Below are 121,896 nucleotides of genomic sequence, written 5' to 3'. Positions count from 1 at the left end.
AAGCCGAAAGGACTGTACCTGATAATACGGTGCTTTCTTAGGCTGTGAGGAACCTGAGGTAAAAAAATTTCTTCCCAGCTGTTGCTGTGGATACGAGGTCCCAGAGACCATCCCCAAACAATTCCTCACCCTCATAAGGCAGAATCTGCCTTTTAAAGTCAGCATCACCTGTCCACTGCCGGGTCCCTAATACCCTCCTGGCAGAATGGACATTGCATTAGCTTTTTGATGCCAGCCGGCAAATATCCCTCTGTGCATCCCTCATATATAAGACGACGTCTTTAATATGCTCTATGGTTAGCAAAATAGTATCCCTGTATAGGGTATCAATATTATCTGACAGGGTATCAGACCACGCTGCAGCAGCACTATCCATGCTGAGGCAATTGCAGGTCTCAGTATAGTACCTGAGTGTGTATATACAGACTTCAGGATAGCCTTCTGCTTTTTAACAGCAGGCTCCTTCAAAGTGGCCGTATCCTAAGACGGCAGTGCCACCTTTTTTGACAAACGTGTGAGCGCCTTATCCACCCTAGGGGATATCTCCCAACGTGACCTATCCTCTGGCGGGAAAGGGTACGCCATCAGTAACTTTTTAGAAATTACCAGTTTCTTATCGGGGGAACCCACGCTTCATTCACTCATCTGATGGGGGAACAAAACACTGGCTGCTTTTTCTCCCCAAACATAAAACCCCTTTTTTGTGGTATTTGGGTTAATGTCAGAAATGTGTAACACATTTTTCATTGCCGAGTGCAACGGATGTTCCTAGTGGATTGTGTATATGTCTCAACCTCGTCGACACTGGAGTCAGACTCTATGTCGACATCTGTATCTGCCATCTGAGGTAGCGGGCGTTTTTGAGCCCCTGATGGCCTTTGAGACGCCTGGGCAGGCGCGGGCTGAGAAGCCGGCTGTCCCATAGCTGTTACGTCATCCAGCCCTTTACATAAGAAGTTGACACTGTTGGTTAATACCTTCCACTTATCCATCCACTCTGGTGTCGGCCCCACAGGGGGCGACATCACATTTATCGGCATCTGCTCCGCCTCCACGTATCCTCAAACATGTCGACACAGCCGTACCGACACACCGCACACACACAGGGAATGCTCTGACTGAGGACAGGATCCCACAAAGTCCTTTGGGGAGACAGAGAGAGAGTATGCCAGCACACACCAGAGCGCTATATAATGCAGGGATTAACACTATAACTGAGTGATTTTTTCCCCCAATAGCTGCTTGTATACACAATATTGCACCTAAATTTGGTGCCTCCCCTCTCTTTTTAACCCTTTGAGCCTGAAAACTACAGGGGAGAGCCTGGGGAGCTGTCTTCCAGCTGCACTGTGAAGAAAAAATGGCGCCAGTGTGCTGAGGGAGTTAGCCCCGCCCCTTTTTCAGCTGACTTTTCTCCCGCTTTTTTTAGGAATTCTGGCAGGGGTAATTTATCACATATATAGCCCTGGGACTATATATTGTGATGATTTGCCAGCCAAGGTGTTTATATTGCTGCTCAGGGCGCCCCCCCCCCCCCCCAGCGCCCTGCACCCATCAGTGACCGGAGTGTGAGGTGTACATGAGGAGCAATGGCGCACAGCTGCAGTGCTGTGCGCTACCTTGTTGAAGACCGAGGTCTTCTGCCGCCGATTTTCCGGACCACTTCTTGCTTCTGGCTCTGTAAGGGGGTCGGCGGCGCGGCTCCGGGACCGAACGATCGAGGTCGGGTCCTGTGTTCGATCCCTCTGGAGCTAATGGTGTCCAGTAGCCTAAGAAGCCCAAACTATCTCCAGTCAGGTAGGTTCGCTTCTTCTCCCCTTAGTCCCTCGCTGCAGTGAGTCTGTTGCCAGCAGATCTCACCGTAAAATAAAAAATATACTTTCTTTCTAGGAGCTCAGGAGAGCCCCTAGTGTGCATCCAGCTCAGCCGGGCACAAGATTCTAACTGGGGTCTGGAGGAGGGTCATAGTGGGAGGAGCCAGTGCACACCAGGTAGTCCTAAAGCTTTCTTTAGTTGTGCCCAGTCTCCTGCGGAGCAGTTATTCCCCATGGTCCTTACGGAGTTCCCAGCATCCACTAGGACGTCAGAGAAAAGTCCTCGCTGGTCCCAGCTCAGAGCATGGTGCACCTGGAGGCACTCTTTGATACACACAGTCAGAGACTGTTCCTGTAACTTCAGGACAATATAAGGTGCTTCCTTCCAGAGGTGTATCTAGGGTACCGGGCGCCCCTGGCAAACTAAGGGAATGGCGCCCCCCCCATATTTGAAATAGGGAAGGTGCATGGGCAAAAAAGGTGCATGATCTTGTGGGAAAGGGGCATGACCACACAATAGTACTACAAATTCAAATTACATTACACAGTAGTACCCCTTATACACATTATGTCACACCATAGTGCCCCTTACACATCATGCCCACACAGTAATCCTTGTCACACTGTGGAGAAATCAGCAGTGCCTAGCCAAGGAGGGGCACGGCCCAGCAATGTTTCCTGCAGTCAGGGGGTATAATCAAATATTAATGGCAGTGAAAAGGTATCTCTGCGCACTACCTAGTAGTGGTGATGTAGTGATATATTAAGAATAGCATTCTTGTAGTTTATTTTGAGTTTATTCACTGTGGTGCATTGTGGTGCCGAACACCGGTGCCAGCTCTTGGCTGCTGTGTGAACCACCAGCCCAGGCACTGCAACTACTAAGTGATTCCACTCCCTGGGCAAGGGTGGCACCACAAGGCAGCATCCCATCCTCAGCCAGTGCACCTGGTGAGTGTCATCCTGGCCAATGGGTAGATAACCTCCTGTCCCCAGCACATAGCCATAGTCCCCACCCCATCCCAGCACATAGAATAGTCCCCATCCCGCTCCCAGCACATAGACGTAGTCTCCATCCCGCTCCCAGCACATAGAAGTAGTCCCCCTCCTCCTCCCAGCACATAGCCGTAGTCTCCACCCCCTCCCAGCACACAGAAGTAGTCACCATCCCACTCCCAGCACATAGACGTAGTCTCCGTCCCGCTCCTAGTACGTAGACGTAGTCACCCTCCTCCTCCCAGCACATAGAAGTAGTCCCCATCCCGCTCCCAGCACATAACCATGGTCTCCCCCCTCCTAGCACATAGCCATGGTCTACCCCCTCCCTGCACATAGCCATGGTCTCCCCCCTCCCTGCACATAGCCATGGTCTCCCCCCTCCCTGCATAAAGTCTTTTCCCCTCCCAGCACAGTCTCCCCCCTCCCTGCATATAGTCCTCTCCCCTCCCAGCACAGAGTCTCCCCCCTCCCTGCATATAGTCCTCTCCCCTCCCAGCACAGAGTCTCCCCCTCCCTGTATATAGTCCTCTCCCCTCCCAGCACAGTCTCCCCCCTCCCTGCATATAGTCCTCTCTCCTCCCAGCACAGAGTCTCTCCCCTCCCTGCATATAGTCGTCTCCCCTCCCAGCACAGGGTCTCCCCCCGCATATAGTCCTCTCTCCTCCCAGAACATAGACTCCCCCCTCCATGCATATAGTCCTCTCCCCTCCCAGTACATAGTCTCCCCTCTCCCTGCATATAATCCTCTCCCATCCTAGCACATAGTCTCCCCCTTCCATGCATATAGTCCTTTCCCCTCCCTGCATACAGACCTCCAAGCACATATCAATTAATATGTTGCAGTGCCTAATGTGATGAGCTGGGCATCGCCTGGGCTGGAGGATTGCACAGTAGGCAGGAACACCACACTTCAGCACCGCACCACACTTCATGAAGAAAGTGAAAGTAAACTACAGCTCCCAGCAACCCTTGCTGCCAGGAGCTCCCATCAGCAAAGGCTGCTGGGAACTGTAGTTCACTTTCATGTTCTTCACTAGTGCATTGCAGTCCCGAACACCGGCGCCTGTTCATGCCTACTGTGAGATCCTCCAGCCCAGGCGATGCCACTACTAAGTGATTCCACTCATTGGTCGAGGGTGGCACTGCCAGGTGGCGCCCCCTCCTCGGCTGCCACCCCTGGCGAGTGCCATCCTGGCCAATGGGTAGATACACCCCTGCTTCCTTCATCGCCCCAGAGTGTCGATACCCTCAGCAATGCAAGTACTGGGCCTGATGATGTTGTCCTACGACATGGTAGAGTGCGCTCAATTTCATTCTCGTCTTCTGCAACGGTTGATCCTCTCCAAGTGGTACGGCCTACCTCATCGGATAAGATACCAAACAGTTTCTTTGACTCCGGCGGTTCATATGTCGCTGTTCTGGTGGCTCCAGGACCAGCAGTTAAGCAGGTGCCATCCCTTCTGGATTCCCAACTGGGTCCTACTGACAACGGACGCCAGTCTGCGGGGTGGGGAGCGGTGTTGCAGCAACACTCGTTTCAGGGTCGTTGGACCAAGGAAGAATCACTACTTCCGATCAATATTCTGGAGCTGAGGGCAGTGTTCAGTGCACTGTCTCTCGCCCTGCCTTTAGTACGGAACAGGCCTGTTTAGGTACAATCAGACAACGCCACCACAGTGGCTTACATAAACCATCAGCACAGTACTTGAAGCGGCATGGCAATGTTGGAGGTGTCCAAAATCCTATGTTGGGTGGAACGCCAGCTATATCAGCAGTGTTCATTCCAGGCATCCTGAACTGGGAAGCGGACTTCCTCAGTTGCCAGGACCTTCACTCTGGAGAGTGGAGCCTTCATTCCGAAGTTTTCCATCTCCTGGTAGACAGATGGGGTCTGCCAGACGTGGACCTCATGGCGTCTCGAAACAATCACAAAAAGGTGGGACTCTCTAGTGTTTTACCCCATTAAATGCTAAGAAATCTATTTCCAGGAACTGGAGATATCTGCAGTTAAGCAAGCTGCCCTCCCACCAGAAAATTATAAATATTAAGCACTCTCCACTATCCACCTCTCCCCTACGTATTAAACACTCCCTATAACCCTGGAAGTCATGTACCAGGTCCCCTTCTTTCAGTCCAATGTAAAGGAGTAATTAGCAGAAATGACTGCTCCAGGTCCTACATGCTGAGCGGAAGATAGAACACCCTCTACCGCCCGTGGGACATCAAAGCTGCCGCTGATAGCACCCAACGCTCCTACCGCTGGAGAATGGGTAGGGGCCCAGTGCATTGCTTTGCCCAGGGGCCTACACTGCTGTTAAGATGGCCCTGTCTATACCTGATGTTCATACATTCACTCGGGGTGTTTTACGTATTCAGCCTCCCTATGTCCGTCCATTGGCTCCATGGGACCTGTCTATTGTATTGAAAGCCCTTCAAGAGTCTCCCTTCAAACCTCTTGAATTGGTGGCCCTCAATGGCTCATTGCCTCTGCAAGAAGGGTCTCGGACTTAGGAGCTTTGTCCTGTCATCCCCCCTTTCTGATTTTCCACCATGACAGGGCGGTTCTCTGAACCAGGCACGGTTACTTACCGAAGGTGGTGTCATCTTTTCACCTGAACCAAGAGATTGTGGTCCCGGCCTTTATCTCTTCGGACTTGTTGGCTAAAGATCGTTCTTTAGATGTGGTTAGGGCTCTCCGTGTCTATGTAGAAAGGACTTCCTCCATTAGATGGTCTGATGTCCTTTTTGTCCTGTTTGGATTCCACAAACGTGCTGGCCTGCAAATAAGCAAACTTTGGCCAGATGGATTAGAATGGTGATTGCACATGCTTACGAGCAAGCTGGTCTTCCAGCTTCAGCTTCGATTAAGGCCCATTCTAACCGGTCTGTTGGACCTTTTTGGGCGGCCAGTAGTGGTGCGTCCGCAGAACAATTGTGCAAGGCGGCTACGTGGTCCTCTGTGAACATGTTTCTTAGGTTCTATGCCTTTGATACCTTCGCCTCTCAGGATGCGTCCTTTGGACTCTGGATTCTCACAACCTCTAAGGCGCGTCCTCCCTTGAGGATTTGCTTTAGGACATCCCCGATGTTTCCCTGTGGAAACCAATGTAACCTGTTGCAGAAAAGAAGAGTTGTGGTAGACTTACCATTGTTAACGCTCTTTCTGCGAGGTACATTGGGTTCCACAGGGCGCCCACCCTGACACACCTAGCTTCTTTGGGTTTGCACGGCATTAGCCGCTGGTACCCTCTCCTGTCGTGAGAATGTGTTCTTATGTGACTAACATCTGCCTTCTCTCTTGACTGCTCCTGCATTGGACTGGTTATCAAAACTGAGCTCTCAGTGCCTGGAGGCAGGGTTATAGAGGAGGCCCCTATGCATCCTGGGACCGCTAAAGCTTTGTCTGTTGGTGCTGGATCCAGATCCACTCTACACCCTGATGTTTCTTTGTGGAACCCAATGTACCTCGCAGAAAGAGTGTTAACTATGGTAAGTCTACCATAACTCTCCTTTTTTAGCAGAATCTGTAATCCTTTTGTTCGCATGCTAGCTGCCACGTATTCACAGAAATTGTGGATGCCTCTTGTTGGTGCAGCCTGGCTACGACAGCAGGAGGCCCGACCCCATCTTTTTGATCGGAGCGGCTGCGTGTAATGTCACGCAGCCGCCCCGATCACGCCAACGCCACGCCTCAGTTTCCCCACCGTTTCCCCACCATCTCCCCGCTTAGGAAAAGGAGCATTGCCGCCCCGTGCTTCTGCCTGATTGACAGGCAGAAGTGTTCGCATTAACTGTGGGCGCGTGCGTAGGACGGGCCCTGCGTATGTGGCCGCATCATCATTGTAATTTTTGCTGTTCGATCGCTATATTGCGATCCAACCTGAATGGGATTCTATGTCTGCAGCTGGAGTTTATAAATATCATGACAAATTCTGAAATTGAAATGAGACATATGAATTACAAATATTAACGTACTGTAAACATGCCAGACATAATTAAACATACATCTATTTCACATCTTAATGGTTTAAGAATGACAGCTAAATTATTAAGCTTTAAGGGCATATTTATTATTACATAAAAAGTTGTTGTTTTTTGTTGCTTCCAACACCTTTGTTATCACCAACCTGAGATCAGAGAACAGAGGCGGTACTTATCCCTTGCACAGGACACAACCCGAACAATGGCTACCACTGCTGATAAGTCTCAGACCTCTACCTTCTGGGTAGATTTAGCTGTGTGTTAATTCTGTAAGTTAATACCATTTTTTCTTTGATATTTACAACCCATGTACAGTATGTGACTTTGTAGCTGTTTTCTGTATAACATACATATTTTTATTCTAAACATTGTACTTGTTTTGTAAATAAAGCATTCTTTATTAGTCATTTCCATATATGCTCCAAAACACAGGCATATAGGCCCTCATTCTGAGTTGTTCGCTCGCTAGCTGCTTTTAGCAGCATTGCACACGCTAGGCCGCCACCCTCTGGGAGTGGTTCTTAGCTTAGCAGAATTGCTAACGAAAGATAAGCAGAATTGCTACTAAATAATTCTTTGCAGTTTCTGAGTAGCTCCAGACCTACTCACAGATTGCGATCAGCTCAGTCCGTTTAGTTCCTGGTTTGACGTCACAAACACGCCCTGCGTTCGGCCAGCCACTCCCCCATTTCTCCAGACACTCCCGCGTTTTTCCCTGACACGCCTGCTTTTTTTAGCACACTCCCGGAAAACGCTCAGTTACCACCTAGAAACGCCCCTTTCCTGTCAATCATTCAATGATCAGCAGTGCGACTGAAAAGTGCAGCAGGATCCACAGCAAATCTATAAAGTTTTTAGTTAAATAACTTAGCGCATGCGCTCTGTGTACCATGCGCATGCGCAGTTAGCAACAAATCGCAGCATAGCGAAAATCGGCAACGAGCGAACAACTCGGAATGACCCCCTTAGATGGCTGAGGTTAATTTATAAATGAATTCCAAGTAGCAGGAGGTAGACCGGCTAACTATGTATCGCCAAGCCTGCGCAATTGTGTTATGGTGTTGGAGGACCTGTGACTCCTTTAATTTTCACAGGTGGTGGCAGAACAGGTAGTGATATCTAGGTATACTAATTATGGAGCTCTGACCGTAGTTAGAGTGCAAACCCCAGTCAGGGATACTTACTGAGGTCCCTGACAGATACTATAATAAAGACTGCTGGCTCAGTGATTCTTTCAATTGACACTGCTAACGAACATCTTTGTGTCACTATATAAAAGACACTGTGGAGACAAATTACACCCATTGGTGGAAATATTTGTTATCTTATTTTGATATTCCACTCCTTAATGTATACATTATTTCACCTTTTGGTGGTCATTCCGAGTTGTTTGCTCGCTAGCAGTTTTTAGCAGCCGTGCAAACGCTATGCCGCCTCCCACTGGGAGTGTATTTTAGCTTAGTAGAAGTGCGAACAAAAGGATCGCAGAGCGGCTACAAAATAATTTTGTGCAGTTTCAGAGTAGCTTTAGACCTACTCAGCGCTTGCGATCACTTCAGACTGTTCAGTTCCTGTTTTGACGTCACAAACACGCCCTGCGTTCGCCCAGCCATGCCTCCGTTTTTCCTGGCACGCCTGCGTTTTTTAGAACACTCCCTGAAAACGGTCAGTTGACACCCAGAAATGCCCACTTCATGTCAATCACTGTGCGGTCAGCAGTGCGACTGAAAAGCTTCGCTAGACCCTGTGTGAAACTACATCATTCTTTGTAATAGTACAACGCGCGTGCGCATTGCGCCGCATACGCATGTGCAGAAGTGCAATTTTTTTGCCTCATCGCTGCACAGCGAACGAATGCAGCTAGCGATCAACTTGGAATGACCCTCTTTATCCTTCTTGACACAATCCGTTTTCCCATATGTACACTTTACACAAAACACTTTTTTTTCTTCCACATTTATACCTGAGGTCTATAATCATCATGATCATCATCCAATTTCCAATGTACACTTTGCACACATTTCCTTTATTTACATATGAAATGGCTCACTTCTATATTTATCCACTTTTTACAGTATTCATTCACGTTTACCTCTATCATACTCATGTCTCGAGACCTTCACCTTTTTTGGCCCCACCCATCTGTCCATATACAGGTAACCAGGTTTCCACTAGCTAACCAATAAGAAGAAGAGCAGCACTACACTGGTCTCTACCTCGGTCTCCTTAACAATGGAGACAGCTCTCCAATATGCCTGCCCAGTGCTATTTTTCAGCAGGAAAGCTGTTGCTGAACCTCTCATTAACTATGACACATAATCAGGAAGGTACACACTATGGTAGGTTACTATTAGCTTTTAATTACAAATTCCCATATGAGCAGACAATGCTAAGTGTTCTGTGTGTGCCACAGATTTACCTGTTGGGGAGGTGAAAGGTCACAGTGCTGTATTATATTGAATTATATTGTCTGCATTACATTGTCTGCAGCATAGAGAAGGGGAGCCTCAGGACAGACCATGCTACCTCATACCCATCATTATAGTGCATGGTGCCAGGAGGTTCTGCAGCACAGAGTAGGGGTGCCTTAGCCACATGACAGACCCTGCCACTCTCTGACAATCATTACACTGTTTGGTTTCAGGTCAGATTGCAGGAGGTTCTTCAGCAGCACAGAGCAGTAAGGACAGAGGAGGTTCTTCAGCAGCACAGAGCAGTAAGGACACCCAGGAGGTTCTTCAGCAGCACAGAGCAGTAAGGACACACAGGAGGTTCTTCAGCAGCACAGAGCAGGAAGGACACACAGGAGGTTCTTCAGCAGCACAGAGCAGGAAGGGACACGAAGGAGGTTCTTCAGCAGCACAGAGCAGGAAGGGACACGAAGGAGGTTCTTCAGCAGCACAGAGCAGGAAGAACACACAGGAGGTTCTTCAGCAGCTCAGAGCAGGAAGGGACACAAAGGAGGTTCTTCAGCAGCACAGAGCAGGAAGGGACATGCAGGAGGCTCTTCAGCAGCACAGAGCAGGAAGGGATGTGCAGGAGGTTCTTCAGCAGCACAGAGCAGGAAGGGATACGCAGGAGGTTCTTCAGCAGCACAGAGCAGGAAGGGACATGCAGGAGGTTCTTCAGCAGCACAGAGCAGGAAGGGATAGGCAGGAAGTTATTCAGCAGCACAGAGCAGGAAGGGATATGCAGGAAGTTATTCAGCAGCACAGAGCAGGAAGGGATATGCAGGAAGCTATTTAGCAGCACAGAGTAGGAAGGGATACGCAGGAGGTTATTCAGCAGCACAGAGCAGGAAGGGACGCACAGTAGGTTCTGCAGTAGCACAGAGCAGAGAAGGCCACATAATTGAGATCACAGAAGCTGCTGCTGCAGGGAGCTCTCGTCGTAAGAGCTCAATCTCTGCAGAGGAGTGTGTCATGGAATTTATTTTGAAAATCCGATGTAGTCCCACTATTTACTTTTCTCTATCATTAACTAGGGGACACTGGAGATCTAGACAGCTGGGGTGTGAAGATTGCAGACCAGAGGTGGCACAATGAATTAATAAAAAAAATATATTTACAGCTGGCTCCTCCCACTTCATGCCCCCTATCCCTCCAGTTTAAAAAATTGTGCTAGGATGTGGAAGCACAGAAAGGAACTCTTGCTCCACAAAAGCTTTTCCTTTTTAAAGTTTTGGTGGCCCGATCCCCCCTGTCAGAAAGGAGGGTGCAGGCTGACTTTGACAGTACTTTTATAGTACATTTGAGACTAAGATCCCAGTGGAAGAGATCAGCCTCTCAGTCAGAAGTTTCTTCTAACATTGAGAAGCTAAGCAGTGGGCGCAGCTCCTACAGTCCCTGATTTATGATATATATTGGTTCCCCTGCCAGCAGGCGCTGGCAACATAGCAAACAGCAAGGCAGTGGATGCACCGAGGGAGGCTCCGGAGCGGCGCGGCTCATGAGGTATTTGGGCGGGCGCGCACAGGGAGGTAGGGAGAGCATCGCAGAGCCACTTGGTGGCTTCCACACACATCACCCGCTGTGACAGGCAGAACAGCCAAAGGACGCGGCTGATGGAGGCTTAGACGGGGCGCACAGAGCAGCGGATCCGGTCAACCTCAGAACGCGGGCAGGAGCAGAGGAGTTACTTTCTCCTCGCTGCAGGAGAGCCAAGCAGCGAGGTGAAGGAAAAATTTCAATTGCACCCATCTTGGTTTTCTTAGTTAGGCGCACTGTGATACCCCTTTCACATCGCACTAAAAACCCGGTATCGACACGGCATATTGCCGTGTCGAAACGGGTCCGTGTGCGATGTGAAAGGTCCTTTGGTAAATTAGCGGGTCGTCTGACCCGGTAATTCAACCCGGTAAAAAAGAAGGGTTATTACCGGGTTGATTACCGGGTCAGGCGCAGTGTGAATGGGAGCCGTTCCGACGCGACACGGCTCCCATTCACAGTATAGGCAGAGGCGCCTCCACCCCCGCCCCTGCTCATCTCCCAGCGCCGCCTCCACCCCCGCCCCTGCTGCTGCTGCGCCCTCCGCTGCTATGGCAACCGACCCGGTATATTGCCGGGTCGGAAAGCCAGCAACGGAGCGCAAATGCCGGATCCCACCAGGTAAGTACACGTTTTTCTTACCGGGTAGGATCCGGCATTTGCGATGTTAAAGCAGCATTAGAGTGGGCATTTCACTAGGAGGAGAGAGGTGAGGGAGGCAGAGTTGTATGACGCGCCTTCCCCTGTTGGTGTATTCTTCTTAGCAGCAGCCTTGTTCATTGTTTTAGGTCTGCCACTGCATTTTCAGACATTAAGACTTCTGTTTGCACTGGCTCTTAGATGTAGGAGCACTGCTGTTAGAGGACCTTCTGAAATCTACATTATGATAATGAAGACTAATACAGTATATTGTCTTCCAAAGGACGCTGCTGACAGGTCGTGTGGAGGAGGGAGCATCAGAAGTACCAGCCGTGTCACAACTCAAGCTGTCTCAACAGTTGGTGGTGTGGGATTTGTAAATGTCTGGCTGGTTTAAAAAAAATTTTTTTTTTCTTTTTTTACTAATTTTTTATTCTATTCCAGCTGTGTGTCTAAAGACCTATTTTCATTGCTCCCCATATCCCTGCGGTCTTTCTCCATCTATACTAATTGAGTGAAAGCATAGCTGTTTGGTGTGTCTGTGAGTGTTGGACATTGCGTCTAAAGCACCAACCAAGACCACAAAAATATGTTATGTATGTTCAAAATGTGAGAAGAAGAGCACAAGTGTTGGCAGCTGCAGGGTGTGCGACACATGTTTGAGAATGGACGCTCAACCTGGAAGCAGTGGTCCATCTGGGTCATGGAAAAATGCCCTGGCAGATATCTCTAAAGAGATGGTGGAATCCCATAAGCAACATTTAGAATGGGCTGTGGGTTTCTCAAAAACTATGGAAATATTCCTCATTAGACTTCTCCGCCCACACAGGTGGAAAAGACTGTGTGCAAATCTGTAAAGAGACCTCTTCCTGTTCTGCTGGAAGAGTCGGATGAGGAGGAGAAAGAATCGGTTGAGGAGATATTGCATGGTAGTCCTCAGGAGGAAGCGGTAAAGGGGTTAGAATCCCTTATTGAGGTGGTTAAACATGTACTTAATTTCAAAGAAGAGGAAATTAAGTGACCTGAAGTGTTTGCTCTGTTTGTATCACAGAAACTGCCAGCGGCGGTATTTCCGATTCCTCAGACACTCCAGGATCAGATGGGAGAAGCATGGAAGCAGCTGGATAGAAGCTTCCAATTACCCAAAAAAGTTCACAGTTAATTATCCCTTGCCTAAGGGAGTTATGTCCAAATGGGAAATGCCCACGATTGTGGATTCTTCTCTGGCTAGATTGTCAAAAAAGACAATCTTACCAATACCGAATGTGACTACACTAAAGGATGTGTCAGATCATAAGTTGGATACGTCCCTTAAATCCATCTTTTGTGGCTGCAGGTGCATCACAGAGACCTACGATTATAGGTGCATGGGTCAATAAGGCAACTGTCGCTTGGGCAGGGCAAATAGTTTGAGCAGTAGCGGAGGATAATAATCAGGAAGAAATAGTTTGACTAGCGGCGCATATCTGGGAGTCGGCCACTTACATTTGTCAAGCTACAAAAGATGCTAGTAGGATAGCATCACACATTTCAGCTTTGGCAATTTTGGCCAGGCGGATTCTCTGGCTCAGAGATTGGCAGGTGGATTCAGATTCAAAAAAGGCAGTGAAAGTGATCCCCTTTATGGGGGAAGCATTTTTTGGTCTAGAACTAGACAAGTTAATTTCACAGGTCACGGCAGGAAAATCCACGTTACTGCCAACTATGTATCCTAGAACCATGCCACCGGTAAGAAGAAGCTACTCTGGTCTGGTGTTTCATTCTTTTAGGACTCAGTCCTTTCTTGCCAGAGGAAGAGGTTTTGGTGGACAAGCTCATGGAAACTGATGCAGAGGCCGTTCCCAGTGCACAGCCCGAAAGCAGGACTCTAAGACTGTCGACAAGACCGTGGCATGATAGTCTCCGAGCTCACCTTGGGTCACCCAAGGTGGGTGCACGGTTGATAGGGTTTCAGGAAGCCTAGGCCGAAACCTCCCCAGAAGTCTGGATCAACAATATTATTCCCTGGGGTTACCGAATGGATTTTGAAACCCGACCTGACAGTCAGTTCTTTACTACAGGCCTTCCTCAGTGCCCTCAAAGAGCTAGGGCATTAGACACGGCTATTCAAAAGTTACTTCTGAAATAATTAATTGTACCAGTTCCGGTTCCTCAGAAGAAACAAGTTTTTATTCAAATCTTTTGCAGTGCCAAAACCAGACCGTAAGGCCACTCCTCAATTTAAAGGTGTTAAATCAATTCCTGACAGTTTACAGATTCAAGATGGAATCAATACAGTCAGTTATTGCGAGTCTGGAGCAATGGGAGTTCATGTTGTCGATGGACATAAAGGATGCGTACCTCCATGTCCCAATTTGGTCCCCACACCAAGCTTATTTAAGGTTTGCAGTGGACAAGAATAATTACCAATTCAAAGCTCTGACATTCGGCCTCTCATCAGCCCCGAAAATCTTCACAAAGATCACGGCAGTCATGATGGCGAAATTGAGATTGTTAGGAGTAATGATAATACCGTATCTAGACGACCTTCTGATCAAGGCTCCATCTCAGGACCTATTGATCAGGGATGCTTGGATCACTCATCAATTTCTAATTTAACATGGTTGGATTGTGAATTTCAAAAACTCCAATTTACAACCGACACAGATAATTCAATTCCTGGGTCTCATCTTGGACACTATACAATTGAGAGTGTTCCTTCCAGAGGACAAGATTGAGACATCAAGGAGATGGTTCGACTGGTCTTACAGAATCAGGCGGTATCGTTACATCTCTGTGTACAGCTTCTGGGAAAGATGGTCGCATCCAGTTTGGCAGACTACATTCCAGACCTTTTCAGTTAAATCTGATTGCCCATGGGGCAGGCATGCATCTACTACTTTACAGAAGAATTCGCTTGTCACCTCAGGCCAGGACTTCGTTGATTTGGTGGTCGGTTCACAGGAACCTATCAAAGGGAAAAAGATTTGGAATCTGGGACTGGATAATTTTGACAACGGATGCCAGTCTCAGAGGATGGGGGACTGTACTAGGCAACCATCAATTTCAGGAGAGATGGTCACAGTACGAGAGCAACTTGCCAATAAATGTAATGGAACTACGGGCCATCTACAATGCACTCCTTCAAGCGGAGAGTCTAGTAAGAGCTCAACATGTAAGGGTGCAATCGGACAATGTGACAGGAGCAGCATACATAAACCGTCAGGGAGGAACAAAGAGCCACATGGCCTTAAGGGAAGCTACAAAGCTTCTGTCCTGGATGGAAAGACACAACATAATCCTGTCAGCAACCTTCATTTCAGGAGTGGACAGTTGGGAGGCAGATTACCTCAGCCATCAGGATATGCACCCAGGAGAACGAAAACAGGGCGGAACTCCATACGAAGGCAGAGTTTTTACCTAAGGTGGTATCTGGTTTTCACATAAACCAACCAATTGTAGTTGCATTTTTCCAGGGGATGTCAAAAGGAGACCTTTCCTTAGATGTGGTCAGAGCTTTAAGAGTGTACAGTACGTATAGGCTACTAGTTCCCTTAGGAGAACAGACGCTTTGTTTGTTCTTTATGATGGCCCTAGGAGAGGTTGGCCAGCTTCTAATGAAACCTTGGCTAGCTAGATAAGCAGGCATATATCTCAAGCAGGCATATATCTCAAACGGTAAGAGAGTTCCACTAACACACAGAAACAGAAGCTGTTATCTGGGTGTACTGAGAACCTCAAAATTAGTATTTAAAACATTACTTTTATTAACATTATTTCAAATGCAACAGATTTTCTTCAGCCAGTATGAAATATTAAAATAGATAGTGTGAATAGAAAAATAAAGCAAGTGTATTAAAATTGTATTAAATCCTTTAAACAGAGACTATGTTTTAGTCTGAAGATAATTCTTCTAGTAAAGGAATTATAGCCCCTGCTGAAATATCTGTTATTATGTTTGTATTATCCTACTGATATCTCAGTTAAATTCCCTTCTATCTCCACAGGAGATTATAGTTTTCAGAAACTGGAGTTTAGATATTACAAACCGATACAATTTATTTTGATTGACTATTACAGTAAAGATTATCACATTCCAATGTAGAATATTTACTTCTAATACATATGTATCCTTGTGTTATTATAACATTCTGATGCTGTTTTCTTGTTATAATAAACACTGTCCTTCCTGTCTGTGTTAATTTCTTTCTCCGAATATACAGTGATCAAATGGTGTGCTCAAGTCTTATATGCATAGATCATTAAATTGTGGAGGGTGCAGTGGAATTTGCCAAATAATAAGGCAATCTAAATCATTGTCTATTCACCTGTGCAAGTGCCCAGCGGGTCTGTCTGTGGCACTGCTATCGGCGAATAATCTGGCTTTTTGATTTCCCCATATCCTATTCAGCCATTAAATCTCTACCGTATCAATGCAATGACAATATGTTGTCATTTGGTTCTATTGCTAAGTATATGGTGCCTCTAATGGCTTTTCAGATATTTATGTATCCAGACCCGGAGTATGATGTTAGTATCAACAAATTAGATGTTTATAAAACACTCCCCTTTGGTGCACTATACTGATTATATGTATCCAGAATATAATATTAATATCAATAAGTCAGGTGTTTATAGGACACTCCCCTTTGGTGCCATAAACCAATTATATACGTGGCTTAAGTGTATTATCCGACCAAAAAAAACGTTGGTACGGTAACCTTTTCTCAGATACACTGTGTATTCAATATCAGTATCACCTCAATATATTAAATGTTGTTATTTCAGTCAACGGATTGTTATTGTATAATTTCCATCAGTATTATATCAGGCAATCATAATAAGCTTTGTACCACAGTTTTGCAACTTGCTCCCACTGCTAATACATCCCTATTCCCAAACACAGCTGTTAACATTCTGTGTATAGTTAATTATAAACCTTCAGTGGGTGTAATGAGCAGGTTTTTAGGGGCTCTGATAACTTTGCCCGGTCAGCAGATTCAACACTGCACCGACCTTATTACCGAGTGCACAGTGCTTTCACTTCAGTGAGTATTACTACAGTGGGTATCTTCCTCAATTTAGACACATATGACTTGGTTATGCACTTCCATACACCATATTACAGGCACTATAGTGAGTGTTACAGCATCTATGCTGCAGCCGTCTAATGGACGCTAGCCGCCGCTTGCCTCTGTGTGTGTTCACCAGACCACGTGTGGCCACTCCGAGGCAGTGAGCCGTGTGGGGCTAGCTCTTTCCCCGGCGCTCTCACCGCTGCAACTCAGTCAACCGATAGTGGCCTGATTATTCAACATGTATTCATTATAAAAGCAGCACTCAGATGCCCTGACGAAGCAGCCTCTTGTGAAACATACGTAGGTGTTCACAGAGGCTGTTGTGATAGTATAACCGCTGTTATGTTCAGTGTCTGAGTGCCGGGAATTCACCTTAATCACCGATCACGCTCCGCTCCTAAGGATGTGCCTAAATAAGGAGACCAATGCCAGAGTAACACGGTGGTTCCTTTCTCTCCAGCCGTACTGCTTCAGGGTCCTGCACAGAGCAGGAGGATTACAGGGCAACGCGGATGCCCTTTTGAGGAAGTTCCTCTCTTCAGAAGTTGCAGAGCCCTGTGGGGTGAAGCTGGGGGGAGGGGGGGGGGGGGTGAGTACTCGGAGAGAGGTCGGCCCGAAAAGGGGTATGACTGCTGAGATTGGCGAGCAGGTATGTGCACCAAAGAAGGACTCAGCTTCACCCGTAGGCTCAAAGCTTAGGGGGAGGATGTGTGTCAGTCCAGTCCAGATGCCACCTCGGGTGTTTGAAGGACAGGGCACAATAGTTTGGGTGCCCCGGGCCAAAGCGACCTAGGTTTAGGTCTTCAATATTGTGTCAAAGATTATCTGGCAGTTGGAAATTATATTATTGATTGCTGTTGATACACAGAAATACCCTGCAATTTCATACATGAGATCTCGTCCATGTAGGTCCAGTCCTGGTGTTGGAGCAAGCACTCCCAGCAATCAGGCACACCTGTGCCACACTTTTATAAAGCTCGTTAGGGCAAGGGCTCAGGGCTCCTGATGCCAACAGGTGGACAGGCGATAGAAGGCGGGCCATTGGGTTAGAGACAGGGAGCCTGAGATTCGTGTATAAGCTGTTTGTGAACCGGTACCTGGTTAAGGTACCTTGTAAACTTACTGTTGCAACAGATATCATTAATAAAAATCAATAATGGTACCAAAAATTCAAAAAAAATATTATAAAAATAGGGCCAAGATCAACACTGCTTAATTTTGAGAAAAATTCTTGAAATGCTGGGTATATTGCAAGAAGCCTTATCCTAGGGAAATTGATATACGTTCACTGTGGTGAGTCCTCCAATCGGTTAGCACTCCGTAAAATGGAGATCCTCTCACTTGTTTGGTTGTCCCGTGCTGGTACTAGTGTGGGAATTGAACCATAGCAAGGTCCTGATGTTATTGTCTTCCCGGAAGTTGTTCCATAGGGGTCACCGTTCCCAATAGTCGGATTGCGGGCAAATCTTGCGGTTTGAAGGTCCCAGTCTTATCACCAACGCGTTTCACTGCTGGCGCAGCTTTTTCAAGGTGAACTATGGTTCAATTCCCACACTAGTACCAGCACGGGACAACCAAACAAGTGAGAGGATCTCCATTTTACAGAGTGCTAACCGATTGGAGGACTCACCACAGTGAACTGGTAACACCGTATATCAATTTCCCTAGGATAAGGCTTCTTGCAATATACCCAGCATTTCAAGAATTTTTCTCAAAATTAAGCAGTGTTGATCTTGGCCCTATTTTTATAATATTTTATTTTTATTTTTGGTACCATTATTGATTTTTATTAATGATATCTGTTGCAACAGTAATTATTTGTCAATATATATGAAATTTATGACATGTGTTCTTAATAAATTCCTTTATTATATATCTAATTAGTTATCAGCGCTGAATTGTTTTCACCTCTTCTGTTCTTATTAAAGGGTCTAACTAGCCCTTCTATTCAGCAGCTTGAGGAACTACAACACCTGTCAGCGCCATCCTACCTTGGTAGTATATTTTTCTACCTTGTAAACTTGCTGTGTTAAAGACCTGTTTACTGTGCTGTGGCAGTAAACAGACTGCTTTTCCTTACAACGGTGTCAGCGTCTTGTCTGGAGGAAGGTCGCTTGTTACAATATATATATATATACACTGCCAAGTTTAGGTATAAATATTTTTTAAACTATACCATTACTGGGGAAAGGATTCTAAATTGGGGTACAGAATTTAGTGAATTCCTGGATTTAAGTACACCTGCTCCATAAAAAAGGCCAACATTTTTGCAAAATTATGAAATATGAAATATGTTTTTTTTATTGAGGGTACTTTTTTTTATACTTAAGCACTGTTCAACTTCGACTAGTAATAATTAGTACAAATTGATAATTGTCTCTGTTTGTCTAGAGCTTGGCTTTGCTATGGGCAGCTCCCAGCACTGGATATCTGCTAATTAGACGCTGCGCTTCTCTCCGGCCAGACATCAGAGCACCGTGCGTTGTAGAATAGAAATTTCTTTCTGTGGCTTCTCCGGCAAAAAGAACCTGCAAAGGCTGAATGACAAAGAAGAGTAAAGATAGGCCAATTATTTCAAAATTTATTTTAATTTTATATATTTACAAAAACGAATCCTTACATGATGTGGTTGTTCTGTGTATAGCATGTTTGGTGTGCTTTGCTCACCAGCAACATCTTTAAGTTTTGTAGTGAGCATTTTAGACACTGTATACCATTAAGCTAATTTAATGTGATTTCATTATGCTCTTAAACTAAAATAGGAAAATGTTTGGAATAAAAGTATGAAAAATTCCATCTTAAACAGAACATACACACAGGTAACATTAACTCAATGAGCAACCACACATGGGGGGTAATTCAGATCTGATTGTAGATGTGCTAAATTTAGCACATCTACGATCATTTTTTCAGACATGCGGGGGACACCCAGCCACGCTAGTCCGCCCCGCATGTCTGGCCCTACCGCCCCTTCCCGAGCAAGGGTGCAAAAGAATCGCACAGCGGCGATGCTTTTGCCCCCGCTGAGTAGCTCCCTGCCAGCACAGCTCCTGCACGCTGGCAGGCCACTACTCGCCGCGTCCCGGGTCGCAGCGGCTGCGTGTGACATCATGCAGCCATCATGACCTGCCCCCACAACGGTCTGGACACGCCTACATTGTCCGGACCGCGCCCAGCCAACGGCATTCTAACGCTGTTGGCAAGACTCCTTCCACCCCATAACTGCCTCTGCCTGATTGCTGTTATCATCTCACTGGGCTCCTGGGGTGCGCATGCGCAGTACGGTCACTGCGCGTGTGCACTCCAGCAAGGGCTTCAGACTGTGATTGCTGCAGCTGCAGCAATCCAGTCTGAATTAGGCCCATGGGCGGGATGTACCAAAGCAAAAATGTGGTAAAAACTCTGCTTTCAGGGTTTTTTTATTGCACTTTTAAATGTACTATGCCCTAGGGCTCCCACACAGTTGGTAATGCCAGTTTTCACATACGTCCTAGAGGATGCTGGGGTCTCCATTAGAACCATGGGGTATAGACGGGATCTGCAGGAGACATGGGCACTTTAAGACTTTCAAAGGGTGTGAACTGGCTCCTCCCTCTATGCCCCTCCTCCAGACTCCAGTTTTAGATTTGTGCCCAGTGAGACTGGACGCACTACAGGGGAGCTCTACTGAGTTTCTCTGAAAAAAAGACTTTTGTTAGGTTTTTTATTTTCAGGAAGGCTGCTGGCAACAGTCTCCCTGCTTCGTGAGACTTAGGGGAGAGGAGTATGACCTACTTCTAGTGAGTTCAAAGGCTCTGCTTCTGGCTGACAGGACACCATTAGCTCCTGAGGGTGCTGATCGCTGGGTACGCCTAGATGCTCACTCCCGCAGCCTGCCGTCACCCCCTTACAGAGCCAGAAGTCAGAAGACAGGTGAGTAGCAGAAGAAAGAAGTCTTCTCTTCAGTGACGGCTTTATGAGGTACCGCGCGGCGGGTGAGACGCTGCGTGCCATGCTCCCACACAAATCATAGGCACTGCAGGGTGCAGGGCGCGGGGGGGAAGGGGGCGCCCTGGGCAGCATAAAATCCTCAGTTTGACCTGGCAAGAGAGGACATTAGTGTCTAGGCACTGTCCGAACCCCCGCCAGTATAATTATTTATTTATTTAGGAGCAGGCAGAAGCGCGCCATTTCGGGCTTCTTCCTCACTCCCTCAGCTCACTGCTCAGCGCCATTTCCTCTCACAAAGCTGCAGAGATGCTGGTCCTCCCTTCCACTGTCTGACAAATATCAGGGTGCAAAACGGGGGGGAGGGGCGCAGTACATTTTTGGTACAATATATATTGACAGAAAAGCACTACAATTTCTGAGGCATTATTTAGTTTTTTTCAGGGTTGTTTGGCGCTGGGTTGTGAGCTGGCAAATCCTCTCTGTGTCCCTCTAACAGACTTTACGGTGGGTCTGTCCCCTTATAAGCCCGGTGTGTCTGTGAGTGTTTGGTACACGTGTGTCGACATGTCTGAGGCTGAGTGCTCTTCCCAGGAAGAGACTATATTGGTGACACAGATAAATGTGGGTGAGACCCTGTCGGCACCACCGACTCCTGACTGGGTGAATGTATTGATTGCGAATATGGCTCGTATCAGTAATAAGTCTGAGTCTCAGACCCAGGCATAAAAAATAAAAAAATCTGTAGAGGATGTGTTATCGCAGGTCCAGGACCCCTCGGAGTCACAAAAAAACATTCGTTTGCCCAGCTGGTTAACACTGATACCGACACGGACACTGATTCCAGTGTCGACTATAGTGATTACAGATTAGATCCGAAATTGGCAAAGAGCATTCAGTACATGATATAAAAGATGTATGGCGTATCACTGAGGACCCTGTTGTTCCTGATAAACGGGTCTGTATGTATAAAGAAAAGAAACCGGGAGTAACGTTCCTCCCTCTCATGAACTGAACGCTCTATTTGATAAAGTCTGGGACAGCCCTGACAGAAAATTTCAAATTCCCAATAGGATTCCGGTTGCTTATCCTTTCCCACAGAGGACAGGAAAAAGGGGGAATCACCCCCCCCCATTTTGAACAAGGCCCTGTCCCGGTTATCTAAAAATGGCACCGGGCACGGCGGCCATTAAGGACCCAGCAGATCGTAAACAAGATATTGTCATCTGATATAGATAGATACACTGGATAAGGATAGCATACTCTTGCTGCTGGGACGCTGCGGTGTACCTCAGGGAATCTGCAAGAGATATTGGCCTTTTGGGATCAAAGGCCAATGCCATGGCGGTCTCAGCTAGGCGAGCATTGGGGATTCACCAATGGAATGCTGATGCAGACTCCAAGAAAAATATGGAGTCTCTTCCATACAAAGGTGGTGTCTTGTTTGGGGATGGCCTCGATGATTTGGTGTCTACGGCTACCGATGGTAAGTCGTCCTGTTTTGCCTTATGTCCCTCAGCAACAAAGGAAAATGCACCACTATCAGATGCAGTCCTTTTGGCTCAATAAAAGAGGGCGATGCTCTTCCTTCTTTGCTAGTAGAGGAAGGGGAAGAGCTAAAAGATCACCAGCCTTGTCTGGTTCGCAGGAGCAGAAGTCTTCCCCGGCTTCTGCCAAATCCACCGCAGGATGTTGGGGCTCTCGTGGGAGAGTCCACACCGGTGGGGGCGCGTCTCAAACTCTTCAGTCAGTTCTGGGTTCGTTCGTGCCTAGACCCGTGGGCTTTTTCAAATAGTGTCCCAAGTTTACAAACTGGAGTTCAAGACGTTCCCCCTCACTGATTTTTCAAATCGGCCTTACCAGTTTCTCCTCCGGAAAGGGAGGTAGTATGCGAGGCTATACAAAAGTTCGGTCAGAATCAAGTTATTATCCTGGTTCCCCCGTTACAACAGGGAGAAGGCTTTTATTCCAGCTTTTTCATGGTCACAAAGCCGGACGGCTCGGTTAGACCAATCCTAAACCTGAAATCCCTAAATTTCTACCTGAAGAAATTCAAATTTAAAGATGGAATCTCTCAGGGCGTTAATCTCCAGTCTGGAGGAAGGAGATTTCATGTTTTCAGTAGACATAAAGGATGCCCATGTTCCTATTTTCCTCCACATCAAGCTTACCTGAGATGTGCAATTCAGGATTGTCATTACCGATGTCAGACGTACCGTTTGGTCTATCCACGGCTCCGAGGTTTTTCACCAAGGTGATGGCGGAAATTATGGTTCTCCTTCGTAAGCAAGGAATCACGATTATCCCGTACTTGGACGATCTCCTGATAAAGGCGAGATCCAGGGACCAGTTGGTGCAAAACATTGCACTCTCTCTGACATTTCTTCAGCAACAAGGGGGTAAATTTACTAAGGTGGGAGTTTTTTTAGAACTAGTGATGTTGCCCATAGCAACCAATCAGATTCTACTTAACATTTATCAAGCTGCTTCTAGAAGATAATAGATAGAACCTGATTGGTTGCTATAGGCAACATCACCAGTTCTAAAAAAACTCACACCTTAGTAAATTTACCCCATGGTTGGCTCCTAAACTTGCCAAAAATCACAGTTGATTCCGACGACGCGGTTGTCGTTTTTGGGAATGATACTGGACACGGAACTACAGAGAGTTTTTCTTCCAGTGGAAAATGCTCTGGAACTTCAGAGTCTGGTCAAACAAATTCTGAAACCAGCAAGAGTGTCAATCCATCAATGCACTCGGTTGCTGGGGAATATGGTTGCGGCCTACGAGGCCATTCAGTTTGGCAGATTCCATGCCAGAGTGTTTCAGTGGGACCTGTTGGACAAGTGGTCCGGATCCCACCTGCACATGCACCGAAGGATAATCCTGACTTCCAAGACCAGAATCTCACTCCTGTGGTGGCTGCACAGCTCTCACCTCCTAGAGGGGCGCAGGTTCGGGATCCAGGACTGGATCCTAGTAACCACGGATGCAAGTTTCCGAGGCTGGGGAGCAGTCACACAGCGGGAAAACTTCCAAGGAAGTTGGTCAAGCAAGGAAACTTGTCTCCACATAAATGTTCTGGAGTTAAGGGCCATTTACAACGGCCTTCTACAAGCGGAACATCTTCTTCGCAAACTGCCCGTACTGATCCAGTCGGACAATGTAACAGCAGTAGCATACATAAACCGCCAGGGTGGAACGAAAAGCAGAGCGGCAATGGCAGAAGCCACAAAGGTTCTCCGCTGGGCGGAAAAAAGCATACAAGCGCTGTGTCAGCAATCTTCATTCCAGGAGTGGACTTCCTCAGCAGACACGATCTCCATCCAGGAGAGTGGGGCCTCCACCAAGAGGTCTTCACAGACGTGACAAGTCATTGGGGAATTCCTCAAATAGACATGATGGCATCTCGTCTCAACAAGAAACTTCAGAGATATTGTTCCAGGTCGAGGGACCCTCAACCAATAGCAGTGGATGCACTAGTGACACCATGGGTGTTTCAGTCAGTGTATGTATTCCCTCCACTTCCTCTCATTCCAAAAGTTCTAAAGATCATAAGAAGAAAAAAGATTCAAGCGATCCTCATTGTCCCAGACTGGCCAAAGAGGGCTTGGTATCCAGATCTTCAGGAATTACTCATAGGAGATCCCTGGCCTCTTCCTCTATGCGTGGACCTGTTACAGCAGGGGCCGTGCATGTATCAAGACTTACCACGGCTACGTTTGACGGCATGGCGGTTGAACGCCAAATCCTAGTCCGAAAAGGTATTCCCAGTGAAGTCATTTCCACACTTCTTCAGGCCAGGAAAGGAGTGACGTCTAAACATTACCACCGTATTTGGAGGAAATATGTTTCTTGGTGTGAATCCAAGAAGGCTCCTACGGAAGAATTTCAGCTAGGACGTTTTCTCCATTTTCTACAAGCAGGTGTGGATGCGGGCCTAAAGTTGGGCTCAATTAAGGTACAGATTTCAGCCTTATCTGTTTTCTTTCAAAAACAATGGGCCTCCCTTCCAGAAGTTCAGACTTTCGTGAAAGGTGTGTTGCACATCCAACCTCCATTTGCGCCCCCAGTGCCACCATGGGATCTTAACGTGGCGTTGCAGTTCCTTCAATCATATTGGTTTGAACCTTTACAGAAGGTGGAGTTGAAATTCATCACTTGGAAAGTGGTCATTCTGTTGGCCTTGGCATCCGTCTGAGTTAGCGGCCTTGTCTCACAAGAGCCCTTATTTGATCTTCCATGAAGATAGAGCAGAGTTGAGGACTCATCAGCATTTTCTGCCGAAGGTGGTTTCATCTTTTCACATGAACCAACCTATTGTGGTGCCAGTGGCTACTGACGCCTAAGTTGAGTCAAAGTCTCTGTTTGTGGTCAGAGCTTTAAAAATTTATGTCGCCAGAACGGCTCAGATTAGGAAAACGGAGGCTCTGTTTGTCCTGTATGCTCCCAACAAGATTGGGGGTCCTGCTTCCAAGCAGACCATTGAACGCTGGATCTGTAATACGATTCAGCATGCTCATTCCATGGCTGGATTGCCGTTACCGAAATCGGTGAAAGCCCATTCTACTAGAAAGGTGGGCTCATCCTGGGCGGCTGCCAGGGGGGTCTCGGCATTGCAACTTTGCCGAGCAGCTACTTGGTCGGGTTCAAACACTTTTGCAAAGTTTTACAAGTTTGATTCCCTGGCCGATGATGACCTCAAGTTTGGTAAATCGGTGCTGCAGAGTCATCCGCACTCTCCCGCCCGTTCTAGAGCTTTGGTATAACCCCATGGTTCTAATGGTGACCCCAGCATCCTCTAGGACGTATGAGAAAATAGGATTTTAATACCTACCGGTAAATCCTTTTCTCTTAGTCCGTAGAGGATGCTGGGCACTCGTCCCAGTGCGTACTGTAACTGCAGTTATTAGTTGTGGTTGCACACATGTTGTGTTACGTTTATAGTCAGCCTGTTGCTGAAATTGTTCATGCCGTTGGCTTGTGTTCTGTTAAATGCCACGTTGTGCGGCTTGCTTGAGGTGTGAGCTGGTATGAATCTCACCTTAGTTTAACAATAAATCCTTTCCTCGAAATGTCCATCTCCCTGGGCACAGTTCCTATAACTGGAGTCTGGAGGAGGGGCATAGAGGGAGGAGCCAGTTCACACCCTTTGAAAATCTTAAAGTGCCCATTTCTCCTGCGGATCCCGTCTATACCCCATGGTTCTAATGGTGACCCCAGCATCCTCTACGGACTAAGAAAAAAGGATTTACCGGTAGGTATTAAAATCCTATTTTTGCTGGCATTACCCTATAGAAGCCTATGGGCTTCTTTACACATTGTGCTGTGAGAGGGATCCGATCAGATCCTTCCCAGTGTGCTGTGCGGCTGCGCATGCGCAGATGGACTCCCAGGGCCGTTACCCCCGAAGTCCAGGGACAAAGACGCATCACGAAGGATAGCTCTGCTCACAAGAGATATCCTTCACAACACTAATCGCATATGTTAGTACACATGCAATTAGTGTTGGCGCGATGCGTGGCTGGATGTTCTGCCCATAACCATAATCAGCAAGCAAATATTCTCAGTGCGTGATCCCTGAAAGTCAACATACTAGCAGCACTATAGACTACTCAAAATTTGGCAACACAATAATAAGTGGAATTAGCGTCTACCTATAGTAAGAATGTGGTCATTTTTAGCAAAATTTGCTAGCCAAGGTATGGATATGTGCAATAATGCATAGTCCCAGTTTCTTTATGTTCAGTACAACATAACACGGAATTAATTGTTATTATTTTCTATGTAAAAAACAGTTGTTTTTTGTTCTCAAAATCAACATTACAAACTCATTTTATTGGCTATGCATTCATCATATACATTACCTTGAGAGCATCTTTGTCTGTAGGCAGCGGCTCTGCTAAAATATCAATATCCTTCCCTGTGCTGCCCACTGCCACATGGCTGTAAGATCCACCAGTATAAGGCTGGCTATACCACTGTGAGCGCAGGATGCTGATTGGAGGGGGAAGGTCAGGGTTCCCTGTATGGAATAAGGAGAAGATAATCATTGCTATTTTCATTGCTTACTTACTGTATATTGGGGGTAATTCCAAGTTGATCGCAGCAGGAATTTTTTTGTCAGTTGGGCAAAACCATGGGGGTAATTCCAAGTTGATCGCAGCAAGAAATTTTTTAGCAGTTGGGCAAAACCATGTGCACTGCAGGGGGGGCAGATATAACATGTGCAGAGAGAGTTAGATTTGGGTGTGGTGTGTTCAATCTGCAATCTTAATTGCAGTGTAAAAATAAAGCAGCCAGTATTTACCCTGCACAGAAACAAAATAACCCACCCAAATCTAACTCTCTCTGCAAATGTTATATCTGCCCCCCCCCCCCCTGCAGTGCACATGGTTTTGCCCAACTGCTAAAAACTTTCCTGCTGCGATCAACTTGGAATTACCCCCCATGTGCACTGCAGGGGAGGCAGATTTAACATGTGCAGAGAGAGTTAGATTTGGGTGTGGTGTGTTCAATCTGCAATCTAATTTGCAGTGTAAAAATAAATCAGCCAGTATTTACCCTGCACAGAAATAAAATAACCCACCCAAATCTAACTCTCTCTGCACATGTTATATCTGCCTCCCCTGCAGTGCACATGGTTTTGCCCAACTGCTAAAAAAAATTCCTGCTGCGATCAACTTGGAATTACCCCCATTGTCTGAATAGTGTTTTTTCCAGTGCTGTTCAAATACAAATTGGTATTCCATCATGTTGGATTTACGCTTTTTGATACATTTTCTATGTTGGCAATTTGAACACGTGTAACAAATTTCTTTACTGTAATCAGGCCCGGTCCAAGGCATACGCTGGCTAGGCGGATTCATAGAGTGCCAGACTGGCGAGGACGATGTTGCAGTCAGTGGCACTCTCGCAGCCGCAAGCTGCAGCTGTCCCTCCTGGCTTTTATCGGCTTTCGGCAGCCCACCAGCGGCAACTGCAGGGAAGGATCCCTGGAGGTGGATCACCGCTGCAGCCTCAGTTTACAAGCGGGTCCCATTGGTTGTCCTGTCTGCTGCACTCTCACTGCAAGCGGCAGCACCAAGCTCCGCACATCCCCCCCATAAATGTGGGGGGATGTGCTTGTACAGAAGGGTGTATATTGGGGGTACTGTATGTTATATATAGGAGTGGTGTATATTGTTAGGATGCAGAGTTCTGTGGAAGGAACCAAATGCAGCAGCCGGGAATCATCTGTATGTTTCGTATCAGCTGGAGTGGCTGTCCGGAAAAGTTTGGCAGTTTAATTGTGACTCCATGCATGCGCGCCATGCACGTAAACATGCCTGAGGATGTGTGTATACAGGGCCTAATTTAGATCTGATTGCAGCAGCAAATGTGTTAGCTAATGGCCAAAACAATGTACACTGCAGGGGGGGGGCAGAGATAACATGTGCAGAGAGAATTAGATTTGGGTGGGTTATTTTGTTTCTGTGCAGGGTAAATACTGGCTGCTTTATTACACTACAATTTAGATTTCAGTTTGAACACACCCCACCCAAATCTAACTCTCTCTGTACATGTTATATCTGCCCCACCTGCAGTGCACATGGTTTTGCCCATTAGCTAACAAATTTGCTGCTACGATCAGATCTGAAGTAGGCCCACAGTTGGCTTTACTATGGTATAATGTGTATAAGAGGCTCTGCTGTAGCGTAACGTGTATAAGCGACTTTACTGTGGCGTAACATGTATAAAGGTTTCTACCATGGTATAATGTGTAAAGGGGGCTCTGGTGTGGCGTACCATTTATTAGCGGATCTACTGTGTAGTGTAACGTGTGGGGTACTACTGTGTGGTGTAATGTGACTAACGGACACCACTGTGCGGTGCATTGTGAATTGGTACTATTCTGTGGCCACGCCACTTCCCCATGAAGCCACGCCCCTATGTAGTCCACTAAGGGGCGCCAAAATATATATTTGTTTACCAAAAAAATTAGTCTTGGGTCAGCCCTGACTGCAATGAACAAGACAGCATGCTGTAAAGTAATAATTTCCCTGCTAATAGCAAGTAACAGGACCTTACTGACTTCAGTAAATGGCAGGCAATCATAAGTGGGAAATCTCGGGTTCAGTATGGTATGCCGACCAGCATTCCGGCGCCGGGAGCCTGACCGCCGGCTTACCGACAGTGTGGCGAGCGCAAATGACCCCCTTGCGGGCTCGCTGCGCTCACCACGCTATGGGCACGGTGGTTCGCGCACCACGCTATTTTATTTTCCCTCCAGGGGGGTCGTGGACCCCCACGAGGGAGAATAAGTGTCGGTATGCCGGCTGTCGGGATTCCAGCATCGGTATACTGTGCGCCGGAATACCGTCAGTCGGCATACTGAAGACCACCCAGAAATCTCCACTGATGTCCCTTGCTGGACGGTTAAAAAAATGTTTGTATACTGTGACAAATAGCTTTAAGAAAATGAGGAGGAAGCTGATTGGGTACACTATAAAAGAGGTTTTATTACTCCTAGCATACTATATTATACTAATCCTGTGTTATGAAATAAATAATCTAATAATAAAAATAACAATTAATAATAATGTTATTTATATAGCGTTCTTTCTCCAACAGGACTAAAGGGTATGCAGACAGCTCTGCATCATGTTTCCTAACCTAGGAAACGCAGGCAATGTCATATGGTAGCCCTAAAAACGATCATAACACGCCTGCGATTCCTGCTTCTGAAACCCCCCTCACCCCCCAATGCCACGTCGCCGCCCTGGACACCCCGTCGTCTGTCAATCACTATACTATTGCACGCATACTATTGCCAAGAGAAAGATGAGAGACATGAGACAGAACAATGCAGAAGAGCTGAAGGCCACTATTGAAGCATCCTGGTGTTACATAACACCTCAGCAGTGCCACAGGCTGATAGAAACCATGCCACGCCGCATTGAGGCAGTAATTCATGCAAAAGGGGCCCAAACCAAGTACTGAGTACATATGCATGATTATACTTTTCAGAGGGCCGACATTTCTGTATTTAAAAACCTTCTTTTATTGATTTTATATAATATTCTAATTTTCTGAGTTTTGGGATTTGGGGTTATCTTAAATTGTGAACCACAATCATCAAAATTATAACAAATAAAGGCTTGAAATATCTCGCTTTGCATGTAATGAGTCTATATAATATATTAGTTTCACCTTTTAAGTTGAATTACTGAAATTACTGTATAGTCAGTGTTTGTTCAGAGTTCACATAATCCTGACATCAGGGTTACGCCGTATGCCAAACCCTAGAGAGTGACCTAAATAGGGAATGGTGGCCCAACACAGAGGAGGACACCGGAGACAGATCGACATGATGGGCAGAGGAAGGACAAAGATTATGACAAGAGGCAGCTTGCCCCTTGATATTCCTTACTTTTTTTCATTGTTGAAGTAACTTTCTTTGCCAAGCAGGAAACCCTTTAATATACTGATAAACTCTAACAAGAGAAAAACAATTTAGTAGGATATTAGTTTCTGATCAATGTCTTTGTGATGTGCTGAAAGTCCTCTGCGTACAGCAATGACTGAAAGAGCTGCAAAATGAATGTCTGAAAAAATTTGGTCTAGTGACTTGGAACTCAGCATATGCAGACTTTTGATTACCTGTGAACTGTCTCAGAAGAGAAGTCATTGTGGTGAGGATTTCTTCATCTGTTAATGTCTCCATAAATTTAGACTCCTCGCCTGCTATAAATGCACACAGCACATGACCAGACCTGGAAACAGAAGGCATAGTAGGAATCCCAGAATGTTACAGATTCTGACTCATTCATGCAAGGGAATTATACACCAAGGTAGCTTAGCTAAGACTGTGAAATAGCATAAGCTTAAGCCCTAACATTGACTTATGGCCAGTGGCGGATTGGGCCACCAGGATAGCGGTTAAGCTCCTTATTGGCTGGTCCAGTTGCCCCATCTGTTGGGCCAGGTCGATTCCCAATCTGCCGGCCCAACTTTGCACTTCCAGGATTTGCATACCACTGTGGAATGCAAACCGGAAGCTGACATCTTCCTGGCTCTCTGGCAATTCTGTGTGCCTTTAGCCGCAGCAGCGGGGTAGTGTTTTGTGGAACACAATAGGCTAATCAGCCCTAATGGAGGGGTGAACAGGAAGGCAGGCTCTGTCTAACTCTCTCCATGTTTTCCCTACCTTAAATGGCAAACTCTGGTAGTTTTGCAGGTTGCTCCCCTTGCTGCTTGTCTGTAGCCCGGTACTGTGCTGCTTGCCAGGCGGCCGATGGTGATGTCACTTTGTTCCTGCTTCAGTGCTGCTTGGTCTGCATCTCTCTCATCTGACAAACAAGCAGCAAGGGAGCAACCTTCAAAACTACCCAAGATAGCTGAAGGTTAAGGTAATGATTGGACAATTAGCACCGTGACATGGTCCCGGCTGCACCATTTATACAAAATGGAGCTTAGATATGTGTTGCCAACCCCCCTCCCTAGCCACCAGAGCATATCTTACCCCTGCCCCAGCAATGTCATACACTAATCACCCTACACCTCCAGCACCAGAGACATAGACACCAGGGAAATAAACTTCTCATCCTAGCCTGAGTGACATACAGTACCTGCCTCCACAGTGGCGTAACTATAAATATTGCTGTCCCCTGCTAAAACAGTTTCTGGTGCCCCCTCTCCCATGGTTTTATTTATATATATATATATATATATATATATATATATGTATGTATATATACATATATATATATATTTTTAGGCATCATGAATCAAGTGAACAGCAAATAAAGTATAGTATTATTAATACAATGAGACAATGGAGTTGTTCATTTATCGAAGTATACTGAATACTAATGTCACACTCCCATGGCTTTTTGATAAAACAAACAGGGCCGTTTCTAGGCAATGTGGCTCACAGTTAAAAATACGCACCCACTTCACATAGACATTTAAGGACTAAAAAAAATCGATTAAGGGGGCATGGCCCCACTGTAAGGGGCATGGGCCTTGCAGGAAAAGAATACCTTATACCCCAGTTTTGCAACCTGCACGCCCAGACATTGGCCACAACAGGAAAAAAAGTTTCCTGATTCATGCAGTTATTTGTAATTTTCCCTCCTTTATAGTAATTCCCCTTACACATTAGGCCACACACCGTAATGCACATTACACAATATGCCACACACCGTAATGCACGTTACACAATATGCCACACACCGTAATGCACGTTACACAATATACCACACACCGTAATGCACATTACACAATATGCCACACACTGTAATGCCCATTGCACATTATGCCACACACAGTTATGCCCATTACACATTATGCCACACACAGTTATGCCCCTGACACACCATTGTATGCCCCACACACAATAAGGACCTTTACAAATTGTGTCCCACAGTAAGGCTTCTAATTACTTTTAAATTACCTATTCATTGTCAGGGGTCTCATGCTCGTTATGAGGAGTTTCATGCTCTTGGTTCCATGCTCGCTGTAAGGGGTTTCATGGCTTCTTCCGGCGGCGCAATCATTCCCGGTACCTCCTGGGCAACGCTATACGCGCTGTTCTACACTGACAGACACTAGATCTAGCATCGGTCTTCATCTAGGCGGTGGCCATTTTTAGAGGGAAATTTTCAGTAGATTTAGCCACCGACATGGAATCTGCAGTCTAGCCATCCGCATGGAATCTACATACACACGGCTCGCCCACCGGTAGAAACGGCTCTACTGCTCACTATAGGTGGAAGGGATCATATGTGTCGGTAACACCAAGCCACCGCGGGGTCTGCGTAGGCTAATGCTATGTCGCTGTTCCTCCCCCTGACCTCAGTGACATAGGGTACCCACCCTATCCCCCTTTCCAGCAACAGTGACATAAATTTCCCACACTACCCCCCTCCCATCCCCAGTGACATAGAGTACCCGCCTTAACCCCACTCCCAGCCCCAGTGACATACGGTTCCTGCCCTACACCCCTTCCCGGCCCCAGTTACACACAGTACCTGACCTGCCCCCCCTCATTCCCAGTGACATAGAGTACACAATCTACCACCCCTCCCAGCCCCAGTGACATACGGTTCCTGCTCTATCCCTTCTTCTGGCCCCAGTGACCTAAATTCCCCACCCTACACCTTGGCAGCCTTATAACTTTGTTTTACAATTCTTAATCGACAATTTATCTGTAAGGGAAGATCCAGTTTAACTGTAAGATTATTTGTAAACCAAATATAAATCAAGCTAAATTAATTTAAATAATGTTTATTCTCTAATTAGATTCTTCCTCCTTTTTTTTATTTTTTATTTCTAAATAAATCTAAATCTATCCAACCTCCAGTCTCCCCTTTCAGCCGGCTAGTCTCACGCCTCTTTCTGTGGTGTTATTCTATTATGAATATTCAAATGGTATTAACTTACTGTACTGTAAATTTTAAAAAATACATGTGAGAAAAGGGTAAAAAAATATAAATAACCCTAAATCTATCCAGCCTCCAACCTCCATTCCAGCCGACCAGTCTCACGTCTTTTTCTATGGTGGTGTTCTATTATGAATATTCCAAAATGTGTTAACTTACCATAAATATTAGAAAATACATGTGAAAAACGGTAAAAAAATCTAAATAACCCTAAATCTGTCCGGCCTCCAATCACCCCTTCCATCCGGTCAGTCTCATGCCTTTTTCTATGGTTTTAGTCTATTATATAACCTACTATTAGGAGTACAAACTCCCTACCGTATAGTGAGGGTCATTCAGAGTTGTTCGCTCGCTGCCGATTTTCGCAGTGCAGCGATCAGATGAAAAAACTGCATTTCTGCGCATGCGTATGCTCCGCAATGCGCACGCGTGACGTACGGGTACAAAGCCCTTTGTGGTTGTGCTCAGGTTCTAGCGAAGTTTTTCTTCGCACTGGTGGCCACTAGAAGATTGACAGGAAGGGGGCGTTACTGGGTGTCAACTGACCGTTATCAGGGAGTGTTTGCAAAAACGCAGGCGTGTCCGAAAAAACGCAGGCATGGCTGGGGGTTCGCTGGGCGGGTGTATGACATCAAATCCGGACACGAATAGGCTGAAGTGATCGCAAGCGCTGAGTAGGTTCAGAGCTACTCTGAAACTGCACAAACTGTTTTTGCAGAGCTCGGCTGCACATGCTTTTGCACTTCTGCTATGCTAAAATACACTTCCCAGTGGGCGGCAGCATAGCATTTGCACAGCTGCTAAAAACTGCTAGCTAGCGATCAACTCGGAATGACCCCCACTATGTGTACAAACCTTCTTTAAATATTAAAATCTAAAGGTAAAACATTAAAAAAAATGTATCTGTAAAAAAAAAAATCAAATATAAATATTTACAAAAATATATAAAGACTCTTAAATTGTCTCAACCTGTACCTACCCTGTATAACCATCTAAACTGATCCCAACCTAACAAAACGAAAACATTCAAAGAAAACGTCAAAGTAACCAAAGTAGTCTTCTGAGCTCTTCTTTCTTCTTCTGCTCGGCTCATCATCTTCATTCTCTTCTATTTGTGGCAGAGTCTTCCATTCTGGTAAACAGCAGTGCTGTGGCCTCAGCTGACGTTCTTATAAGCCGGGTGTCTTGGGGAGGGTTCTTCAGGTGGAGCTGATAAATGAGAACCCCCTAAATTGTCCTTGCTCCTCAGCTGTTATTGGTCGATTATGGGCCTCTGCTGACTCCATTCTCTCTAGGTGGCTTAGAATGAAGTCAGAGTGTGTTAAGGATGGTGGTCCAGGGTTGTATGGGGGCACAGTCTCAAAGGTTTCCACTGCGACCCAGTTGACCAGCTGGAAGAACGATGGTGTCATATGGTACTCAGAGTTGTCTGGCGGGTTCTTTCTGGAGGAGCTCTTCAATGATGTCTTTCACAGCAGTGCCAAGTGCATGAACTCTTGTAGGATGGTAATCCAGACTTCCAGTGATCATTTGGGTAATTATGAGTCCAAATGAAAACCAGTCGGCATTGGCACTGTACTCCTTGCCAGCGCGCACCTCATCAATGCAACCACGTGTTTCAGTGAAGCCAGTTGCCCTCCAGTCTCCAAGGATGTTTTAGATTCTGAGACCGAAGTCTGCGATCTTAATATGGCCCATTCCAGCCACCAGGCTTGATGTCATCATGGATTATGCTGTGGGAATGGAAGACTGGTACTCCACATACAAGCTCTGCCGAGTAGAGCCTGGCACTAGGGATGGTAATGTAGCGTTCCCTCTTCAGGAGCTGATGGAAATCTCCACTTGCATACTACATTCCAATTAGCAGATGCACTCTTCTTTCAATAAATAAAAGTTCTTCTTTGCACCAGGCTAGCTGCGGTATCTTATTTAGGATCTTCACAGCCACCATCTGATGGCTAGACAAACCTGCTGCCAGCAGGACCTTACCAAAGGCGCTGCAGCCTAACTGATGGAAAAACGTCAGTCTCTGGATGGTGTAGCTGGGGCAGGATGACGCAGCACTGCTGGTTACCATTCTCTCTGCATGTGCTTGATGTTCTTCTTTCTTCATCCTCTTATGTTTGTTCTTCTCCTATGAGCTGGATGAGAACATCATACATCTCTTCTTTCTTCATTCCTGGATGCAGATCTAGAAGGAATCCAAATCTTGCCATCTTGATTGTTCTTCCGCTTTGACTCCCTTATCTATTCTTCTCATACTTTTCAGGGACCTTTGACTGTTGCGCCTCAGAGGAGTCAGAAAATATAATCTTCCTGCCTTGACCGACCTTGTTTTTCTTCTCTTCTGTACTAGATGATAGCTCCCTCCTTTTTGATAGCTGTTAAACCTGGACTGTTAGAATGCCTTGAGGACCGTGTTTGGGAACCACTGGATTAGAATGTACAGTAGATGCAAAGTGTGCATCTTCCTCAATTTTCTCACCATCATCTTCATTACTGTCAGCATATTAACAAGTGAGCAAGAGAGAGCACCACACCTCAAACATTCCCCCAGCAACACCCATGTGTAATAAGGAAATGGGATGCTGCACCAGCAGAGTCATTTCTTGTTTTATCTGTACAGTGAAACTCGTCCTATAATCCTCTTACATTATTTCTTGTGCTGTTATTTATCTTCGCATGCATTCCTAATGGTGTTGAAACAGAGTTGCAATACAGATTCAGACGCATGCACCAAGAAGTATATTAGAAATGTGTTGGGTGGTCATTCGGCCCCTCTTGATTTTAATACCGCTAGGGTAATTGTTATACCCAAGCCGAATAAAGACCCTACCTTAGTTTCTTTGTATAGACCAATTTCCCTCTTGAATCAAGATTTCAAGATTTTTACTAAGATTCTTTCTTCCCGCCTAGTTGGTTTTGTTTAAATTATTACACCCTGCACAGACAGGTTTTCATTGTAACAGACATTCAGTTTGTAACGTCCGCTCATTGTTGGCGGCTATGATTAAGACACATAACTCTCGGGAGAAGGGAAACACAGTCCTCAGTTGTGACGCCGATAAGGCCTTTGACAGGGTCTCCTGGGCGCACTTAAGTAGAATTCTTCAACATCAGGAATTTGGCCCAGACTTTTTACATGTGTTTCACACCCTATACCACCAACCACTAGCTTATTTGACAATTAATGCCCATAACACCCATTATTTTACATTGCATCGTGGCACCAGGCAAGGCTGTCCCCTCTCTCCGCTTTTGTTCAACTTGGTAATAGACCCTCTTTTTCAGCATTTTTAAAGGAAGATAGATGGCATGGAATTAAATTGAACCATCTAGAACTTAAATTCTCGGCATTTGCCGATGACATCTTGCTTTATTTTAGTAACCCCCGTGCGGCACTGCCCCATTTGCTCTCCATTTTGAATTCCTTTGAATTAGTGTCAGGGTTTAAAATTAACTATTCAAAAACTGGAGCTTTAGCCTTTTTTCCCTCTGCCAAAACTGGCTGGGGTACAGTACTTCATTCCCCTTTCACTGGGCTTCAGATGATAATATCACCTATCTAGGTATAAAAATCCCTAATTATCCCTCAAAACTATACACCTTAAATTTTTACTCCCTTCTTGCCAGGACGTATATTGACTTCTCTAAATGGGCTCACCTCCCTTTGATATACACTGGCCATTGCCATTTATATAAAGTGATAACCTTCCCACTAGAGATGAGCGGGTTCGGTTCCCTGAGAACCGAACCCCCCCGAACTTCACTACCCGAGCCTGGATCCGAGCCCGGCTCGGGTTTTCCCGCCTGACTCGGAAACCAGAACGAGGCAAAACGTCATCATCCCGCTGTCGGATTCTCGCGGGTTGTGGATTCCATATAAGGAGCCGCGCGTCACCACCATTTTCACTCCAGTCCCGGAGAGTGTAACGAGAGGACATGTCTCCATCCCCAGTGTCTGTGGAGGGAAAGTGGGGTGGCGATTCCAGTGCTGTCTTGTGCTGCTCAGTCCAGTGTAGTATCTTTTGCTGCATCACACGAAAAAACACAAAAGGGTGGTTTTGGCAAAACCAATCCAGAGCCCAAACACGAGCTTGGAACCAGAACCAAAACCAAAACACGAATAGTTTCAGCCGCACATCTATACTTTCCACGTTTTTTATATATACATTGCAGATGCTCCCATTGATCCCGCCTAAAGATACATTCACCCAACTGAACAAAGCATTGACCAAATTTATTTGGGCAGGTAAATGGCCAAGGGACTCGCTATTTAAATGACAACAACCACGGACCCTGGGTGGTCTAAATTTACCGTGTTTGTGCACTTATGCAATGGTGGCAAATTATAGAGTTGCTTTGGACTGGATTAATGAATGCAGTATATATGCAAACCAACAGCTAGAACAAACCTTCATACTGAACTGGGACCGGGTCTCCTTGCTACATGCTACGCCCCACTCCATGCCTGATTTTGTAAAAGATAATCTCCTGTTGTCTTCTACTTGTATGGCGTGGAGGACGGTGCGTTCCAAATCGAAATTGTTGTGGCAAACCTCTTTATTCCTGACCCTTTGGGTTGAGCCCAATTTTGAACCACATAATACCTCTCCGATATTTTATACATGGTACAAAGGAGGCCTAAATATGTCCACCATTTCTGACGTAGGGATGATTTAGTCCTCACACATTCAGTTACTGGAGCGATTTCCATCTTGACGATCCCCTTATTTCCCTTTTTACAAGCGAGTACCTATGTACAAAAAGTTCTGTCCACTCTGACTGAGATAGATAGGACCAACACTTTAGATAAAGTATTACACCATGATACCAATGGTCTCTTCTCCACTGCTTTTATATACGCCCAATCACGTCCTTTACTTAACTTGGAATATGGGGATGTTGGTTTGTTGAGATGGAAGTCGGAGTTCCCAGAGCTTTCACTGAAATCCATTTTAGATAGCACTATGACTTTAGATAAACTATTGGTCTCGATCTCCTATACAGAGATGCACCAACATTTTTTACACAGGGCTTATTTTACTCCTAAACTGAAATTCCTCATTGGGGACGCCCCAACTTCAAATTGTTTTAAATGCGGTTTGCCGGAAGCAGACATAGTTCATTGCTTGTAGTCAAGTCCAAAAGGTACAGGCCCTATGGCAGGCACTTCAACTATATATTACGAATGAATTAAAAGTTCAATTCACTATTACAAATCCTGGGCATTTTGGGGTATTTACCCTAAGACTTCCTTTCCTATGTTATCTAAAGGTAATCATACTTTACTTGTCAAACTGGCTGCGGCAGCAAAAAAGACAATACTCTCCCAATGGATCTCCCCAGATTCCGTACCCATTACACTACTCTACCCCAGAATTTCATTCTTATTTCACTTAGATTGGACCGACACCACGCTTCACAAAGAAAAACTGACAGGGAAACATTTTGACACATGGCTCCCATACATTCATACTCTATCCCCGTCGCTAAAAGAGGCCTTACAGAAATGTTTTCAAAATACTGATTGGTACAATCTAACAGTTTTAGACTCTGGTGTTCCTTTCTAACTTGCCCCTGGAGAGGGGTATCATTTCTCCTCCCAAAGCTGTAATTTGAACATATTATATTTGTGTCTTACGCATTACAAATTACCCTGTTCATGCTCTTGACTTTCTTCTGTTGCACTGTTTCTTCCCTTGCTTGATTACTATAATATTCTACAAGATTATTCCGATTCTGTTCTGTATATTTGTGCTGTATATGTGTATTGCTTTTGCCTGTCAATAAACTTAAAAAAAAAAAAAAAAAATGCGCTGGGTGGTCACAGGTGGTTGACTAATCAGACTCGGATGTAACATAGTATGGGCATGTTGCTGAATTGCTCACATTGGAGGCCATACTCTGACTGATGATCTGTATAGGAATGGTGAAAGTTTCAATGATGTGACTGATGGTGGTCCCATAGGCACAAAGCATGATCTGAAGATGCTGAAAGTGGGCAGATGTACACAAGGAAAGGGCATTGTAGTAGCATTAGCAAAAAGTTGCAGACGCAACTGCAGCCAAAAACGTAAGGAAGGCCACAACTGCGTGTAACTCCAATTTATTCCCTATGAGGAAAAATCCTACCTCCTCAATAGAACCTGCCCCCTCAACAGAGCCCGCCCCCAATAGGGCTTATTCCATAAATTTCCTGGGCTGGTTTTCTATTCCAATCCACCTCTGCTTATGGCTCCTGATTTGCAATTGTCCTACAGGGTTGGGTATACCAACACCGAGATCCGAGCCGTCAGAATGCCGGCAGCAGGGCAAGCGCTAGAAAGACCCTTGCTGCACTTGCCACAGGTTCTATTTTCACTCTATAGTGTTGTGGACACCCACGAGTGGGATTAGCCCTGGCACAGCTGCCGGCATTCTCGGCAGTTGGAATCCCGGTGTCGGCATTCTGACCATCGCGCCGGGATATTAAGTACATCCCGTCTTACAACCTACGTCTCACTTACTGATCTGGTGGTTTTAGGACCACAAATCCAGGCAGTTTTTTCATCCAGTTTTGCTTCAGATCTTTTTCAGGATCAGTAAGAGAATCACCTTCCCACGCCAGCTGAATTCCCGTGCAGTTTGGGTCCCAAAAGGGTTTTTCAAATTCCAGCAGGATCTTATTAATGGCTCCAAATCCCAAATTCTTAATTGCCTGAATTTTGCTTGGTGGCAGAGGAGGGCTCAGGATATCCATGACTCTTTTCTTCAGGAATCCTGGAATCAGACAAACATCCAGTAGCATACATGCATATATTATATGCTAATATTCAGTGCCTCAGACACAAAAGAAGCACTCAGTGCAACTCACATAGGGGGACATGTATCAAGCCTTGTAAAGAGATAAAGTGGAGAAGTGGTGCAAAGCAACCAGTCAGCTTCTGTCATTTATCTAGGACAATCTTTGAAATGACAGTTAGATGCTGATTGGTTACTGTGTACAACTTCTCTACTTTTTCCTCACCATGGCTACATATCCCCCTGGAGCATACGTGTAAAGAGTTTAGGGGGTAATTCCAAGTTGATCGCAGCAGGATTTTTGATAGCAACTGGGCAAAACCATGTGCCCTGCAGGGGAGGCAGATATAACATGTGCAGAGAGAGTTAGATTTGGGTGTGGTGTGTTCAATCTGCAATCTAATTTGCAGTGTAAAAATAAAGCAGCCAGTATTTACCCTGCACAGAAACAATATAACCCACCCAAATCTAGATCTTTCTGCACATGTTACATCTGCCCCCCCTGCAGTGCACATGGTTTTGCCCAGTTGCTATCAAAAATCCTGCTGCGATCAACTTGGAATTACCCCCTTAGTGCAGTCTGCTTTTCTCACTCATTAATATGCTCTTTGGCACAACACGCCTCATTTTAGGTACTTTGCACATACACAGGACCGTTCTGTGCATACTGTGACACAAAATGCAGAGCCGCAGCAGGATGTCAGTGATTGACAGTCTACTACTGCTGTCTGGAGATAGTACTGGCCTCCCTTTGGGAAAACAGAAGCATGTCACCGCTGTTTAGGGGCCAGGAAGAGGTCAGGAATCTCAGTTGTAAGACAGAGAATTCCTGGCCTCTGAGATGGGCAGCTTGCGTGGCACCATGGTGCCGTAAGTCACCTGATGGTGATAGAGTGCTCCGATGCTGCGTCCTAGAACGCAAGTCGTATCACTACTGCAGCAGAAGACGTCTGCTTGTAATAGACTCCTCCTGCTGCATCACCGTACAGCGCTATCACTGCTGCTTCCAAGAAAGTGATAGCAAGTCCATCCACATCTGAATCAGGCCCCACATGCAGATACAATACTCCAGGAGAATAGACTTATGGGTAATTATTTTAATTTCTATTACGGATGCTGGGGTCCACATTAGTACCATGGGGTATAGACGGGTCCAATAGGAGCCATGGGCACTTTAAGAGCTTAATAGTGTGGGCTGGCTCCTCCCTCTATGCCCCTCCTACCAGACTCAGTGTAGAAAATGTGCCCGGAGGAGCCGCTCACAGCTAGGGGAGCTCCTAGAAGTTTTCTCCGTTTTTTTATTTTATTAGAACATTAGGTACAGGAAGGCTGCTGGCAACAGCCTTCCTGCTTCGTGGGACTTAGGGGGGGAGTAGGAACCAACTCTAGAAGTTAATGGTTCTCCATCTCCGCTGACAGGACACTGAGCTCCTGAGGGTGATGATCGCAAGCCCACGAGCCGACCGCTCACTCCCGCAGCACGGCTGCCACCCCCTAACAGAGCCAGAAGATAGAAGGTGGTGAGTACAGCGCTGGCGTCCCAGTTAGCGGGCCGCCGGTGGGTATGGCGGCACAAGGGTGGGAGTGCAGCTCTGACAGGCTGCGCTCCAGGAATGCTCAGCAACACTTAGTGTAGTCGCTTGGAGGGGCATCCTGGGTCAGCGCGGTCACCCTAAACTGGTCACAGACGCTAACAGGAGCTAATCCCGCTGTTAACATAGATACCTCCGGCCAGTATAATCAAATTTGTGCGGGAAGCCGCGCGAAATTACAGGTGGCGGGGCTTCACCTCAGAGCGGATCTAGCATTCACCAACACCATTTTCCTCCCTGCAGACATACAAGAAGATGCTGACAGGGAGCACTGACCCTCCAGATAACTCCAGTAATACCACTTTTACACTCGCAGGAAAGTTCATTCCCGGGAATGTGTCCCGGTATATTTGCCGGGACACATTCCCGGGAATGACCCTTTCACATTAGCGGGCTGACCCGGCATATTGCCGGGTCAGTGACGTCACCGCCGAGTCTCCCAGAGGCGGTGCTTGGAGATAATCTTCTCCAAGCACCGCCTCCTCCTATGAAGAGAACGGGTGCCGGGTCGCCTTGACCCGGTATACCCGTTTACACTGGCAGCTTCCCGGGACGGTCCCGGGTTCAACCCTGCTTTTGACCTGGGATGAAATCCCGGGATGCTCGTCCCGGGAAATTGTCCCTGTACCCATTTACACTGAGAAGAATCCCGGGATGATGCGCGTTCACGTGCAATATCCCGGTATTTTTCTGCGAGTGTAAAAGGGGTATTATTGCAGTACCAGGGTGTTATAGACAGGGGGTGGAGTGCATTGTTAGTAAAAGCGCCGGGCTTTTATCATAATAACTGCTCACAAGGGCGCTGTGTGGCTGGCTCCTTAGACTCTGTGACTCTCTGAAGGTACTCTGGGGGAAACTGTATCTGACATTTTCGTGTGTGTGTGTGACTGTGTGTGTGTGTGTGTGTGTGTGTGTGTGTATCCCACATTACCATGTCTAAGGACTCTGTGTCCTGTGCTGCAGAGTGTTTATCTTCTCCTGAGGAGTCTATTCCATGTACTCAGGACTGCAATATACTGTCTCAACCTTCTGAATCCGAACCCCCATGGGTGGATTGTTTAAGGGGAATGATATCCCAGATTTCTACAAGGATGTCACATACAGGGAAAGAGAGGCAGTTTTTGGGGCAATATGTGGAGGGGTTACAGTATTTGGCCCCCACTACTTCATCAAAAACCCCACCTACATACCAACAAAAGCGTACTCTTGCACAGATAATGCAAGCTGACACTGATACCGACTCTGATACGGGGGAGGGGGGGGGATGATGGCGATATGCAGGGGGGGGGGGTGCATCCCTGGCTAACTGGGTGCAACTAATGATTGAAGCCATTAGGGATGTTTTACACATTTCTGAGAACGTACCTGAACAGGTGGAGGAATATTATTTTACAGAAAGTAAGAAATCCTCGCATACCTTTCTGGCTTCCAAAGAGTTAAACTCTTTGTTTGAAAAATCCTGGGAAAACCCAGAGAAAAAATTCCAGATCCCAAAAAGGGTTCTCATTGCTTTTTCTTTTCCTTAAGAGCATAGGAAAAAGTGGCAAAACCCACCTATAGTTGACGCATCTGTATCTAGGTTGTCTACAAAGGTGGTTTTACCTGTCCCTGGTTCAACCGCTTTAAAAGAACCGGCAGACCGTAAGATTGAGACTACACTCAAATCGCTACACACAGCTAATGGCATTGCTTTACGGCCCACTATTGCTTGTGTGTGGATTTCTAAAGCCATAGTAAAGTGGTCAGGCACACAGGGATGTACCTACCTATTGGCCAGGATGGTACTCGCCAGGTGTGCCATCCATGGCTAGGGGGTAAAACCAAGTGGTACTGTTAGACTTGGTGACAGTCTGTTAGTGCCGGCGCCAGTGTCCGGCAGCAGTACACTGCACCTCGCTTGTAATCAGACTCAGCATAAACTACAGCTCCCAGCAGCCCTTGTTTCTGGGAGCTCCCGGCAACAAGGGCTGCTAGGAGCTGTAGTTTACTTTGAGAATGATTAATCACTAGTGCTGAGCTGTGCCACTGGACACTGGCATCAGCAGTTACAGACAGGTACACCAGGTACAGTCAGAGCCGGATTATTGGGGGGGGGGGGGGGGCAAGCACAGGACTGCACTGCCCTGTATTGGGCTAGGGCCATGGACGGAGTGGAAGCACGGGGATGGGACTACACGACACTCACTGCCATGCAGCATGGAGGAGAGGGAGAGAAGACAATGAGCTACTAAAGTACATGCAGTCGGCGTACCCTGTCTGTGATGTGGAGGGAAGGGGGGGGGATACTATATAGTCTGTCTGTATGTATGTCTGTGACTGAGTTTATGTATGTGTGTGACTATGTATGAATGTATGTTTGTGTGTGTATAAGTATCTACTGTATTTATGTGTGTTTTAGTGTGTGACTATGTATGTGAATAAGTGTGTAACTATGTACAGTATGTATGGGACTGTATTTGTATATACGGCATGTGTGACTGTACTGTATATCATATGTATGTGTTTTGTGCGTGACTATGTATGTAAGTGTATATGTGTGTGCCTATGGGCAGGATCAGATATACTAATGGCAAATGTGGTTTGACCGCATTCCCCACATAAAATTAGGAATATATTTATTAGCACTGGTCCACATTTCAATTTTCTTTTTGCATTCCACATATGCCCTGTATAGACGGTGTTCTCTATAGGGGTATGACTGTGTGGCGTAACGTGAATAAGAGACACTACTGTGCGTTGTAATGTGAGTAATGGACACTACTGTGCGGTGTAATGTGATACTGTGTGGCATAATTTGAATTGGAAGTACTATTGTGTGGCCATGCCCCTTCCCCACAAGGCCACATTACTTTTTTGACACACCTCCCTTATTTTAAATATGTGTGTGTGTGTGTGTGTGGGGGGGGGGGGGGGGGGAAAGGGGGCAGCCACTTTGCCAGGGGCGCTCGGACTCCTAGATACACCCCTGCAGGTACATTGCTAGAGGACTTAGATACTATGGATAGAAGTGACATTGATTTGTTCTTACGTCACATACAGGATTCTGCGGGGTTCATGGTGGAGGCCATGAAAGACCTTGGCATGCTGAATGCACGGGCTACTTCTCTGGCGGTCTCGGTACGCAGAGGACTCTGGCTACGCCAATGGACTGCGGATGCGGAATCCAAGAGAAGTGTGGAGAACCTACAGTTCACAGGTCAGGCTCTGTTTGGAGATGCTTTGGATACATGGATCTCCATGGCAACTGCGGGTAAGTCAACCTTTCGTCCCTCAGCAGCACCAACAGCTAGGAAATCTTATCCTTCGCCTACACTGCAGTCCTTTTGGACCGCAAAATTTAAGAAATCCAAACCCCCTCCCACCTTCTTTAGAGGAGGTCGTGGAAAGTCCAGAAAACCTGCACCATCAGGTTCCCAGGAACAGAGACCAGGTTCTGCTTCATCAAAATCTTCAGCATGACGGTGGACCTCCCAGCCTGGAGGTCGGGCAGGTGGGAGAGAGACTAAAAGCTTACAGTCACGTTTGGGAGTCATCATGCCTAGACCCCTGGGTAAAGGATATTGTGGCCCAGGGATACAGACTGGAGTTTCAAGAACTCCCACCTCCTAGATTCTTCAAATCAGGCTTACCAGTTTCGCTGACAGACAGCGCTATTCTACAGGAAGCCATTCAAAAATTGGTTCAAACAAATGTCATTGTTCCTGTTCCACTCCACCTACAACACAGGGGTTATTACTCAAACCTGTTTGTGGTACCAAAACCGGATGGTTCAGTAAGGCCGATATTAAACCTAAAGTCATTGAACCCTACCTGAGGGATTCAAATTTAAGATGGAGTCTCTGAGAGCGGTGATCTCAGGTCTGGAGGAGGGGGGGAATCATGGTATCCCTGGATATCAAGGATGCATACCTTCACATTCCGATCTGGCCACCTCACCAGGCTTATCTCAGATTTGCGCTGCTGGATTGTCATTATCTGTTACAGGCACTGCCTTTTGGCCTCTCCACAGCACCGAGAGTGTTCACCACGGTCATGGCAGAGAGGATGCTACTCCTTCGCAGGCAAGGAGTGAACATAATTCCATATCTGGACCATCTGCTGATAAAGACATCTTCCAGGGAGAGGTTGTTGCAGAGTATTGCTCTCTCAGCTCGACTACTCCAGGATCATGGGTGGATCCTGAATCACATTTGGAGCCGACAAGGAGACTGCCCTTCCTGGGGATGATACTCGACACGGAAGTGCAGAGGGTGTTTCTGCAGGTAAAGCGTTGGTGATCCAATCAATGGTACGAGATGTCCTGAAGCCATGCGAGGTCCTTCCAACTGGATCTCCTAGACAAATGGTCGGGATCACATCCTCACATGCACCAGCGGATACGCCTGTTGCCGAAAGCCAGAATTTCACTCCTCTGGTGGCTGCAAACTTCTCACCTACTCGAAGGCCGCAGGTTTGGGATTCAGAATTGGATCCTTCTAACCACGGATGCAAGTCTCAGAGGTTGGGGAGCGGTCACCCAAGGGGAAATCTTCTAAGGAAAGTGGTCACGTCTGGAATCCATCCTTCCGATAAACATTCTGTAATTACGGGCCATATACAACGGCCTTCTACAAGCTGCTCATCTTCTGCAAGATAAGGCCATTCAGGTTCAGTCGGACAATGTAACGGCAGTGTCCTACATAAACCGACAGGGCGGAACGAAGAGCAGAGCAGCAATGTCAGAGGTAACAAGAATCCTCCTCTGGGCAGAAAGGCACGCGGTGGCGCTGTCAGCAATCTTCATTCCGGGAGTGGACAACTGGGAAGCGGACTTCCTCAGCAGACACGATCTCCATCCAGGAAAATGGGGCCTCCACCCGGAGGTATTCGCAGAGGTAACAAGCCGATGTGGTGTACCTCAGATAGACATGATGGCCTCTCGCCTCAACAAGAAGCTTTGAAGGTACTGTTCCAGGTCAAGGGACCCGCAAGCAGTGGCGGTGACTCCGCGGCTGTTCCAGTCAGTGTATGTGTTCCCTCCACTTCCACTCATCCCAAGGATTCTCAAACCAATAAAAAGAACAAGACTTCAGGCGATCCTCATTGCTCCGGACTGGCCAAGAAGGGCTTGGTACGCAGATCTACCGTAGTTAATGCTGGAGTATCCGAGGACTCTTCCTCTTCGCGAGGTCCTTCTCCAACAGTGGCCGTTCGCCTATCCAGACTTACCACGGCTACGTTTGATGACATGGAGGTTGAACGCCAGATCTTTGCTCGGAAAGGCATTCCGAAAAAGGTCGTTCCTACCATGATACAGGCTAGGAAGGGAGTAACGTCAAAACATTACCAGCGCATTGTCAGCGTCCGGGGTCTTACCGGAACGCTGGGGCCGCGGGGTGGGCTTCACGGGCGGCCGGGCAGCGGCGGTGGAGGGCTGCGGCGCTGGGTTCAAGGGTACAGGCAGTGGTAATGGCGTTGAGGGGGTCCGCTCGTGGCGGCGGGACGCCGCTGCAGCAGCTCGCTCTCGCTAAGCCGTTGCCTAGGAGACCAGAGGCAGTGAGCAGCATGTTGTCAGAAAAGGTCTGCATTACTGGGCGCCGCCATGTTGGAGACCAAGTTTCTGACATAATTCCTGTTCCTAGTTTTCCAGCCAATCCGGGGAGACTTCTTCCTATAAAAGGGGGCTGGTTTAGAACAGGTATGCCAGTGCTTCAAGTTACAACCCTGTTGTAGGTGCTTTAGCCTGTGCTCCCAGGATTCCTGCTGTATTCTGGTACTTGTAAACCTGCTTTGCCAGTTCTCAGTTGCTGCTGCAGTTTTCCCGTTCCTAGCCTGCTGCTGCCCGTGGAGACGCTCTTGGAAAACCCGGTTCAGTAAGACCCTTTGGGCACGGACGACCCCGGGTCTCTTGCCTCGTCCTCCAAGCCACAGTCCGCAGATTCTTGCTTCCAGCCAAGTCCTCGAACCACCATTCACAGTCCACAGCTCGTTATCTCCAGCTTCATCTTTCAAGCCACAGTCTACAGTTCTCAGTCTCCAGTCACGACCCAAACTACCGTCCACAGTTCTCAGCTCCTCTACCGCAGTTTCATCTCATAAGTCGCAGTCCACGGATCTTGTCTTCAACCTCGTTTTACTCTCACCCACAGTTCCATGGTTCTTTGTCTACGACCTCGTTCTCAAGTCACCGTTCATCAACCTCAGTTTTCTACCTCTGCTCTGTACATAATAAATACTTTCCATTGACTCTCAAACTCCGCCTACATCCTTCATTGCTCCGTATCCCATGCAAAGGAACTATATCCAACCCCCTCATTTTGTTCTTCCCCAGTCTGCTACCTCCTTGGGCAAGTCTCAACTGCCGGATCCCCAAACTTTGCTAGACGTGACAGTAAGCACTGGCCCAATGGATTTGACGGGTGATCAGGCCTCAGGAGGAGATTCAACCGCAGAGATCTGGTCTCGCTTAAGTAAACAGGAGGCCACACAATCTCAAATTGTGCAGTTCATGCAGAGTATGTCCGAACGTCTCGATTCTCTCTGTGTTGCCATGACGGCTCCTCAAGTTCCTACAGCTGCTCCCACATTAGCACCTCCGGTTCTGCTTCCTCCTGTGCCAGGCCCACTTCCACGGTTGCATTTGCCATCTCCCAGTAAATTCGATGGGAATCCAAAGCAATGCCGTGGGTTTCTTAACCAGTGTGAAATCCAGTTCGAACTACAGTCGGCCAGTTTCCCATCAGCACGAACCAAGGTAGCCTATATAATTTCTTTACTTACTGGGCAAGCGTTGGAATGGGCGTCACCATTGTGGGAGAGGTCGGATCCAATCCTGTCTAACTACTCAGAGTTTGTAGCCGCCTTTCGAAGAATCTTCGACGAACCGGGCAGGACTTCTGCTGCCTCATTGGAGATCCTGCGCCTGCGTCAGGGCACGCATACGGTCAGTCAGTACGTGATCCAGTTTCGTACTCTCTCCTCTGAACTGAACTGGAATGAGGAGGCTCTCATCACAGCTTTCTGGAGCGGTCTCTCCGAGAAGATCAAAGATGACCTCGCGACTCAGGACGTTCCTGATAAGTTGGATAAGTTAATTTCCCTATGCAATAAATTAGACTTAAGATACAGAGAACGCTGTATGGAGAAATCACGGTCAGATCGTCCCAGGCCTCGATTCGTTCCTCCACCAACACCATCAACTCCAACTACTGAGGAACCCATGCAGATCAATCGTTCCCGTCTTTCCAACGAGGAACGTCAGAGACGGCGACAAGGGAACTTATGCCTGTACTGTGGTACATCTGATCAGTTTGTTAAATCTTGTAGCCAACGTCCGGGAAACGCCCGCTCCTAGCTTGTGCCGGAGAGGTCAAGCTAGGAGAATTCTCAGAATTATTCGCCAAGAAAGAGTCAGTCTTGTTAACCCACCTGGAGCTTCCTTCTTCCTCTCTTCTCATCCCTGCACTACTCGACTCCGGAGCCGCCGAAAGTTTTATTACATCAGCTCTGGTCAAACGATCTGGGATACACACGGTCCGTTTGGATCGTACCATCTCAATTACTGCTGTGGATGGAAGTCATATTCCTGAGGGAATTATCACTCTTCGTACAATTCCTCTTAAGATGAAGGTTGGAGCTCTTCATTCGGAAAACATCTCTTTCCTAGTAATTCCCAAAGCCTCTCACGAACTGATCCTAGGATTTCCATGGTTAAGTAGACACAATCCCCACATAGATTGGCAAACCATGGATGTTCTTTCCTGGGGACGAAACTGCTTCCAGAACTGTTTGCCCTCTGTAAGACCTCTCTGCTCTTCTAGTCCTTCCAGCCTCCCTGCAGAATACCAGGCCTTCCAAGATGTTTTTAGTAAGCATGGGGCGGACACCTTGCCTCTGCATCGCACTTGGGATTGTCCCATTGATCTGGTACCCGGCAAGACTCCTCCCCGAGGTCGAATCTACCCGCTCTCACTCCCTGAGACTCAGGCCATGTCGGAGTATATCCGGGAGAACTTGGAAAAAGGGTTCATTAGGTCATCCACCTCTCCGGCTGGGGCGGGGGTTTTCTTTGTCAAAAAGAAGGATGGGGGTCTGCGGCCCTGTATTGACTATAGAGGTCTCAATGACATTACAATTAAGAACAGATATCCATTACCTCTAATTCCAGAACTGTTCGACCGTGTTAAAGGAGCTACTGTATTCACTATGCTGGACTTACGGGGAGCCTACAACCTTATACGTATTCGCCCAGGTGACGAATGGAAGACGGCTTTTAATACCCGCGACGGTCACTACGAATATTTGGTAATGCCTTTCAGCCTATGTAACGCCCCAGCCGTCTTTCAAGAATTCGTTAATGAAATCTTCAGAGATCTTCTCTATGACTGCTTGGTGGTTTACTTGGATGACATCCTCATTTTTTCTAGGGATCTGAAGACCCATCGAGAACAAGTCAAAGAAGTTCTAACTCGTTTACGGAGGAATCAACTATTTTTTTAAGCTCGAGAAGTGCACCTTCGTAGTACCCACGATTCCATTCCTCGGTTACATCCTTTCAGGGCAGAAATTGCAGATGGATCCCGCTAAAGACCAAGCGATTCAGGATTGGTCGCTTCCAGCTTCCCTTAAGGGAGTTCAACGTTTCCTGGGGTTCGCTAACTTCTACCGAAGATTCATTCAGAATTATTCCTCTGTCATAGCCCCCATAACAGCATTAACCAGGAAAGGAGCCGATCCAGCCAAATGGTCTCCAGAGGCTTTAGAAGCCTTTTCATCGTTAAAGAAGGCCTTCATGACTGCTCCTGTTCTTTGACAACCTGATCTCAGTCGTCCGTTCCTGGTGGAAGTCGATGCCTCCACGGTAGGAGTGGGAGCAGTTTTATCTCAGTTCTTCGAGGACAAGAAAGTCCATCCTTATGCGTTCTTCTCGCGAAGATTCTCCCCCGCTGAGCAGAATTACGCTATTGGGGAGCAAGAATTACTAGCAATTAAGTTAGCCTTTGAGGAGTGGAGGTATTTGTTGGAGGGAGCTCAGCATCCAATCTCAGTAAACACGGATCATAAGAACCTCCTGTATCTACAGTCAGCCCGATGTCTGAATCCACGTCAAGCAAGATGGGCACTCTTCTTTACCCGTTTCAACTTTAAACTTAGTTACCGCCCAGGGTCCCTCAACAAAAAGGCAGATGCATTATCTCGTTCCTTGAGTTCTGAAGAACCCTCTGACCGTTCAAAAGAACAATACATCTTAGACTCCACCTCTTTTTCAGCAACCAATACCTCTCCACTTCCTCCTCCAGGAAAGATCTTCGTTGCTCCAAATCTTCGCAAGAGACTGCTTACATGGGCTCACTCCTCCTCCTTCATGGGCCATGCGGGTGGTCATAAAACGCTCAAATTCATTCAGCGCTCCTACTGGTGGCCTCATCTCAGGACTGATGTACAGGAATTCGTGGCTGCCTGTCCAAAGTGTGCTCAGCATAAAAGTCCTAAAGGTCCTCCAGCCGGGTTACTTCATCCGCTACCTGTGCCGCAAAGACCATGGACACATATTTCTATGGACTTTATTACTGATTTGCCTGTGTCTGGCGGACGGAACACCGTATGGGTCATAGTTGATCGATTTTCTAAAATGGCACACTTTGTTCCCCTGGCCAGTCTTCCATCAGCATCCCAGCTGGCAAAATTATTCATAGCAGAGATTTTTCGTCTCCATGGATTACCGCAGGAAATCATATCTGATAGAGGTCTCCAGTTTGTGGCCAAGTTTTGGAGATCTCTACGTTCTGCTCTTGGCGTGAAATTGAATTTCTCCTCAGGATATCATCCTCAAACGGATGGTCAAACAGAAAGAGTGAACCAGGACCTGGAGACATTTCTGAGTTTATTCATGTCCTCCTCTCAGGATGACTGGCTGGACTTCCTCCCATTTGCAGACTTTGCCCATAACAATCGTTATCATTCTACCACAAAATCTTCTCCATTTTTCATTAATTATGGTTATCATCCGAAAGAGTTCCTGACTTCCAACTTCTGCCTACACTCGAGGTTCCTGTCGCAGAGTCAACACTTAGACAATTTACTGAAACCTGGAAACAAATTCACAAGGCCTTGCTCAAGACATCCAAGAAGTATAAGACCTACGCAGATCTAAAGCGAAAAGCGGTACCAAGTCTTAAAGTGGGAGATCGGGTATGGGTTTCCACACGTAACCTAAGATTGAAGGTTCCTACTAAGAAGTTTGCTCCCAGGTTTATTGGGCCCTACCCAATTGAAAGGGTTTTGAATCCTGTGGCTTACAAGGCGAAGTTACCTCCACATTTAAGAATCCCTAACGCTTTTCATATTTCTCTCTTAAAACCGTTGGTACTCAATCGATTCAGAGCTGCTCTACCTAAATCACCCAAGATCCAGTCAACACAAGGAGACGAATTTGAGATTCATAAGATCCTCGACTCCCGCAAACGATATGGTCGCCTCCAGTACCTAGTTGATTGGAAGATATATGGACCTGAGGAAAGGTCCTGGGTAGAGGCAGAGGATGTCCATGCCCCAAGACTTCTTCGGACATTTCATGCCAAATTTCCAGCTAAACCTTATAGGTGTCCGGAGTCCACCCGCAAAGGGGGGTACTGTCAGCGTCCGGGGTCTTACCGGAACGCTGGGGCCGCGGGGCGGGCTTCACGGGCGGCCGGGCAGCGGCGGTGGAGGGCTGCGGCACTGGGTTCAAGGGTACAGGCAGCGGTAATGGCGTTGAGGGGGTCCGCTCGTGGCGGCAGGACACCGCTGCAGCAGCTCGCTCACGCTAAGCCGTTGCCTAGGAAACCAGAGGCAGTGAGCAGCATGTTGTCAGAAAAGGTCTGCATTACTGGGCGCCGCCATGTTGGAGACCAAGTTTCTGACATAATTCCTGTTCCTAGTTTTCCAGCCAATCCGGGGAGACTTCTTCCTATAAAAGGGGGCTGGTTTAGGACAGGGATGCCAGTGCTTCAAGTTACAACCCTGTTGTAGGTGCTTTAGCCTGTGCTCCCAGGATTCCTGCTGTATTCTGGTACTTCTAAACCTGCTTTGCCAGTTCTCAGTTGCTGCTGCAGTTTTCCCGTTCCTAGCCTGCTGCTGCCCGTGGAGACGCTCTTGGAAAACCCGGTTCAGTAAGACCCTTTGGGCACGGACGACCCCGGGTCTCTTGCCTCGTCCTCCAAGCCACAGTCCGCAGATTCTTGCTTCCAGCCAAGTCCTCGAACCACCATGCACAGTCCTCAGCTCATTATCTCCAGCTTCATCTTTCAAGCCACAGTCTACAGTTCTCAGTCTCCAGTCACGACCCAAACTACCATCCACAGTTCTCAGCTCCTCTGCCGCAGTTTCATCTCATAAGTCGCAGTCCACGGATCTTGTCTTCAACCTCGTTTTACTCTCACCCACAGTTCCACAGTTCTTTGTCTACGACCACGTTCTCAAGTCACCGTTCATCAACCTCAGTTTTCTACCTCTGCTCTGTACATAATAAATACTTTCCATTGACTCTCAAACTCCGCCTACATCCTTCATTGCGCCGTATCCCATGCAAAGGAACTATATCCAACCCCCTCATTTTGTTCTTCCCCAGTCTGCTACCTCCTTGGGCAAGTCTCAACTGCCGGATCCCCAAACTTTGCTAGACGTGACACGCATTTGGAAAAAGTATGTGTCTTGGTGTGAATCTAAGATGTTTCCTACGGTGGAGTTTCAACTTGGATGGTTTCTCCTCTTTCTACAAGCAGGTGTGGATGTAGGCCTACGCTTGGGTTCCATCAAGGTCCAGATTTCGGCCTTGTCCATTTTCTTTCAGAAACTATTAGCGGCTCTTCCTGAGGTTCAGACGTTCTTGAAAGGGGTTCTGCATATTCAACCACCCTTTGTGCCCCCTACGGCACCTTGGGATCTTAATGTGGTGCTGCAGTTCCTGCAATCGGATTGGTTTGAGCCTTTACAGTACGTGGACATCAAGTTTCTTACTTGGAAGGTGGTCACTCTTTTGGCACTGGCGTCTGCTCGACGTGTGTCGGAATTGGGGGCACTGTCATGCAAGAGTCCCTACTTGATTTTCTATGTGGATAGAGCTGAGCTCAGAACGCGTCAGCAATTTCTTCCAAAGGTTGTGTCGGCTTTTCATATCAACCAACCTATTGTGGTGCCAGTGGCTACTGACTCCTCAATTACCTCAAAGTCCTTGGATGTTGTGAGGGCTTTAAAAATCTATGTGATGAGAACTTCTCGTCACAGGAAGTCAGACGCTCTGTTTGTCCTTTATGATCACAACAAAGTTGGGTGTCCTGCTTCTAAGCAGACAATTTCTTGCTGGATTAGGTTCACTATCCAGCATGCTTATTCTATGGCAGGCTTGCCGTGTCCAAAATCTGTTAAGGCCCACTCTACTCGTAAAGTGGGTTCTTCCTGGGCGGCTGCCCGGGGTGTCTCGGCTTTACAGCTTTGCCGAGCAGCTACTTGGTCAGGGTCGAACACGTTTGCTAAGTTCTAAAAGTTCTATACTTTGGCCTCTGAGGACCTAAAGTTTGGTCAATCAGTTCTGCAGGAACCTCAGCACTCTCCCTCCCATACTGGGAGCTTTGGTACATCCCCATGGTACTAATGTGGACCCCAGCATCCTCTAGGATGTAAGAGAAAATAGGATTTTAATTACCTACCGGTAAATCCCGGTGGTTGGGATCCTGGAAGTCGAAATACCAACGCAGAAATTCCCGACCCTGCTCAAAATGCCACTGCTGGCATCCAGACAAGGATCACAGTCCAGGTGTTGGATTCCCGACTGCCGGGATACGGAACGAGGGCTTGCCGGGGCTGTGGATGGGTAAGCCGTGCGGTGGGGGAAGTGTTAGGTTTAGGTTGCAGGGAGAGGGTTAGGGTTAGGCTGAGGGGAAAGGGGTTAGGTTTAGACATCACAAGGAAATAAAGTGGGTGCAGGCAGGGCCAATACTGTCTAGATCGGAGGATATCTTCTGGTTGGCCGTGCAGCATGGCACTTAAAAATATGTCCGATGTGTTGTTCTGATTTGCGCAGAAACAATTAATCGGGGCAGTATGGTTTAAGGGGTAAATTTACTAATCCGATTCCAGGTATTATGTTCTAGAAGGTAATAGATAAATGAGAAGTAGAATCTGATTGGCTACCATGGGCAACATCCCATCTTAAATAGAACTCCCATCTTAGTAAATTTACCCATAATTGTGTACACACCCTAAAGGCCCATACACACTGGGCGATTTTGAGCTGAAAGCTGGTCACTTTTGGTGTGTTGAGCTGCTTTCAGCTCAAAACCGCCCAGTGTGTATGGATAAGCGATGAGCGGTGAGCGCTGATGCGCACTCCCGCTTCATTGCCAGCGGCCGCCGTTCATCTACTGGTATTACCAGTAGATGAACGGTGGGGTGAGGGCTTTCCATAGCGTCCTACTATGGAAAGCCGCTCACTCCCGCTGACATTGCTGGGCAGGGGGGAAAAGCGCTCAGTGTGTATGCGCGTCCCCACCATTTTCACTCTGGCATTGGAGAGTGTACAGAGAGGACGTGTCTCCGTTCTCTCAGTGTCCTCAGTGTCCGTGGCTTGTGCTGAATCTGTCCAGTCACAGTGCTTGTGTCCTCTGTTGCCATATGTCCAGTGGTGCCGTGTTGTGCTGCATCAGTTCAGTGGTGGTGTGTTGTGCTGCATCAGTTCAGTGGTGGTGTGTTGTGCTGCATCAGTCACAGTGGTGGTGTCCTTTGCTGCCATATGTCCAGTGCTGTCCAGTGGTGCTGTGTTGTGCTGCATCAGTTCAGTGGTGGTGTGTTGTGCTGTATCAGTCACAGTGGTGGTGTCCTTTGCTGCAATATGTCCAGTGCTGCTGTATAATAAGTCCCTTACAGTGTTGCTGTGTTGTCCTGCATCAGACCAGTGGTATTGTCCTGGGCATCAGTCAGTCCAGTGACCATTCACAGTGGTGGTGTCCTCTGCTGCCATATGTCCAGCGCTGCTGTATAATAAGTCCCTTACAGTGTTGCTGTGTTGTCCTGCATCAGACCAGTGGTAGTGTCCTGGACATCAGTCATTCCAGTGACCCGGCAGTGACAGTGGTATACGCTGCTGCTATATGTCCACTGCTACAGTATTATAATAATAATAATTATAATGACAACAAGTCCCTCACAGTGTTGCTGTGTTGTGCTGCATCAGACCAGTTGTAGTGTCCTGGCCATCAGTCATTCCAGTGACCAGGCAGTCACAGTGGTATACGCTGCTGCTATATGTCCAATGCTGCTGTATAATAATAAAAATAACAACAACAACAACAACAACAAGTCCCTCACAGTGTTACTGTGTTGTGCTGCATCAGATCAGTGGTAGTGTCCTGGCCATCAGTCATTCCAGTGACCAGGCAGTCACAGTGGTATACGCTGCTGCTATATGTCCAATGCTGCTGTATAATAATAAAAATAACAACAACAACAACAACAACAAGTCCCTCACAGTGTTACTGTGTTGTGCTGCATCAGATCAGTGGTAGTGTCCTGGCCATCAGTCATTCCAGTGACCAGGCAGTCACAGTGGTATACGCTGCTGCTATATGTCCACTGCTGCTGTATAATAATAAAAATAACAACAACAAGTCCCTTACAGTGTTGCTGTGTTGTGCTGCATCAGACCAGTGGTAGTGTCCTGGCCATCAGTCATTCCAGTGACCAGGCAGTCACAGTGGTATACGCTGCTGCTATATGTCCACTGCTGCCGTATAATAATAATAATAACAACAACAACAAGCAGAGGCGTATCTAGGGTAGGGCGAGTGGGGCACGTGCCCTAGGCGCCTTGGCAGGCCCAGGAGAGGGGGGGCGCCGCCGGCGGCCAGGGCATCATGCCCCACTCGCCCCTGTCAACCCTAAATGTGAGGGGAGGAGAGTGCAGCGTCTCTCCCTCCCCTCAACGCCGCTGCCAGCACTAGCAGCGCTGCCAGCAGCGCTGCTGTGTCCGGTCTCCGGCGCTAGCCAATCAGAGCTTGCGGACCGGCTCCTGATTGGCTGCCGGTCCGCGAGCTCTGATTGGCTAGCGAACCGGTGCCGCCGGAGACCTGGAGCGGTGAGGGGAAGGAGAGGCGCTGCGCTCTACTCCCCTCACATAGAGCAAGCGGTGAGTGACGGGGGGGGGGGGGGGGCGGGTTTGGCGGCACAGTGGGGCATGTATCTGGCACCAAATGGGGCATATGTAACTGGCACTGAGTGGGGCCTGGCACTGTGGGGCATGTAACTGGCACTGTGGGGCAATGTAACTGGCATTGTGGGGCATGTAACTGGCACTGTGGGGCATTGTATCTGGCACTGGGGGGCATTGTATCTGGCACTGTGGGGCAATGTAACTGGCACTGTGGGGCAATGTAACTGGCACTGTGGGGCATTGTATCTGGCACTGTGGGGCATTGTATCTGGCACTGTGGGGCATGTATCTGGCACTGTGGGGCATTGTATCTGGCACTGTGGGGCAATGTAACTGGCACTGTGGGGCATGTATCCGGCACTGTGGGGCATTGTATCTGGCACTGGGGGGCAATGTAACTGGCACTGTGGGGCATTGTATCTGGCACTGTGGGGCATTGTATCTGGCACTGTGGGGCAATGTAACTGGCACTGTGGGGCATTGTATCTGGCACTGTGGGGCAATGTAACTGGCACTGTGGGGCAATGTATCTGGCACTGTGGGGCAATGTAACTGGCACTGTGGGCCATTTTCAGTGGCCACACCCCTTCTAGAGTGTGGCCACACCCCTTCTGGGGTGTGTCCTCGCCAATTTTTTTGCCACTTCTTTTGCTATGTTTTTTTTTTTTTGGGGGGGGGGACGCCATTTTACATCTTGCCCTGGGCTCCAAAAACCCTAGTTACGCCTCTGACAACAAGTCTCTTAGTGTTGCTGTGTTGTGCTGCATCAGACCAGTGGTAGTGTCCTGGCCATCAGTCATTCCAGTGACAAGGCAGTCACAAGGGTATACGCTGCTGCTATATGTCCACTGCTGCTGTATTATAATAATAATAATAATAATAATAACAACAACAAGTCCCTTACAGTGTTGCTGTGTTGTGCTGCATCAGACCAGTGGTAGTGTCCTGGCCATCAGTCATTCCAGTGACCAGGCAGCCACAGTTGTATACGCTGCTGCTATATGTCCACTGCTGCATATCATAATAATAATAATAATAATAATAATAATTAATAACAACAACAACAACAACAACAACAAGTCCCTCACAGTGTTGCTGTGTTATGCTGCATCAGACCAGTGGTAGTGTCCTGGCCATCAGCTATCAGTAATTCCTGTGCTGCATATTGTGTTATATAACTCCAGAAACATAATGGAGAACAAAAATTTGGAGGATAAAATAGGGAAAGATCAAGAACCCCTTCCTCCTAGTGCTGAAGCTGCTGCCACTAGCCATGACATAGACGATGAAGTGCCATCAACGTCGTCTGCCAAGGCCGATGCCCAATGTGATAGTAGAGGGCATGTAAAATCCAAAAAGCCAAAGTTCAGTAAAAAGACCCAAAAAAAGAAATTTAAATGGTCTGAGGAGAAACGTAAACTTGCCAATATGCCATTTACGACACGGAGTGGCAAGGAACGCCTGAGGCCCTGGCCTATGTTCATGACTAGTGGTTCAGCTTCACATGACGATGGAAGCCCTCATCCTTCCGCTAGAAAAATTAAAAGCGTTAAGCTGGAAAAGCACAGAAAAGAACTGTGCATTCTGAGATGTAATCACAAATCCCCAAGGAGAGTCCAAGTGTGTCGGTGGTTGCGATGCCTGACCTTCCCAACACTGGACGGGAAGAGGTGGCTCCTTCCACCATTTTCACACCCCCTGCAACTGCTGGAAGGAGCACCCACAGTCCAGTTCCTGATATTGAAATTGAAGATGTCACTGTTGAAGTACACCAGGATGAGGATATGGGTGTTGCTGGCGCTGAGGAGGAAGTTGACGATGAGGATTTTGATGGTGATGTGGTTTATTTAAGTCAGGCACCGGGTGAGACACCTGTTGTCCCTGGGATGAAGATGCCCATTGTGATGCTTGGGCAAACTACCAAAAAAGCCACCTCTTTGGTGTTGAGTTATTTCTCCACAAATCCGGACAACAGGTGTCAAGCCATGTGTTGCCTCTGTCAATCTGTAATAAGTAGGGGTAAGGTTGTTAACCATCCTCACTTATACGTCTCCGGCAGCGCATTCATCATAAGTCAGTGTCAAGTTGTGAAACTTTGGGTAAGAGCGTAAGCAGTTCACTGACACCTAAATCCCTTCTTCCTCTTGTACCCAAGCTCCTGCAAGCCACACCACCAACTCCCTCATCGTCAACTTCCTCCTCCTCAGTCAGGAACGTCAGTAGTACTGCAGGCCATGTCACTGTCAAGACTAAGGAGTCCTCTCCTAACCGTCATTCCTCCGGAGGATCCTTGAGTGGTACGCCTGACGTTGTTGCTGCTGCCGCTGCTGTTGTTGCTGCTGGGAGTCGATCGTCATCCCAGAGGGGAAGTCGGAAGACCACTTGTGCTACCTCCAGTAAGCAATTGACTGTCCAACAGTCCTTTCTGAGGAAGATGAAATATGACAGCAGTCATCCTGTTGCAAAGCGGATAACTGAGGCCTTGACACTTATGTTGGTGTTAGACGTGCGTCCGGTATCTGCCATTAGTTCAGTGGGACTTAGAGAATTGATGGAGATAGTGTTTCCCTGGTATCAAATCCCATCTAGGTTCCGAAAACCAGCTCTCCCTGAGATCAGTAACACTAGCAGTGTTAGTTACCCGTCCGAAGCCAGCCAGCAGAGGTCAAGGATGCGCAAAGTCGCCAGTATCTCAGGAGGCAGCGGAGGGATCCATTTGGATCTGTTTGCAGCATCTTTACAAACCCCAAGCCTCTTTCCTATAGGAAGGAGTGGGGCGCCGGGAATCAGAAGATGGAGTAGATTTTCCCAAGCAAATTCCCAGTGCTGAATATTAGGTAATCCTATTCGGACCATAATTATGAATTGTCCCATTACATTAGACATGCGTTCCGCATGTGATTGGGTGATGAATAGGCCCCAATAGCCTAGCAATAGCTACATATATGGTGCATCCAGAAAGTATTCACAGTGCTTCACTTTTTCCACATTTTGTTATGTTACAGCCTTATTCCAAAATGGAATAAATTAATTTTTTCACTCAAAATTCTGCACACAATACCCCATAATGACAACTTGAAAAAATTTTTTTTTTTTTTTTTTAGAAGTCCGGAACCACCAGGACTCTTCCTAGAGCTGGCCGGCCGTCTAAACTGAGCGATCGGGGGAGAAGTTCCCTAGTCAGGGAAGTGACCAAGAACCCAATGGTCACTCTGTCAGAGCTACAGCATTCCTCTGTGTAGAGAGGAGAACCTTCCAGAAGGACAACCATCTCTGCAGCAATCCACCAATCAGGCCTGTATTGTAGAGTGGCCAGACGGAAGCCACTTCTTAGTAAAAAGCACATGGCAGCCCACCTGGAGTTTGCCAAAATGCACCTGAAGGACTCTCAGACCATGAGAAACAAAATTATCTTGTCTAATGAGACAACGATTTAATTCCTTAGCGTGAGTGCCAGGCATCATGTTTGGAGGAAATCAGGCACCGCTCATCACCAGGCCAATACCATCCCTACAGTGAAGCATGGTGGTGGCAGGAACTGGGAGACTAGTCAGGATAGAGGGAAAGATGAATCCAGCAATGTACAGAGACATCCTGGATGAAAACCTGCTCCAGAGCGCTCTTGACCTCAGACTGGGGCGACGGTTCATCTTTCAGCAGGATAATGACCCTAAGCACATAGCCAAGATATCAAAGCAGTGGCTTTAGCACAACTCTGTGAATGTCCTTGAGTGGCCCAGCCAGAGGCCAGACTTGAATACGATTGAACATCTCTGGAGAGATCTGAAAATGGCTGTGCACCGACACTTCCCATCTAACCTGATGGAGCTTGAGAGGTGCTGCAAAGTGGAATGGGCAAAACTGCCCAAAGATAGGTGTGTCAAGCTGGTGGCATCATATTCAAAAATACTTCAGGTTGTAATTGCTGCCAAAGGTGCATCAACAAAGTATTGAGCAAAGGCTGTGAATACTTATGTACATGTGATTTCTTAGTTTTTTATTTTTAATAAATTTGCAAAAATCTCATAAAAACTTTTTTCACGTTGTCATTATGTGTTATTGTGTGTAGAATTTTGAGGAGAAAAAAATAATTTATTCCATTTTGGAATAAAGCTGCAACATAACAAAATGTGGAAAAAGTGAAGTGCTGTAAATACTTTCCGGAGCACTGTAATTGACTGTCCTGTAGGGATAGCCCTGTGAGTTACTGCTTACTCCACTCAATGTTCAGTGTATATCATGAGAATATGCTGACATAGAGTATCAAACTACAGGTATTACCCAGGAGTCTATGTTCTAGGTTATTGGAGGAAAAAAACCTGTTTAAATAATTAGGGTGGGAAGTACAATACTTAAAAGAAAATGCGTCCAAAACTACAAAAACTGCTATCTCAGCCTACATCTGCAATCTTGTGCGCAAAACATGGTGTCTCAGTTCCCATTCTGCGTCACCATAGGGTTACTAACATGATTGATTATCTGAGTATCTGCAATCACTGCTGTGTCGATGTACGCAGATGCTGAAATTAGCAAAGCCACCAGTGGGTGTCTCAATACATTTCCAAGTGGCGGCAGCATTAGCATATTTTTGCACATTAGCTACGTATGGGATCACAGCTGCGACTGCATTAGAGTACATCTCTGAATCAGGCCCATACTGTATATTAGTCCACACATTTGGGGTGTTTTGGAGTCGATTTGCTCTATTTCTAAAGTGGTGGGAGAAATAGGTGCTGATTCTGAGTCGGATGTATCTGCGGCACTTTTCCATATGTCCATGCAGCTGACTCGCTAGCTCATGCTAATGCGAGAATCCACCTGTGTATGCTGAACATACATACATCACAGACTGGTTAGTTGCAACCACCAACAATGTATCTGGACTTGCAAAAGATCTGGTTGAAACAGGCATCCTATTTCCGGGTGTAGTATGGTATGTCGGCAGCCGGGCTCCCAGCGACCAGCATACCGGCGCCGGGAGCCCGACTGCCGGCATACCGACAGCGTGGAGAGCGCAAATGAGCACCTTGCGGTCTCGCTGCGCTCGCCACGCTATTTCTTCTCCACAAGGGAGAATAAGTGTCAGTATGCCGGCTGTCGGCATACTGAAGACCACCCCTATTTCCATCTGCATACTATGGAGGTTGGCTTACACGACCATCGCACTAAACACAACAGTTCCATCCACACGGTCGTCACCCAGTAATGGCCATTTGATGGAAAGAGTAGCATGTAAGTGGATAGATCAGTACATCCGCACTTGTGACCTCCATCGATGAGCAGTCAGCAATTTTTTTCCTACAGTGCATGGGCAGTGCAATTCCATTAGCATCTGACTCAGAATCAGGTCCTAAATCAGCTAATATTTAGCCTATAGGTAGGTGAGTGAAAAATGTATTTAATTACATAAGAACACCAAATATCATTCACTACACATGAGACCATAATGTTACCTAATGGAACAGTGACAATGACGTGATCAGCCACAAAGGTGTTTCCATCCTCACACTGCACCTGCACAGGATACACACGAAAGTCGCTGCCTTGGAAGGATCCATTCCAGTGAATGCTCTTCACTGCATGGTTCAGTAATACGGTGTCATTGGGTAGCTCTGCTTTAATGTGGTCCACAAGGCTTTCAAAGCCCCTAAAATAACAACAAAAAAATTGTAATTGTAAGATAAGTGTATGGCTACACAGTAAAGTAATGCAAAATATAATCATGTTTCCCACAGTATAAGCATGCTCATGTTTCAGTGTAAGGAATGTTGTTAAATGCTCTTTTGCAAGCTTTAATTTTACATTGAATATTAGTCCCAAGCAGGCCTGGCAACAGGGTGGTACAAAGGGCCCTAGTTCCTCATGAATTCTGGGAGTCCAGTTCATGTGCCCCTAGGACCAGTCTTGTTCTCAGCACAGTGCGTATGATGTCATGACGTTGTGCCACTGGATGGCAGAGGTGGTGCGGAGAGTAGGGATGTGCTGGAGAGACACAAGGGGGTGATGGTGGCAATGAACCTAAGAAACAGTGGGGGGAAAGAGGCTGATAGACACAGGGGGATGAGCCAATGGCTAGAGATGGAGAGTCACAGGGGAGAAGGCATGAGAGACATTGATGGGATGGAGCTAAAGACAGTGATGGGACAGGCATTTTTTTTTTTTTTCAATTTAAGATACTTACTTAGGAAAGGTGCAATCCAGCCCTGGAAATGTTATATACTCTCCAAAGGGACAAAGTGCCACATGGTCCATACTATGGGTTCCCACGATGCAGCATTCCATATCGAGCAGCCCCTTCAACAAAGCCATATTAATTCCAACCGATGCTTTATCCCAATCGGGTGAGCTGCGGGCAATCTCTTGTCGTAGGAAACCTCCCACACTGGCATCTGGATCGCAATCGATTTTTGAGACATTTCGTGCTTTCTCCAGCCAAGACGAGTATGAATCGCTGATGCTCAGGAACACTTCTGGGCTAATCTGTTTTCCAGAGCTACTATAGATAACTGGGATGCCAGAGGGGTGACCTCCCAAATCTATTTTCTGGTTCTCCTCACGCATGGCATCAGGGCCTAATAGACCAAACTGTGATGCAATCTGGAAGACAGGATTCTCTTGAGATGGTCCATGGATCCACTGTGCACCAATCTCAACCAGGCCCTTTGCTGAGAGAGAAAATTATGACTTTACAATGTACTGCTAAACAAAACTGTAATTATTTTATCTACCCTTCTCCATCACAAAACTAGTATAATCAGATAGGTCAAGGAAAGATATAGGAAAAAGGGTGCAGGTGCACCATACACCATTAAAATTATAAAAACCGTAATATTCGAGGTTTTTGACATATATTGGTTAGTATATGAACCTGCCCACCTACTTCAAGGTGACCTCGTCGGACAGGTCGGATAGGGGTACGCCTCTGGAGCGCAGAGCACCCGCAAACTACCCCAGTCACACCACCCCAGGGCATCATACAGAAAAGGGATAGAAGTGAGAGATCAGTGCTAGGCAAATAAAAGAGGCTGCTGATAAATATATGTGAAAAATGCTACATAAATATAAAACAAACACAAGGTCATATATGTGTTAAAAATAAATGTAAGGTCAGGTGGTGATGCCCCAAAGTGGTACAGTCAGAGCAATCCAGGGAGCTCCACAACCCAAAAGTTCACCCCCAAACTGACTTTTATATAACTGAAAGGATCTTACCTATGCCTTTTGTACAATCAGCATGTGCTGGTTCCCTGTTTGAATGCCTGAGAGGCAGGGGGTGGTCAAGGAAAGAACATGTCCCCATATCATCATCAACTGTTGTTACTGTCAGTAGTAGTAATGATCATTTCTTAAAAGCACAAGATTGCTCCTGTGCCCTTTTATTATGAATGCAATCCAGTTTGAGTAACACACCTGACTATTGCGTATGAAAATGACACAGCACTCGCCACCCCAGAAGCGGGGTGCAATGTTGCAGGGTTGATCTTTGGTTAACTCATTAACTGTGACCACAAGCTTTTTCATGCACCCCTATGTAAGCTCAATTGTTCTAAACCTGTGTCAGCTGTTCTTTAGTAATTTATCAGCCAGTGTCAGGTGACTAGTGTACCTTTTAAAAGCCATAAGGTATATGGCAGGTACACATTAAACCTAGTGGGCATATTTGCAGTTATATTATGTGTGATTCAGTTGCCAGGTTTTAATTTTTAAGACTCTGTGATAGTGTAGGACCTGCAGGAAGGTGGGGCACCTTGGCGAGCGGTTTGCAGCCTTCCGTGCATTGGCCAATTCACTAACTAAACCCCCTCACTTATTTATTGATGTTGTGAGGATAAGTGAGCTTGCTATGGTGAGTGCTGAATTTTCTGTTTGTATATATATAAATATATATATATACACTGCTCAAAAAAATAAAGTGAACACTGAAATAACACATCCTAGATCTGAATGAATGAAATATTCTTATTAAATACTTTGTTCTTTACATAGTTGAATGTGCACACAACAAAATCACACAAAAATTATCAATTGTAATCAAATTTATTAACCCATGGAGGTCTGGATTTGGAGTCACACTCAAAATGAAAGTGGAAAAACACACTACAGGCTGATCCAACTTTGATGTAATGTCCTTAAAACAAGTCGAAATGAGGCTCAGTAGTGTGTGTGGCCTCCACATGCCTGTATGACCTCCCTACAACACCTGGGCATGCTCCTGATGAGGTGGCGGATAATCTCCTGAGGGATCTCCTCCCAGACCTGGACTAAAGCATCCGCCAACTCCTGGACAGTCTGTGGTGCAACGTGGCGTTGGTGGATGGAGCGAGACATGATGTCCCAGATGTGCTCAATTGGATTCAGGTCTGGGGAACGGGCGGGCCAGTCCATAGCATCAATGCCTTCGTCTTGCAAGAACTGCTGACACACTCCAGCCACATGAGGTTTAGCATTGTCTTGCATTAGGAGGAACCCAGGGCCAACCGCACCAGCATATGGTCTCACAAGGGGTCTGAGGATCTCATCTCGGTACCTAATGGCAGTCAGGCTACCTCTGGCGAGCACGTGGAGGGCTGTGCGGCCCCCCAAAGAAATGCCATCCCACACCATTACTGACCCACTGCCAAACCGGTCGTGCTGGAGGATGTTGCAGGCAGCAGAACGTTCTCCTTGGCGTCTCCAGACTCTGTCACGTCTGTCACATGTGCTCAGCAAGAACCTGCTTTCATCTGTGAAGAGCACAGGGCGCCAGTGGCAAATTTGCCAATCTTGGTGTTCTCTGGCAAATGCCAAACTTCCTGCACAGTGTTGGGCTGTAAGCCCAACCCCCACCTGTGGACGTCGGGCCCTCATACCACCCTCATGGAGTCTGTTTCTGATCGTTTGAGTAGACACATGCACATTTGTGGCTTGCTGGAGGTCATTTTGCAGGGCTCTGGCAGTGCTCCTCCTGTTCCTCCTTGCACAAAGGCGGAGGTAGCGGTCCTGCTGCTGGGTTGTTGCCCTCCTACGGCCTTCTCCACGTCTCCTGATGTATTGGCCTGTCTCCTGGTAGCGCCTCCATGCTCTGGACACTACGCTGACAGACACAGCAAACCTTCTTGCCACAGCTCGCATTGATGTGCCATCCTGGATGAATGCACTACCTGAGCCACTTGTGTGGGTTGTAGACTCTGTCTCATGCTACCACTAGAGTGAAAGCACCGCCGGCTTTCAAAAGTGACCAAAACATCAGCCAGAAAGCATAGGAGCTGAGAAGTGGTCTGTGGTCACCACCTGCAGAACAACTCCTTTATTGGGGGTGTCTTGCTAATTGCCTATAATTTCCACCTGTTGTCTATTCCATTTGCACAACAGTATGTGAAATTGATTGTCAATCAATGTTGCTTCCTAAGTGGACAGTTTGATTTCACAGAAGTGTAATTGACTTGGAGTTACATTGTGTTGTTTAAGTGTTCCCTTTATTTTTTTGAGCAGTGTGTATGTATGTATGTATGTATGTATGTATGTATGTACAGTATGTATATATATATATAGATAGATAGATAGACAGACAGACAGACAGATAGATAGATAGAAAGTCCAGCACTCTCATCAGAGTATCCAACGGTGGGGTGCACTATACAGGTTAATCCCCTACTCAGAGTGATTTCAGTATATAGACAAAGTCCAAAGAAATAGGCACTCTCCAAGTCAATTTTACAGTTTGCTCAGAACATTTTTAAACCATACTCACAGTACCAATAAATGCAAGGCTTCACAGGGTTTGCATACAGACATTGTGCAACGTTTCGGTTAACATAAAACCTTAGTCAAGCTTTTCAACATTATAAGCCAACAGCCAGGGCCGGACTGGCCATCTGGCACTTCTGGCACATGCCAGAAGTGGCGATGGCCAGATGGGCCGGTCTGACTGTCAGCTCCTGCTTCCTGCCCGAGTAGCCCCGCCTCCCTGTCGACACTCAGAGCACCCGGTGCCTACTTCCGGCCGCTGTGCTCTGCAGAAAAGTGTGGCTGCTCTTGTCTTCCCTCCCACCTTCCCAGAAGTCAGTGTAAGCGCGACATCATTGCGCACAGCTGCACACCATTCTGGGAGCGGCCGCTGTGCAAAGAACAAGCACCCAGCCTGCCTGTCTGAGCCCCTGTGCCCGGGTTAACTCCCCCTCTCTCTCTCCCCCCTCTCTCTGTCTATCCTCTCTATTCTCTCTCTCTCTGCCTCCCCTCTCTCTCTCTGCGCCCCCCCTTTCTCATCGTCTCTCTGTCCTTTCTCTCGCTCCCCCCCCTCTCTCTCTGTCCTCACCCCCTCTCTCTTTGTGTCTTGATCCCCCCTCTCTCTCTCTCGTTCTCACCTCTCTCTCTCTCTCTCTTTTGTCCTCACCCCCTCTCTATCTCTTGCCCTCATCCCTCTCTCTCTTTTGTCATAGCGTACATAATTCTGGGAGCAGCCTCGGGGGAGCAACAGCACAGCGTTGGGAGATGGCATATGGAACTACACGCAGCCACCCACAAGCACCCGGTCTGCAGTCTGCCTGACTGAGCCCCTGGTGAGGAGACCCATTACCCACGAAGTCCTGGATCCCAGCCCAAGCAGCACCACAGCACAGGGCCAGCTGCAGCATCAGCATTGCAGGGAGAGTGCTGCCCCTTAGCTAGCGTGAGTGCGGGTGTATACATGCCCTGGCTGTCTATTTTGTCCTAACCTGTCTCTCTCTCTTTTGTCCTCACCTCTCTCACCCTCTCTCTCTCATCCTCACCTTTCTCTCTTGCCCTCACCTCTCTCAGGTCCTGAACCCTCTCTCTCTCATCCCCACCTCTCTCTCTCGTCCCCACCTCTCACTCTGTCTTGTCCTCACCTCTCTCTCTCTCTCTCTCTCTCTCTCAGGTACTAACCTCTCTCTCTCATCCTCACCTCTCTCTCTCGTCCTCAACTCTCTCTCTCTTGCTCTCACCTCTCTCACGCTCACTCTCATCCTTACCTCTCACTCTTGTCCTCTCCTCTCTCTCACCCTCACATCTCTCTCTTATCCTCACCTCTCTCTCTTATCCTCCCCTCTCTCTCTCATCCTCACCTCTCTCTCTTGTCCACATTCCTCTCTCTCTTGTCCACAATCCTCTCTCTCTTGTCCACATTCATCTCTCTCTCTCTTGTCCACATTCCTCTCTCTCATCCACACCCCTCTCTCATCCCCACCTCTCTCTCTCTCTCTCTCTCATCCCCACCTCTATCTCTCGCCCTCATCTCTATCTCTTGTCCTCACCTCTCTCTCTTACCCTCACTTCTCTCTCTCAGGCCCTGACCTCTCTCTCTGCTCACACCTCTCGCGCTCTCTCTCATCCCCACCTCTCTCTCTCCCTGCCCACACCTCTCGCTCTCTCTCTTCCCCATCTTTTTCTCTCTCTCTCCTCCCCACGTATTTCTCTCATCCCCACCTCTCTCTCTCTCTCTCTCTCTCTCTCTCTCTCTCTCTCTCAATCTCGTTCCCAACTCTTTCTCATCCTCTCCTCACTCTTTCTCTCATTCCCACCTCTCTCTTGTCCTCACCTCTCTCTCACTCTCTGCCCACACCTCTCACTCTCTCATCCCCACCTCTCTTTCTCTCTCTCTCTCTCTCTCTCTCTCTCCCGTCCACCAATTATTCTCATCCCCACCTCTCTCTCTGTCTTGTTCGTGACTCTCTCTCTTGTCCTCACCTCTCTCTCTCTCTCTCTCTCTCTCTCTCTCTCTCTGTCTATTGTCATCACCTGACTCTCTTTCTCTCGTCCCCACCTCTCTCTCACTCTGCCTCTCTTGTCCTCTCTCTCTGTCCACAACTCTCACTCTTGTCCCCACCTACTGTCTCTCGTTCCCACCTACTCTCTCTCTTGTCCTCTCTCTCGCACCTCTCTCACTTTCTCCTCATTTCTCTCACTCTCTCATGTCCTCACCTCTCTCTCTCTCTCTCTCTCTTGTACTCTCTCTTGTCCTCACCACACAGCTACTTACATAGCGGCTCTACTGTGGTGTAATGTGTATAAGATGCTCTTCCATGGCATAATGGGGGAATTCAATTGTTATCACCCCCCCCCCCCTCCCCCCCGATCACCCGTTTAAAGTGATGGGAGATTGCAGTGGCTATAATCAATTGATGCCCATTATTGCGCTGATCGCACCCATTAGCATCGGGTTTAGCTGTGTAAAGCAGACTAAACTAATGGGCAAGATCCCAAAAAGTGCCGATTGGGCACCCAAAGGGGTCACTTTTCACACATTTCAGCTAGCACACCCGGGGGCTGCGAGCTGACATGTCAGTGCCGGCAGCAGATCATGCTCGAGCGGAGCTACAATTGAATAGCTCCATTGGGTGCTATCTGCTGGCTACCAGTACAATTAAATTCCACCCACTGTGTGTAACATATATAATCAGCTCTACTTTGGTGTAACATATATAAGGGGATCTACTGTGGTGTAACGTGTATAAGCAGCTCTACTGTGGTGTAACGTATATAAGGGACACTACTGTGGTGTAACATGTATAAGGGCTCTACTGTGGCATAACATGTACAATATAAGCGGCTCTACTGTAGTGTATAAGGGGCACTACTGTGTGCTGTAACGTGTATAAGGGGTACTAATGTGTGGTGTAATGTGAATGAAGGACAGTACTGTATGGTGTATTGTGACTAACAGGCACTACATTGCAGTTTAATATTAATTTGTACTATTCTGTGGCCACTCCCCTATATTTTTTGTGCGCGCCTTTGGCACACTCTTTTCCTGTCTTAAATGTGGGGGAGGTCTAGAACTGGCCCTGTGTATAACAATAATAATACAGTGTACATATAGTTCACCCTGCCTGTGATACAGTATATGTAATGATAATAATAATAACAATAATAATAATAATAATTATTATTATTATTATACAGAAAGAGTAGTGGAAAAGTGGTAAAGGCTAAGTCAGTAGAGCAATTTAAACATACTGTACTTGGGTTAGGCATATGCATATCCTTACAAACACCTAAGGATCAGTTAGTTTTGTTTCTCTAACGTCCTAGTGGATGCTGAGGACTCCGTAAGGACCATGGGGATAGACGGGCTCCGCAGGAGACATGGGCACTTTAAGAAAGAATTTAGGTTCTGGTGTGCACTGGCTCCTCCCTCTATGCCCCTCCTCCAGACCTCAGTTTGATACTGTGCCCAGATGAGCTGGGTGCTTTTCAGTGAGCTCTCCTGAGTTTGCTGAGAGAAAGTATTTTGTTAGGTTTTTTATTTTCAGGGAGCTCTGCTGGCAACAGACTCCCTGCATCGTGGGACTGAGGGGAGAGAAGCAGCCCTACTCTCTGAAGCTAGGTCCTGCTTCTTAGGCTACTGGACACCATTAGCTCCAGAGGGATCGGTACACAGGATCTCACCCCCGCCGTCCGGTCCCGGAGCCGCGCCGCCGTCCCCCTCGCAGAGCCGGAAGACAGAAGCCGGGTGAGTATGAGAAGCAAAGAAGACTTCACAGGCGGTAGAAGACTCCGTGTTCTTCACTGAGGTGCTCCACACACCTACACATACTCCGGTCACTGTAAGGGTGCAGGGCGCCGGGGGGGGGGGGGGGCGCCCTGGGAAGCATTTGGGACCTCTTTTGGCAAAGTTAAGCATATATACAGCTGGGCACTGTATATATGTATGAGCCCCCGCCAAAAAATTGCATATTTAAGCGGGACAGAAGCCCGCCGCCGAGGGGGCGGGGCTTCTTCCTCAGCACTCACCAGCGCCATTTTTTCTCCACAGCTCCGCTGAGAGGAAGCTCCCCAGGACCTCCCCTGCAGATATACGGAAGAAGAGGGCAAAAAGAGAGGGGGGGCACATAATTAGGCGCAAAAAAGCAATATAAACAGCAGCTACTGGGTTAACATTAAGTTACTGTGTTATTCCTGGGTTATATAGCGCTGGGGTGTGGGCTGGCATACTCTCTCTCTGTCTCTCCAAAGGGCCTTGTGGGGGAACTGTCTTAAGAGAGGGCATTCCCTGTGTGTGTGGTGTGTCGGTACGCTTGTGTAGACATGTCTGATGAGGAAGGCTATGTGGAAGCAGAGCGGGAGCAAATGAATCTGGTGTCTCAGCCGACGGCGCCGACACCTGATTGGATGGATATGTGGAAGGTTTTAAATGATAATGTTAATTCCTAGCATAAAAAGTTAGAAAAAGCTGAAGCCTCGGGACAGTCAGGGTCCCAACCCGTGCCTGATCCTATGTCGCAGAGGCCGTCAGGGTCTCAGAAGCGCCCACTATCCCAAACTGTTGACACAGATACCGACATGGATTCTGACTCCAGTGTCGATTACGATGATGCAAAGTTACAGCCAAAATTGGCTAAATCCATCCGTTATATGATTATAGCAATTAAGGATGTGTTGCACATCACAGAGGAAACCCCAGTCCCTGACAAGAGGGTGCATATGTATGGGGAAAAGAAGCCGGAGGTAACCTTTCCCCCCTCACACGAGCTAAATGAGTTATGTGAAAAGGCTTGGGAATCTCCAGATAAAAAACTGCAGATTTCCAAAAGGATTCTTATGGCGTATCCTTTCCCGCCAACGGACAGGTTACGCTGGGAATCCTCCCCTAGGGTGGACAAAGCTTTAACACGCTTATCCAAGAAGGTAGCCCTGCCGTCACAGGATACGGCTACCCTCAAAGATGCTGCGGATCGCAAACAGGAGGTTACCCTGAAGTCCATTTATACACATTCAGGTACCTTACTGAGGCCTCCAATCGCGTCGGCCTGGGTGTGTAGTGCTGTAGCAGCATGGACGGATACCTTATCTGAGGAAATTGATACCTTAGACAAGGATACTGTATTGTTGACCCTGGGGCATATTAAAGACGCTGTCCTATATATGAGAGATGCTCAAAGAGACATTAGTCTACTGGGTTCTAGAATAAATGCTATGTCGATTTCTGCCAGGAGGGTCCTGTGGACTCGGCAATGGACAGGTGATGCCGACTCAAAAAGGCATATGGAGGTTTTACCTTACAAGGGTAAGGAATTGTTTGGGGAGGGTCTCTCGGACCTGGTCTCCACAGCTACAGCTGGAAAGTCAATTTTTTTTGCCTTTTATTCCCTCACAGCCTAAGAGAGCACCGTATTATCAAATGCAGTCCTTTCGATCACAAAGAAACAAGAAAGTCCGAGGTGCGTCCTTTCTTGCCAGAGGCAGGGGCAGAGGTAGGAAGCTGCACAACACAGCTAGTTCCCAGGAACAGAAGTCCTCCCCGGCCTCTACAAAATCCACCGCATGACGCTGAGGCTCTACAGGCGGAGCTAGGCCCAGTGGGGGCACGTCTTCGAAATTTCAGCCACAAGTGGGTTCACTCCCAGGTGGATCCCTGGGCGATAGAAATTGTGTCTCAGGGATACAAGCTGGAATTCGAAGAGATGCCCCCTCACCGATACCTCAAATCGGCCCTACCAGCTTCCCCCCACGAGAGGGAAATAGTGTTAACTGCAATTCACAAATTGTATCTTCAACAGGTGGTGGTCAAGGTTCCCCTCCTTCAACAGGGAAGGAGTTATTATTCGACCATGTTTGTAGTCCCGAAACCGGACGGTTCGGTCAGACCCATATTGAATTTAAAATCCCTGAACATATACCTGAAAAGGTTCAAGTTCAAGATGGAATCGCTGAGAGCTGTCATCGCAAGCCTGGAAGGGGGGGATTTTATGGTATCTCTGGACATAAAGGATGCATACCTTCATGTCCCCATTTATCCACCTCATCAGGCGTACCTCAGATTTGTGGTACAGGATTGTCATTACCAATTTCAGACGTTGCCGTTTGGTCTCTCCACGGCACCGAGAATATTTACCAAGGTAATGGCGGAAATGATGGTACTCCTGCGGAAGCAAGGGGTCACCATTATCCCGTACTTGGACGATCTCCTCATAAAAGCGAGATCAAGAGTTGCTGAACAGCGTCGCACTTTCTCTGGAAGTGTTACGGCAACACGGCTGGATTCTGAATAATCCAAAGTCGCAGTTGGTTCCTACGACTCGTCTGCCTTTCCTTGGCATGATTCTAGACACAGACCAGAAAAGGGTTTATCTCCCGATAGAGAAAGCTCAGGAACTCATGACACTGGTCAGGAACCTATTAAAACCAAAACAGGTGTCAGTACATCACTGCACCCGAGTCCTGGGAAAGATGGTGGCATCATACGAGGCCATTCCCTTCGGCAGGTTCCATGCGAGAACTTTTCAATGGGACTTACTGGACAAGTGGTCCGGATCACATCTTCAGATGCATCAGTTAATCACCCTATCCCCCAGGGCCAGGGTGTCACTCCTGTGGTGGCTGCAGAGCGCTCACCTTCTTGAAGGCCGCAGATTCGGCATTCAGGACTGGGTCCTGGTGACCACGGACGCAAGCCTCCGAGGTTGGGGAGCAGTCACACAGGGAAGAAATTTCCAAGGTCTGTGGTCAAGTCAAGAGACTTGCCTTCACATCAACATTCTGGAACTAAGGGCCATGTACAACACCCTACGTCAAGCGGAGACCCTGCTTCGCGACCAACCGGTTCTGATTCAGTCAGACAACATCACCGCAGTGGCTCATGTAAACCGACAAGGCGGCACAAGGAGCAGGGTGGCGATGGCGGAAGCCACCAGAATTCTTCGCTGGGCGGAGAATCACGTAAGCTTACTGTCAGCAGTGTTCATCCCGGGAGTGGACAACTGGGAAGCAGACTTCCTCAGCAGACACGACCTCCACCCGGGAGAGTGGGGACGTCATCAGGAAGTCTTCGCACAGATTACAAATCGGTGGGAACTGCCACAGGTGGACATGATGGCATCCCGCCTCAACAAAAAGTTACAGAGGTATTGTGCCAGGTCAAGAGACCCTCAGGCGATAGCTGTGGACGCCCTGGTGACACCGTGGGTGTTCCAGTCGGTCTATGTATTTCCTCCTCTTCCTCTCATACCCAAGGTGCTGAGGATAATAAGAAAAAGAGGAGTGAGAACAATCCTTATTGTTCCAGATTGGCCACGAAGGACTTGGTATCCAGATCTGCAAGAAAAGCTCACAGAGGACCCGTGGCCTCTTCCTCTAAGACAGGACTTGTTGCAACAGGGGCCCTGTCTGTTCCAAGACTTACCGCGGCTGCGTTTGACGGCATGGCGGTTGAACGCCGGATCCTAGCAGAGAAAGGCATTCCAGATGAGGTCATTCCTATGATGATAAAAGCTAGGAAGGACGTGACAGCTCAACATTATCACCGTATATGGCGAAAATATGTTGCTTGGTGTGAGGCCAGGAATGCTACTACGGAGGATTTCCAGCTGGGCCGTTTCCTTCACTTCCTACAGTCCGGAGTGAATTTGGGCCTAAAATTGGGTTCCATTAAGGTCCAGATTCCGGCCCTATCCATTTTCTTTCAAAAGGAGTAGGCTTCTCTACCTGAAGTTCAGACGTTTGTAAAGGGAGTGCTGCATATTCAGCCTCCTTTTGTGCCTCCAGTGGCACCTTGGGATCTTAACGTGGTGTTAAGTTTCCTGAAATCCCACTGGTTTAAACCACTTAAAACGGTGGAGTTGAAATATCTCACGTGGAAGGTGGTCATGCTATTAGCCTTGGCTTCGGCTAGGCGTGTGTCAGAGTTGGCGGCTTTGTCACATAAAAGCACCTATCTGGTTTTTCATGTGGATAGAGCAGAATTGCGGACCCGTCCACAATTTCTGCCGAAAGTGGTTTCATCTTTTCATATAAATCAACCTATTGTGGTGTCTGTGGCTACTACTGACTTGGAGGATTCCGAGTTGCTTGATGTGGTCAGGGCTTTGAAGGTTTATTTAGCCAGAACGGCTAGGGTCAGGAAAACAGAGTCGTTGTTTATCCTGTATGCATCCAACAAGCTTGGTGCTCCTGCTTCAAAACAAACTATTGCTCGCTGGATCTGTAACACGATTCAGCAGGCTCATTCTGCGGCTGGATTGCCGCTGCCAAAATCAGTTAAGGCCCATTCCACTAGGAAGGTGGGCTCTTCTTGGGCGGCTGCCCGAGGGGTCTCGACATTACAACTTTGCCAAGCGGCTACTTGGTCAGGTTCAAACACTTTTGCAAAGTTCTACAAGTTTGATACCCTGGCTGAGGAGGACCTCTTGTTTGCTCAATCGGTGCTGCAGAGTCATCCGCACTCTCCCGCCCGTTTGGGAGCTTTGGTATAATCCCCATGGTCCTTACGGAGTCCCCAGCATCCACTAGGACGTTAGAGAAAATAAGATTTTACTTACCGGTAAATCTATTTCTCGTAGTCCGTAGTGGATGCTGGGCGCCCGTCCCAAGTGCGGACTTCTTCTGTAATGCTTGTATATAGTTATTGCTGCAATAAGGGTTATGTTATGATTGCATCAGGGTTCGACCTGATGCTCTGTTGTTTGTCATACTGTTAACTGGTTGTTTTCACATGTTATACGGTATGATTGGTGTGGCTGGTATGAATCTTGCCCTGGATTACCAAAATCCTTTCCTTGTACTGTCAGTTCTTCTGGGCACAGTTTCTCTAACTGAGGTCTGGAGGAGGGGCATAGAGGGAGGAGCCAGTGCACACCAGAACCTAAATTCTTTCTTAAAGTGCCCATGTCTCCTGCGGGGCCCGTCTATCCCCATGGTCCTTACGGAGTCCCCAGCATCCACTACGGACTACGAGAAATAGATTTACAGGTAAGTAAAATCTTATTTTTTTCATGTGTATTTTGTGTTTTATTTTTTTCCTGTGGGGGACTATGAGTGTGTTGGTTTTTTTTCATGTGATTCATATGTGTTTTATTTTTTATTTTTGTGATCTACCGATTACCTTGTGAGATTGTTACATTATTACCTGTACTCGCAATATTTCACACACAGAGTAAATGACAGTTGTGTAAATATATGAGGGTTTATTCCACCAAGGGGTGCCAAAATCTATATCCACTTACCCAACAAATTAGGCTCAGGCCGACCCTGGTTGTGAGGTTATGACCCAGCCGCATAATGTGTGACACGTGCTTGCAGGGGGGAAAGCGGAGGCGGGTGAGCTGGTGAGAATGCCAGGCGGATCCACTGACAGCATCTCTGGATGAGGGGCAGCCATTAAATTGATTAAAGGTTGGTGTTGCTGAACACAGACTAAAATTTTAGTGGCTCCCATGAGTGTGAGGGTTCCCAATTTATTTTGAGACAGGGTTTTGCATGTTTTTTTATATTTTCCCACACTGTGTGTCTTTAGTTGTTTTCACTGGACACCATGTTTGGTAACATGCTGGGGTGGGGGCAGTTCATGCAAACACTGGGGGGGGGGGGGTATTTGAAGCACATAGGGGGCCATGTGGGGTAACATGCTGAGATGGGAGGCAGGACAGGGAGATGCTGGGGCAATTTGGGTACACAGGGTGCTATGTGTGGTAACAGTCTGTTGGGGGGGCAGGTCTGGGAATCGATAGGGGCATTTGTGACATTTAGTGGGCTGTGTGGCATAATGTGTTATAAGGGGCATTACTGGGTGGACATACTAATGTGCAAGGGGCATTACTGTATGGGGTATGATATAGTGCAAGGGGCATTACTGTGTGGTGCATAATATGGTGCAAGGGGCATTACTGTGTGGGGCATACTAAGGTGCAAGGGGCATTACTATGTGGGACATGATATGGTGCAAGGGACATTACTGTGTAGGTCATGATTTGGTGCAAGGGGCATTACTGTGTGGGTCATGATTTGGTGCAAGGGGCATTACTGTGTGGTTCATGATATGGTGCAAGGGACATTACTGTGTGGGTCATGATATGGTGCAAGGGGCATTACTTTATGGGTCATGATATGGTGCAAGGGACATTACTGTATGGGTCATGATATGGTGCAAGGGGTATTACTGTGTGGGGCATACTAAGGTGCAAGGGCATTACTGTGTGGGGCATACTAAGGTGCAAGGGCATTACTGTGTGATGCAATGTGAATAAGGGACAATACTGTGCTTTGTACTGTGACTAAGGTACACTACTGTGGCATAATTTGAATTAGGGTACTATTGTGACCACACCATATTTTTTAGTGCGCGCCGTACAGGGACACCAATGCTCTTTATGTATACAGTGCACCAAAATGTGTAATTACAGCTCTGCTTTGGTGTGCACAGATGTCCCCTCCTCTGTGACCAACCCCCTGTCCTAAATAATTCCTACATTGAGGACCATCTAATCATCTACATCTACTAAGCCAGGGCTTGGTCAATTGCGAAAATGCCATCCCTTTTCTTTTGGTGTGACCTACACCCAGTGTCGGACTGGAGCATGAAGGAGCCCACCGGGGGTATGATCAGAGGTGTGGCCAGCCTCCAAAGGGGTGTGGCCAGCCACCACAGAGGTTTGGCTAACCATTATAGAGTACCTGGTCTGGACTCCTTGATAATTTATATAGTAATTAATGCTAGTGCATGCATGATAATGTGCCAGATTAATGACAGCAATGTACTGTAGAGAATACATCATAATCCTGTGTAGTATAAGGTAACATATGTATAATATATCATTCAAGTGCACAATATAGAACCTGATCCCTAGAGGAGGAGGGCCCCCCCAGGCAGTGGGGCCTACCGGTGGTTTTCCCTGTACCCCTGTGGGCCAGTCCGAGCCTGCCTACACCAATGAAGTCTCAGCTTTACCTTACCAAATTCTAAATGTCTGACTATGGCACATGTGTGAATCCCCTGCAGGATGAGCTTTGTTGGGTGTATTTTAATAGAGAATGATGTACACTTGTATGTTGTTATAATATTAATTATATTTGCAAGAGCACAAACTAAGAAGTAGGAGGAGTAAGAAATAATAGGGGAAGAGTCAAATGCTGACACCAAGGTGGGCCTGTATGATTCAAAAATGCCAGGGCCTATTTTTAGCCCCAGTCCGGCCCTGCCAACAGCAGTAGCAGCAAAACAGAGTTGATGCAGTGGAGTTAGCATACCTGTTCCACAAGAGCCTCTTAAGTACCCCCTGCATGTGTGTGCCGCGCGGCCACGGCGTGCGTTCCACTCACGCAGACGAGCGCTCCACACACCGGATTTCCGCGGGAGCGCGTCACTTACGCTCAACAATCACTACAACCGGCTATGGAACGCATATGCGTTCCACCGCCCGTCATCCCCCAAAAAACTCCGGAAATCAATAGTGTGGAGATGAATGTGGAACGCACATGCGCTCCACACACCGGATTACATACACTACCAATTAATAATTTACTGTTATATATTTGGAAGGAGAGTATATTAAACAAATTTTTCTTAATACACGCAGGGGAACATCAAGAGGCTACTTGTATTATAGCGAAAAGCTATAAGAACATCATTATTGCGTAATCTAAATACAGTATACATAAGACAAACATACATGCAAAACACACATATATTAAAGTTAGAAAATGTGTAAATATATGGAAAAATTTAAGTTAGAAAATGTGTATATATATGGAAAAATTAAATTGTAATTTTTCCATATATATACACATTTTCTAACTTTAATATGTGTTTTGCATGTATGTTTGTCTTATGTATACTGTATTTAGATTACGCAATAATGATGTTCTTATAGCTTTTCGCTATAATACAAGTAGCCTCTTGATGTTCCCGTGTGTATTAAGAAAAATTTGTTTAATATACTCTCCTTCCAAATATATAACAGTAAATTATTAATTGGTATTGTATGTAATCCGGTGTGTGGAGCGCATGTGCGTTCCACATTCATCTACACACTATTGATATCCGGAGTTTTTTGGGGGATGACGGGCGGTGGAACGCATATGCGTTCCATAGCCGGTTGTAGTGATTGTTGAGCGTAAGCGGAAGTGACGCGCTCCCGCGGAAATCCGGTGTGTGGAGCGCTCGTCTGCGTGAATGGAACGCACGCCGTGGCCGCGCGGCACACACATGCAGGGGGTACTGAAGAGGCTCTTGTGGAACAGGTATGCTAATTCCGCTGCATTAACTCTGCTTTGCTGCTACTGCTGTTGGCTTATAATGTTGAAAAGCTTGACTAAGGTTATATGTTAACCGAAACGTTGCACAATGTCTGTATGCAAACCCTGTGAAGCCTTGCATTTATTGGTACTGTGAGTATGGTACAAAAATGTTCTGAACAAACCTTACAAGTGACTTGGAGAGTGCCTATTTCTTTGGACTTTGTCTATATATATATATATATATATATATATATATATATATGTTTTCTTTGAATACCTTGTATTTGTCCTATATTGTATCAAACTCTTGTTTCGCTCATTTGTTCATGTACTCTGTAATGGGCACTGTGGATCCCTTGTGGTGCCATATACATAAAAGATAATAATAATGATTAATTGATGATTGATTGATTGATTGATTGATATATATAATAAATTTGATTACCATTGATTATTTTTGTGTGATTTTGTTGTCTGCACATTCAACTATGTAAAGAACAAAGTATTTAATAAGAATATTTCATTCATTCAGATCTAGGATGTGTTATTTCAGTGTTCACTTTATTTTTTTGAGCAGTGTGTATATATATATATATATATATATATATAGTTGTGCTCATAAGTTTACATACCCTAGCAGAATTTGTGATTTTCTGGCCATTTGTCAGAGAATATGAATGATAACTCACAAACTTTTCTTTCACTCATGGTTAGTGGTTGGGTGAAGCCATTTATTGTCAAACAACTGTGTTTACTCTTTTTAAATCATCATAATGATAACAGAAACTACCCAAATGACCCTGATCAAAAGTTTACATACCCCAGTTCTTAATACCGTGTATTGCCCCCTTTAACATCAATGACAGCTTGAAGTCTTTTGTGGTAGTTGTGGATGAGCTCTTTATTTTCTCAGATGGTAAAGCTGCCCATTCTTCTTGGCAAAAGGCCTCCAATTCATGTAAATTCTTGGGCTGTCTTGCATGAACTGCACGTTTGAGATCTCCCCAGAGTGGCTCAATGATATTGAGGTCAGGAGACTGAGATGGCCACTCCAGAACCTTCACTTTATTCTGCTGTAGCCAATGACAGGTCGACTTGGCCTTGTGTTTTGGATCATTGTCATGTTGGAACGTCCAAGTACGTCCCATGCGCAGCTTCCGAGTACAAATTTTCCTCTAGTATTTTCTGATAACATGCTGCATTCATCTTGCCATCAATTTTGACCAAGTTTCCAGTGCCTTTGTAGCTCACACATCCCCAAAACATCAGCGATCCACCTCCGTGTTTCACAGTAGGAATGGTGTACCTTTCATCATAGGCCTTGTTGACTCCTCTCCAAATGTAACGTTTATGGTTGTGGCCAAAAAATTCAATTTTTGTCTCATCACTCCAAATGACTTTGTTCCAGAAGTTTTGAGGCTTGTCTCTGTGCTGTTTGGAGTATTGTAAGTGGGATGCTTTGTGGCATTTGCGTAGTAATGGCTTTCTTCTGGCGACTCGACCATGCAGCCCATTTTTCTTCAAATGCCTCCTTATTGTGCATCTTGAAACAACCACATCACTTTTTTCAGAGAGTCCTGTATTTCAGCTGAAGTTAATTGGCAGCTTATCATTAGCTGGCGGTCCGTGAGCCGTGATTGGCTCACACCAGATTTTGAAATAGCCCCCCTTCTTTTGATTAGCACTGCAGCTGGTCCACGAGCCGGTTTTGCTGGCAGCCGCTGCCAACTTTACAAAGCCGGGACCAAATGCTTACTTCAAGAAGGAAAATATGCAATTGCGCCTGAATGGACAATATATAAAGCTTTGGAAAATATGCAAATAGATGTTTATTTTAACACAAAAATTTGTTTATACAAATTTTTGTCTCTTATCGGGACATTTGCCTTATAGGTCCATATAAGGCATATGTCCTGATAAGTTGGTTTTGCCTTATATGGACCTATTTCATATATCATACGCACCACAGTGTCAATAGTGAGGTGGGACGCCATGCTCCGTGACACATATATATGAACTAATATTCTACCACCATAACAATAATAATTTTGTTTGTCTTCTCTTCATAATAATGGATGGTTTTTTTGAGCACATATAAAAGACATAATTCGTATAAACAAATTATTGTGTTAAAATAAACAACATCTATTTGCATAATTTCCACAGCTTTATATATTGTCCATTCAGGCGCAATTGCATATTTTCCTTCTTGATACATATGTATTTGAGGTCCTGGGTTTAGCCTCTATTGCAATCTGCTGCCATATATAAGAATACCTACACAAGCGAGCGCAGGACTATTTGACCAACCTAATGCTTAGTTGTTGGTGGCCAGGCGGAGGCGGAACTGGTTCTGCCTGCAATTGTAAGTGCCCCATTCCGGCCCACTTTAACCTCTGTATATTGCCATATGATATAAGTAGATGCCTCCTGCATGCATGTGTGATCCACTGCTGCATCTGAGGGCGCAGCATTGGATCACTCTGCGACACCATCGAATGACTGAGTAACCCTAAGGTTACAGAGATTTGTTGCTGGGGACAGGAAATCTGTTTTCTCCATTTTCTTAAATGGAGATCATCGCTGCCCTCTCCCCACCCCTAAATGTCTGCAGACTGTCAATCACCTGATGTCTGCATCTGCTTTGAAAGTGACAACGCAGGACCCATACTGCACATGCGCTGTATGGGTCCTGTGCATGCGCAATGTACTGAACATCGGTACATTGTGCCTTTAACAGAATAGCGACGGGACAGGAATTAGGCCCAATATATGCTATGTCCAGTATGCGTGGCACAATATACATAGACTCTTGATTCTACAGATAGACTCTGGTCGCATATTAAAAAAGAAATAATACTAACATTAGCGGTCATTTAGATGGGGCTGTTATTGCGTTATCGGTACATCAGTACTCTGTGCATGCACAGGACCAGTTATGCGCATGTGCCAATGGGTTCTGCGATGTCACAAACAACCCTGCGTCACACTGTTAGTGATTGACAGGCTGATGCCATTCAGGGGCGGCAACGGGCTCCGTTTGGAAAAGCAGAGGTGTGTTACCGCCGTTTAGAGATCAGGATCACCATCCTTGTAAGGAGATTTCCTGGCCTCTGCGACGGGAGTCTTGTGTGGCAGCCTGGGTGTCACAAGCCACCTGTTGGTGGGTGCTTTGATCCGATGCTGCGTCCTATGACACAGGTCGGATCACTACAGCAGCAGGAGGCATCTGCTTGTAATAGATACCTCCTGCTGCATCACCAATAGACACTTCCTGCTGAATCACCATACAGCGCTATCCAGGGGCGTCTCTAGAGAGGATGGGACCCGTGTGCAGACTCCGTGTGTGGGCCCCCTCCTCTCCCATAGCCGTCGCGCCGCTGCTAGCGCGCTGAGCGCTGTAGACTCTGGCACAGTGGCAGAGTTTACAGCGCATGCGCAAGACTCCGAAAAATGCCCGCTGCGCCATTTTTTCGGAGTCCTGCGCATGCGCTGTAGACTCTGGCACTGTGCCAGAGTCTCTAGTGGTCAGTGCGCTAGCAGCGGCACGATGGCTGCAGGAGAGGAGGGGGCCCACACACGGTCAGCGATGGACTCCGGAAAGGTAAGTATAAGAGAAATGGGTGCAGTGTGTGCGGTGAGGGCCCCCCTGGACTCAGAGGCCCATGTGCACCGCACACACTGCACCCATTATATAAATGCCAATGGCGCTATCACTGCTATCGCTTCTAAGCAACTCCAACTGCATCTGCATAACCCCCATTGTTTCAAAATGCATATGCCATTTGGTTTCAATTATAAATGGGATGTATACAATTTCTATGATTATTATTTCTCTATTATTTGTTCCATCTGTTGCATTTGGACAACAAACTATGGGTTTTGGCAACTGATTTAAAGCAATATTTTTGCTAATAATGCACTTAAGTGTTTATTGACATTGGGGGTTGTGAGGATATTGGGTTCAAAATCACTCAGTCACGGTGGTAGATGAAAAACCAACAGTGGTTTATTAACAGAATAGGTTATAACACAGTTCAGCACACTTCTGTGATCCAATTCTACACGACAATTCCCTCCTGGAGCTCCTGACAGAACATTACTTCTTAGTCAGTCTCCTGCCACTCTCTCACCTTCTGTCTCACGTCCCCTCTTTGCTATTATCAAACCTTTGTCTTTTCTACAATAAGGCGACACCCCCAGACAGTTTCAGAGCAACCCTATTTTCACATGCCCAGGCATGTCCCCTAGGCCACAATAGATGTTAACTAAAGTAACCTTACTTAATCTGATTGTGTGGCCTGGAATCCATTGTGTGGGGAAGAATGAGGGGGGTGTATGGCCTGACATCTGAGACTGGCTGTATCTTCCCAGACAGAGCAAATACATAGGTTATCTGATCGTCACATGGGGAAACATTATTTTACAAACTATAGCAGAATAACCAATACATTCATATATATACATTGAAAACATAACTGTACCCTTGTAACAATAATATCATACAATATAATACAATATTTCCTAACATATAACTAATAACATATTGGCAATTGGTGAAGTCCATGTGTAGGACCAGGGCTAGGAAAGTAACCACGTGTCTTTTACCACTGAGCGACACGACGCGCCAGCTGTGTCATCACATGTCGTCACATTACCTTCCCCTACTTTCTCGCCCTGTGTCCTAAGTAGCTTAAGCTTACTGAGCGCAGTGATGCTCTTCTACATCAGACAGTCTGTGCCCCATCATAACAATGACTGGCTGGTTTCTCATGTGGGCCTGGTGGTTTTTGGGAATAGCATTGTACAGTTTGTACAGAGACCACCTGCGTCCCAGGTCCAAAGTCTGTGGTAATTGTCATGAGGCTTGTGTGGGAATTTCTTTCCCCGGTCTGGTGGGTGTGTGGCCCACAGTACATAACTCAATACAGTCTTACCAGGGTCTGGTGGAAACGTGATCAGCAGTACATAGTTCTTGTATTTCCCCCCGGTGTCCCATCCAAATACATTAATCAAAGTCCCCTTTGTAGACAGCCGCCGGGTTGGGGTAACAGCATGTGCAACAGTGTAATTCAATAAGTCCAATAACTGCACCTGGGGACCTAATAATTCCCCTACACCCAACTGGGTAACCTCACATTTCAGATAGTCACAATTTTCCTCCATAAGCAAAATCTGATCTCTGGGGCCCTCACTCTCCCTCCCCAACCATGTATTCCCTGGGAACCCCACTTCCATCACCTCTGGTGCATCAGGACAGTGGCTTCCCTCCCCCAAACATGAACCACGGGTATGGTAATTGTAAGGGCACAATGGGGATTCCTTCATGCCAGAAGTTTCTTCTGTGCTATCCTGGGTAAATGCTTCCTCCAGCCTGGCTAGCTGGGTAACTTGTGGGATCCTACTCTGAGTCTTGTATGCTTTGGCCTGGAGTACAATCTGCTCAGCTTCCTTGTGTGTATCCACCAACTCGACCATCGTTGTACTGGAACATGGATGTAGGTTCACCGGGACAGTGGCATTACCTTCTCCATTCACTGCTACATGTACTGGCTGACCACCATTGTCCTGGTTAGAGTCAGTCATTTCACCTTGCACACACTGCCAGTCCAAAACACATTCAGGTGCCCTAGAGTAGAGCAACATGTTCCCTTCCAGTTCCTGAGCTGATGCTATTTTCACCAGGTCTGATCCCTGGATTTTCTCTGAGTCACAGGGAAGATTCTGGCATTCAGACTGCAGCTCCTTACCATCAAGTTCACCGAATGAGAACAGACCTCCAGAATCTTCTGGGAGAGATACAATTGCTGGAGATACACTGGGCCCTTCCTGAACATCCTTTTCTGATAAAATAACTGGGGCAGCCATGAACATAGCTTCACAATAGGCCTCCCTCAGCCGAATATGCTGATCAGCCTGAAGTGAGACACTGTCTGCACTAGCCATGCTTATAGTTGGGACATTACCACCTACTGCTGCCCTCGCAGAGATCTCCTCTTCCACTTCTGCCAATGGGAAGGCATAGTGCATCTTCTCCTGGGGTGTTTGGATGACAGACCCCACTCCCTTCTCATTTTCAGTAGCCTCCCCCAAACACAACACTGTAAATGGTTCAGTAGCCAGGACTGGTTGGTGCTCACCTGAAGGATTCCCTTGGAGGCTCTGTTGCTGAAGTGGTGGTCGGGTGATAGTGGCAACTTCTTCCTCAATGTCTCGCTGGCACTCTGGGATGGTTTCTATATCCTCCAAGCCTGCAAATGGCCAGTGGTAACACAGCTCAGGCCGGTCACTGAGTGTTTCACTGTGACATTCCCCCAGGGAGAAGAGAACGGGTTGCAGACAGTGCTTCCTTGCATCCACCTGGTCAAGGTCATCCTTTTCCAGTGTAACATACTGGGCAGACAGTTCTTGACACTCTCTCACCAAGTCCTCATCCTCCATCTCAGCAAAAGGGAAGTTGTAGTGCAGTTCCTTCTGGGGTGCCTGGATTGTGCTCACTGCTGTCTTCACTTCGTGTGCTTCCTTCCGTATAGACCACTGGGCAACTTCTTCCCTTGGGTATGGGAGAAGCTGTTGCAGGTGGTGCCTTTCCACATCCACCCTGTAACACTGGCCTCGCCATGCTGGGGTATCCAGGGGCCCCCGATCCAATGCCACTTCTTCTGGCTCTGTCCGGGAAGGCAATTTACTCTGCACTTGCTCTTCCGTCTCTGTATATTGTATACTTTGTGTCATTTGGGCCACTGTGGCGATCACTTCCTCCCTGAATTCCTCAAACTCTGGCTCCCCCAGCAGATTCCATGTGGCTGCTTCACTTCTGCAGTGCATGAACGCATTCCCCAGATGACACAACTTGTCCTGTATGCTGGATACTCTCCACCTGCTGATTTCCCACTGAGCTTCATTCCAGTACTCCCAAATGTACTGCATTTTGGAAACTATAAATAAAAGATCCGGCTTCTCAGCCTGTCGATATGCTGACAAACTTCCAACCACAAGCTCCACTGCCCTGGTTCCATTACTGGTCTCCTCCGCTGAGGCCTCGACCATATCCTCCTCTTCCTCCTTATCACAAGGGTGCTCAACGTCCCATTGAGCCAGTTTTCCAATTAGGGATTCCTTGGTATCCACTGTATTAAACTCAATCCGTCTTGCTCGACAGAGGTCCTGTAGTTGATCCTTCTTGCTGTAACGGTAGCATAGCGGGGCGGAATCCATTGCCTGCTGTGGTTTATACCTTTCTGCTGGTGTCTTGAGTGATCCCACTGCTGCCGCCAAATGTGAGGATATTGGGTTCAAAATCACTCAGTCACGGTGGTAGATGAAAAACCAACAGTGGTTTATTAACAGAATAGGTTATAACACAGTTCAGCACACTTCTGTGATCCAATTCTACACGACAATTCCCTCCTGGAGCTCCTGACAGAACATTACTTCTTAGTCAGTCTCCTGCCACTCTCTCACCTTCTGTCTCACGTCCCCTCTTTGCTATTATCAAACCTTTGTCTTTTCTACAATAAGGCGACACCCCCAGACAGTTTCAGAGCAACCCTATTTTCACATGCCCAGGCATGTCCCCTAGGCCACAATAGATGTTAACTAAAGTAACCTTACTTAATCTGATTGTGTGGCCTGGAATCCATTGTGTGGGGAAGAATGAGGGGGGTGTATGGCCTGACATCTGAGACTGGCTGTATCTTCCCAGACAGAGCAAATACATAGGTTATCTGATCGTCACATGGGGAAACATTATTTTACAAACTATAGCAGAATAACCAATACATTCATATATATACATTGAAAACATAACTGTACCCTTGTAACAATAATATCATACAATATAATACAATATTTCCTAACATATAACTAATAACATATTGGCAATTGGTGAAGTCCATGTGTAGGACCAGGGCTAGGAAAGTAACCACGTGTCTTTTACCACTGAGCGACACGACGCGCCAGCTGTGTCATCACATGTCGTCACAGGGGTCATTCCGAGTTGTTCGCTCGCAAGCTGCTTTTAGCAGTTTTGCACACGCTAAGCAGCCGCCTACTGGGAGTGAATCTTAGCTTATCAAAATTGCGAACGAAAGATTCGCAATATTGCGAAAAGACTTCTCTGTGCAGTTTCTGAGTAGCTCGAGACTTACTCTGCCAGTGCGATCAGTTCAGTGCTTGTCGTTCCTGGTTTGACGTCACAAACACACCCAGCGTTCGCCCAGACACTCCCCCGTTTCTCCAGCCACTCCCGCGTTTTTCCCAGAAACGGTAGCGTTTTTTCACACACTCCCATAAAACGGCCAGTTTCCGCCCAGAAACACCCACTTCCTGTCAATCACATTACGATCACCAGAACGAAGAAAAAACCTCGTAATGCCGTGAGTAAAATACCTACCTGCATAGCAAATTTACTTGGCGCAGTCGCACTGCGGACATTGCGCATGAGCATTAGCGACTAATCGCTCCGTTGCGAGAAAAAAATAACGAGCGAACAACTCGGAATGACCCCCATTGTGCTTTCAAACTGTGATAATATTTTATGCAACTTAAATAAAGATGCAAAGAAATGAAGAGGTGGCAATTATATGCAATCTTTAATGATAAAATATATATACATCTATCATTGAAAAACATAAAGAATACTTTCAATGTTGGGTTTTTTTAGTATGTGTTTTATTTGCTACAGTAGATATCCTTACAGGAACATAATAAACAGTTTGTCATTTGTTCATCATGTTTTTTTCTGTTTGTTCATCTTCCATAGAAAGTACTTTCCGTCTCACATACCGGAGTTTCTACGATTAAGCACATTTGTGGCATGAAATTCATGACAGTGTATGTGCTGCTGCTCTTATGTCCTGCTTTATCCCCTATATACATGCACATTATATACTATATTTCTGCTAATTCTTCTGTTCAATGGCATTAAGTACTGTACCTAAGAATTATAGAAATATTAATGTTAAACATCGTGGGGGGTAATTCAGATCTGATCGCTGCTGTGCGTTTTTGCATAGCAGGCGATCAGGTCATAACAGCGCACGCATATGCACCACAATGCACATGCGCGTCGGACAACAACGGGCATCGCCGGTCAGTGACGGGATAGTGCGAAAAATCAGATCGCACGAACGTTCGCACGGTGATTGACAGGAAGAAGCCATTTGTGGGCGGCAACTGAGCGTTTACTGGGAGTGTCCAGAAAAATGCAGGCGTTACCATGCGTTTTCAGGGAGTGTGTCTGACGTCAGCTCCGGCCCCGATCAGCCTCTTCTGATCGCACTGTAGGAGTAAGTCCTGGGCTGCGCAGAGACTGCACAAAGTGCCCTAACAGTGCAAATTATTTCAAATCACTGTAATAAGAGGATATTTTCACCCTCTCTGGATAAATATACCACAGAAAATTACCATATTGAGGTCTATATTTATGTTAACTACTGAATGGTTACTAAGTATTTATGAGACTTTCTGTAATGGGGAACAAACCCCTAAATCTCTTTTAAACCTAATTCTATTTTTATACAAAAAAAAAGGGAAAAAAGGATAAAAAAAGATAAAAATCCGAGCTGAGGTTATTACTAGCAATTTTAAATTAATCAATTAAAAGTTACTTTTTAAGAGTATCGTTATTTCACTATCTGTTTATACTTTATCATTTTCCACAAATTCATATACAAAAGAGTGTCCCCACACAGAGGTAAACTTCTTGCCTCCTGCTCTCTTGCAGGGACTAAAACCCCCTATGATATTATTGTAAGTTACCACAAGACAGTTGTAGCAGCTCCACAGTGCAGCTCTCATGCATTCATTTTATGTGGTAGAATATCCAGTTTGTCAGAACAACATATAATGTAATTGCACTGCATAGCCTAATAGCAATGTATTACCGAATTTCTGTGTCCGGATCCGGCCTCCTGTTCTCCCAGTAGCCTCCAGGATCTTTATGTTTTGGAAGCCATGTTTGTGCAGCTTCTCAGTGGCTGTGAGTCCAGAGATACCAGATCCAATGATCAGTATGACAGGGCCCCCAGGATCCACGGACTCAGGATGCGCAGATAACACAAAAGGATAGTGAGAAATCAGGAATATGGAGAACATGAGAATGAGAAGCCTGGCCCCAGAATGGTCCCTGTGCATTTGCATGTTGTCTACTTTTCTTCTTCTACAAACACAGAAGATATAACCAAAATACAAAGACAGAGCCTCTTGCAAGCAGTTTTCCTTTTGGTTTAGCCCAACCCAAATGAATACAAGCCAAATTATATTTGTGCAAACAATGACACAACGTGAAGACTACCAGATGTGCTGTGTTACACAAAACATATGGCTAAAAAGAATGTACAATTGTTCCAAACACATTAACAATTTGTGGTTGGATCCAAAATGCTGGTGCAAGATACACATGTAATACATTAAAATGTGTCTTTTTCCACTGACATCCCCAACATCATCATGGGTAACTTCAAAATCCCCCTGGTAAACCAGTTTATCCTTGGACCCCTGCTAGTGGTGGTTAAGATAACAAATGGATAAAAATAGATACCTTAGATGCGCTAATAAAATATATTGTCAGTGTGTAATGTTATTGGTACACTTTTTGCAAATAGACAGACAGGTTATGAATGTTACTATGTGTGCAGCATGACATGCATTGTTTGTATCATGTTTAAAAAAAACAACGTATTTTAATACCTCTAGTTTTATACCAGAAATACATTTTCAGGTATCCAATGTGATGCTAGTTTTCTAATCATTGTATTTCATTTTATTATATTGTAAAATTGAGTGACCATTTGCAAAAATTGTATCAATAACCATATACACTGACAATATATTTTATTAGCGCATCTAAGGTATCTATTTTTATCTATAGATAAAGATATATATACTAGGTGATTCATCGCGCCCTACGGGTGCTCTTCACACCGTCGTAAGGGGCTACACCCCCTTAACCCTTGCACGCCATTGTGGCGTGCAATATTTGTATTATATGGAGTATTACTTCCAATCATAATTGTGTGAGTGGTTAAATATTGCACGGACAAAGGGCCTGCAATGATTAAGGGGTCGTAGCACCTTGCAACGGCGTGAACAGCTCACGCAGGGCCTGATGAATCACCTAGTAGGTGCTGTGGTTGGGGGAGTGGCGGGTGTGGGGGAGATACAGATGGGGCAGGGAGTCCGGGGGTGCTGCGGGTGGGGGAGGGGTGGTTGCGGGGGTGCTGCGGGTGGGGGAGGGGCTGGTGCAGTGGAGCCGTGGGTGGGGTGCCACGGGTGGGGTCCGGAGCCACCACGGGTGGGGGAGGGGCGGGTGCTGTGGGTGGGGGACCGGAGACACGATGGATGGTGGAGGGGGGGTGTGGGGGTGCCGCGGATGGGGCGCAGAGGTACTGCGAGTGGGAGAGGGGCAGGTAATGCTTCTCCTGCTTCTCCTGGAAGCAGCTAAGCTTCTGTCCTCCCTTTGGCAGTGGCTCTCCTGGAGACGCGCACAGCAACCAATCACTATTGTTAGTGCCGCTGTCCCAATGCACCGCATTAAATGGAAGAAGATGCACTCAAACTACAGCTCCCAGCAGGCCTTAGCGCCGGAATGCTTTGGCATTAAGGGCTGCTGGGAGGTGTAGTTTATTTAGTACGTCTACTTCACTGTAATGCTGTGTGTTGGGACACCGGCGCTAACAATAGTGACTGGCTGGCAGAACTGACTGAATGGCTGAATCAATGTAAAAGGTGAGAGTGCTGTGCAGTGTCAGTGGCACTGCACACCCACTGCACTGCACAGCACTGTCACCTTTTACATTGATTCAGCGTCCAGACATTACCCTCCGCGATATCACCCACTCTATCCATTACATTAGCCATCTCGGGGCTTCCAGGCCAGCAGCCCAGGTGCTGTGTTGCGGAGTCAGGGCCTCAGGGGATCTGAGCGCGGCTGTGGCGGGGAGACACCTCTGTGACAACACGCACAGAGGAGGCTCCAGTGCTCAGAGAGTATGCGGCGCAGGGAGGGCTATGCAAGCCTTACGCTGCGCCGCTTTCATACACATCTATGCCTGTGGCCGCAGCAGCTTTTGTTCCACCTGCGCTGCGGCTAGGGAGTGGGGATTGTTGATGCCGGAGGGGGCAGGCGGACTGGCAGCAGGACATAGGGGGTCATTCCGACCCATTTGCACACTGCTGTTTTTCGTAGTGGTGCGAACAGGTTGGTTCTGCACATGCGTGGTGGCCGCAATGCGCGTTATTGCCCAGCGATGCCAGTCGCTGGGCAACGACAAGAAGAATGAAGCAAGCAATCACTGATGCAATCGCAAGAAGATTGACAGGAGGAAGGCGTTCCAGGGCGTCAACTGACCGTTTTCTGGGAGTGGTGTGGCGAACGCAGGCGTGTCCAGGCGTTTGCAGGGCGGGGGTCTGACGTCAATTCTGGGACCTGACAGGCTGAAGACATCGCAGCGGGTAAGTAACTCTAGAGCTACTCAGAAACTGCACAAAATGTTTTTGCAAAGCTCGGCTGCACAAGGGTTCGCAGCCTTGCTATGCAAAAAAACCCTCCCCCATAGGCGGTGTCTAGTTGATCGCACGGACAGCAAAAAGTTGCTACGTGCAAATGTGATAGCCGGGCAGCGGCCGGTCCATCAGTCATTTTAAAAAGCATTGCACACCAGGCCGTCTCTTCACATAAGCAAGCAGTTTATTCACAGATCAGACAGGGTTATCACGACAGTAACATTTAACTTCTTTTTCTTCTCTCCAGTACAATATTCATATGGGTTACATCAGGTTACATCTCCTTTCATTTGCTTCACTGGCAATAACAGCATTTCCAGTGATGTGGCTTCATTACAGTACAGTACATACCAGCGCAGTCTCTGGGAATCAGTAGTGCGGCTTCCGCAAACTGAGATTCATTTCAGTGTGCTCTCCCCCATTCGCTAGGGGCTCTATCTAAACGGGATCTCTCATGTACACGTTACTGGGGGCCTTCCGCCAAACGTGGTTCCTACCACTCACCCAGCTCGTCCTCTCCCGCAGACTCACACCTCCCGTCCTGCTTCTTGGGTACACCTGAAGGTCCTTTGTTCCTGGTTCCTTCCACTGTACTCTGCATACTGTGGCTCTCACACTGCACTCTCCATCTCTCACTGAAGCTGCTGGCTCTCCTGTTACACTGCAGATATGGGCTCTCCCTCTCTTCATAGCAACACCCACACGCTGCTCTTCTCTCCATCATGCCAGGGACTGTGGAGTACCATGGCTGTTCCACAGTCCCCAGCCTGCGTTTCCCCTGGACACTAGCCTGTGCCCTCCATCCTCAGTCCTCAGCTCACACTGCACTCTAGCCTCTGCTTTGTTCCTTCTACTAAAAACCCCTACACTTCCTGTCCTAACTCCTTACATGTCACAGGGTCTGCAAGTAACTGGTTTAACTGGTTTTGGGGCCATAAATTCCCCCACTCACTGATAAGAATCAAAAGGTTTTTGGAACTTTCCAATATCTCTTGTCTCCTAGCATTCCAGTATGCCACACAAACAACTCGGAATGACTCCCAATTAGGACGCTGCAGTAAAAGGATTTTTTGTTTTCCCTATCATACCCTCCAACTGTACCTTTTTGGCAGGTACAGTACCTTTTTTGTATGGTGAGTACCGATTTTTGGCTCTCCAAACTTCCATTCAAAGTATAGGAAAAGGGGCGTGGCCACGCCACTGTACCCGTGGCCACGTCCCCTTTTCGCATTTGTAGCGATTTTTATGTGTAAATTGTTGGAGGGTATGTTGCTGCTGATGCAATGGGCCTGTTTTGGGGTGTGGACCTGGAGCTGCAGCTCCATCAGCCCCATTGTTAATCCACGCAGCAGCCAAAGAGCAGAGCCTCCCATTGGATGTAAGCTGTGTGGGAGGGAGTTTCTCGCCTAATCAGCTGTGGACTGGGCGTGATAGACCTGCTGCTAACCCAATGAGAGCTCCTAGCCACGCCCAGCGTTATCCACACAGGCACAGAGTCACAGATCTGGGCAATTATATAGTATATATATTTACATAGAGAAATAGAGATGATAGATAGATACAGTATAGGACTTTTTTTTTTGGGAATGATGTAATGATGCATTAAAGAAGGAATTGTGCTCACCTGTCATCCTTAGGTTCACTTCTATGGCATAAAACATCGTCTTGCCTCTGTTCTTACACTCACCTATACAGGGCCGGCTCTAGGCATGTTCGAATAGAGCGGCCGCGCAGGGCGCCACCCTTAATGGGCGCCGCGCGCTGGCGCCGCCATATTCGAAGCTGGAGCCGGCCCTGTGCAGCGTTGGCCCGGCCCGGCCGTGACCTCTTGTGTGCGCTATGCGCGCTGCGCGGCGCTGGTGTCTAACGGCAGACGCCGGCACCGCGCAGCGCGCATAGCGCACACAAGCGCCTTGGAGGCCGCCCGCCCGTCCGCCCTCACATGGACCCGGATCCGCACTCGCCCGCCATCGGACAGCAGTACTCCTTCCCCTCTCAGCGCCGCAGGTATTTGGGGGGGAGGGGGGAGGCACATTTATGGATGGCACTGTGGGGGCATTTATCTGGCACTGTGGGGGCATTTCTGTATCTGGCACTGTGGGGGCATTTATGTATCTGGAACTGTGGGGACATTTATGTATCTGTCACTGTGCGGGCATTTATGTATCTGGCACTGTGGGGGCATTTATCTGGCACTGTGGAGGCATTGATCTGGCACTGTGGGGGCATTTATCTGGTACTGTGGGGGCATTTATCTGGCACTGTGGGGGCATATCTGCACTGTGGGGGAATATCTGGCACTGTGGGGGCATATCTGGCACTGTGGGGGCATATCTGGCACTGTGGGGGCATTTCTGTATCTGGCACTGTGGGGGCATTTCTGTATCTGGCACTGTAGGGGCATTTATATATCTGGCACTGTGGGGGCATTTATGTATCTGGCACTGTGGGGGAATTTATGTATCTGGTACTGTGGGGGCATATCTGGCACTGTGGGGGCATATCTGGCACTGTAGGGGCATATCTGGCACTGGGGGCATATCTGGCACTGTGGGGGCATTTCTGTATCTGGCACTGTGGGGGCATTTATGTATCTGGCACTGTAGGGGCATTTATGTATCTGGCACTGTGGGGACATATCTGGCACTGTGGGGGCATTTCTGTATCTGGCACTGTGGGGGCATTTCTGTATCTGGCACTGCTGGGGGGCATGTCATGTGTAGCTGGCACGGCTGGGGAGCATATCATGTAGTGTTCCCGCTAGGCGTCTGGTGCTAGGCAATGAGTCTCAGTGCTCTGCCTGGCGCAAAGTGTCTAACGTGCTTAATGGTGTCTAACGTGATTAATAAGGAGACAGATGATGGGCATACAGCCAAGATATGCCATAAGTGCCACTGAGCGATATAAAGTATACGTAGGGTATTGCAGCCATAATATCATAACACAGTGTGGGCTTCAATGATGAGATATAGCATGCGCATATCAAACCTCCACAAAATGGTATCCCAATAGAGACATGAAAAAATACAGAGAGAATAAATAAAAAGTCCACAAGTTTGCGCCATGACGCATGTCATCAGAGTACCATCATCCAGTCTTCCGTTTTCTGTATTTTTGACACTATTCTGATTTATTTCATACATGTATCAAGCGATTCCTTATGTCTTACCTCTTGTCCTGCAGTGTTTTCAGGATTCCTTCAGCTTTGCTACAGATTTCAGCTTCCAAGCTCCTTTACCTTCTGTGTAAAGGGGCATACACATGGTGAGATTTGGACAATCTTCGATTTTGACTATGCGATTTCCCCCAGAGCCCAGACCCTCCAATTTTGACTATCTGTACTTGCAATTTTGACTATGTGTGATTTTGACCAAGTGCCAATGTTGACTATACTTTGTACTAGATTGTACACAATATAGCCATGATTGACTTGCCTGCACAGTCTATCTTTCCTTGCGGTACCGACCCTGCGGTAGTGCGCATCGGGATCGCATCAGTATCACAGCTGGTTAACTAGGGCCGTAACTAGGTGTGGGTGGATGGTTCTTTGCACACAATGCAATTGCGCTGTTGGGTGCCCCATCTGCATCCGCCACGATTGGCTGGCCACTGAAGCTTATGGAAATTGGACCGAGCGCTTATATGTGCAAATGTGTAGTGTTCAGAAACAAGTGAGAATTTATATGATGTTAAAAATATATATATATATAAAAATAAAAATAAATAAAATGAAAATAAAAATAAAATTAAAAATAAAAATTAAAAATTAAAAATAAGGGAAGGGAATGGGAAAGGGGAAAGGGGAGAAGTGCAATGTTTACAGCTCCTTTTTGAAAGAATTGTGGAGCTTGTGGACACTTTTATGGAAGGGTGCAGTCTGTTCTTTTATACTGGAATCTTTCCCTGACTTACCCTATGCAGATGCGGCTGGAGGCTTTTGGTGTCTCTAACAGCATTCAAGTGCTGTAACTCACAATCTCCTCCTCTTAGCCGCACTGTTAGCCGCTGCTCCGTTCGTCAGACCGGAAGTTGCGATGTTTACTTCCGGTATTCGGACGCTGGCGGCGGCTGGCTTCGTGTCCTTGGTGTCCTCGGTATTAGCTTAGTTCTTAGTATAAGAAGAACTAAGCTAATACCGAGGACACCAAGGACACGAAGCCAGCCGCCGCCAGCGTCCGAATACCGGAAGTAAACATCGCAACTTCCGGTCTGACGAACGGAGCAGCGGCTAACAGTGCGGCTAAGAGGAGGAGATCGTGAGTTACAGCACTTGAATGCTGTTAGAGACACCAAAAGCCTCCAGCCGCATCTGCATAGGGTAAGTCAGGGAAAGATTCCAGTATAAAAGAACAGACTGCACCCTTCCATAAAAGTGTCCACAAGCTCCACAATTCTTTCAAAAAGGAGCTGTAAACATTGCACTTCTCCCCTTTCCCCTTTCCCATTCCCTTCCCTTATTTTTATTTTTAATTTTTAATTTTAATTTTTAATTTTATTTTCATTTTATTTATTTTTATTTTTATATATATATTTTTTTAACATCATATAAATTCTCACTTGTTTCTGAACACTACACATTTGCACATATAAGCGCTCGGTCCAATTTCCATACACGTCAACCAACAACTTGAGCAGCTTTTTTCCACAAGCGCAGCAAACTACATTCATTATTCTGGCCACTGAAGCTGCCTTGTGTAATGTATTATAGTAGTGTTGCGCCCGGCTCCTCTGCTGGGCGCACTGCTGTTAATATACATTACAGCTGGCAGTGCCGGGCAGTCGAGTCTGTCTCTCCGCCATGTAATCCACTCCCCTCCCTTCCTACACTTTGTCTGAAAAGGCGGCAGCAGCCCGCGAGAAATGACATAGGGGTCTATTCATGAAGCAGAGAAAAGCCCTGTTTTGCGGTAAACAGGGCTTTTCTCTGCTTACCGCAATTCACAGAGCTGGTTACCGTGGAGAAGTCTCTGACTTCTCCAGCGGTACCCCCGCTCTGTGCCTGAATCGCATCACCATACCTTTGTATGGTGAGTGCGATTCATGAAGGTGCGGAAAGCTCTGCTTTCCGCTTCTCCATGGAGTTCAGTTTCGCCATCTCTGGATGGCGTAACCTGAACTGCGGTGCGGAGACGTCAGGGAAGCTCAATGCTTCCCTGATCGCTGCTCTGCACCTCGCGCTGGCTCCGCCCCCCGACCTCCCAGCAACCACTGCGGCCTGCCGGGAGGTCATCAAGCTGCGCATGCGCAAAGGGACCTGTCGCTGGACCCCGCGCATCGCAGAGAGGGACCGCCGGAGAAGACCTCACCGCAGGAGGCCCAGACACCGCAGCGCATCGTCGGAAAGGTAAGTATACATGAATTGCTACTTATCACGGCTATACATCGCATCGAAGCGATGCGATGTATAGTGATAAGTAGCAATTCTGATTTCGTTTTGTACGTGAATAGACCCCATAGTCAGGGACATGGTGAGGATGAGGAGCTGCGTGTGTGTGTGACTGCTGCTTGTGGCTGTGCTGAGCGGCAGCTGCGGAGCTATATAGGCGGACAGTAACTTCCTCCCTGGTGACATCACACTGTACACAGCGAGGAGAGAAGGAGGGGCGGCATCAGGGGAAGCACTGGTGAAAGGCAGCAGCAGTGCCGGGCACCTCAGCCCAAGTCACACAAGAGAAGGGAGGGAGTGTGGCAGACAATTCCGTGGCGGGAGGGAAGGGGTGGGGGTTCATGGCAGGGCAGCTACTCATATCAACAGACACTTTAGTCTGTTACTTTCTCAGATCCTTAGGACTGAATTGCCCAGTATGCGAACTTCTGCAAGTAGTCATTTTAATGACTTATTTCTTTTAAACCGACCAGTCAACATACATGGGCAGATGTATTAAGCCTAGAGAAGTGATAAAGCAGTGATAAGTGCAAGGTGATAACGCACCAGCCAATCAGCTCTAATATGTAAATTGACAGTTAGGAGTTGATTGGCTGGTGCATTATCACATTCCACTTATCACTGCTTTATCACTTCTCCAGGCTTAATACATCTGTCCCACAGTACCTACCTATAAGTAAGTACCTGCGGCAATGCATAGATCATATTTTACCAGTGCCTATTTTATTTTATATACTGTAGTAATAATTTGCAGGTTAATTTTCTATCCTCTGTAGAGATCTTAAAGGGTTTACTCTGTTCTAAAATAAAAGTTTATATAATCACAAAGAAGTAGCAGATAGGAGAAATTCATCAAAAGGGTGTGTATTGCATGACCGACGGTCAGGAGACCACAGGTCACCATACCGAGGCCAGCATTCCCGACATTCAGACGCCCAGCAGGGGGAAAGGGGGTGGGGAGGACGAGTGCAATGAAGCCCCTTGCAAGCTCACTGCGCTCACCGCGCTGCAGGCACCAGTGGGAATAGTTCCTGTTAGTCGGCATGGGCGGGATGTAGGCGTAGGTATTGTGACCGCCGGTCTTCTGACCGCCAGTCACATAACTACATCCCCATCAAAACACCGTGTCTACAGACTTACAAATTATTGTATGTCCTATATCTGAAATGTTCTGCCTTGCTATATTACTGTTAACTCCCATGCTATATCACACTGAGAATAGATCCACAGCGTGGTGAACGCAGCCATCATGCAAGGGACTTTCTAGTGCTCACCCCGCTGCCGGCATACTAGTGGAGGGATCCTGCTGTCGTATGTATTCCGTCACCAGCACAGCGACATCCCCTCATTGCTGCCATGGCTGCCTGCACTCCAGCTATCATTACATAAGTACCGCTGTGTGTGTCTCTCCCCGCTCTCTCTTCTCTCCCCCTCCCTCTCCCACCACTCTCTAATGTGTATAAATGGTGCTACTGTGCGGCAGAATTTGAATAATGGAGACTACTGTGCAGTGTAATATGAATTGGTATTATTTTGTGGCCAGACCCCTTCCCCATGAAGCCAAGCCCCTATTTTTTAGTTGCGCACTGGCCCTCTTTTAAATATGGGGGGATGCTGATGTAGAGATGTGCCCTGTGTCCCAGGGCACATCAGCACTGCAAGGTGCAGGGGATCTGTGTCCCCTGCAGAGTGCACGGGTGGACAGCGCTGGGGCAGCTTGTCTGCTCACCCACCGGGAGAAGAGAGAAGACGCCGCGAGAAGAAGAGGACGGGAGGCCGCGCCGAAGAGCGGTGAAGAGCTCCGGTGGCCGTTGAAGAGGCCAGAATACGTCGGGCTCCTGAAAGAAGATGTCCAGTGGCGGCTGGACGCGGAAGAGCGGAGGCGGCGCCGCTGGCCAGGACGGGTCAGCGGCAGAAGAGGGCGCCGGAGACCCCCGATGCAGGTAAGGCCTCAGTGAGGCAACTTCCACCCCCCTCCCTTTTCCTCCCTAGACCACCAGGGACGGGCATTAGGCCCGTGGGCATGATCAGGCCCTTCCGGCCTGTGGGCACAAAGATGGGCCCCCCCGGCCCATGGGCATTTCTGGTCGGGCCCTCCTGGCCCGTGGCACTGTCGGCCGGGCAGTAGGCCCGAGGGCACATAGTGGGCATTAGGCCCGTAAGGATAGTCAGGCCACCGGCCTGCGGCACCAGTTAGGCGGGCATTAGGCCCGAGGGGCAAAATCAGGCGATAGGCCTGGGTGACATTAGCGGGCATTAGCCCTAGTTTAGTTAGGCGGCCGCTAGGGATATAAGGTGACCCTGGGCACTAGGCCCAGGTCACCCAACGGGTGACAAGTTATGCGGGCGCTAGGCCTGTGGGTAATGTCGGGCCTCGGGCCCGTGCGCAAATAGGGGGCAATAGGCCCAGGCAAGAAGAGGTAACCCCGAAGGTGAATACAGGTGGCACTGGGCACTAGGCCCAGTCCACCCCAAGGTGTTTAGGCAGGCAGGCCGCTCGGCCTGAGTCCCTGGAAAGACAGAGTATGGTAGGTGGGTGAGCTGTGCGGCCCCCACTACCTGGTGTTCTAATTCAGGTACTTAAAGGGACAGCACCGTGGGAGTTGCTTGCACTGTGTATTGTGATGTATGTTGTTACCGTGCAGGGCAAAGTGTAAGCTTGTTAAGTCTGTGTTTAGTTTTGTTGCACCACACCCACAGAGCTAGTTTGAGGGCTCTGCCGCTGTAGTTAGTATAGGGGTGTTACACTAGGTTGGAGTTAGGCCCTGCACGGCTGGTTGTTGGTTTGTTTGCCTCCTTACAGGGACCTGTAAGAGGAGAAGACGTTCGCAGTGCGGAACTGACGGTGAGTAGCACCTGTGTACATTTGTCCCTTTGTCTGTCCCCGAGCGCCGGAATAGGGGTTTGCTCACAGACGTGAGAACCCCTTCATCGCACTACGCGCGAGAGTGCGAGTGTGTGAATTCTGGGTGGCTGAGGCTTTGTGCCTGTGATGACCTTTCACCCAACCGGTGAAGGTCGCCGTCACCCCTGGGGTATACACTTTTCCGGTGGAAGAAGGGTTGATACCCCCCTTAAGGTAGCCTATTTTCTCCTCAGCTCGTTCGTCCGTCAGCTCCGAGAGGGAATCACCGTGTCCGGATCCGACTGAAGATTTCCAGGTCCGTTGAAGGTACCGGTACCTGAAGGTGAGAGAGTGCGGCGCCTGGTGAGTAGCGAAACTACACCACACAGTGGGGTAAATTTACTAAGATTCGTATTGTTACCGATTTGGAGAGAGAATCATCACGAATGACATCGAAAGTGTAAAACTGCAACTTTTTGAATTGATTACGACTAATTTACTAAGCTGTCGTATTTGTATTTTTAGTGTTGTCCGATGTCGATGTCATTCGTGTTTTTTTGAAGTGTAATGCGGCCGATTTTGTTGTTTTGCGGCCGTGTTCTTAGTGTTTTTTTACGACTGCGTCACATGTCTGTAACGGCAGTGTTTTTCCGTTTCCGGCCGCGTTTTTTTACTAAGTTTCGTTTTTGTCACTCGTCCGTGATTGGTTGTATTCGTGATGGAGGAGTGTCTGTGCACATTACTATAAAAACGCCCCAAACCGTCCGCACCTCGTGGGTTTAGCTAGTGGAGAGGAGAGAGGAAGGTGTATTAGGAGTTGGTGAGTTTGGAGGTGTTTTTGGTGGATTTGGAGCGGAGTTTTGCGATTGTTGAGTGCTGTACTGTGTGTGTAAGTAGTCTTGTCATACTTGTTGTGTAGTTTTTTCGAAGTTTGTCTACTTTTTTGTCATTGTTTTTTTTTTCAAGTCTATTGTCATTGTTTGTGAGTGTGTGTGTGTTGTGTGTGTGGTGTGTAGTGGTAGTGGAGGAGTGTGTTTTCTGTTTTTTTTTCTCAGTGTTTTGTGTAGTTTGTGGGGATTATGTCTCAGTCAGAGGTCAGTGTGGTGGAGGAGGTTAGTGAGAGGGAGGAGGTGAGTGAGGTGGAGGAGGTTAGTGAGGAGGAGGAGGGGGTGCCTGTTGCTGCGTCCTCCAGTGATAGTGATGGTGCTGTGGCTCCGCAGCCACGCACCACTACCAAGACTGGGCGCAATGTGAAGTTCAGCTATGCTGAAAACGTGGCTTTGGTGCGGGAGCTGATGAGGCATCATCGCCAATTGTTTTGGCAGGATGCTGCCAAGGTGTCCTCATGTAGGAAGTCGGTCCTGTGGGGACAAGTTATTGCTGCAGTCAATAGTGAGGGTGTGGTGAGGCGGACTGAGGACACGTGTAGAAAAAGGTTTTATGACATCAAGCGCCGTGTCAAGGCCAAGATGGCCAAGGAGGCCAAATCAGCCCGCCAAACCGGGGGTGGACACCCTTTCCGTGCCACTTTTCGTGATTGGGAGGAGCCTGTGCGGTCACTTATTCCTGCAGAAGTGGTGTCAGCGACTCATGTCCGGGATTCGGACCGTCCAAGGCAGGATGGTGAGTTTAATTTTAAATTTTTTTGGCTCTTGTTATTTTTAAAATGTTAATGCTGCTAATTGTTACGGTGTTTGTAAATATGCAAACATTGTGTTGGTAATGTCGTGCAGGCCTGTGCAACCTGTAGCTGTAAATGTGTTTCAAAACTACAAGGCCCATCATGCATTGCCAGAGTTTTGCTATTAGTGAATGTGAAATCTGTTGCAGTGCATGCTGGTATGTGTAGTTATAATACATAATCCTAGATTTTGCTTGTCCCTAACTGTTTTTTCAAATGGCCTTTTTTTTTTTAAACTTTTTCAAAAAATTGTTGCATTTTTTATTATGGTTTTTATGTTGTTTGTGAGAAATTTTATATTAAAATTATCTGCAATATATTGTGTCGAATTAAGCTATGTTTCTGGATTATTTAGTGCAACATCATCTTAATTTAAAAATACACACCCAATTAATTAATCCAGAATATCTTAAACATAAAATAGTTAAATTAACATTAGGTGCGAGATGTTTACATTTCAATAATGATTTTCAGATAACAATGATTTTTAAAAGTATGGTCATAATGTTTTGTGAAAATTTTCAACAGTACGCCAGAGACGCGCCACAGACGCGCCACAGACAGGCCACAGCCAACTGATGAAGCTGCAGGGAATGCAGGTAAGAAATCAGTGTAGTCACATATTCTGCAAACACATAGAACCACAAGATATTAATGTTGCTACTTTCACATAGGTTCTTCTTCTGCAAGCCGCCCTCCTCTAAGGCGGCCATCACAGGGCTCTGTGACTTTAACTAGGAGGCCCACTAAGACGCGGCGTGTGGAGTCGGAATCTGCGCCTCCTTCTTCACCACCCAGGCGGCGCATCTCGGCAGTCTTGCCCCAGCCACCACAGGCAATTTTGGCTAGTCCCCAAAGTGATGAGCCACGATCACCTCAGCTGTCTGGTGAGTAAAAACTTAAAAGAAATACATTCAAACATTTAGACACAGTACATTTACTATGATGTGAGCTCAATGTGAGATGGCATGTTTCCCGTAGCAACCAATCAGATTCCAGGTATTATCTTCTTGAAGGTGCCAAATAAATGTGAATTAAAGTCTTATTGGTTGCTACGGGCCACATCACATTTTAAATAGAACACCCACCCACCTTACTAAATTGAGCCCACAGACGTGCACAGAAAATGAATAGCGGGTTTCTCACCGGACTTAACCCCCCCCCTTCCCTTCCACAGCATTATAGTCTTCTCACACCTCCCCTGTCCGGGATGTAGACTGCTTACCTGATGCGCTCCTCTGGTCCGTCCAGGTGAGAAGTCTATATCCAGGACCGGGGAGGTGAGAGAACACTATAATGCTGTGGAGGGGGGGGGAGTTCGGTGCGGAACCCGCCAGTCAGTCTCTGCGCACGCCTGTTATGGCACATATGTGTTTGTAAAGGAAAGATTCCTAGTTTTAAAAAAACACCACAAATTAAAAATTAAAAAAAAAAAAAAAAAATTAGTATGGAATGTTTAGGACAAGCAAAGATATTTAATTATAACTAAACAGTGCCTGTTGGCCACCCCATACAGAACCAACCTTCATGGGAGACAATGACCAGCAGGAACCAGACCAACAGGCAACCTATACACTGCAACTTACGTCCGTTGATCCTACCCAGCCAACCCAGCCGCAGGATATGCCCCAAGCCTCCTTAAGTCCACAATTGATACCAACTCCACCCCAGCAACAAATGTCCGCTGACTTTTGGTCCAGTTGGGCAACACAACAGGCCCAAAACACTGCCTGCCTGAACACACACACACACACACAACACCTTGCCAGTCTGCCCCATCATCTTCCGCGCATTAGTCGGAACTCGGGCAGACTGATTGTTCAGGTAGGCAGAATTGCGACATCGATGGAGCAAATCAGGGCGGACAACACGCAAATGCTGGCAAATTTGACGCGCATCATCGATGAGCAACAGCGGCATCAACAAGCCCTGATACAAGTGATCCAACACAATCAGGTAGTAAATGAGACTTTGTCTAGGATTGTGGCCAGCCACACTGCCAGTAATAATCAACTGAATGCCAGTATACATAACTTGAGCCAAAGCATCACTCTGATGTCAGCACAACATCTCAGCTCCAGCTCAGGAACGACTACCCCTAGCCAGACCCCAGTTACCTCCCCTGTTCGACGATCATCCAGAACACGGGCCAGCGACCCTGCTCAAACCTCGGCACCCAGCACACAAAAGAAAAAAAAAATGAATCTGACATGACATTTGTGTAACACAATAAAAATTTAAATATTGTCTTCACCAAAAATCCTGTGTCCGTGTCAAACATTGTAAAACACGCTATGTGTGTATGGTTTAATGGGGTAATGAGTGTCAATGTTTAAATACAAAATTACACAACAGTATAAAGAACAAACAATACTGTGTTCTAAGACCTACCAGACGCAACACTTAGACATAGACGTGTATGTATTTTTCAACACACCTGTTTCAAAAATTTAGAAAAGGTTGGCTGGGAAATAACAATGACGTCGCCTGTCACAGCCTGGAAGCTGCCAGTAGCCATAAAGTGCTACACAGCCAGGAGTTTGTCGAAGCCTGAGACAGAGCGTGAGCGTGCTGTCTCAGGATATAGTCCCAGTTTGACAAGGTCATACAGACGGCAAATGTTGGATGTTTTTAGGGGAAACATCTGTATGACCCTATCATCAGACAATGCGTTTAAGTTTAAACGTCCCCTAAACAAACGTGGCTGGCGCAGCCTCCGCAGAACCTGTTCAACCTGCTGACCATGTACACTTACCTGGCCCAGATTTCTTGAAGAGTCATGGAGCACTCTCAGGTATCCCCAGCAAACAAAAAATCTGTTGCACACACCACAGCAGCCATTTCAGAGTGAGAGATATTCAAAATGTGCCTGGGACCCTTTTATAGGGCCAAACATTCAGGTATGAGTAATGGATAATTGACTACACATGTAAACACGCTTCTCAAAAGCAGGTCTGTTTTTTTTATGACTTTTTTACGAAAAGTATTTTTTCACGGCCGCAAATGCATTTTCACGGTAGACATTACAAATACGAATGGTTAGTAAATGACCGAGATTCATATCTAAACAGCCGCGTTTTGACCGATGGTGTATTCATTCGTATTTCTAAACTTGATCTTCCAAAAAAATACGAATGCACTCATCACTGCCGTGATTTGAGTTTAGTAAATTCCCGAGATGACACTTTGAAGAAAAAACGGCAATCTCGGTCAAAATCGGGAGCTTAGTAAATATACCCCAGTGTGATTTTCACTAACTTTCCTTGCTATTTAGACTGTATAGTCAAACTTGAAAGGATAAATCTCACCGTTTGTACACACCTTTACTGTGTTACTGCTGCAGCACTTTCCCAGACTGATTGTACACCTGAGAAATCTCCAGATTGCAGCATGATCTCAGACCAGCTGGTAACTACTTGTGTGCTTGTTTGCAGAGTATATGCATGCTCTACTGTGAGCAGTAGTGTGATGCTCTCACTATCATCACAGTGTCCCATCTGGAGTCGGCGCCGGATGCCGCCATTGCAGACATATCCAAGTAATGGATAACTTTCAGAAATACAAAAAAAAAAAAAAAAGAGAAAAAGGAAAGGATAAAACATGGCTTCTTGTTACATGTCCACAAAGCACCAATGGGGAATAGCAAGAAGCAGCACCAGTTGGAAACAGCTTTGACTTCACAGACCAGCTGATCACCCAGGGATATAATCGGCAGTGAAACAGTAGTCAGGTGATTTCCCTGACCAACCACTGGAAATCTAGAGGTATAAGAACTCTGCAAAGGCACTTCCTGTTGTCAGTGCTTTGTTGTCCACAGCCTGCTAATGGCTCCAGCGGTGGTGCCCTTTTCCAGATTCCTGCTCAAGGACTTTAGTGCAATACCACCTGGCATTCACTGACTTAGCTGTAGCTGCATCCTGACTTTCCTACAATCTAGACCTGCTCCACAGGCTGGAATCAAGTTTGTAGCTGCATCTGGGTTTTCCTGCAATCCAGACCTGATTCACGGGCTGAAATTTAGTCCTGCAGCCACATCCCAGCTTCCCTGCAATCCACATCTGCTCACAGTCTGGAATCAAGCCCTGCAACCTCATCCCGGCTGTTCCGCTAACAAGCTCCGCTCCAGCAATCCAGAGAATCCTGCAACTCAACATTGACTCTCATTGTTGCATTCTAACGATCTGCATATAATTATACTGCATGAAAAAGTCCTATTTTAGGCCACCAAGCTTCCTGCTCATGCTCCCACGCTGCTCCTCTGCAGCCACACCTAGACCACATCCACAAATCCAACCTTGTCTCACAATTTTCTTCTTATGGAACATAATAGGCAAAAATAAGAATTTACTTACCGATAATTCTATTTCTCGGAGTCCGTAGTGGATGCTGGGGTTCCTGAAAGGACCATGGGGAATAGCGGCTCCGCAGGAGACAGGGCACAAAAAGTAAAGCTTTCCGATCAGGTGGTGTGCACTGGCTCCTCCCCCCATGACCCTCCTCCAGACTCCAGTTAGGTACTGTGCCCGGACGAGCGTACACAATAAGGGAGGAATTTTGAATCCCGGGTAAGACTCATACCAGCCACACCAATCACACTGTACAACCTGTGATCCGAACCCAGTTAACAGTATGATAACAGCGGAGCCTCTGAAAAGATGGCTCACAACAACAATAACCCGATTTAGTTAGCAATAACTATGTACAAGTATTGCAGATAATCCGCACTTGGGATGGGCGCCCAGCATCCACTACGGACTCCGAGAAATAGAATTATCGGTAAGTAAATTCTTATTTTCTCTATCGTCCTTGTGGATGCTGGGGTTCCTGAAAGGACCATGGGGATTATACCAAAGCTCCCAAACGGGCGGGAGAGTGCGGATGACTCTGCAGCACCGAATGAGAGAACTCCAGGTCCTCTTTTGTCAGGGTATCAAATTTGTAGAATTTTACAAACGTGTTCTCCCCCGACCACGTAGCTGCTCGGCAAAGTTGTAATGCCGAGACCCCTCGGGCAGCCGCCCAAGATGAGCCCACCTTCCTTGTGGAATGGGCCTTAACAGATTTAGACTGTGGCAGGCCTGCCACAGAATGTGCAAGTTGAATTGTGCTACCAATCCCACGAGCAATCGACTGCTTAGACGCAGAAGCACCCAGCATTGTTGGGTGCATACAGGATAAACAGCAAGTCAGATTTCCTGACTCCAGCCAACCTGGAAACTATATTTTCAGGGCCCTGATAACATCCAGCAACTTGGAGTCCTCCAAGTCCCTAGTAGCCGCAGGTACCACAATAAGCTGGTTCAGGTGAAACGCTGAGACCACCTTAAGGAGAAACTGGGGACGAGTCCGCAGCTTTGCTCTGTCCGAATGGACAATCAGATATGGCTTTGTGAGATAAAGCCGCCAATTCTGACACTCGCCTGGCCGAGGCCAGGACCAACAGCATGGTCATTTTCCATGTGAGATATATCAAATCCACAGATTTGAGTTGTTTAAACCAATGTGATTTTTTAGGAATCCCAAAACTACGTTGAGATCGCCCAGTGCCACTGGAGACATCAAAGGGGCTGTATATGCAGTACTCCCTTAACAACTTCTGGACTTCAGGAACTGAAGCCAATTTCTTTCTGGAAGAAAATCAACAGGCCGAAATTTGAACCTTAATGGACCCAATTTGAGACCCATAGACACTCCTGTTTGCAGGAAATGTAGAAATTAACCTAGTTGAAATTCTTCCGTGGAGCCTTCTTGGACTCACACCCTGGCACATATTTTCACCTAAGTGGTGATAATGTTGTGCGGTCACCTCCTTCCTGGCTCTGACCAGGGTAGGGATGACCTCTTCCGGAATGCCTCTTTCCCTTAGGATCCGGCGTTCACCCGCCTTGGCGTCAACGCAGCTGCGGTAAGTCCCGGAACAGACACGGTTCTTGCCGAATCAAGACCCTTCTTAGTATCTCTTGAAGTTCCGGGAACCAAGTCCTTCTTGGCCAAACCGGAGCCACGAGTATAGTTCTTACTCCTCTCCTTCCTATCATTTTCAATACATTGGGTATGAAAAGCAGAGGATGGAACACATACACCGACTGGTACACCGACGGTGTTACCAGAGCGTCCCAGCTATTGCCTGAGTGTCTCTTGACCTGGCGCTTCAGGTGGGACGCCATCATAACCACCTTTGGTCTTTCCCAACGGTTTACAATCATGTGGAAACTTCCAGATTAAGTTTCCACTTTTCCGGGTGGAATTCATTTATGCTGAGGAAATCTTCCCAGTTGCCCACTCCCGGAATGAACACTGCTGACAGTGTTATCACATGATTTTCCGCCCAGCGAAGAATCCTTGCTGTCATTGCCCTCCTGCTTCTTGTGTCGCCCCGTCTGATAACGTGGGCGACCGCCATGATGATGTCCTACTGGATCAGCACCGGTTGACTTTGAAGCAGGAGTCTTCCTAGGCTCAGAGCATTGTAAATTGCCCTTAGCTCCAGTATATTCATGTGGAGAGAAGTCTCCAGACTTGACCACACTTCCTTGGAAATTTTTTCCCTGTGTGACTACTCCCCAGCCTCTCAGGCTGGTATCCGTGGTCCCCAGAACACAGTCCTGAATGCTGAGTGTGCTGCCCTCTAAAAGATGAGCACTCTGCAGCCCCCACAGAAGAGACACCCTTGTCCTTGGAGACAGGATTATCCGCTGATGCATCTGAAAATGCGATCCGGACCATTCGTCCAGCAAATCCCCTGAGATCTGCCGAATGGAATCGCTTCGTAAGAAGCCACAATTTTTCCCAGGACTCCTGTGCATTGATGCACTGATACTTGGCCTGGTTTTAGGAGGTTTCTGACTAGGTCGAATAACTCCTTGGCTTTTTCCTCCCGGAGGAACACCTTTTTCTGGACTATGCCCAGAATAATTCCTAGGAACAGCAGACGTATCGTCGGAAAACAGCTGCGATTCTTGGAATATTTAGAATCCAGTCGTGCTGTCGTAGAACTACTTTAGATAGTGCTCTTCCGACCTCCAACTGTTCTCTGGAACTTGCCCTTTTCAGGATATCGTCCAAGTAAGGGATAATTTAGATGCCTTTTTTCTTTGAAGAAACATCTTTTCGGCCATTACCTTGGTAAAAGGCCCGGGGTGCCGTGGATAATTCAAACGGCATCGTCTGAAACTGATATTGACAGTTCTGTACCACGAACCAGAGGTACCCTTGTTGAGAAGGGCAAATTTGGACATGGAGGTAATCCTTGATGTCCAGGGACACCATATAGTCCCCTTTTTTCCGGTTCGCTATCACTGCTCTGAGTGACTCCATCTCGATTTGAACCTTTTATGTAAGTGTTCAAAGATTTCAGTTTAGACTATGTCTCACCAAGCCGTCTGGCTTCAGTACCACAATATAGTGTGGAAAAATAATACCCTTTTCCTTGTTGTAGGAGGGGTACTTTGATTATCACCTGCTGGATATACAGCTTGTGAATTGTTTCCAATGCTGCCTCCCTGTCGGAGGGAGCCGTTGGTAAAGCAGACTTCAGAAACCTGCGAGGAGAAGATGTCTCGACTCTCCAATCTGTACCCCTGGGATAATACTTGTACTATCTAGGGGTCAACCTGCGAGTGATCCCACTGCGCGCTGAGACTCTTGAGACTACCCCCCCACCTTGAGTCCGCTTGCATGGCCCCAGCGTCATGCTGAGGACTTGGCAGACGCGGTGGAGGGCTTCTTTTCCTGGGAAGGGGCTGCCTGCTGCAGTCTACTTCCCTTACCTCTATGTCTGGGCAGATATGACTGGCCTTTTGCCTGCATGCCCTCATGGGAAAGGAAGGATTGAGGCTGAAAAGACGGTGTCTTTTTCAGCTGAGATGTAACTTGGGGTAAAAAGGTTGGATTTCCCAGCTGTTGCCGTGGTCCCCAGGTCCGATGGACCGACCCCAACTAACTCCTTCCCTTTATACGGCAATACTTCCATGTGCCGTATGGGATCTGTATCACCTGACCACTGTCGTGTCCATGACATCTTCTGGGTGATATGGACAACGTACTTATCTTGATGCCAGAGAGCAAATATCCCTCTGTGCATCTCACGTACATATATATAGAATGCATCCTATTAAATGCTCTATATGAATAAAATATTTTCAGTCAGGGAATCCGACCAAGCCAACCCAGCACTGCATCTCCAGGCTGATGGCGATCGCTGGTCGCAGTATAACCACCGTATGTGTGTATATACTTTTTAGGATATCTTTCCAGCTTCCTATCAGCTGGCTCCTTGAGGGCGGCCGTATCTGGAGACGGTAACGCCACTTGATAAGCGTGTGAGCGCCTTATCACCCTAAGGGGTGTTTCCCAACGCGCCCTAATTTCTGGCGGGAAAGGGTATAACGCCAATATTTGCTATCGGGGTAACCCCACGCATCATCACACACTTCATTTTATTTTATCTGATTCAGGAAAAACTACAGGTAGTTTTTTCACTCCCACATAATACCCTTTTTTGTGGTACTTGTAGTATCAGAAATATGCAACACCTCCTTCATTGCCCTTAACGTGTGGCCCTAATGAGAAATACGTTTGTTTATTCACCGTCGACACTGGATTCAGTGTCCGTGTCTGTGTCTGTGTCGACCGACTGAGGTAAATGGGCGTTTTTAACGCCCCTGACGGTGTTTCTGAGACGCCTGGACCGGTACTAATAGTTTGTCGGCCGTCTCACGTCGTCAACCGACCTTGCAGCGTGTTGACATTCTCACGTAATTCCCTAAATAAGCCATCCATTCCGGTGTCGACTCCCTAGAGAGTGACATCACCATTACAGGCAATTTCTCCGCCTCCTCACCAACATCGTCCTCATACATGTCGACACACACGTACCGACACACAGCACACACACCGGGAATGCTCTGACAGAGGACAGGACCCACACTAGCCCTTTGGGGAGACAGAGGGAGAGTTTGCCAGCACACACCAAAAACGCTATAATTATATAGGGACAACCTTATATAAGTGTTTTCCCTTATAGCATCTTTATATATATCTCAATATCGCCAAAATCAGTGCCCCCCCTCTCTGTTTTAACCCTGTTTCTGTAGTGCAGTGCAGGGGAGAGCCTGGGAGCCTTCTCTCCAGGCTTTCTGTGAGAGAAAATGGCGCTGTGTGCTGAGGAGATAGGCCCCGCCCCTTTTTCGGCGGGCTCGTCTCCCGCTATTTAGTGAATCTTGGCAGGGGTTAAATATCTCCATATAGCCTCTGGGGGCTATATGTGAGGTATTTTTCGCCAAAAAAGGTTTTCATTTGCCTCCCAGGGCGCCCCCCTCCCAGCGCCCTGCACCCTCAGTGACTGCCGTGTGAAGTGTGCTGAGAGGAAAATGGCGCACAGCTGCAGTGCTGTGCGCTACCTTTAGAAGACTGCAGGAGTCTTCAGCCGCCGATTCTGGACCTCTTCTTACTTCAGCATCTGCAAGGGGGCCGGCGGCGCGGCTCCGGTGACCATCCAGGCTGTACCTGTGATCGTCCCTCTGGAGCTGATGTCCAGTAGCCAAGAAGCCAATCCATCCTGCACGCAGGTGAGTTCACTCCTTCTCCCCTAAGTCCCTCGTTGCAGTGATCCTGTTGCCAGCAGGACTCACTGTAAAATAAAAAACCTAAGCTAAACTTTCTCTAAGCAGCTCTTTAGGAGAGCCACCTAGATTGCACCCTTCTCGGCCGGGCACAAAAATCTAACTGGAGTCTGGAGGAGGGTCATGGGGGGAGGAGCCAGTGCACACCACCTGATCGGAAAGCTTTACTTTTTGTGCCCTGTCTCCTGCGGAGCCGCTATTCCCCATGGTCCTTTCAGGAACCCCAGCATCCACAAGGACGATAGAGAAAGCATAATTCTTTTACAAAGATTGTAGACATATCCAAGTAAGAGATAACTTTCAGAAATACAAAAGAAAAAAAATAGAAAAGGGAAAGGACAAAACATGGGAGAAGAGTGAAAAGAGGTAAGAAAGAAAGAGGAAAGGTGGAGAAAGAGAGAGAAAAAAGCAAAGTAGCCAGCTCAGTAAAGAGGGTATGCATAAAACCCCCCTGTAATGGTATATATCTAAACTCTGCATGCTCAAGAGTCATCAATTTATATGGAGGGAATCACCCAGTAACAATTAGGTCTCATACAATTGTGTAGTCTGAAAGCATATACGTATTTGTGATTTGATGACATCTGGCTGAGAATCAATATAGGTTTCCCAAATGTTAACACCAATGTGGCCGGAGAGACTAGCCAGCCACACGTGTAATGGCGTCTGCGGCACTGAAGGGGTTAACCCTCGTGCCCAGCGCCATGTTACGGACTGTTTAAAAGTTTGTTTAATTATGTGTTTTACTTTTAACATGTCATATGTAGTGCTCTGTGCACCATTGCAGGAAGACATGTTTAACTGTATCTATTTTATATTCAAGACAGGCTTGGTGTATATTTAAAGGAAAAATGCAGTTACTATAGCTGTCTGAATACGCATCTCTTATCCTCTGGAAATAGGAAGGGGCATGCTAATGGCCCTGTACTAGCAGTGAGGTGTGAAGGACAATACCTTTTGATGTGTAAGTTCCTTAGAGAGAGATGCTAATCATTGGGTTTATGGGCTTGGATTTGATATACGATCCCTGAATGGAAGTTAAAGGAAGGAAGACCGTTTGTTTGTATTGTAGCCATTCCTGTTGTAATCTTAAACACTGAGATTGCCTGCAGATGGGAATGACCAGACACATTTGTATTTTGAAGATATGTGATAAATTTATCAATAGTGAATGTTAATCTGATACCAAACGTTGTCTGGGTGACAGGAAGGAGGATATTGTTTTATTGCACTTATATCCTTGTAAAATGTAATTTATTGGTATTTTGTAAAATAACCTGATTGGTTGGAGAAGACAGGGAGGGCTTACCCCCCTGTGGTACTGTGTGGAAAACTGACATAAATAGGAGACCTGCGTGCCTCCAGAGTTGTATTGTAACATCTTCTTCTGCTGAAACATCTTAATTGTATGCTGTTGCCCCTAGCAATAGGGAGGAGCCTTTTTAAAGGTTATTTGAGCAATAAACACCTTTGCCTCAAGAAGACTGCTTCATCTTGTGACCAACAGGGTTAGGCCAAACCTAGCCCCGTTCTCCGGCTGTCCAGGGAAGCACCTGACGTCTCCAAGCTCCGCCTTCCGCCAGCTACCGGTAGAGGCCTAGCAAGTGGCTAGTGGGGATTCGTCGACACCACACAGGTGTGGTAAAGCAGTGCGTCGGCACATACAGAGCAGAACCGTGGTTCCAAACGCCACGGCAGGTTAGGAGTTTGGTGGTGGCAGCAAGAACCCGCCCACAACGCAGTGGGTGGAGTCAGTAACAGGCGGTTACTGACGGTAAGCAGGGAATCCCCTATGTGGTCAGGCCTCGTGCGGCTTGACCTTCCATTCTGTGCGCAGTCAACGGGACGCGGAAGCTGCGAGTGCTTCCGTACGGTATCGTCCTGTCACAGAAATTGGTGGCATAGTGGTGGGATATTCCCAGGCGGCTTTTCATCACCCGATTGGAGAAGCCGAGTTACTCAGGAGAGGAGTAACTGCAGCGCAGGAGAACGCACAAGATGGCGGAATTCAGCGGAATGTCCAAGGGTGATCTGGAGATCGTGTGCCAGGAGAAGGGTGTGGATATCCCTTCCAACGCGTCCAGAAGCGTCATGAAGGCGGCGCTCAGGAGCGTGGAGGAGTCTCATCGGGCGGAGGTGGAAAGCACTGACGGCGTCAGCATCGCAGAGGACGGCCCAACAGTGGACCTTCGTAAGGAACCGGTGAGAACCACAAGCCCCGCCCTCTCTCACAGCAGCAATGTTTCCCAGCAATCCCTAGCAGGGCCAGGATCCCGACGTCCCAGGGGGGGCGGCCCGGATACCCTAGCAGATCGGCTAGCGGAATTGGGGGAAAGGGCAACGGAGCAAGAGCGCTTGATCATCATCCAGATGTGGCGTGATGAGCGGGCACCACAGGCCGTGGTACCCCGGGAGCCGTTGTCAGTTGTTGTCCACAGATCAGGACGTATTCAGTTTGCCAAGTTTGCAGACAGTGATGGGGACATTGATGGACATTTACAAGTTTTTGAAAGGACTTGTAAACTACACGATCTACCCAAGTCAGAGTGGGTGAGACACCTTGTGCCCACTCTGCATGGAGAGGCCTTGGAGGCCTATCGAGGAGTGGCGACGGAGGACTGTGGGAAATACGACGAAGTCGCGAAGGCCCTCCTCCAGCGATTCTTCATCACTCCAGAGTCTTACAGGAAGAAATTCAGAGACTTGCCCAAGAATCCTAGCAGCACCCATGAGCAGTTCGCCACCCAGCTGCGGCAGTACGTGGTGAAGTGGGTGAAGGATTCAGAAGCCACTACATGGGACGCACTGATCGACCTGATCTGCAGGGAGCAGTTCTACCGCCGGTGCGCCCAAGAAGTGAAGGAGTGGGTGCTAGATCGGGAGCCACCCAGCTTAAAGATGGCTGCCCAATTAGCCGACAAGTATGTGGCAATTCGGCCACGGGGGCAGAAGCGCCCCGCCAGCAGCCAGCTCCAACAGACTGTACCACCAAGGGGACCCCCCTCTTCAGCTCATCACCCCCAAAGACAAGCATCTTCCAACCCGGGTGCTCTTGGCCAGCAACCGCACCGCAGCGTCCCTGCAACTGATCAGAGATCATCGGTGCCACGACTGGAGAAGAAGTGCTACGGCTGTGGGAAAATCGGACATCTGAGGATGAACTGTCCTGCATCCCAAGCACCCCAGACTCGTGCCCCAAATCCGAGTGCTGGAGCCCGGCTCGCTTGTTTGACGAGAGGAGATGAGCCTACAGAGACTGTTCCCCCTCCAGTCAGTCCGATGGAGTGTGGCGAGAGACAGGTGCACTCTGCGGAGAGAGTCACCTGCATGGCCAAACAGCCCCTACACAACATGTGGAGGCACCTGCAGCCAGTCCACGTGGGACACCTGCAGGGAGAAGGCCTAAGAGACTCTGGGGCCTCAATCACTGTGGTGAGCCCCCACCTTATAGATCCTGCTGCAGTATTGCAGGGTCGCACTGCCACGGTCACCCTGGCAGAAGGAACAGAAAAAGCGGTTCCCATGGCAAGAGTCTACCTGGACTGGGGAGCTGGACCAGAGTTGCGAGAAGTTGCCGTCATGGATGGTCTCCCAACTGATGTGGTCCTAGGAAATGATCTGGGTGGTGGGATCGTCACTATGTTTGTTGGCGCCATTCCCCGGAGTCAAGTTCCAAAACCACCGTTGACATCAGCTACTCCAGCACAGCCCAGCCCAGAGGAAAAGACTACAGCTGCTAGACAACTGCCAGCACAGCCAACCACAGCATCAACCAGCCCAGAGGAAAAGATTACAGCGGCTAGATCAGCACATCGACCCCGCATGCCTTTTGCCTCTGGTATGCCCACGTCCCCTAGCAACGCAGAGGATGTCGGTTCCAGCTCGTTTGATCCTGTGGGGGTGCCCAATGATGTTCCTGACCCAAGTGGTTTGCCAACTCCGGCGGTGAGTATGAGAAACCACACTGACTTTTCCATGACTGACCCCTACCAGACTGACCCTAGTAGTCCCCACCTAGATCCCCCTGTAGTGTGTCCCAATTTAGGAGAGATTGAGGGCCGCAGGCAGGAGTTTAGGGAGGCTCAACTCTCTGACCCATCCCTGAAAGGCATGAGGCGCCACTCTGGCAGCGGCCTTGACAGGGTTGGGGCAGGAAGTTTGACCGGGCGGGAAGGGTTAAGGTACAGGGTAGACAGGAAAGTGGGAGGGGATAGACCAGATAGGGAATGTGTCCAACTGGTCCCCTCAGGGAACGTTCCTGCGCAACCGGTGTCGGTTGCCAGCGAAACCCCTTTGGACAGCAACCCGGAGACAGACCGTACCCTGAAGTGCCTGACACAGAGCTTACCCTGGTCTGGAATGTCGGATGACGCCCAGACCACAGGTGAGGCTGGTGCCATGCGTTGGCAGCCGGGGCACTCCAGCGTTTGTGTTGTCTCTGGGCCTCTGCCCATAGGAGAACCCTTGCAGCAAGTTGCTGTGGACATAGCAGGTCCCCTGCCTGTGCACAGTAGATCGGGGAAGACACGCAGCCTCCCTGTAGTGGATGCCACACAGGATCCAGAGGCTGGTGGTCTGGCCGCCATCACTGTGGCACAGATAGCGGACGAAGAGGAAGGAGTAGGCCTAGGTGACAGGGTAGGTTTCCCGAGTCATAGGTCGACAGAAGAGGATTGGAGGGCAGGTCTGACAGTTAGGGCAGACAGTTGCCAGATAGGTATGACGGAGGTGCAGTGCCTGGGGCACCATGTGGGAGGAGACAGGGGTAGGCCCAACCCAGAGGGGGTGGAGGCAACCAGAGGCTGTCCCCGACCCACATCACCCAGACCGGTACTGACCTTAGAACCTGTAAGGCCCTACGGACATGTTGTCATTGACTTTAGTCCTGTAGTGAACCCCTTGACAGAGATGGCTAGGAAGGGCATTCCCAAGTCAGTGGACTTTGCACCCGCTTGCGAGTTGGCATTCCAGTCATTGAAGAAGGCTCGGGTACCCGCTCCAGTGCTGATGGCGCACATTCTTGACCAGGACTGTGTGTTACGAACTATTGCGCCACTGCACGGACTGGGAGCTGTACCGAGCCAGAAAGAGCCATATGGGCAGGAGCACCCTGTGGCCTGTTTGAGCAGGAAACTGCTATTGTGCGAGGTGGGGTATGCCACAGTTGGGACACCGTGGGTGGCACTTGTTTGTAACCGGCCCCCCACCGTGGTGACTTACCACCTACCTGTTAGGTGGCTGCAACCTGAAAAAACAACCCTGATCCAGGCGCTAATTTGTTAATTGTATTATTTACTCTTAATTTGAGATTTATAAATTTAGAGCTGCAATCTTTGTCCAGCTGTACCTGTGTACGTACAGCTAAAACTTGATCAAAACACTGATCAAGAAGCTACACAAGAAAAAAGAAAAGTGACTGATTGCGCTATTTCTCCAGGTGCGTATATGAATAAAAACACGTGTTTTTCACTTCTCTGGTGTTTATTTTAGTACAAACGTTATATCTCATACAACAATATAATAAAAAATTAAGTATGCATACTCATTAGGGGCACATTCTAAAAAATTATTTTATAATAATAAAAATGATGATATTTCTCTGTTTTAGACATCCAGTGCTCAAATCTATCAGAGACAATTAATAGTTACACTCCTGGATTAAAATGCAACATAATTTATGTATCCACAACGTTTAAACTGTGATTTTCCAAGGTGAAAACTCAGTTCTCTGTTTAAAGACACAGTTTCCACAACATTGAATATTGCTTATCTTCGTTGTATTAGAACTCAGTCTTTAGCATAGGACCACAGTTCTCATTCATATACTTGCAAAGTCCATAGACTGACAGTTTCTAAATAGAGCCGCTTACCACCGTGTCCGTGGATGCAGACGTGATGGGGAGATCCTCGCCGTGCACAGCGATGCTGGTTTGCTTTCCTTCTCCCCGTCCGTCCTCCGTGGTGGTAGCGGTGCTGGATGGTTTCTAACCCTCAACGTGAGTGGGGCCGCTTGTATGTGGACAATTTTCAGAATAGACTCTCCACCTTGCTAGCCGCGTCTCCTTTGATTGCAGTTCAGCTGGAGCGGCAGGTGTGTAGGAGGTCTCGTTGGTTGTCCTTAGCTCCCAATCCGGCAGGGTTGATCCCAAACAATGTCGCTGATCACTTGGCAGGGTGAAAGGCAATTCTCTAACGCGTTTCGCACACAGGTGCTTCCTCAAAGAGTAATGTACTTTCAATTTCCAAGGCTTTATATACCTGACCACCCTGATTGATGTTCCTCCCATTGGTCCAGATTGAATCACAGGTGCATTCTATTTCTAATTATCTGCTATGTGCACTTTGCTCTAATTGCTACAACTGGAGCACTGATCGTTATTATCAATTCTATTAAAAAATGCATACGTTTGATATAGAGAATATATATATGTGTCCATCAAGGAGAGATATTCTTAATTACTCATATACCACATTCCGAATTAACAGATAAATTAAACAAATGGATAAATAAATAAATAAGACAAAATTATAATTAAACATCCACCACTTCTTATCTCATATTTCTAACCCACCCCAGTATCGAACTCATAACCTCACTAATGGTAAACCAACACCTTACTCATTGAGCTATTAGGTGTTCACAATATCCCTCTGGGTTATTTCTTATATGATGTATCTTAACTCCATTATTCAACAATCTCTATATAGCGGAGTATCCTTACGTTTGATAAACAGACATTTCTCATTAGTAGAGTAAACATTCTGTAATCAGCATCCCGTATGGCATACAGACCAACCCCAAATTTAATCATATGTTTAACTTTGTTCTATAATCATTTTTAGCCCGATTAGCTATCAGACTTTTTTGTCTTAGTGCAGCTTTTAATCTATTCTCATCGAGCTCATCATCCATAAAGACTATGATTTATTAATTTTATATATCATAATAAACATAATAAACACAAAAAAATGTTCAGCTAAAGGATTTTAATTACAAATAGCAAACCCGTTTATATATTTTGATAGGTAGGTATATCTGACATACTCTGGATTCGAACTCCACATATAATTATATAAGGATTTCGACCTTACCCACTCGGCTACAGCGTCCCCTATATTTAATGTAGATTTTTCTTTATTCTATATTTTGTATGATGTTATTTTATATAATGTATACAACAACTCTTACCAAAAGATTGATCCTTTCTTTTTAAACTTCTTTTTTTTTTTTTTTTTATACATATATGTAAAAGAAAAATGATAAATGGCACCCACAATTAAATAATTCTTAAATTGTTTACTAGACTTTTCTTTCTCTCACTTGCTCACTTTTCAACCACTTTTCTGTTTCTTCATTATTATAGCTAATATTAATATGTCCTAAGTGGTCAGTGAATCCACTCGACAACTGAGACATTTCAGCATGATTATCTAATTTCCAAGCTTACAGGTAGTCTGTCCTTTCCTCTCAAAATGAGGACTATTTTATACATATCCCTCTTCTTCCGAGGGGTTCTATCTATAAAAAATGAATGAACTTATATATGTCTCCATCTAATCCCTTTACATGAAAGATTCAAAGTCAATATTCTCATTCAATCCATAAGGATGAATGGTTTTTAATTTAAAGATCCAAAAAGCTTCTTTAGAACTCAAAGTTCTGAACCTATCTCCCCCTCTTTTTGTGTTTTTAATATGTTGTACTCCTATCACTGTGAGGCCTTCAATACACCCTCCATGTTCTTCTGTAATGTGTCTAGACACACTGTGAAAAGGGTACTTTTTTAAGATGTTTAGCCGATGTTCTCTAAACCTGGTCTTCAGGCTTCTAGTGGTCCTACCCACGTATTGTAATCCACATTGACACTGTAACACATATATACAGTAAACTGTATTACAGTTGATAAATTCCTCAATTTTAAAAACCTCTTTATTCACATGTGACCTAATTTCTGTGGTTTTATTTCTCATATACCTACACGTGATGCAGTTGGTTTTCCCACATTTATAACACCCTGTGTAATTTATGGTGGACAGCCATGTTGTTTTGGCTTCTGGTTTGTCCATGCTTTTTAGCATACTGGGTGCTAAATGTGACTTTAGATTTCTGTTTTTCTTAAAAATAACTTTCAACTGTGGATGTATAGCTTTTTGTAAAACACGATCTTGTTGTAAGATATCAAAGTTTTTGGTTAGGATCTTTTTAATTTCCCCTGATTTATTATTATATTTTGACAAGAAAAATAGCTGTGAATAATCATCTCCATAGTTTTTTGTATCCCAGGTTCTTTTCTCTTTTTGTTTAGATTGTAAAAGTATATCTCTATCTAAATTTAAACTTTTATTATACGCAGATTTTAATATAGGCTTGGGGTAGCCTCTATCTACAAAATCTTCAAACATAATGTTAGCCTGATTTATAAATGTATCCTTATTAGTACAGTTCCTCCGTATACGATTAAATTGACTCTGTGGCACATTTCGCAGCCAGGGTTTGTAATGGCCACTTGAATAATGTAAAAAATTATTGGTATCTACTGTCTTTTTGTAATTGGTTGTAATAATCTTTGTATTTTCTGAGGAGATAGTCAGGTCTAGGAAATTAACTGAATTCTGATCCAAACAGTGAGTGAATTTTAAATTATATTCATTAGAATTAAGGTGAGTAACAAAATCAAACGCTGATTGTGCACCCCCATCCCAAATTATAAGTAAATCATCAATGTAACGGCCATAGTACACCAGGTTTGCGCCAAATGGGCCACTCCAAATAAATTCCTCCTCAAATTTTCCCATATATAGATTGGCAAAACTCGGCGCAAACCTGGTGCCCATGGCCGTACCCACCAACTGTAAATAAAACGTGTCATCAAACAAAAAATAATTATGTGTCAAAATAAAAGTGATAGAGTCTAATATAAACAGTTTGAGTTTATCAGAAATCTCTATGTCTGTACTTAAATAAGAGGCTATAGCGTCTACTCCCAATTTATGTGGTATATGGGTGTACAGTGCCTGCACATCAAGTGAAAGGAATAGATAGCTTGACTTCCATTCTATATTATTTAAAATATTAATTACATGCATTGTGTCCCGTATGTATGACTTTAAATTAATTACGTGTTTCTGCAAAAAATAATCAATAAATTGTGAAAGAGTGGAAGTGAGGGCCCCAATACCAGAAATTATAGGTCTCCCAGGGGGTGCAGTGAGTGATTTGTGAATTTTGGGAATGTGATAAAATATAGGTGTGATGGGAAATTTAACAAACAAAAATAAAAATTCCTCCTTAGAGATAGTTTCTTGTTTGAAAGCCCCATCTAAAAGATCCTTATATTCTTGTGTATATACGGCAGTGGGATCCTTACTTAATTTAAGATAGAAAATTCTATCTCCCAATTGTCTAGCTGCTTCTTCTAAATAATATGTCCTATCAAGCACAACTACCCCACCGCCTTTATCGGCACTTTTTATTATCAGGGAGTTGTCTTGTTCTAGTTGTTTCAATGCTTGTTGTTCTTGTTTAGTTAAATTAGACCAACTGGATTTCTTCTCGCATATTTTTTGAAACTCATCTAGAGTTTTTCTATAGAAGTAAAGTATTGTATTAGACTTATATTTATCAGGATAAAAGTTTGACTTCCTTCTAAAATTATCTCTAAGCTCACTGTTGGACTGTTTCCTCTGAATATCAAATATTGGGCAGTAATCTCCCTGTTTGTTTACAGTATTTTCCAGCCACAGCTCTTCTAATATACACAAACCCTCTTTATCTGTTGAATCTAATATTATAGGGTTTTCACTACTGTCTGGCAGTTTTTTCAGAGCAAAATATCTCTTTCTACATAAATTTCTTACAAAATGATTTAATTCAACAAAAAGGTCAAACATATTTGGATTTCTAGACGGTGCATAATTCAAACCTTTTGTTAACAGTTTTACTTGGTCAGGGGTTAGGGTTTTAGTGCTAAGGTTAAATATACCTTTTTGTTCTAACGGAATCTTGTTTTCCTTGTTGCGTTTTCTACCTCCTCTGACTCCCCTCTTTCTCGATATCTTTTGGGGGTACCTATATCCAATTTTGCATACCTGTTCGGATGTTGATATTTTGCTAGACTCCTGTCTGGCTCTAAAAAAGTGTTCTCTGTGGGGGTATGTTCAAAATATCTACTTGTTCCTTCATCTCTACTTTTAAATTCATAATGATTAGTAGTTGGTTTCCTATTTATGTAATTGCGGGGAATTGAGGAATTTATCAACTGTAATACAGTTTACTGTATATATGTGTTACAGTGTCAATGTGGATTACAATACGTGGGTAGGACCACTAGAAGCCTGAAGACCAGGTTTAGAGAACATCGGCTAAACATCTTAAAAAAGTACCCTTTTCACAGTGTGTCTAGACACATTACAGAAGAACATGGAGGGTGTATTGAAGGCCTCACAGTGATAGGAGTACAACATATTAAAAACACAAAAAGAGGGGGAGATAGGTTCAGAACTTTGAGTTCTAAAGAAGCTTTTTGGATCTTTAAATTAAAAACCATTCATCCTTATGGATTGAATGAGAATATTGACTTTGAATCTTTCATGTAAAGGGATTAGATGGAGACATATATAAGTTCATTCATTTTTTATAGATAGAACCCCTCGGAAGAAGAGGGATATGTATAAAATAGTCCTCATTTTGAGAGGAAAGGACAGACTACCTGTAAGCTTGGAAATTAGATAATCATGCTGAAATGTCTCAGTTGTCGAGTGGATTCACTGACCACTTAGGACATATTAATATTAGCTATAATAATGAAGAAACAGAAAAGTGGTTGAAAAGTGAGCAAGTGAGAGAAAGAAAAGTCTAGTAAACAATTTAAGAATTATTTAATTGTGGGTGCCATTTATCATTTTTCTTTTACATATATGTATAAAAAAAAAAAAAAAAAGAAGTTTAAAAAGAAAGGATCAATCTTTTGGTAAGAGTTGTTGTATACATTATATAAAATAACATCATACAAAATATAGAATAAAGAAAAATCTACATTAAATATAGGGGACGCTGTAGCCGAGTGGGTAAGGTCGAAATCCTTATATAATTATATGTGGAGTTCGAATCCAGAGTATGTCAGATATACCTACCTATCAAAATATATAAACGGGTTTGCTATTTGTAATTAAAATCCTTTAGCTGAACATTTTTTTGTGTTTATTATGTTTATTATGATATATAAAATTAATAAATCATAGTCTTTATGGATGATGAGCTCGATGAGAATAGATTAAAAGCTGCACTAAGACAAAAAAGTCTGATAGCTAATCGGGCTAAAAATGATTATAGAACAAAGTTAAACATATGATTAAATTTGGGGTTGGTCTGTATGCCATACGGGATGCTGATTACAGAATGTTTACTCTACTAATGAGAAATGTCTGTTTATCAAACGTAAGGATACTCCGCTATATAGAGATTGTTGAATAATGGAGTTAAGATACATCATATAAGAAATAACCCAGAGGGATATTGTGAACACCTAATAGCTCAATG

The 121,896-nt window shown here is 46.7% G+C and overlaps 2 protein-coding genes across 3 annotated transcripts; one reads left to right on the top strand and one right to left on the bottom strand.

The window, feature by feature from the left end:
- Window positions 1-18,751: 18,751 nt before the first annotated feature.
- On the bottom strand, window positions 18,752-94,865 carry LOC135055036 (peroxisomal N(1)-acetyl-spermine/spermidine oxidase-like). Of its 2 annotated transcripts, XM_063958623.1 has the most exons (9): window positions 94,735-94,865; window positions 93,992-94,063; window positions 88,203-88,477; window positions 62,549-63,032; window positions 61,821-62,014; window positions 39,339-39,591; window positions 30,047-30,159; window positions 26,272-26,429; window positions 18,752-19,013 (listed from the first exon to the last, which is right to left on the bottom strand). In XM_063958623.1, the coding sequence occupies exons 3-9, from the start codon at window positions 88,456-88,458 to the stop codon at window positions 18,864-18,866; spliced, it is 1,608 nt and encodes a 535-aa protein (XP_063814693.1). In that variant the 5' UTR covers window positions 88,459-88,477; window positions 93,992-94,063; window positions 94,735-94,865; the 3' UTR covers window positions 18,752-18,863. The 2 variants fall into 2 exon arrangements, with proteins under 2 accessions (XP_063814693.1, XP_063814692.1); XM_063958622.1 differs by lacking the exons at window positions 93,992-94,063; window positions 94,735-94,865 and having other exon boundaries at window positions 88,203-88,559.
- Window positions 94,866-94,970: 105 nt separating this feature from the next.
- On the top strand, window positions 94,971-102,994 carry LOC135057569 (polyglutamine-repeat protein pqn-41-like). Its single transcript, XM_063963412.1, has 4 exons — window positions 94,971-95,140; window positions 101,263-101,333; window positions 101,409-101,621; window positions 102,251-102,994. The coding sequence occupies exons 1-4, from the start codon at window positions 95,097-95,099 to the stop codon at window positions 102,946-102,948; spliced, it is 1,026 nt and encodes a 341-aa protein (XP_063819482.1). The 5' UTR covers window positions 94,971-95,096; the 3' UTR covers window positions 102,949-102,994.
- Window positions 102,995-121,896: the final 18,902 nt, after the last annotated feature.

This window comes from Pseudophryne corroboree, chromosome 3 (genome assembly GCF_028390025.1).
Source record: "Pseudophryne corroboree isolate aPseCor3 chromosome 3, aPseCor3.hap2, whole genome shotgun sequence".
NCBI lineage: Eukaryota > Metazoa > Chordata > Amphibia > Anura > Myobatrachidae > Pseudophryne > Pseudophryne corroboree.
The sequence above is the reverse complement of the archived record's forward strand: the minus strand, read 5'-3'. Positions and strand labels throughout refer to the sequence as shown.

Coding starts and splice junctions, on each gene's coding strand:
- LOC135057569 (XM_063963412.1), top strand. CDS start 95,097: ATGCTGTTAGAGACACCAAAAGCCTCCAGCCGCATCTGCATAGG. Junction 95,141..101,262: donor TCCAGCCGCATCTGCATAGG/GTAAGTCAGGGA, acceptor AATTTTCAACAG/TACGCCAGAGACGCGCCACA. Junction 101,334..101,408: donor TGAAGCTGCAGGGAATGCAG/GTAAGAAATCAG, acceptor ACTTTCACATAG/GTTCTTCTTCTGCAAGCCGC.
- LOC135055036 (XM_063958623.1), bottom strand. CDS start 88,458: ATGCAAATGCACAGGGACCATTCTGGGGCCAGGCTTCTCATTCTCATG. Junction 39,592..61,820: donor CATTGTCACTGTTCCATTAG/GTAACATTATGG, acceptor GTCTGATTCCAG/GATTCCTGAAGAAAAGAGTC. Junction 19,014..26,271: donor CAGACAAAGATGCTCTCAAG/GTAATGTATATG, acceptor TTTGTCATTCAG/CCTTTGCAGGTTCTTTTTGC.